The sequence below is a fragment of the Rhinolophus ferrumequinum genome, chromosome 12 (genome assembly GCF_004115265.2).
Source record: "Rhinolophus ferrumequinum isolate MPI-CBG mRhiFer1 chromosome 12, mRhiFer1_v1.p, whole genome shotgun sequence".
Classification (NCBI taxonomy): domain Eukaryota; kingdom Metazoa; phylum Chordata; class Mammalia; order Chiroptera; family Rhinolophidae; genus Rhinolophus; species Rhinolophus ferrumequinum.
Genome location: NC_046295.1, coordinates 58,456,189 through 58,600,367, shown reverse-complemented (window position 1 = coordinate 58,600,367; position 144,179 = coordinate 58,456,189). Strand labels below are relative to the sequence as shown.

The window sequence follows — 144,179 nt, the reverse complement described above, 5'->3', positions numbered from 1 at the left end:
CATTATCCACGGAATGACCCCACACAAAAATCTCGTGAGTTTATACAACCCTTACAGTCCATCACTCACTATATCTTTATCAGTCAGGATTTGATCAGAAAAATAGAACCACTAGGGATGAATGAAATAGGGGTTTATATAGGAATTTTACCCCGGTTGGAGCTGGCTGTTCCTTTTGCACCTGGTACTGGGTCTGGCTCAAGAAAAGCTGCAGGAAACCTAGTGGGAACTTGACGGGCTGTGGGCCCAGCAGTTAGCTGCTGAAGCCAATAAGGTGAGCCAGCCTATCAGTAGCAATGTGTCTGAGCTGCAACGATGCCCAGTGCCCCCTCTGGTATTTCCAGCATAAAAAGAATATTACTGCTATTTTACTTCTGCCTTCCAAAACTCACATACAATGTTCCACATTATTCATGCTCACCTGAAACTATTTAGGGAAGGGAATTCTGAGAAACACAGGTCCAGATTAGCTAAATTGGCACACTAGAAACCCATAGCAATATACAATGGTAGTCAAATCCTACCAGTTTCTCAAATCTCTACCTTTATCTACACCTTTGCGGGTATAACCCAGCTCAGTTTGTAATAACATTTTTCTTGTTGTAATAACCTGTTTTCCTACATCTAGTCCATCTCACATCTGTGAATCCATCCTTCATGGCACCACCACTCTGCTCTACCTATAAAAATCAAATCTGACAGTATTAACTCACACATAGGTGCCATATTTCCAACAAAGTTAAGAAGAAGTACTTTAGCTTGAAATAAAAACCTTTAAGAGCTGGTCTCTAACTCTTGAAGGCTAATGTCTATTACTTCTTGCCTGAACTTCAACGATTCTGGATGCTATGAGTCTCTGCTCCCCCAGTCACATACATTTTTGAATTTGCTCATGCTGTACCTTCCATATCAACTGCTCTCCATCCAATCCTTGCCTCATACACAGTTAACTGGGCTAAATCATTCTTATCCAGCTGAGATGCAACTTTATTTGAAAACTCTTTCACTGATCTCCATCTGTTCTTCCCCTTGGGCTGGCTTAATGATCCCTCATATAAGGATTTTGTTAGCAACCTCACCTTAGACATGTCACATTTTTAGTAAGCACCAGGCTATTTTGAAATTATCATTATGTCCTCTCCACTCTTGGACATAAGTTCTTTTATTTATTTCTTTTCTTAAAATTGAAGTTTGTTGGGGTGACAATTGTTAGTAAAGTTACATAGATTTCAGGTGTACAATTCTGTATTACATCATCTATACATCCCACTGTGTGTTCCCTACCCAGAGTCAGTTCTCCTTCCATCACCATATATTTGATCACCTTTACCCTCATCTACCACCCTCCTCCCCCCTTACCCTCTGGTAACCACTAAACTATTGTCTGTGTCTATGAGTTTTTGTTTCTCATTTGTTTGTCTTGCTCTTTTGTTGTTTTTGGTTTATATAGCACATATCAGTAAAATCATACAGTTCTCCGCTTTTTATGTCTGACTTATTTTGCTTAGCATTATAATCTCAAGATCCATCCATGGTGTCACAAATGGTCCTGTTTCATATTTTCTTACTGTCAAATAGTATTCCATTGTGTATATATACTACAACTTCTTTATCCATTCGTCTATCGAAGGACATTTTGGTTGTTTCCATGTCTTGGCCTCTGTAAATAAAGCTGCAGTGAACATTGGAGCACACATTTATACGTCTGTACGTTTAAATGTTTTCAGATTTTTTGGGTAGACACCCAGGAGATGGATTGCTGGGTTATATGGTAATTCTATTCGTAATTTTTTGAGGAATTTCCACACTGCCTTTCATAGTGGCTACACCAGTCTACATTCCCACCAACAGTGTATGAGGGTCCCTTTTTCTTCACAGCCTCTCCAACACTTGTTACTATTTGTCTTGTTGAAGATAGCCATTTTAACTGGGGTGAGGTGATATCTCATTGTGGTTTTTATTTGCATTTCACTGATGAATTGTGATGTTGAGCATTTTCTCATATGTCTATTTGCCATTTATATGTCCTCTTTGGAGAAATGTCTCTTCAGGTCCTCTGCCCGTTTTTCAATTGGATTATTTGTTTTTTAGTTGTTGAGTTGCATGAGTTCCTTGTATATTTTTGATACCAGCCCCTTATCGGAGGCACTGTTTGCAAAAATCTTCTCCCATTCAGTTGGTTGCCTCTTTATTTTGTCGATGGTTTCTTTTGCTGTGCAGAAGCTTTTAAGTTTCATATAGTCCCATTAGTTTATTTTAGCTTTTACTTCCATTGCCTTTGGAGTCAAATTCATAAAATGCTCTTTGAACCCAAGGTCCATAAGTTTAGTACCTATGTTTTCTTCTATGCAGTTTATTGTGTCAGGTCTTATGCTTAAGTCTTTGATCCATGTTGAATTAATTTTGGTACATGGTGACAGATAGCAGTCCAGTTTCATTCTTTTGCGTGTGGCTTTCCAATTCTGCCAGCACCATTTATTGAAGAGGCTGTCTTTTCTCCATTGTATGTTTTTTGCTTCTTTGTCAAAAATTATCTGTACATATTTATCTGGTTTTATTTCTGGGTCAATTCTATTCCATTGGTCTATGTGTCTGTTTTTCTGCCAATACCATGCTGTTTTGATTATTGTTGCCCTGTAGTACAAGCTAAAGTCAGGGAGTGTGATACCTCCAGTATTGTTCTTTTTTCTTAAGATTGCTTTGGCTATTCGGGGTCTTTTGTGGTTGCAAACAAATCTGATGATTTTTTGTTCTATTTCTTTAAAAAATGTCATTGGGATTTTGATGGGAATTGCATTAAATCTGTATATTGCTTTGGGTAATATGGCCATTTTAACTATGATGATTCTTCCAATCCATGAGCACGGAATGTCTTTCCATTTCTTTATGCCTTCTTCAATTTCTTTTAAAAATGTCTTACAGTTTTCAGCATAGAGGTCTTTCACATCCTTGGTTAAGTTTATTCCTAGGTATTTTATTCTTTTTGCTGCAATTGCAAAAGGAATTGTTTTTTGTATTTCTTTTTCTGAGATTTCATTGTTAGTAAATAGGCATGCAATGGACTTTTGTATGTTGTTTTGTACCCGGCAACTTTACTGTATTCATTGATTGTTTCTAATAGCTTCTTGGTGGAGTCTTTAGGGTTTTCTATATATAGCATCATGTCGTCTGCAAAGAGTGACAATTTAACTTCTTCATTCCCAATTTGGATGCCTTTTATTTCTTTCTCTTGCCTGATTGCTCTGGCGAGGACTTCCAATACTATGTTGAAAAGCAGAGGTGATAGGGGACAGCCCTATTGTGTTCCTGAACGTACAGCAAAAGGTTTCAGTTTTTCACCGTTAATTATAAGATTAGCTGAGGGTTTGTCATATGTGGCCTTTATTATGTTAAGACATTTTCCTTCTATACCTATTTTATTAAGTGTTTTAATCATAAATGGATGTTGTATCTTGTCAAATGCTTTTTCTGCATCAATTGAATAATCATACGATTTTTGTTCTTTATTTTATGTAATGTATCAAATTTAAGGATTTGTGTATGTTGAACCATCCTCGTGCCCCTGGGATGTACCCCACTTGGTCGTGATGAGTAATCTGTTTAATGCATTGTTGCATTCGATTTGCTAGAATTTTTTTAGGATTTTTGCATCTGTATTCATCAGAGATATTGGTCTGTAGTTTTCTTTTTTTTGTGTTGTCCTTACCAGGTTTTGGTATCAGGGTAATGTTGGCCTCATAAAATGAGTTAGGAAGTACTGCCTCTTCTTCAATTTTTTGGAAGAGTTTTGAGCAGGATTGGTATTAGATCCTCTTTGAAAGTTTGGAAGAATTCACTAGTGAAGCCATCCGGTCCCCGACTTTTGCTTTTGGGAAGGTTTTGGGTGACTAATTCAATTTCGTTATTAGTGATTGGTCTGTTTAATTTTCCAATTCTTCATGGTTCAGCCTAGGAAGGCTGTATGTTTCTAAGAACTTGTCCATTTCTTCTAGGTTATTGAATTTGGTGGCATGTAGTCTTTCATAGTATTCTTGGATGATCTTTTGTATTTCTGTGGCATCTGTTATAACTTGCCCTTTTTCATTTATGATTTTGTTTATTAGTGTCTTCTCTCTTTTTATCTTAATGAATCTAGCCAAGGGTTTGTCAATTTTATTAATCTTTTCAAAGAACCAGCTCTTTGTCACATTAATTTTTTCTATTGTCTTTTTCTTCTCTATTTCATTTAGTTATGTTATGACTTTTATTATTTCCTTTCTTCTCCTGACCTTGGGTTTCATTTGTTCTTCTTTTTCTAGTTCTTTAAGGTGTAATGTGAGGTTATTTATTTGGGATGTTTCTTGTTTCTTGAGATAGGTCTGTAATGACATAAATTTCCCTCTTAAAACTGCTTTTGCTGCATTCCAAAAATTTTGGTAGGATGTATTTTCATTCTCATTTGTTTCTATGTATCTTTTGATCTCTCCTTTAATTTCTTCTTTGACCTGGTCATTCTTTAAAAGTATGTTGTTTAATCTTCATGTATTTGTGGTTTTTCCTGCTTTCTTTTTGCAGTTGATATCCAATTTCAAAGTGTGATCAGAGAATATGCTTGGTATGATTTCAATCTTCTTAAATTTGTTTAGGCTAGTTTTATGTCCCAATATGTGATCTATCCTTGAGAATGTTCCATGCACACTAGAAAAAAATGTATAGTCTGATGTTTTAGGATGAAGTGTTCTATAAATGTCAATTATGTCCATTTCATCTAATGTGTCATTTAGGGCTGCTATTTCATTATTTTCTGTTTGGATGATCTATCCATAGCTGTCAATGATATATTTAGATCACCGAGTATAATTGTGTTTTGGTCAATTTCTCCCTTTAGTTCTGTTAGTAGTTGCTTGGTATATTTCAGTGCTCCCTGATTGGGGGCATAAATATTGATGACTGTTATAGCTTCTTGTTCTATAGTCCCCTTTACCATTATGAAATGTCCATCTTTGTCTTTTGTTACCTTTTGTATCCTGAAGTCTGTTTCTTCTGATATCAGTATGGATACACCTGATTTTCTCTGGATACCATTTGCTTGAAGTGTCAATTTCCACCCTTTCACTTTGAGTCTACACTTGTCCTTGTAGCTGAGCTGTGTCTCTTGGAGACAGTATATGGTTGGGTTTAGTTTTTTGATCCAATCTGCTACTCTGTGCCTTTTTTATTGGTGAGTTCAGTCCATTTACATTTAGGGTGATTATTGATATGTGAGGATTTCCTATCATTCTATCTTTAGTTTTCTGTTAAGACTGTGTCTCCATGGTTTCTTTGCCTTTTTGTTGTTGTCTGTTATTTCTGTGTGGTGGTATTCTATGATTTTTCCCTCTGTTTCTTCTTTTATTGCAGTATATATTTCAGTTCTGGATGTTTTTTGAGTGGTTCCCATTAAGTTTATATAAAGGAAAGTTTGATATTTAGAGTATTCCATTTTCTGCAGCATGCTTACTTTCCCCATTCCCATATTCCAGTTCAGGCCTTTACTCTCCCCCTTTTTATGTTTTGGTTGCTACAAATTGTCCCTGTAATGGTGGTCGAATAGCCTCCTTTAATATTTCTTGTAGTGCAGGTCGTGTATTGGAAAATTCCCTCAGTTTCTGTATATCTGGAAAGGTCTTTATTCCTCCTTCATATAAAAAAGGATATCTTTGCTGGGTATATTATTTTTGGCTCATAATTTCTCTTTCAATAGTTTGAATATTTAGTTCTACTCCCTCCTGCCTTGTAGAGTTTCTGTTGAAAAATCTGATGGTAATCTAATGAGTTTTCCTTTGTATGTTACTGTCTTCTTTTCCCTGTCTGCCTTGAGGATTCTTTCTTTGTCAATTTTTGACAGCTTCAATACAATGTGCCTTGGAGAAGGCCTGTTGGGGTTGAGGTAGTTTGGTGTTCTATTTGCTTCTTGGATTTGAGGATCCAGTTCTGTCCACAAGTTTGGGAAGTTCTCATCGACTGTTTGTTTGAATATACTCTCTGTTCCTTTCTCTCTTTCTTCTCCTTCTGGTATACCCATTATTCTTATATTGCTCTTTCCTATGGAGTCAGAAAGTTCTGGTAGAGTTCCTTCCTTTATTTTGAGTCTCAAGTCTCTTTCTTCTTCCATCCATGTCATTTCCAGGTTTCTATCTTCGATGTCACTGATTCTTTCCTTCATCTGGTCAACTCTACTATCTAAGCTGGCTATTTCATTCTTCATTTCTTTGATTGAGTTCTTAATCTCCAGAAATGCTATTTGGTTCTTTTTTTAAATTTCAACCTCTTTGGTAAAATGTTCAAGATGTTCTTTGATTGTGTTTCTGAGTTCATTAAACTGTCTTTCTGTGTTTTCTTGCATCTCATTGAGTTTTTTCAGAACTGCAATCTTGAATTCTCTATCATTTAAGTTACATATTTCCATATGTTTAAATTCATTTTCTGGAGACTTTTCACTTTCTTACTGAGCTGTCTTGTTGCCTTGGTTATTCATGGCAATTAATGATTTATTATTTCTCTTCCTAGACATTTAGAGGACAGGTTGATAGAAAAAGTTCTTTCTTTTGTTTTCCAGTATGTGTTGGTAAGATGTTTTATTTTCTCTCTGACTGCAGCCTTTTTTTCTGTCTCACACTGTAGTGTTATGTTTTCTCTGCACTATTCCTGCTTCACACACAATGGGGGGATTCCCTGGGAGGCAGGCTGCTCCTCTGTTAACATATTGCCTGGGTCATAGGGCGCTGTGTCCGTTTGGGGATGCAGAGAGCTTTTGAATTTCCAAAGCTCTTCCTGCACCAGATTCAGAGCCGGTTTGTTTCAGCAGTTCTGTTTACTCCTGCAGGGACAGGGGCAGGGGCTGGGTAGATTGAGTGGTAGCCCAGAGCAATGGCGGCAACCACCACCACAGCCAGTCCAGTTTCCATAGCTGCCTCCCCTTTGCCAGAACTAGTTGGGCTGCAAATCTGGGTCGGTGGACCATGGTTCTCAGAACTGAAAATATTCTTTTCTTTTGATCTGACACTGCTACTATTTCACTTCTAGCACTGAGCAGGTGGTGGTGGGTTAAGCTCTGGGAGGGTAGGCAGGGGGCGCTAGTCTCGGTGCCGAAGGCTTCCGTGAGGGCTTAAACCACCATTTTCAGCCTTCTTCCCTCAGTCTGTGCTTCGAGGTCTCTGCCGTGAGCATTGGGTTCAGCTGTGTTATATACTGTCCCCTCAGCCCCTGGGCCATAAATGGAGCCTTAGCAGTCCAAGTTCTTCCCTCTCCCACAGCTGCAGTAGTTCCAGGATGTAGTGAGCTCAGAGCACTGAGCTAGGTCTGCGTCCTGCGCCCGAGCAGCCCCATCTCCGCACTTCTCCCTTCCCTCCTCCCCTGCTTGCACAATTTGCCCACCTTTAGGTGAATTCAGTAGTTAGCCTCTTCGTCTTGCCTGTCTGCTGCACAGGGAGTCCTTTGTGGAGTAGTAGTTGTTCAATTTGTTGTAAATTCCAGGGGAGCTTTCAAGAGGCTCACCTCACACCACCATTTTGATGAAGTCACCCTAAAGCTCATATAAGTTCTTTTGAGATAAGGACTAGAACTGGTTTCTTTTTCTTCCCAGACCTAAGGTCAAGTTTGATGTATAAAGTATGTTTGACAATGTTTGCTAAACCGAACTGAAGTGAAGTGACAATGCCTTCCTGGCTTCCAAAAAATGTATCCTGGGACTGGTCCTGTGACACCAAAGAGGGAGAAAAGAGAGGAAAATATACTATTGTATTTTATGTCTAGGAAGAACTATGACCTTATCTCCTTCCAGTGTGTGCCTTCCAGTACTTCTTTCTGAGAAGATTTGAATGAAATGAGAAAATTAAACTCTCAGAAAATTATAAAGGTTTTACTTTTTATGAGGAGATGATAGCTTCATGAAAAATTTATATTTTCATAAAAATTTTACATTGTAATAGATTTGATTACTCAGGAAAATTAGCTGAAAATATATGATTTATAAGAATTACATCAAGCTATACAATAAATATGTGACATACAATAAATATGTGATATAAATATGTGATATCAAGATATACAATAAATATGTGAAAATCTATAACTTTCATTTAAATTAGCAATGAACATTTAAAAAAACATGCTGAAACAAATAGTGTTATTCCTAATCTCCAGAGAAAATACCCAGAAATAAATTTAAGAAATATAGAGAATTTTTATAAAGAAAACTATAAAGATTCATTGAGGGACATAAGGGAGACATGAATAAAAGACCACATTTCTGTATAAGAAGAGTGACTCTTTTAAAATAATGTCATTTCTTTTTATTATGGTTAATAGGTTTAATGCAATTCATTCAAAATCTGAGGAAAACATTTAAAGACTTTCACAAAACCATTTAAATGCTCATTTGGAAGTGTAAATGGACAAGAATAACTATGTAAATTTTGAAAAAGAAGAGTTACTACAAGGACCTAAGCTTCTCAAATATTTTAAAGTTTATTATGGAGTTAAAATAATTAAAATATTTTAGAAATGAAGGAGAGGTTAATGAAATAGAAAAATAGTTCTAAAGAATAAACTAATATGCATAAGAAATAAAAGACAAAGGCAGCATTTTATTTTATTATTATTTTTTTATTTTAATTTTATTTCTTTAAATTAAAGTTTATTGGGGTGACAATGGTTAGTAAAGTTACATAGGTTTCAAGTGTACAATTCTGTGATACATCATCTATATATCACATTGTGTGTTCACCACCCAGTCAGTTTTCCTTTCATCACGGTATATTTGATCTCATTTACCCTCATCTACCATCTCCCTCCCTCCGTATTCTCTTGTAACCACTAAACTATGGTCGATGTCTGTGAATTTTTGTTTCTTTGTCTTATTCCTTTGTTGCTTTTTATATCCCACATATCAATGAAATCATGATTCTTGACTTTTTCTGACTTATTTCGCTTAGCCTAATAATCTCAAGATCCATCCATGTTGTTGCAAATGGCACTATTTTATCTTTGCTTATGGCCGAGTCGTATTCCATTGTGTATATATACCACATCGTCTTTATCCATTCATCTATTGAAAGACACTTTGGTTGTTTCCATGTCTTGAAGGCAGCATTTTAAATCAGTGGAGAAGGAAGCATTGTCCAATAACGTATGCTGGAACAATGGCTTATATAGGCAGAAGAAAAATGAAATAAGCTTCTTCTTTTATTCTGAAATAATTTCAACTGGATAAAAGGACTACATATTTTTGTTTTTGTTTTACATATTTTTAATGGAGGAAACCACCCAAGTCAATTCAACCAGGAGTGATTTTGGTTCCCAGGGGATACTAGCAATGTCTGGCAACTTTGGGATGGGGTGATTGTCACCTAGTACCCTAGCATCTAGCTAGGAAAGCTACTAAACAAGCTACAATACCCAGGAAAGCCTCTCATCACAAAGAATTATTCAGTTCAAAATATCAGTAATGCCAATGAGAAATCCTGATCTAACCAGAAGGGAAAAATCTTAATGGTTAACTATCCATAATATTATCATAATTAACAATATTAGAAACAAACTGCCAAAATGGTTAAAAATGTAATTGTATTTTTTAAAAGTATGAGAAATATGACTTTTAGGGTGGCTTCAGCTAGAATTTAGAATGGGGAATATTAGGGTCCGATCAAGAGACAGAAACCACCGATTGATTTTAATAGGAAATAATTTTTCAAAAAGCCATGATTAACTATAATGGGGATTAGAATAATGAGGGATTGGCCTATAAGCAGTAAAGAAAACTCTAAAAATACAGGGATAACAGCTATGAGGTGCAGTCACTACCCCTGAAGCTGAAATAGCATCCAAAGAGGTGCTCCCAAATATTGATGCAGATTTGTTGGAAAAGGCACAGCTCACTGGATGTCAGAGAAGTGGTGGTGGTTCCATGCCAGTGCAACTTGCTGAAAACCTGTTCTCCAGATTTCAGTGTATAGGGCCTGTACGTCAGCTGATCTTAAATTACTGTTGTAGAATTTTCTCTCTTCAGCATTTCCTTGCCTGTTGCAAAGACTGAAAAGAGGCTATGATAGATTGCACTCCCTGATGGATTCCCCTGTTGACCTTTAGAATCTATTCTTCTCTCTAGTTCCTGGTCGCAAGACCTTTGTGATACTCAGGTGCATTTTCTGCTGTTGAGTTGTGTGATATAATTCTATGTTCTTATGATCCATTCCCCTTTTTGCAAAGGGGGGTGGGAGAGAAAGGGAGGGGGCAAGAGAAAGGGAAGGTGGAGAGGGGGAAGGGGGGAAGGGAAGAAAACAGTAAAAATAGCTCATGACATGAATAAAAATTAAAGAAGAAAAATTCAAATGGCTAATAAGCATAAAAAACTATTCATTTTCCCCAATCTCTAATTCATAATTATATACTACTTTATAGTATTAAAGGAAGTTTTGAAAAATTTTGAAGAGCTATAATGTTCTCGCTCACCCTTTTTAGTACCTCATTCTTTCATCTCTTATAGATCGTGATTTCAGTTGTGAGTTGGTGTTGGATAAATTACTCTCATATAAGTAACTGAAAGTTCATTACACCATTCAGTGGTCCAGATGAAAAGAAGTATAAGAGTAATGGCAAGCATTTAACAACAGGAAGTCACCAGGGAGCATAAAAATTGAAAAATGCAAAATAAATATCTTGTCTGCCTGCATTAATTGATCTAATCATGAGGCATGTTGCTGTTGATGCCGTGATTACTGTGATGTACCCATAGGGGAAGCTGAAGCCTTTGTTTGCACTTGTGCTAAAAGCTATCAGAGGATTTATTATCATAGAACTGACACATTTTCAAAACACTGCATTAAAGTTAACTAAAAACCGTAACCAGGGAATTGAGAAATGAAGACCAAATATTCAGCATACCAAATACTTTTAATTATCTAAATATGAGGAAGCCACTATAATAAATAATAGGAACTAAACATTTTGAGAACTTATTAGATGGCAGACACAATGAATAGTGCATGATCTCATTTCATCAACTTAGGAGATTGGTACTGTTATTATCTCCATTTTACACAGAAGAAAGTAAGATTAAAAAGATGAAATTAGTGGTAGTAGTTGGATTCAAAATCTATCTGACCACAAAGTGCATACTTATTAGGTAAAATATGGAATCCTTATACACATTAATTTTGAGTTATATAGTTTTATTTTGATTTTAGAAATAAAACTTGTTCCTTTTAGGCAAAAAAAAATTGTAAAAGTACAAACAAAACGGGAAAATGTTAACATATTGTCATATTTCCTTCTTGCAGTTTTTTTGTGCAAATGTATGCTTTCTACCCCAAATTGAGGTCATACTACATATGTTAGAATCTGTTTTGTTTTCCCTGACTAGGTCATAAGCAATTTCTCATGTTATTCTAAAACATAATAACTTAAAATTACAAAGCATTTAATTATGTAGCTACAAAATGATATTTTAATCACATCTGTAGTACTAAACATTCAGTTTATTTGTAATGTTTTAATTTTATAAATCTATATGTATATTTTAATATTTGTATGAAGTCATGTATAAACTTAATTTCTATAAATTAATAGAAATAGTATTACATGGAAAGAAATTATAAAATATTAAACTCAGAAAGATTGCAGCAGTTTCTAGAAGTTTATGAGAAGGTACATTTTCTTGTCCTCTTCACTGTAATAATTCTTGGCTAGTATTTAATTTTAACATTTATAGAGAAAGAGCGTCTTCTGGCCTTACTTTTGATTTCTTTCTTTATTTTCTATATTAAATTCATCTCATTCCAAGCACCTTAAAAAGGCCCTAATTAACTCAAAGAAAAAGGCATTTAAAAAAAAAAAAGCATAGTGGATATCCTGCAGCATTGAAAATACAATTGATTAAAATTAAAAATAAATAAATAAATAAATAAATAAATAAATAAATAAATAAATAAGAAAATACAATTGAACAATCTGATTTCAGTTGAAACTGGATAGTTCTGGAGATACAGGTAACATGAACTAAAGGAGAGTTTCTTGAAGGTGCTGCTGTTTAAACAACTCAGCCTTGACTTTTCTCTGGAAGGAGTGTTGATTGTCCTAGTTTGTGTAAAGAGGGGCACAGTTTGGGCAAGACCTTTTGGAATAGAAGAGGCATGTTTCTCCAAAAGGTAACAAGATACAAAAACAAAGACAACTTCGCTAGTGAAGAAAAGAAATATCTCCCCATATATGTTACCTATTAGTACTTCTCCTTTTAGTGAATTGGTTCTTCACTACATGCCCTTGACTTTCTCAACTGCTATGTTTGTCCTTTTCTTATTGATTTATGATATATCTTTATATATTAAGAACATATACACCATATTTTTCATATTCATTGTAAATCATTTTTCTTCTTAGTTTGATTCTGTAATAAACTTTTGAATATAATATGGGAGCTTATTGCAAAGGTTTTCATTTTTATGTAGTCAGGTAAGTAGGTTGTTTATGTTATCATCTGTACCCTCACCATGACCACAAGGTCACTGTCAGGACACATGAAAGACTTTTCTCAACATCTCCTGAGATTCTTGACAGTGCTACAACTGTAGAAAAAAGAAATGTACAGGAGCTCAGCAGTCATTTACTTTATGACTACCACCGTACAATTTTAGGTATCAGGGAACAGTAACCCAAGTCTCTTGATTCCTAGTTCAGTGTTCTTTCAACCATACCACATGTCTTCACACAAATCCTTGACTTGTGATATCGAGATTTTATTTAATATGGTATAACTCTGAAAGGCAAAATGAGAAGTGGCTAAAGTGAAAGAGAAATGATTTGCTCCATCTATAATATGTAGTAGGTCCAAGAAGGAATGGACTACCTAGGAAAATAATAAATTTACCATTAATGGCGTATTAAGTGAAAGCTCCAGGGCCAGTTCTTGGGATCTTGCTGAAGTAAAGATTTCTATCAGGTAAATTCAGTGGTTCTTTTCAACTGTAAAAACTACAACAAAAACAATATCTGTTTTTAATTTTTCTTTTGTGCTCAAAAGTTAAGTATTTTAGGGTTGTCTCTATAGAAAAAATGTTCATCTTAATAAAAAAGATTCAACATGATAATAATAAATTCTATTAAGTATCATATTTGTGGAAAATTGCTTTTATAGTGTGACCCTGATCAAATTACTGTGCTTCTTAGTGACTCCCTTTCCCTTTCTTCATATTCAAAAATGTGAGCATTAAATAAAACATTGCATGTAAAACATTTAAAATATCGTCTAGCACTAGGACGTACTCAGTGTATGTTAGTTATTAATATGTAGTTATAGGAAATGAAATGTAATGTAATGATATTAAAGCATATTTGAGAAAATTGGGGAAAGATCACTCATTGTTATGACTTCAGTCTTTGACCATGCATACTCACATTTTTACATCATTCTAATTCGAGTGTATTGATAAACCATTTTGTAAAGGCAAATGGCAAAAGTGAGTCTGTGTACAATTTTTACGTTTAAAGCTCTAAGAATGTATATACATATTTCTAAAACATAAAGAAAACAGATAAACCACTTGATTTATTGGGCTGCAGTAATTGTTGGATGATTTTCTTCTCTTTTGATTGGGGTTAATGTTGTTGGTGCAATAAGAGGAAACAAAGTTAATTCTTAAAATTGATACTGCTCAAAAAGCACTGAGTCATGAAGGATCCCAAAGGACAAAACACGATTTCCTCCATGCTTGCTACCTTCTCATTGCCTATGTACTTGTCAATGAAGGTGGTTTAAAAAAATCATTTCTTATTTGATAACATATTTCATGTCAGACTTTCAGAATAGAACTAGTGTATTTGAACAACAATAAATTTGAAAAGTAATTTCAAGGAGACTATTCGCTGCAGCACAGACATGTTTTCCCATAATATTCTAATCCGTCATCATGATTGTTCCTTTTATAAAATACAAATTAATAAATGTCTTAATCCACCTAGTAACCATATGTTACATCAAGAGGATTACACATTAGCTAAAGTGACAGGGCTCTCTTCATGAATAACAGTAGATGTGTGTAATAGCAGATATTGATAATACTTTTAAAAATCATTTTCTCTAACCCATTATAGCTATCCTTTGTGGATAGCAGATGCATTTATTGTTAAGACTATGTTCTCTAAAATGGAAAGAAATGTTCTATAATGACATGCACTTTTAAGTGCATTATATTTATTATATCATTTAGCTTTAACAATGTACTTTGAGATAATTATTTGCTTTTTATAGATAACGACATGAAGGTTAAGCTTACATAAATAGTAACCAATATACTGGTTATATTAATACAGATCTGACAGGTTCCAAAGATCCATTACTTTTTCAACATAAAGATCAATAGGCAATGTTGCTTATGAAATTGTGTGATTACATATATAGGTCTAAATTTCATAGGAAAAATAAGAATACTTTCAAGCTTTTAGGTTCGCATAAGATAATGGCAGCCATCTTAATCTGCTTTTCTCCATGTATTCTCCAAAAAACATACAAATCAACAAGAAGAGCAAATAAAACTATCTGTGGCCTACACATACAACTTAATAGACAGAGGATTCTATAAAAATACAATTTATATGTAAGTATGTAAAAGACATTTGAAAGTTGCCGTTTCTTCCTCATAACTCATGCTGAAGCTGAGAGTAAAAAGAGTAAGAATAGAAGAGGATAGGTAAATCCCACCCAGAGTAAGATAATACTGAGAATAAGTTCAAGACCTCTTAGATCAGACCCCTTCCTATCTATTGAGATATCAAAAAGAAGACCTGAAAGAGCCTAGGATTGGAGATAGCAGTCTTAGAAAGACACCATTTCTGGGAGGAGGGGGTCAATTCTTGGAGGCTTAGTGGTAGAGGGAAAAAAACAAGCAAGCGTTAAAAATTAAGATTCTTAACAAAAGAAAAGAGCATCAAAATCTGGAAGCATCACCCTTCCCTAAATAAAAAGGGATTCAACTACTGAAAAATTACACTTCACTATACCAAAAGAAAGAGAAGCTATTGAACTAAAAAACCTAGGAAGCTACCCAATTCCCATACCTATTACCTATATACATATGACACTTCTATTCTGGGAAATATGGTTATTTTAAAATGAGCAGAAAACAGCAGACCATATACATGTAAAGTTAAGATAAGTAGAAAAAAATTACAATTAAAATATTTTAGCTATTGAAAATTCTACCCCAAAAATCTGACCCCAAATCAAAACAAAACTATAATACATTTCAACTAAATTAAATATTCTTAAATAAATATGTGCAAATATGAATAAATTCTAAATCAGAAAAAATTAAAAAAGAGATAGGAGCAGAAAGCAAGATTTGCTGAATGCCTAAAATAATTAAAGAAAAAGAAAATGAGCTAAGAATAAATTACAGCGTTTACTGGAGAGAGTAGATTTTATTAAACATATAATAAGAGGATTTCAGAGATGAATTAAAGTAAAATAGATAAAAAGATTGAGAGGATAATAATAGAAGATAGAAAAATAAGTTCCTCCCTATGTGAAATTGAGTCCTTAAAGAAAAATGAAACAATAGAATATAACTAATGTTTATATCTATAATCGAAGAAAATATGCCAAAAGTAAAAGAAAATCTGAATCTCTATATATACAGGCCCAGTGGATAATGTGAGAAAATTTACCAGGAACAGCTAACTCTAAGACATACTACTAAAAAAGTGGATCTTAATGATAAAAGGAAATCACCAGGGAAAGTAAGTCAGGTGGACGATGGACTTGTAAACAGCAAAGTGCAAAGCAAAGCGAAATTGTAGCTTCATTTTAAGAAGCTCCAAGTGAAAAAAAGTGAGCCAATTATCTTATACCCAGCCAAGCTGTATAAGATTTAGAAAAATATTTTTAAATATAAAAGAATTCAAAAGATAACATATTCATGAACCTTTTCTATGGAAAGATCTACATTCAACAACAAGAACAAAAAGTGACTGGGAAAACTTTATCAAATGGTCTTGTCAGCATTGAATATATTTATTTTTTAGACTCAAGACAAATACGAGGTGTGGGGCCAAAAGAAGAATATTACATGTATGTTATAGGTGTAGATGAAGTAAAAATAACACAACTTAAAAAGCTGGAGAAGGAAGGAAGAAAGAGGTATAATAAAATCAATAATTAGTGCATAAGAAATATATTGAGATCAAAATATACCACTTATTCACCAACAAACAGAACATTGAAATATATGCAGCTAAAACTGAAGTACATAATAGACAAATCCACAATTATCACTAGAATTCAAAAACCCTCTTTCAATAATTCATAGAACAAGTAGAGGTAAGATCATTAAGGATATAAATGATTTGAATATTATTAATCAATTTGACCTAATTCAAAATTATAGAACATACCACTCAACAAGAGCAGAATATATGTTCTTCTCAAGTGCATACAGAACGTTTACCAAGGTGGACTATATTCTGGGACACAAAACTAGTCTCAATACTTTTAAATGGATTCAGATCATATAAAGTATATTCTCTGACCACAATGGAATTAAATTAGAAATAAATGACAGACAGCTCATTGGAAAGTCTCCAAATATTTGGAAATTAAATAATCTACTTCTAAATAACCTGTAAGTCAAATAAATCAAAAGGAGAATTAGAATGCATTTTGCATTGAATGAAAGTGAAAACATAATATATCAAAATGTGTGAGGTGCTGCTCAAGCAGCATTTATGGGTAAGTTACAGCACTAAGAAGAAAGATCTCAAATTAATGATCTAAGGGTCTGCCTTAAGAAACTAGAAAAAACATGAAACCCACTGTAAGAATAACCAATATATCAATTTGTATAAAAATTGTTGGGAATTTTGTTGTGATTGCATTCAAGTTACAGATCAATTAAGAGAGAGTTACATCTTAATGCTGAATCTTCCAATCTATGAATGTTATACTTCTCTTCATTTACTTAGACCTTTTTTAATTTCTTTTAGCAATCTTGTATTGTTTGATAAGAAAGTTCTAAATATTTTTGTTGGATTTATTCCTAGGAATTTGATATTTTTGATGCTATTGTAAGTTAAACTATGTATTTTATATTTTCCAAATATTTGTTACTAGTATGTAGAAACACAATTGATTTTTTTAATATTGACCTTGTACCAGTGACCTTGATAAATTCACATATTAATTTCTGCAGTGAGTACTATCCATTTTTCTGTCTATAAATTATAAATATTTTTGCATAAGTAATATATTTCAAAATAGATGTTTTAAGACTATATCACAATATTTCTAGAATGAAAATATGTAAAAGTCTAAAATTTTTATTAACTTAATATAAATCCATAATATTATGTTTCTCTTGAGAATAGAATATCACAAAATTGAACTAAATACTGTGCTCCCAGGTGAGACTTTAATATGAGTTCCCAGTTTAAACTCTTGTTAAGTTTGGAGTATTAGCAGAATAGGAAATAGTTATCTTTTGTATTTTGTGGGAAATATTTTGGTAGTATTATTTAAAATATTTGACTATATCTGTGGGTCAATGATATCTACCAACTTTCACTTTTGTCACCTCCAAGAGTTATGCAGCGTCTAGAAAATGTTTAACAATAAGCTATTCAACGAAGAGCAAAAAGAAATCATTACTCAGGGATAGATTAACTCATAGCCTTAGACATAAAAACAGAATGAAAAAAATGATTACGAATGGTGATCTTTACTTCAGTTAAACTATCGTTTCCCTGTTGTTTGACTATTTCAAAATTATTTTCTAATTAGAAGAGTTGAATTCACTTAGAATCTGACAAGTATCATAAGAAAAAAATATGAGCCAAGTGGTCTGAGTAAAGGGCATGAGATTAAGATACATAATACTATTTTTTAAATGCCTCTTCTTTTTTTTAATTAAAGTTTATTGGGGTGACAATTGTTAGTAAAGTTACATAGATTTCAGGTGTACAATTCTGTATTACATCATCTATAAATCCCATTGTGTGTTCACTAGCGGAGTCAGTTCTCCTTCCATCACCATATAGAATTATCTTTTTTTCCCTATTTTGATCAGGAAATATGATTCTTCTTTCTTTTCAGAAAAAGTAGAAGTGATATGGTTCAAAATATACGAAGATGACTTTGTGTATGTCTGTCAATTTTGTCATGTTTGTCCTTAGAATTACAATTTTCTCCCAGCAAGGTTTTTGGGCACAATGTTATGATTAGGAATTTTCTGTTGCCTCTCTAAAAGTACTTTTGCTGTCCCAGTTACATCATCCATAAGACAAACTATTATCTCAGAGCAAAACAAAAATCATACGGTTGTGTAACAGGAAATGCATGCCTATAAGAATGGGTAAAGGCTGTGGGAAAATAGGTAGATCTTGTATTTCTTTAGAGTGATTTGCTGCTATTTCTGAAAAGAATTGGGATTCACATTTGACCTACTCAAGGTAATTCACTTTGATTAAGAATAATTATTCCAATATACATGAAGTATCCTTGTGTATTTTTTGATTTCACAAAGATACTAAGAAGAAAGGCAGGATTTTAAACATTTGCATCAGCATATTCTTCCTGGATAAAGGAGCTCTAAGCAATTTCAAATCAGCAACTTCAAGAGCACAAAGCCATTCCTTAAATATGGTTTCTGTCTTGCAGTTTTGGATGCCCAAAGACAAATAACATAAACAACCTTAAATGTGTTTATTTCTGTCCATTAGTGGTACATTTCACCTTCATTGAATGCTGAAGGGTCATATGGAAATGGTTGAATTATATATCCCTTAGACCACCTTTGTATATTCTCTGGAAACTCTTAGCATTGACCTTTTATATTTTGTGCTGCATTAGGCTGCCGGGGAAGCTGCAAATTGCATCAGTAAAAAGCTTGGATGCTTGTGAGGGTAAGTACATTTTGTTGTTTATTCATACATTTCAAAGTACATTATAATGACTTGTTTGCACATGTATCTTTTCTCTTAACTGTTGAACTTTTTGTTTAGCTGACTGGCAAAGTAGAACTCCACAAATACCTGTTTATTGTGAAATAAAGTAAATTACCCTCAGAACTTAGACATAAAATCACACACTGCACGAGTTACCAAGAATCAATACCAAATTGGAAAGAGTAGGCAGGCACAGAAGTGACCTAAAAGTGGGTTTATAGATGTGTTCCTAAGGGAAGCTTAGGAAATACTCAAAGCCAATCATGGAAACTAGGATATGTGCTTAGATTTGGACAGTCACTAAATAGAGCCTGGGGAAAAGATTGTCATTATTTTTCACCAAAACTGAGGGCTGAATGTCTCTAGCAGCAATTCCTCCTCCCAGGGGTCCTGCTAAAACTGCACTGTGTATTTAGATAAATACTACCTTGTTATCACAAGCCCACGGTGAATCTGGCAAAGTAATTACCTAGGGAAACCGGAAGCCAATTGAACCTAAAAGGTGCAAATTATCACGTTTAAGGATGAAATAGTCAGAGCCACCATCTCAGCTCTCAAAGCCAAGAGTAAGTATGGGACTGAATACAATAAGGGAGCAGGCAGCCTTGAGCTATGAATGCACAGAGCCAGTAAAATGGAAGAATTGAAGGAGAGATTGAAGAAGGCACATGGAGATCCATAGCTTTACCTAAGTTTACAGTAAGAATTTCTGAGAGCACTCTCTTCCTTGGTATTGAGTCTGCTGTGCTCAGGTCAGTTAAATTTTTAGATGTAAGATGAATACTAAGGGGGAGACTACCCTAGCCATCCTATATAATTTTAACTGACCTTGTCAAACCAAGCTTTAATGCAAGGAGTATTGCCTTAGATAAAGAGGACATTTAATAAGGATAGGTCAGTTCATCAGGAAGACATCAAAATAATAAATGTGCAATGCAAGTGTTCTGTGTCTTGATTGAGGTGGTGGTTAGATTTATTTTATTAATATCCATTAGATTCTACAGTTAAGATCTGTGGATTTCATTTTATTTCAAGTTTACCTCAATAAAGTTTTGCAAAATGGGCCATATTTTCAGGTATAATCATCCCAATCATTTAGCATGTGCTATGAAGAAGGTATACATGTGTTAAAGGCAGAGGGAAAGAGAACAATTGAAAAGAGAACTGTTTTATTTCTACGTGATGAGGTTTCCTGACATCCTAGATTATAGAAAACATGAAGTCAGGGATTATCTCAAATGCCTACAACAGGGTCTCATGCATAGCATTCAATCAATAAGTATATTTATTTACTGATCATTGTGTTAGCCTTATGCCTAGTTTCTCAGAGTAATGGCTTCTCTTTCTTCCAATTCTTGAAGATAAGTTCTGTGACATCCTGTGTCAACAGCAGTGGAACACGAGTCCTGCTGTTTGGTATTTCTGAAATTAGATGCTCACTTCATCCTTGTCTAAAATGTAGCAGGCTTTTGCACACCCATGTTCACTGTAGCATTATTCACAATAGCCAAGAGGTAGAAGCAACACAAAAGTCCATCAGTGCGTAAACAGATAAACAAAAAGTGCTATATACATACAAGGAATATTATTAGGCCTTAAAAAAAGAAGAAAATTGTTTCACATGCTACAACTGGAGAACATTATGCTAAGTGAAATAAACTAGTCACAAAAAGACAACTACTGTAACGTTCCACTTATGAGGTATCTAAAGTAGTCAAACGCATAGAAGCAGAAAGTAGAATGGTGGTTACCAGGGGCCGAGGGAAGGGGAAATGGGGAGTTATTGTTCAATGGGTATAGGGTTTGTTTTGCAAGACGAAAAAGATCTAGAGCTCTGTTGCAAAACAATGTTAATATACTTACACTACTTAACTGTAAACTTAAAAATGGATAAGATGTTAAATTTTACGATATGTGATTTTTAATCACAAACATTTTTATATGTAGCAAACTCTTTCATGCCTCCTGTTGCAGAGACAATGTAAAAGCAAGCTACCAGCAAAGGTACCTGTCCAAGTTTAACTTTAGGATAATTTCCTTTACCCACTGAACTTGGCCCTCTGTGTCCTTGGTGCCATAGTTCTGTGATTTCCTGGCTCTGTCCCCCAGTTTCAAAATTTGACCCTGGCTCTTTCCCGTGTTTTGGTGCCTTCTGTGACTTACTGCTTGTTGACTGGATCCCCAGTATTGCTGATCACTTGCTGGCTCACCATGCTCCTGTGACACCAAGAGCACCAGAGACCTGAGAAAGAGATATTTTCTCTACATGGCAAGGCCCCAAGAAATCCTCATCACCTTAGTTACCCATCCTGTCCCTCTAAGGGAAAATGGATGGGGGATTTTGTATTTGGCAGCAAAATGGACCCAATGCAGACATGTGAACTAAAATCCATGTAACAACTATGTAAGCATCCTTTAGCAGAGAACATTTAGATTGGCTAGAGACCTATGCTCAAAGGCACACAGCCAGGGTATAGTTAGTTCTAGGTGCCAAAGTGTGGTGTGGGAGAATGGCTTCCTAAAGCCATAGGAGCAAGAAACCCGAGAGACCTATAAGCTGAGATCTGGGGAGAAACCAAGTTCAAGGCTTTAGCAGCATGTTCTGTTTGATCCATGGGGTGCTTAGCCAGGAATTAGACATGGTGCCGGGCTCACACTACTCTTAAGCGAAGTTGCTAAACTTCCATCACAATCACTATACCTATTTTCTTTTTTAAAAAATATTACTCATAATTGTCACCCCAATAAATTAAAAAAAAAAAGTATTGCCTTGTCAAAAGAAAAAGAATCAAACTGTGCCAGCATTAAACTTTGGATGAGCTTTTATCATAATGATAACAACAATGCAAACCACGAATTAAAAAATAAACATGTCTTACTCTTAAAAAAAAAAAAGAAAAATATTACTCATCCTATCCAATAAGCCTTTGCTATTATCTTCACTGTGATATATTAGCTGTTCTCCCCAGACTCATTAAAAGTATGCTTTAAAAAGTGGTAAATGGTTACAATAAGCAACTAAAATAAATATGGCACAGGTGTGTACCTAATATGCAACTTTTTTAAGTTGAACTTTTCTTGTTTCATCTCTGATATAGCATTTTGGATGTTATTTTTCTAAGATGCTGATTTAGATATTTATCTCTGAGTTGTCCAAATATCTTCACTGTATCTACTTTGCATTTGTCTTAAGTCAGAAGCTCACCGCTGGACATAGACATGAAAAAGCCTGAGAGCTGCAGGCTGGTTAGCTTTTACAGAATCACCAGTGTTTGGATATCAGGGCAAGAAAGAACCTTAGCGATCATCTATTTAAACCATTTCCATGGTTAAAAAACTAAGGCTTAGAAAGGGCCCGATCATTAACCCTCTCCCCTCAACAACCAGTACTGGTTTCATCCTAATCAGTGCCCTCTCCCCCCTGTGAGAACTTCATCTAGTGCATCTGAAATACGGTGTCTTCCACCCAGTGGTTTAGAAATTCAGATCTAGAGATATTGGAGGCATCTTCTTTTATGCTGCAGAGAAAATGCATCTCCACATCCAGTGTCAGAGGCACATACCGTGTTTCCCCAAAAATAAGACCTAGCCGGACCATCAGCTCTAATGTGTCTTTTGGAGCAAAAATTAATATAAGACCTGGTCTTATTTTACTATAATATAAGACCTGGTATTATATTATATCATATCATGTCATGTCATGTCATGTCATATCATATCATATCATATCATATCATATCATATCATATCATATCATATCATTATGTAAGACCCAGTCTTATATTATAGTAAAATAAGACCGGGTCTTGTAATAATTTTTGCTCCAAAAGACGCATTAGAGCTGATGGTCCAGCTAGGTCTTATTTTCGGGGAAACACGGTAGGACATTGCCCTATTCTCACACATATCAGTCTCTGACACTTTTCTTCCCAGAGTGCCACTGACATGATAGGTAATTTCAAACCAGTACTGACAAAATGTTGAACCCTCCAACAACTTCAACAGACACACAGGTATCTTCCTGCCTCCACTGTTAAAGATGCTCAAGCCATCCTTCCTTCATGTTCTTTAAACACACCCCACACCAGGATATCTACAGTACTGGATGTGAAAGAGTCAAAAACAGTATTGCCCAATAGAAATTTCTGTGATGATGGAAATGTTCTATAATTCTGAGCTGTCGACGTCAGTAGTCATTACCCACATTTGGCTATTGAGCCCTTGAAGTATAATAAGCAAAGTATTTTGAATGACAAAGTTATTCGCATTTGGGGGAAAAAAAAAGTTAAACTGTAAGCCATCTCTTGTTAAACTTTAAAACAATTCTCATTATTCATCCAGCTCTTTAGAGCTCCACACCATCACACAAAATTTTCTACTTGTAATCTCTAAGACTCATCAGTTATTCTTGACCCTAGGATCCCTGAATCTTCCAAGGAATGTGGAAATATGCCATCACACCAGGATTTCTACAATACTTTTTGAATGTCAGAAAATTTCCTGTGTCAGCTCTCACTCCCACTATGCCTTGAAGCTTCAGAGGGTTTTAGTTCAGTTGCACTGCAGAGTGCAGGTTTGTTTTGGGGAGCCAGCGGTGAGTAGCTTCAGGCTTTCATGCATATGGTGTTTGATTTTTTTTTTTTTTTTTTTTGCTTTAACTAACCTTCTAGTTCATTTATTCAGTCATTCATTCCTTTTGCACACATCCATTGAGTACCTAGGTGTTGGCAGTACAACAATAAACATGAGAGAAAATTCCCTTCAGGGGACTGTAGTGCATGAGTCCAGTACTAAACCAACAAATGAGTAACTATGGTATTTATAAAAAATAAAACTACGTAACATATGACAGTAGTGATATATATTATGATAAAAGATTAAACAAGGTAAAGGGGAATGAGAGACAGGGCAGGTATTTTAGGGAGGTCTCGGGGGTCTTTCTGAGAAGTTGGTATTTGAGCACAGGTTACAATGAACTGAGGGAACAATCGCGTAGATACCTGGAGCAGAGCAGAGTCTGGGATGGGGATGAAGTCCCTAAAGTAGAAATATGTTATTCAGGCATATCTCCTTGAGAAGGCACCTTACTCAGGCAAGTGAGTCTACAACAGAGTGAGGGGAAGGGAAAGTGAGAGCAGATGAGGTCTGAGAGGTAGCCAAGAGCTACCTGAGATGTTCTGGGAAACAAAGTTCCTGTTCAGACCAGAATCCACAGCAAGAGCTGAACTGGGTCAAGGATCTATTTCAACGTCCTGATTAAAGTCATTCAATGGCTCTAGATTAGTGCTCCTGGAGGTTCAATGTGCATATGAATTGCCCACGCAGCTTGTTACAATGCCAATTACATAGATGTAGGAGGGGCTGACATGTTGCTGGTCCAGTCTGAGATGCAAAGCCCTATAAGAAAGATCACCATCAGGTACAAGTCCAAATTCCTTTACATGATTCATAAAACTTTGTCCCTAATTATGTCTTCAGCTTCATTTCTTACTACCTACCCTCCCCATCTCCACCCTTCCTTACTTTATACGCTCCAGTTATATCCTTCGTCTCTTGAGCACACTAGGAATTCTCACAACCCTTGGCCTTCACCTGTCAATGCATCTCTTCTAGAGCAAACTAGAAAAATGTCCCTCTTCACCAGCCTAACTCTTGCTCATCTGTCAGTTCCTAGTTAAGTCTTACTTCCTCTTGGCCTTTTTTAATCCCCAAGGTACAGGTTAACTGCCTTCCCATGTGTCACCAAGGCAACCTGTCCTTCTGCATAACACTTACTCAACTCGCTGACTGCTGGGCTGTACCTCATTTGGCCAGGCCCATGGACGAGAGGGAGGAAGAACTAGGTCCCTTGTAGTCCTAGAGGACAGCACAATGCTTTCAACAAAAGTGCCCAGTAAATATTTGATGAGTAAATGCGTGATTGAAGGAATCAATCATAGCACAAAACATACTGGCATATCCTTCGACAGAAAAGGAGTGTTTAGTTATAACGTACCAGGGTTTGGTGGTTATATAAGCTAAACATATAATAAATAATTCTCAATAAACAACTCCGTATCATGATAACATTTTTATGTTAACCCAGGTTCATTAACCTTTTTAATCAATGGATTATAAATTATTTTTGAATTTTCATAAAATATGATAAATAACAAGGAGCAGAATTGCTTCAATTAAATTTCTTAAACTAGTTAAGGGGGATTGTTCATAAACAAATCACTGCCATGTAGATATGATCCATAAAGTTTATAGATTTATTATCCTTTTACTTCTCCAACATGCTTCTAACATTGGTTAATCAACAGATTGTCTATTAATTAAGCAGCACATTGTCTTTTGTCTGTTCCACCTCCTTCTCTCTGAATGTTTTAGTGTGCCTATTTGACAGGCATCAAATCCAATAATGAATGCAGTATATGCAAAGGTATAGGCTAATAACGTGGGACAATATAGCATTAGTTCTGAGGACGTTGCTTCATTATTTGTCTTCAGAGGATTAATCCAAACAAAGAGGGCTGGGGGTCCAAACAGACTGTCTTGATTGGGTCAGGACAAGGAATCTGGATATGAGAGCAAAAATCAATGTCATACTCGTAAGTCAGACCCTGGGAAATTATGTTATAATATCAAAATTTTTCATATTGTATCAGCCAGAATTCTCCAGAGAAATGGGCTGATAGATGATGATGATAGATAGATAGATAGATAGATAGATAGATAGATAGATAGATAGATAGATAGATAGATATAGATAGATGTAGATTTTAAGGCATTGGCTCATGAGGTTTTTAGGGCTGCAAGTATGAAACATGCAAGCAAGCAGAAACTCAGGAAGGAGTTGATGTTTCAGTACTGAGTTTGCAATCTGTAGGGCAGACAAGCAGGCTGGAAACTTGGCAGAAGTTGACACTGCAGTTTTGAGCCAGAACTTCTCTATAAAACCTCGGCTTTTGCTCCTAATACCTTTGACTGATTGAATGAGGCCCATCCACATTATCAAGGACAGTCTACTCAAATTTAACTGATTGTAGATGTTAGCCACCTCTGCAAAACATTTTTATTACAGTAGCACCTAGGCTACTATTTGATTAAAGAGCAGAGTACGATAGCCTTGTCTAGTTGACTTATACAATTGACCATCACGCATACTAAACCACAGACCTCAGGTATCTAAGAATAAATAGAGCAAATGAATGGTAATGATCTAAGGTGCAAGCCATCAGCCAGCTCTAAGTAGTCATAGGGAGATCTGGGTTTAGAAGAACAACAACTGAGAACTGGATACAAGGTAAGAAAACTAGCCTCTAATAGGAATTGGGGAATATGGCACGCGTTAAGTCACTGAGACACAGGAAGACTGGGAAGAGGTGGCATTACTGGATACTTGCTATAGAAGAGGATACAACACGTCAAATGCTCAGTTTTAGAGTCCGAGAGCTCTGAGTCCAAATTCCAGCTCTGTATTTACTGAGAAAAGTCTTTGACCTCTGAAAATCTTAAATTGCTAGTGTGGGGACAGAGCCCCAAAAAGCAGTTTCCAGGCTCTCGGCCTCACATAGAAAGGTGCTGGCTCAGGTAGTAAATGGCCATCAACTGTGATCAAATGGCCAGCAGCTGTGGCTAGTTGGCCGTCAGCTGTAACCAGTGAGCCATTGGCCACGAATATAACTGCTGTGGCTAGGCTAGCAAAAAAGGAAAAAAAGGGGAGCTAGCAAGAAGATGGTGGCTGAGTCTGCAAGCGGCACAGTGAGGGTTGAGAATTGTGTTGCTCCTGGTTCCTGTGTCTCCAACCCAGCCGCCAGTGAGAATATAGTGGTGTGACTGCCCTACCTATGGCTCCGTGGGTGTTCCTTTTTGGCCTAGCCATATCCTGCGTTCTTGTGTGGAGAGCGGGACCAGAGACCCCTCATGAGACCCCGCCGGACACCCCGCACGACACATGGCGAAGTCGGCAGGATCCCCTGCACTACACTAGCATGGATGTTACGAAGCCAAACAGACAGGAATGTTATGAAAATGAAATAGCATCATATAAAATATGTGCTTAGTAGTCATTGTAACATGATAGATGTTCAACATTTTTTGTTGCTCTTCCTTTTCTCTTCACTAACAGGGAAGATAAGATCTGGGAAACTGGGGTACCCACGCCAGAGTAGAATCAACAACAAGCAGTCTCAACTCAGAGCTGCAAAAGTAGGCCCGTCTCCTCTGGTCTCCTCTTTTCTTTCTTTTCTTTTTTTAAAATTAAAATTTATTGGGTTGACAATGGTTAGTAAAATTACATAGGTTTCAAATGTACAATTTGTAATATACGATCTATATATCACATTGTGTGTCCCTTTTCATTTACCAAAGGTCTGTAGCTGTTTCTGAATTCAGTCAAGGAGAGTACCTGATGCTGACATATTCTTACCATTTATGAAATTCATTGTGTCAAGTTTTGAGCTTGTAAGCCTTAAGACAAATTCCATATGTCTCACAGCCGGAAGGTTCCAAGTCATTATTCAGCACTTACTATGCAATCATATAATTCTTATAACACCAGCATCACATGATCACAGATGGTGAGCTAGGTTTCTAACGACCTGACTAAAGGGCTCACTTCACGGATGAATGCCATAGGGGTCATTTAAGGGTTACCTGCAAGAATTAATTTCTTCAACCTGTGCCCCAGCCTGACCATATGGTCCCAGACTCTCTGGGAGGATCCTCTCAGGGCAAATGCTATAGGGACACTTCAAAAAATCAGTATCTTTAGCACCTAGAAATACAACGTGTGACTGATTCATTAGATTGTTGGTATCAGGTGCAAAAAGAAAACTAGCAAATCAGAGAGGATGAAGTGACTTTGACACTTGGATGCAGGCATTTTATAGAGATTTAGGGCAGGTACCAAAAACAAAGAAGCAAATAAACAAAAAAACTAAGTGATGGAAAAATCAAGGAGTCTTTGTCTCTCCACCCCCTCCAAATCTTAACCATCTCTGAAAATGAAATGTAACTGTTTTCACAAAACAAAACAACACTCAATCAGAAAAGTAATAGGACAAGTAAGTGTTGTCATAATTACAAATTAATAGAGGAAGCACAGTACTATGAATTGGTAAAGAAAGAGATTAGAAAAAAAATATAGACTAGTCTAGTAAGAACCTAATTCACAAAACTTCGTGTATGAGGTCCTTGCTGCTTTTTTGCCAAAGACATGCAAGAAGGTAATTTCTTTTTTGATTTTAGAAGAAATTAAATATTAGGGGGAAATGTACCGCAATTACCCTCTCTAAATATTTCATTTATCATATTTTACCATCTAGTATTTGTCATCATACATTGTATTTTAGTTATAATCAGTATAAGTGCCATTTTATACTGACAAGTCAATTTCTGTGCAGTTTTTCCATGTGACTAAATAGTTTAAAAGTTATCTTTTTTTTTCTCTTCTTAATACCTTTGCTTGTTCTTATTCTGTAGCTCTTCAGAGAGTAAGAGATAAATCCTACAAATATTCAATGGTTTACAACATCTGAAAAAAATTTTAGGGCAGTTATTAGGGCACAAGAGTAAGAACAAATTATGGCACAGTGCATCTCCTACCAAAAAGGAGGAAGCCCAATGCCTGGCAAGCCTCCCTGGGATCATATTTTACACCTAAGAATGGTACTCAGGCCTATGTACTGTAAATGTAAAACAAACATACAAAAACAAAAACTACCATTTTTGAGTAGGACCCAGAATAGGAAAGTCTGCATCAGTCCCAAGTTATGGTTCACTAAGTTCCCTGCCATGAGGGAAATAAAATCTGGCAAACTCTACGGCAGGCCACAAAGCTGCTGTGTATAGTATATGGCAAATTCCAATGGAAGAATCACAATAAAGTCACCTTGGGAGCAAGGCCACAAAAACTAACATTAAGAAAGTCAATTAATTAGAAAAAATTATCACCGCTAAATTATATAAACCATAGCTTTTAATATAAAATTTTGTCATAAGCTTCATAGTCCCAATGATTGCTATATTGGAATCCCTATTTATATGTCTACTTATTTCTCTGACTCCTACTTATTTCTTGGATCTTTGAAATGTCATTTAATCATAGAAGACTTTTCTGACCCTCCCTGTTTAAATTATCCCACCTCCAACTCATCTAGGGTTCTCTTATAGACCCTGCTATGTTCCTTCATAATAACAATCACACTTAGCAATTATATTTGTGTATTTGTTTTATATCTATATCCTTATGTATATGTCTATATCTAAGCATCGTGAGAGCTATAATCACCAAGTTTGTTTTGTTCTTCACCCTATACTCAGTGCCTAGCGCAGTGCCTGGCAATAAGTAGATGTTGAATGAATGAATGAATGAATGAATGCACAAAGTTTTTTTTTTTCTTTTCTCCTTTGTACAAAGCTTTCTTGTGAATACATACGCTAAGGCTCACCAATTTAATGGCAATTGAAGATGAACTTGTTAGAATTCTGGCTGTCATGGAGCTTTCATTCTAGTCACAGAGCCTTTTTGACAATGGAACATCTAAGTTGACTCTAGAGGCCTATCCTGAAAAAGGGAATGGGGGAAGGGAGCATGTTATATACAGAGATGGTAACAAATGCAAAGATTCATGGTGGAATCAGAGTTGACAAATACAATGAACAGAGAAGTGTCCGATGGGCCTATAGAGCATGGTAAGGAGATAATTATTGAAGATGAGGCTGGGAAGGTAGGCACAGACAGGATCATGTAGGCCCTTTTGAGCTTTGGTAAGAATCTTTCACTTTATTGTAAGTGAAGTGGAAGATCATGGGAAGTTTTAAGCAGAGCAACCATGTCTAATTCACATTTTAAAAATACCATTCTTGGGGCCGGCCCGGTGGCTCAGGCGGTTAGAGCTCCATGCTCCTGACTCCGAAGGCTGCCGGTTCGATACCCACATGGGCCAATGGGCTCTCAACCACAAGGTTGCCGGTTCAATTCCTCGAGTCCCGCAAGGGATGGTGGGCTCCATCCCCTGCAACTAAGATTGAACACGGCACCTTGAGCTGAGCTGCCGATGAGCTCCCAGATGGCACAGTTGGTTGGAATGTATCCTCTCGGCCACAGGGTTGCTGGTTCAACTCCCACGGGGGATGGTGGGCTGTGCCTCCTGCAACTAGAAGATGGCGACTGGACCTGGAGCTGAGCTGAGCCCTCCACAGCTAAGACTGAAAGGACAACAACTTGACTTGGAAAAAAGGCCTGGAAGTACACACCATTCCCCAATAAAGTCCTGTTCCCCTGCCCCAATAAAATCTTAAAAAAAAAAAAAAAAGCCATTCTTCCTTTGTGGAAAATAAATTGGAAATGAAGGTAGAGGGAAAGAGTGGAAACAAAGGCATCAATTAGTAAACTGTTATGTTAGTGTAGGAGAAATATGTGGCTTGAACTAAAGTGATAGTTTTGAGGCAGGGAGACAAGAGAAGACTTCGTACATATTTTCGATTCTAACATGAATTGAGGGTGTGTTGGTTGTGAGACAATGAGGGAAAGAAAGGAATCAAAGGTAACTCCTACATTTTTGACTCAAGAAAGTGGGTGGGAGGTGGTATCATTTATTCAGAGTAAAGGCAGTTTTGGTTGGAGACAGGCAAAAATCAAAGATTCTCTTCGGAGCATGTTAAGTTTGAAGTGCTTAATAGAAATCTAGCTGGAGATGTCAAGTAGACAGATAGCTGAGTTTAGTATACAGGAAAGAGATCAGGACTGTAAGGAAACATTAGGAAGTAATCAGTGTATAGCTGAGTTCAAGGGGATATGAGAAGAGAAAAAAGAAAAAAGTAAGGAAAAGGGCCAAGGTTGGATGCCAAGCCCACTTACATTTATAAATTAATTGGAAGAAGAGAAGCCAACAAAGGAGACTGAGAGCAAAAACAGGACAATGTGTCCTAGAAGCAAATAAAATAATTTCAGGAAAAAAAGAGCAATCTAGTCTAGCAAAAACTGTTATAAAAAGTAGAGTAAAATAAAATAAGGACCACTGGATCTGGCAAACTGGAGATCATTGGTGATCATGGTGAAAGTAGTTTCGATGGAATAGAAAGAATGGAAGCTCAATTAGAGTAGATTGAAGAATGAACACCTTAATATTATTGGCAATATCACTATTCCACTATCATGCCTATTCAGCAGATTAGATATTTAGTCAACAAATTCACAATTCATGTGTTCAGTCATTTAACAGTTCTCCCTGTGTAGAAGCTAAGATAGCAAGGTAATTAAGGGATGGCTCCTGTCCTTGAACATATTATTTTTTACATATCTCAGAACTCTCAGGAATATATCATTCAGTTCTGGGAATTCTTCTAAAGTAGTTGTTCAATATTGTATCTGCAAAAAGATGATTTAAAATGAAGCACCCCGCTTATGCTTTTTCAAGTAAGAAATGAGGCTAAGGCTTGATTTAGTCATACACATTTTCAAATTCTTCACCATGGCAGAGTGTCTTCATTCATTTTATAATGTCTTTTCATATTCAATATATTTAAAAAATACTTTTATGGACTTAAGTGAAGTAGAGGATGGCTACTCATATTTGTAACTTCTTTCACAAATTATCTTTATTTGCCCTATATTCTTGTCCTAAATGACTTGGCAGTTTGGGGTCAATAACTGACTATGAATAGATACACTTATTAAATTCACTAGTTCTTCAATAACAGTAGAGAATTCATTACAATGAATGAGTTTCTTAGTGCAGTAATTAGAGAGTTTGGTATTGATTTTCCATGCTGTGACAATTGCTGGCATTTCGGTGACAAAAATAACCATTGTATTTAGAGAATCCTTTAAATACTGACTAGAAATAGAAGTTTGAGGCAAAGATACATCCATTATTATACTGGAAGTATTAAAAAAAATTTCCCCTTTACCACAATCCAAAGATACAGAACTGTTCTTTTATCTTACTGACTTGGGATGCAGGTTAGAATGGCTTTTCACGCTATTTTACTTTCAAAATGGAAGACATTTGTTTGTTGTCATCACTATACAGGATTAGGGTTTTGTTGTTGTTGTTATTAGGTTTTTTTTTAATGTTGATTGTACAGAAAATTTAAAAGTAGAAGAAATCCATGATCCCACTATCTAGAAATAATTACTGTTAATATGTTTACATATAATCCCTTACAAACATTTTCTAAGTCTTTAAATTTAATGCCTGACAGAAGATCTGGCTGGTACAATAGAACTTCATGCTTTTCAGGAGTTATTTTTGAAAAAAATTTTTTGTGTTTTCAAAGAAAATGTTAGTCTTTGCAGAAAATTCAAATGCTCCCTTCACCATGATTACCACCAATTTCATCACCCAAAATATGTAAACAGCCAATATCAACATTTGGGTGGTTATCTTAACAGAATGCATTCTACATTTGTAGATGTTAATATTACCTATATTATATTTATATTAGTATAGAGTTTGCTGTGGATAATTTTATACAAATTAAATCATGACATGCATACTATTTTGTAGCTTGCTTTTAAAAAAGAAATTAAAGTCATGATATCTTTTAATGGCAATGAATGCAGCATATATCCTTACATAGTTGTAAGGAAGTTATTATTTATTCAATTTCCTATTAATTAACACTTAAGTTATTTTCAGTTATTTTTTTGATATTTCAAGTTGCAATGAACATTCTTGTACTTTCACATTTGTACTCTTGTCAGTTTACATACTTTTCTACCCTTAATCTCAAAGTAGTATTCTCTCAAAATAGGATTCTGGTATTCTTGAAATGTAAATATTGTGGCTGTAAATACATATGATATTAATGATCTCTCTCGGGGTGTTCTGGGCCCCTATTTCTCCCCTTGTTGTTTTTTTTTTGTTTTTTTTTTTTTAAATAAGGAAGTCAGTTGTGTCTGACGGGGTCATAAAACACCCTGTAATGAGTAAGAAGGGCACTAGGGCATTGCATCCTCATCCTGTAAGACATATAAGTACACATTGATTAATTCCATTTATATGACAGTCTAGAAAATGCAAACAGATCTATAGAGACAGAAAACAGATCATCAGCTGTTGGTGATGATAGTGCAGAGGGTCTATGAAAGAAATGAGAAAGCTTTTGGAGGTGATAGATATGGTCATTATCTTGATCGTAATGATGGTTTCATAAGAGGATACATATGCCAAAACTTAATAAATTGTACACTTTAAATGCGTGCCATTTTTGTGTACCTTAAACTTACACAATGTGATATGTCAATTATATCTTAATAAAGCTGAAAGTAATACATTATGCCAATTCACTGCTTAAGGACTTCTTATGTCATGTAGAATAGAATCTAAATGTCTTACTGTGGCATATAAGGTGCTACACCATTCGGTCCCCACTATGTGGTCCTTAGGAATAGCTTGTACCACTCTTTGCCTCTCTCAGCACCCCTGAAACCACTGGCATTCTTTCCCCTTTTTGAACATGTCAAGATCCTGCCACAAGGCATTTGCACATGCTACCCCCCATACTTGAAAGGCTTTTTCCTCCAGTTTTCAAAAAGACTCTACTTTGTCCTTTGGATCCTAAATATCACTTCTTCACAGAAGTCTTTCCTGAATACCTTATCTACCATGGACCTACTCATTATTCTCTCTCTGTTTCTTCTTTGCTAACTTAATGGCATTTAACATAATTTGTAATTATGTAATTTAAGTGTTTATTGACTTTTTTTCCCTTCCCCTCACTTGAATCTAAGCTCTTGAGGGGCTGGAACTGTATTTGTTATGTTTAATATTAACCTGAAACCTAACTGAAATTTGGCACATAATAGGAAATCAATAAAAATGTGTTGAATGATTGAATGAATAGAAACAAAAATTAAATACAACCTAAATATCTTCAATAGAGGAAAAGTTTTTCTATAAAATGCATTCAATTGTTTAAAAAAATGAGAGATTTCTGTGTACTATTGTTAAATGAAAACAGCAGGTTGCATAACAGTGCATCAATTACAGTAACAATTTATATAAATTATATATTTATGTGTGAGTATAATATATACAGGTGTATATGTCTATAGGTGTATACTATATGTATATAGTGTGTGGGGTGTCGTGTGTGTGTGTGTGTGTGTTTGTGTAGTTCTGAGCACCCACAGAGGAAACTATTGACAATGGTCACAGCCAAAGAAGGAAATAATACTGTAGAAGTTGGGAATTGAGTGATGGGAGACCTTAGTTTTTTATTTTATTTACTTTTGTTAGACAGTGAATTTTTACTTCTGCGAGCATATTCAAGTTTTTTGTGTAATTTAAAAATTAGTATATTTTTGTTTGTTAATGCCTTTATTTACTATGCTGCAAATTAATTTGGGAAAGTAAATAATTAAATAGGTGTGAGAAGTTACCAAAATCAAAATATGGTGCAGACAGAGGCATTATATGTAGATATTGAGTAATTTCAAGCCAGTAATCTGAAATAGTTAGACAAGAATAAATTTTTGATGTTGGAAACACCAAAGGGGGAAAAAATCACACACACACACACACACACACACACACACACACACATTTTTGCTCCTTTAAGAAAATAAGTTGTTTGCTATTGTTGTGAGTTTTCAGGCTTGAAATGGTGATTTTTTTATACTAATGAAGAATAAAGATATTTGAGAGTTGTACATTTTATTCAGCAGTGTTGCAATTGATAATACAAAGAGAGACATTGGAAGATTTTCCAACCAAACACAGTTATATATGTTACATTTATACACTTGATCATTTCTGTCACATTTACTCAACTTCCAAAAACCAAGCAAACAAAAATAGAGCTTTGTCTATTTTTATAGGCTGTTAGATCAGTGTGATAAGAATGCATATGTCCTTTATGTAACTCCAAATTCAAACAGAAAAGATGATTGCAGCAGTGTAATTAATGGTTTCCTGAAAGAATTATCATAAAACATAAGTCTGAGGGAACCACAAGAATTCCAGCTTGCGTAGAGTATTTGATAATGTGTACTTTTGACTTTTTCTAACTTATTTCGCTTAGCATAATAATCTCAAGTTCCATCCATGTTGTAGCAAATGGCACTATTTCATCTTTTCTTATGGCAAAATAGTATTCCACTGTGTCTATATACATCGTTTTTATCCAATCATCTATCGAAGGATACTTTGGTTGTTTCCATGTCTTGGCCTCCATAAATAAAGCTGCAATGAACATCAGAGCACATAAGTATTTATGTATAAATGTTTTCAGATTTTTTGGGTAGCTACCCAGGAGAGGGATTGCTGGGTCATATAGTAATTCTATTCTTAATTTTTTGAAGGACCTTCATATGATTTCACTGATATGTGGTATATAAAACAACAAAGGAACAAACAAACAAATGAAGAAACAAAACTCATAGACACAGACAATAGTTTAGTGGTTACCAGAGGGTAAGGGGGGTCGGGGGTGGTAGATGAGGGTAAAAGGAATCAAATATATGGTGATGGAAAGAGAACTGATTCTGGGTGGTAAACACACAATGTGTATTATAGATGATGTATTACAGAATTGTACAACTGAAACCTATGTAACTTTACTAACTATTGTCACCCCAATGAACTTTAATTAAAAAAAAAAAGTGCACTTTGTCACCTAGAGTAGGCACAATTGCAAGGCAGCCTCAGCTTCTCAAGAATGGGCATCAGACAGCCTTGTGGACTTTGGCAATGTTGAGCTTGATGTCACTTCCCACCCGCCCCCAAGTTCTGCCTTTATCTTCTTTGCCTCAGGTATTAGAATTTCTCTCTTCCTGCACCCCTGTCATTTTTCACATTGTTGTCGTCAACACTTGTGCTTCTTCCCCCCCCCACCCCCAGCTGCAGAATGGAACAGTCTCCCAAGAACACGTTTTCCCTGATGTTCTGAAAAGAGAGGAGATTTTGTGGCCTTGGGCATAAACTAGTTCAGCAACAATGCCTCAGGGTCACAGGCAGAGCAGGAATGGTGGTATAGCATTCTAATGGTTTATAAGGATTGTGGTATAAAACCACGGGATAAGATGTTATGTCTCTGTCAGTGCCAAATGGGCCATTTCCAGCCCAGTAGGGATGGGTGCCATCTCAGTGGTGTATAGTTTCATGAACATAGATTTCTAAAAGTAGCATTTCCTGCTGAGACAATAGGCATATTGAAAGTATGTATTTTTCCTCAACCCCTGATTATAGGGAGAACAATTTTCTCCCTCACTTCATAGTCCCTGCATCTGACCACAAAGTAGAAACTACTACTGTCTTGAAAAGTATGAGGAGAAAATAGCCTGTCCTGTCCCTATTATTCATGCCACCCACAGAAGGGAGGCCTTCACTAAATGAAAGAAGGTCACCAGGGCGAAGGTCACTGGTTTCTCTAAGGGTCCACCTACCCCACAGGGTTACACATATTAACTCCCTTCTCCTCCCTGTAGTAAGCATTTCGCTTAGCATAATAATCTCAAGTTCCATCCATGTTGTCGCAAATGGCACTATTTCATCTTTGAAGGACAGGGCAGGCTTTGTCCTTTTGTAGAGGACCCTGATTGTCCAGCTGTCCTGTACCTAACTGGGTGGGTAAATTCAATTTTGGGGAAATGGAGCAAGAAACTCATTCAGATCTTGAATCCAGGCAATAGACAATTTGTTTTTTCACTAAAAAAAAGAAAAAAGAAAAAGAAAGAAAGGAAGGAAGGACGGAAGGAAGGAAGGAAGGGAGGGAGGGAGGGAGGGAGGAAAGAAAGAAAGAAAAAGAAAGAAAGAATATCAATTTCCTCAACTGATGCAGAGGGAATTGATATACTTCTCCCTATTCTTCTCACTAAGTACAGTGACAAACCCTGGGCATTATATGTATATAAAATAAGAAGAAGACTCTAAAAAGTGGACAGAGAAAGCACTCATTTCCCCCACTCACCTTGCCAGGAAAGCCCAGGTGGTATCCGAGAAGACCAAGCAGGGATCTGGGAATTTCATCCCCACTCGGTGGTGCTGAGGCCCACCCCCACGCCACACCCCCACACCCCGACCCCCCACCCTCACCTCTGCATCCACAGTGTCAGCAGAGGCCATGTCGGGATCCTAGACTTCCACTCCCTACCCAGGGATAACAAAGCAGCCTTCTCCCTCTTTGCTTATGTCAGAGGAGGCCGAGTTGGATGCCAAAATTTTGAGATGATTTGTTATATAATGGATAACTGGAACAATAACATGAATAACTTCATGAGTAATCATGAAAAGCAAATGAAAACTACAATGACATACCAGTAGACACCCACTAGAATAACTACAATGGAAAAGTGACAATACCAAGTGTTAGTGAGGATGTGGAGTAATTGGAAGTTTCATGCATTGATACAACCACTTTGAAAACCTGTTTGGTAAAATCAAAGCTTAACATATTTATACCCAGCAATCACATTCCCAACAGAAATATACTACACGTATATACAAAATGTTCATAGCAGCATTATCAATAAAAACCCTCAAATGCAAACAACCCAATATCCACAAATGATAGAATCTATAAGTATATTCATAAAGTAGAATATTATGCAGTAATGACAATGAAAGGACTGCTTTTATATATAGCAATTTAAATGAGTCTCACAAATAAAAATAAACATTTATTTTAAAAAGTAATGCTTATTATTTACCAAAAATAAAGCTGATATTTTGATCCTTGATTCCAGACTCTATTTTTCAATTGGTTCAGAAATGTTCAGGAGAAAAACCTTATATGAAATTCATCAGGAAAATTTCATCGCCTTCTTAGTGTATGTCTCAGATCGATGGATGTCTGACTCTAATCCACAAACTGCAGAATAACATGGGTATATGAGATTGAATGAGGTAACAGTTAATAAATTTAAGAAACTGTTATTGAACTTAGCACTGGAGAGACACCAAACAAGCCTGACAAAGAATGAATGAAGATAGAAATAGCTAACATTAGTGAGCATAAACTATGTGCCAGATTGACACTCAATTCAGTCGAGGTCCTGTGAGAAACAAAATTCCACTCAGAAGGTTTCAACTCAAGGGCCTTTAATGATGGGATCGGGCAAAGTTAAGAGAACCCACAATGGATGCCAAAGCACCCAGAAACTAGAAACTGGTGAAAGCCAGGAAATCTGGCACCGAGGCCCAAAGGGCAAGAGGAAGGAAAGTGTTGCTAGGGTTCAGTGAGAGCTGAAGCCAGGGAGGACAGAGCATGGAACAGAAGGGGAGGGTCGAATCTACTGTTATAATGTGCCAGAACCAGGACACTTAAGCAGGGAGAAAGCAAAGAAGAAAGACCAGACACCTCCTTCTCCTTTTCTCCTGTCTCTGGTTAGTGCCTTGCATTGATGACCAAAAGCAACCGGAAACCATCCAGCCATGGAATCTGAGGGGTGTGGCGTGGAGGGATCAGCCCTGAGCCACAGAAAAAGTAGAGAAACACAAAGAACGACGGGATGGAGCAGGGAGGGGAGGCAGTGAATGGAAAGCTACCAACACAAATGCATTATAAGAATTCTATGTTAATTTTCAAAACTATCTTGTGAGACAGATAGATATTCTCATTTTTAAGTGAGATTTAGAGATGCTTTAAAGACTAGAAATTGTGTAATTCCTGAGTTCAAGAGCTTAACGACTAAACTATTCTAGGTGCAGAGTATAAGCCCCCAAATTATTGCCTACAATTATTAATGGATTGAATGGGGGTTATATTTGATGTAATTAGGCATGCATTGTGTTCATAAATGTAAGCTAATTAATTAACTACAGGAATTGTTGGTCAGTAAAAAAGAGATGACTTTTTTCCCTGAGATAACCAAATACTGCTTAATTAGAATTCGGAAACAACTGAAGGAACATTCAGGATTAGAGCTAAAAGGCAGAGGAAGTGGAAATTCACTAGAAATGATGAACTCGAGAGGGCAGGTTTTTCTCAGGCAGCCAAGAGCATGCGTCCTAGCTGAGTTCCCGTAGACCTTTCTCCTTGAACCTCCCGTGTAGTTCAGGCAAACTGTGTCGATCTAGTGTTCTGAGCATGTAATTCATGCCCCTGTCCCTATGCGCTTCCACTTCCTGTTCCCTGGACCTGAAATAACTTTCCTCCCTTTCTTTTACAGATCTAATTATTCAACTTTTTTTCAAAGCCACATTCAAAACCATTTCCTCTACGAAGTCCTCCTGAAGACAGGTGGTGTGCCTCATACATCTGTGTACGCCTCAAGCCTTACGAATAGGCTGAAACTTATAAGGCACTCTGTGAATGTGCTTAAATGAATTAAACTGAGGAGAAATGAGAAGTGAGTTCTGAAGACTGCAGATGTTTTGGGGAAGTAATGCAGAGGGCCACGGGGCTCCAGTAGGGAGCTATTAGAGGTAGATCAGAGAGATGTAGACTAATGAGCCATCAATAAAATGTATTTCCTGCACTGCACAGAGTTGGACTGTATTCCCTGGCAATTGCACCCTGTGGACCTCTGCTCAGAGTTTACCAAGGTCCCCTCTATATCTCTGTTTTTCTTTGAAGAATTATGCACATGTGTTTCATTACCTTTCTCACTTTTATGTTTTAGCCTCTCTTTTATACCTTACAGCTAAAATTGACTTGAATCAGTTTTATCACAAATAAACATATGTTATTCCTTCCCTAACGGAATGACTAGATTTTAATAGAATCTTCTCACATGAGTCATTATTCATCTCAAATTTGACTTGTCTTAAAATCCACTATTAAAAGCTTCTCTTGCTCCCACTTCACCGCCCCTCTCCACTCCCAGACTGATGTGGAGTTGATTGCTACAGTGTCAGCTGAGGTAGCATAAAAGACATGGAAGAGGCTATGAAGATGAATTAGGTATGGTTTCTGACACTAGGAGTTTTTGGCTATAGCTGGAAGGGCAAGAAAGATACAGGATAATTAATCTGAAGAGTAGAATTGTTGAGGTGAAAAATAATTTCTAGGGAGCAAAGAGCAGAGAGAACTCACTTCTAATACTAAGGAGAAGAGGAAAGGCTTGATGAAAAAAATAACATTTTTATTTTTATCCCATTTTCTAGGTGCCATAGACCTTCTGTTTATGAACCAAGGAGCAGACAGAAGAACAATGAAGGTTTTGTTCCTATCTCTTGCAAAGGGATGAGAAAAGGAATGGCATTCCATATTTAGGGTGACATTGGAAGAAAGAGGGACAGCATGGGTGCCATAGAGGAATGATCTATAAAATGATTTAATTCAAGGAAAGCTTATGCTCAGAGCCTATGACTTAGGAAAGTCATAAATCTCTTCCCTTCCCACCCAGGGCCACCGTGTTGCACAGCATCACGAGACACTGTACACATGATAGTCTATGAAAATATGACATAGTAAAGAGACTTAAGGGATCGTTTAAATTGTTTTGCCATATTGCTTTTTCATGAAATTTCAATACCACAGATATACCATATATCTGTTTATGTACTGTATGTGTATCTCTGCTTCATATGTGAAAGAGTGATATTTTTTGTTCCTCCTCTTACTTGCCCCCCACTAAGAACAACTTTTCACCATCTTGGGAGTGATATCATCTGTGTTGAGAATGCACGATGGAAAAGGCATACCCATCTGTGTTACAGTGGACATCTTTAAAATAGACCGTAACGTGAACGGTTCTCCTGGAGTGGAGAAACCCAGCTCCCCCATGCCATTTTGAATCACCCAAAAGATTAGACAATGATTTAGTGATCCAATCGCAGTCAAATTGGATTTTGCGCCATTTTAATTTCAATCTCAAATATTAGGTTATCTTATCTTATTATAGTTGATATCTAAGTCACCTCATAAATAATAACAAAAACTATTGTCAGGTACTGAGAATTCTCACATTTTTACAAGACTAATAGAACTTTATTGAAAAGCTGTAAATCATCAGTCATACAGACATCTGAATGTGTAGCAGACATTAATGAAGAATTAAGGTCGCTCATTCTCAGACTTTCCGACTCAATACAGTCCTTCTCACTCTGTATTGTGGGGCAATTGGCCCTTCATATTGAAAGATTCATTTGTGTCATTATTCTGAACTGGCAAAAACTGAAATATTCTTTCATTCTCACTCTTCCTATTGAACTTTTCCATGGAAGAGTTCAGTGTATTTATTTTCACACTAATATGAATTGTCTCCCAAATACAAAAAGGTATCAAAAGGTTGGAGAGGTTATTGTTCATCAGAGTTTTAAATAAAATTTTTTTCCATTATGGTAATTCATGTATCATTAAAGGTATTTTAGTTGAAAATGCAAAAGTCTCTATTTGGGGTTGCTACCCAGACTCTGTTTTTTTTGTTTTTTTTTCTTTGCATTTTTCAAGTATTGTTCTTTGTATTGGCAGACAACAGCAAAACACTTTCACTTTTCTTTAATAGAATGATCTGTCTTGAAAATAAATTAGTTTCTCAGGGGCCTATTCAAGCATAAGACCTGGCCACTTTCAAGTTTATTAAATATAAAGAAAATTCTCACATAGAAAACAAGTCTAGACCTTGAAACCTCCAAGGTCCCATCTAACTCATAAGATCCAAAAAGTGTATTTCTTTTTGAATAGAACAACAACCTAGGAAAAAGTAAGTGTACCAGTTTCGAGTGATAAGCTACGTCCATGGTAAATATTTTCACCAACCATCTTCCTCTTCAATATATTAGCCAGAGACCTGGTCTACACCAGACCCGTCAATCTCTTTTCTTTCCTAGATTTTTATGATACTTATTTAATTACCGTAAGGTTGGGAGAGTGTATTGCATGAAGTTTAATGAACATGTCTACATTGAAAAGGAACACGAAAGTACCTAAGGAACTCTCTTCTCTAAAACATCCAATAATTAACCACTGACACCTCCCTTAACAAGCTCTGACACAACTGGTCACATTTCCTTCTCTAACAACACCATGCTTTGCACATGTCTCTGTCATATCTCTTCTCTCACTGAATTGCAGTTATTTGTATACAGACTTGCTCCGGCTGATAGGCAGACTGTTTGAGAACAAGGACAGTATTCATTCAGTAAAGTGCTTATGGCGTTATACATTTCTTTATTAGGCTGAACTATATAAAACTACTGATATGTAACCATTTTTTTGACCTACAAAAGTGACAATACTTGTATTATTTATACTCTCTCTCATTCTAAACTTACTTCTCAAAATCCTGGCAAAAACGCAGAGACACAGAGAGTATGTTCACCAAGTCTTCCATTTGAACCCTTACATTTCCTGACTGTCTTGCAATTAGGTGGGGCCATGCAGCCAGGTCTGGCCAATCAAGCAACAAAAAGGTGAACAGAAGTATGTCACTTGCTGGCTGAAGAAGTGAAAAAAGCATGTGCATCTTTCCAGATTCTCTTCTCTTCCTACAATGCCTAAAGAGACTGCATGTTCCAGATGGTGCAGCTGCAGATGGTAAAACTTTAGCACGGGTTGCTGAGCGACACAGGGCCAGAGCCCTACATCAATCATCGCTGTGTTAAGTGCCTGGGATTTCAGCTTTAATTTCTAGCTAGACTTACATATAACAAAATGAAATAAATAGACAAAGAGATGAAGTAAAGGGAGATAAAGATAGAGAAATAAAGACAGGGTGAGACTGAATGCAAAGCAGAAGCCATGTCTTCTGTGTACTAGAGTTATGATACATATTTGATTTGAGCTTCCCTGAGGTCAAGAAACAGAAAAGAAATACCGTCTCTTGCAAAGTTCAACCTCTCCAAAAAATGAAAACTAACTTATAACAATGCTTTAAATTCTTGATATATATTGAAGAAGTAAACTTCTTGTATTATTGTTTATCTGCACACTATTTGTCAGGAAAATAGAGAATAGTAAACATTATCTCTGGGAAGAGTTTTATGACTATGGGTCAGAGAAACCTCTCAACTGTGTTGAGCCTAGTCTAGTACAGATCAATTATTTGGCTATTAACCTCAAATTGAAAAATATTAGTTTAGATAATTCTCAACTGCATATTCACAAATCCATAACAAAGGACATTATATTGCATTACATATAAATTCTTAGCTCAGAAGTGACCACAGTACCTCCAATAATTTTGTGAGTATCACAGTGCATAGAGATTCACAATAAGATATTAATAACTTTATTCTCCACACATTTGGTGAAACTAAGACAGCAATTGTCTGAGTTGTTATCTTTCTAGTTATACATTTGCAAATTACAATATAAAGGTAAAATATGTATGCATGTATAATATATGTGTATAGGCATTTGAATCAAATGGCTTGTGAGATTATGGATCTTTTTTTATCATCATCTTTCCACTTTGCCTTTTTCAAAACATATAATAACAAACTACAGTTTTTTTTATAATCAGAGAAATGCATTTTAAAATACATATAAAGTCAAACACTTTGCCATTTTAATCCAGCCTATTCTCAGTACTAGCCATTCCCCCTCACTTCCTCATTCACAGCCTTGAACTCTGGAAGCACAACTCTCATCCGAAGTTTCTTTAAAGAAAGGGATCCTCAAATGTATGGTGATAGAAGGGGAGCTGACTCTGGGTGGTGAACACACAGTGTGATTTATGGATGATGTGATACAGAATTGCACACCTGAAATCTATGTAATTTTACTAACAATTGTCACCCCAATAAATTAAAAATAAATTAATAAAAAAAAAAAAGAAAGAAAGGGATCCTATCATACTTACCACTTATTATCCCTTTACCACTTCTATCATTTAAAGCTTTCTTTGAGGACTTAAACTCTGGTTCTAAATAATCTGGATAGGTCTATGAAATACAGAACCTCTGTTTCCATTGGCAAAATTCCTAGCAAATCCCACTCCTAGTTTCCTTTTAGTACTTCTGCTTCAGCTGGTGCCGTGCACCAGCGTCTCATCCTCAGTGCTGCTAGTGTAATACAACCTTGATTCTGTCCTGATGCCTCTTTCCTCAAAGCCAAAATCATTCCAATGTTTTCTTTCTATGCCATTTTTACTTATTACTAAAGCTACACTACTTATTTCCACAAACGCACCTCCAATTCTGTTACCCTATTCGAAACACATGGCATGTCTGCGTGGCAGTTGACTTCAGTCAGCTGGTGGTCATTGGCACCAATTAACTGTGAACAGGAATTCTCAGTTTGGGAAGCAGTGAAGAAGGAAACTTTACTCAGTGCAAACAGCTCAGCTGTGGTACAGCATAGCTGCGGATCAGCTCAATAGTGTTACAGCTCATTTATGGAGCAGCACAGATCTGCTCTGCTCTGGTCCACTCCGCTCTGTCCTGTGCCAGTCTGCTCAGCTCTGCTCTGCTCTGGGGAGACATCTTCAGTGTTGCAGCGGAATACTGGTACCACAGAAATGCTGTCTTTATCCTTCAGTGGAAAGGGAAAGTGCCCCGCCCAAGCCAAAGGGGAGCTGACTTATACAGACAGAATTCCCCTCCCCCTGGTCCTGGACAGGTCTATCCTTATGCAACTGAGGACTTCAAATCCTCAAAGTTTGACTGGTCCAAAAACCACTGTCCTAATTAATTGGTCAGAATGGAGCCACTCTGATTGGTTGGTGAAGATGCTGATGGGGGCTACAGCTGTGCAGCTCCAATCGGACAGGGAAAGCTTCAGACCTATTGGTTGAAATACGATTCCAAGAACTCCTTCATGAGGGCTGGCTCAGATGGCAGGAACACAGTGCTGGCAGGCAGGTCAGTGCAAGAGGTAGGCAGTTTAGTGCAGGGTTCTCCCACAAGTGCAGCCTGTATGAGAGGCCCCTGAATAGAAACGGCTGCTAGGCTCTTGTTTGTTTGTTTGTTTTAAATTTGAGCCCAGTTAGCCACCAGGAGCCCTTCTTGGGAGGCATCCTCTTTCTCAGGATCTACACTTCTCATACATTGTTTTAACAAAGTGGAAAGAAGGAAAAATATGAATTCTTTTATCATATTAGTAATTTAAAATATGGAACACGAATCTTTTCACTTGGTGTTCAACAAACAATTATAAAATCAAACTATCAATAGATTAAACCATATTGCAATCATCTCTTGCTCTACCTAAAACTTAGGAAACTTAGGGAAATGAAAGAAATACTGTCCCTGTTCAAACCATTAGACCCTCCATGTTTTGAGCAGACATTTTTGCATACACCACACACACAAACACACTCACTCACTCACTCAGTCACAAAACCCTCCTCTTAGGGCTCACCAAACAATCCTCATTTTTTCCCTCTCAAATCTCCAATCTCAAGATCTCCTTAAGTATAGTTTTCAGAAATAATTATCTCTGATCCAAAGTAATGTCTTAATACTCTCAAAAGTCAAGCCTGTTTGTTTCCATTACTCCTGGGAGCCAACTCATCTCCACCACAAAAGAGCTACCTGGATTTTTCCTGAAGAAATGCAAAAGAATATGTCACTAATACTTTGGTAGACAGAACTGGTAGTAATATTTAGTTGGCACAACCTTCTGGAGGGCAGTTTCGCAAAATATATCCAAAGGTTAAACTTTTCCATAAACTTTGGCTCAAATATTTTAGTTGTGATCATTTATTTTAAGGAAATATAATGGATGTGTGAAAAGTTTGCCTTTTTAAAAGCATGTTTATTATAAAATTATGTATGATGTTCCTAGAAGAAAATACAAACAGCTTTTCTTTCAAGGTTAACAGCTTTTACTTCAAGGTGAATGCGATCATGCCTTTTATTTGCTTCTTCTTAGGTTTTTTATGTATTTAAATTTTCTCATCGCAAAAATGTAATCAGATGTAAGAATTTCAGTTCTGATCTGAGGATAGGCCTTGTCCACAGGCAATTGTCCACAGGCAATTGGCGGGACTGGTATGACGGATAAGAATAACTTCACCTTTCATGTAAAACTTTTCCTCCAGAATCAGAAGGGTGTTTATTGTCAAAGCCAACAAGCGTTTAAGAAGTGTTCATCTGAAGTAAAAGGGGGGCCATTTGCCCACACTGCTATAATGAGCAGGTGTTTTTTAAAAAGTCACTTTCTATTTGAACAATCTGAAGTAATTTCTGCTAAAGCTCTCCTTTTGCCACTCAGTTTTGTACCTCATATTTGCTTTCTTGTACAGTTATAAATCATCAGCCCCCTGGTTTAGTGTGAATTACTGAAAAGCGCCTCAATAGCAGTGTAAATATAGAAATATTGCTTCCATGTGTTAATTTTCCGGGAATAATCCCTGGCCAGAGTTAGTCGTAGACATCCAGTGGCTGGTTGATGCCAGGGTATACCAATTTATAAACTGAACCAATGTCTGAAAACCTTGCTTCAATTTATAAAAATCTCTGAATTAATACTTCAACTCTAGAGTTTCCTATTTAACTGAATAAGACAGCGGTATGCTAGAGTCAGGTTATACCTACTCACAAAATCCAATCTTTAAATATTCAGGGAAAGCACACTTGACCTGGTTATCAAACCATGGGGGGTGGAATTGGCTTGGTAATTACCTTATCCTCTTGAGCAAAGTTATTTAACCTCTTGGAACCTCAGTGGCATCTTTCAAAAATGGAATAATTCCTACCTCAAAAGAATATTGTGAAGATTAACTAAGAAAGTGCCTAGCTCACAGTAAATATTTGTTAAAATAACAATATGTTAGCAAAAATAGTAACTGAGCACAGGAAATTTTCCCATCATGTTCAGTGAGCTCTTGGCCATTTTCCTTTATAATGCCCTTTTTTTTCTCTTTCCACTGGCATTTTCTTGACTGGTAAGGTTATGTACTGGAAAAAGAATATTGCAATAGAATGAAAAGACTTAGGTTTCAATCCAAGCTCTAAGCCTATAATATGGAATAGTCCTTTCTGGGTTATAATGATCTTAACGACACAAGGCAGAACAGCTATGTAATTTAAGGTAACTTCATGTTATTGTTTCAACTTTTTCTGTACAAACTTCCATTTGTGGATCAAGCTTGAGCCTCCCTAGTTCTACATTTTCCCACATAACAGCATCCCTTCCCAGGTGGCTTTAAATATTCCAGTCACACCTCAGCCAAGAGAGATCTCTGGGAATGTTGTGATGTAAACTTCAGCTTAAATTGCTTCCGGTGAACCCATTGGCAAATGGATCTCTCTCTTCCTCAATATCGCAATCATGCCTTGGGAACTAATTGGGTTTGATTTACTAAATGTCTCAGCTGACCTTCCAGCTCACTGGGCTAAGCTGTTAGGTTTGCCTTTAAGTAAGTAAAACCTGGGCCCCTTTTGTTCTTAATCTGGACATGGGGCATCATAGAAGTATCATTCACCTTGATTGCCTCAGTCACCGACCTTTCCCTTTAATTCACTAGAGCTTCTGGGATGTTTTCTTTTTATCTTCCACAATAAAATATCTTTCACAACTGAGATCTCAGAGCCTCAGATAAGAAACCAGTTAAGGTATCTTAGGCCATTTTCCTGTACCTTGAAAAGATATTATTGCCATAATATATTGTTTTCTTTCAACAGAATTACCCCTCTGAGATCCCTGTGTATCTCTTGGTCCCTTTGATTATTCCTGATTTTGAACAGTAGCATTACAGATTTAATACAATAGATATATACTGATAGTCCATGCCAAAAATCCAAATTGCTTGCACACCACGTTCACAAATTTAACTGATACCTAAAATTTATGAAATGTTACCTTTTAATTGTGAGGTCAATATTTTACTTTCCATATGTATTTCAGAACATTTTTATAATTCACTTAAGCAGCAACTTAGTAAAGGAGGAAATAACTTATGTTTTTGAATGATAGGTTGGATCCGGGTTCTATGGGTTCTAGAGAGTCCCCAAAAGAGAAACCCCTGTGTGAACCATGTAACAGCTTCTCATTTCTGGGAAAGCTTAGGTGGTATATATTTTAAGAAAAAAAGAACAATGCAACACAGCTATAAAATGACCACTCTAGGAACAGACAACTGAGAATGTCATAAGGCATAGCTTCTGTGACATATGTAAGTGCTCTTCAGCCGTTCTGTGGAGGCAGAGCCCTTGCTAACTAAGGAAGCTTTTTATGAATACCAGCATGCTCAGCAAGGCTGGTGGGTCCCTAGAAGTAACTGATTAGGACAGCCTGACAGCCTTGGTGCCTTGGATTCTAGAACAGGGGGTTTCAGTGAAGGCTACTTGGGGGGAAGACATACCTATGTGATTGGTGAGTGATGTCCAACAGACACTGAACAAAGTTCAAGGAGATTGTAAAATTATGAAGGCGGTCCTGACAATTCACCTAGGGCTCACCCAGTACCTCACGGTAGCTTCTGCTGTGCTATCCAAAGGTAACACCTTTAGGGGACAATACAAAATGTATGAGAGGGTCTTGTGTTGTGTTGATGCAAAAGTAAAGCAAACTGAAACAGAATATTTATTGCTTTTTCTGTCCTTGTTGAATAGAAGTGGGTTTCAATTCTAATGCCGATATTCACCAGCAGTATGATTTGCGGCAAGTTCCTTCAACTCTCTAGGCCTTACTTTCCTCATCAATAAATTAGACAAAATAATATATGCCTTCTAAGGTTATTGTAGGGATTAAATTCAATAGCATATGTAGAGCACTTGCTATGTAATAGGTTCTTAATAAATGGCTGCTGTCATTACTATTAGGATGATGATGAGAATGGCAATACTGATTTTAAACAAGTACTTATCACAGAGTTTGGCACATAGTAAGAAATCAATACTTATTTTCCTTCCCTTCTCCTTTTGAGGTTACTTCATGTCAAATATTGACAGTGTAGTCTATCTATAGCTTTTCTCCCTGAAGCTCAAAAGCAACATACTGCATCTTTCTCTCAAGAAAGAGAGTCAGAAATCTTTTCCCGGCAAGATTGTGTTTTGTGCTAAGACCTGGGGGAAAAAATGGCCTTTGGAGTCAAAATACCTGATTTTTGCCCCTTTCGCTATTCTCCAAGTATTAATGAACATCTGCGTTGGAGTCATTTTTCTCTTCTATTAAGAGAACATTAATTGCACCAAAACTCCTGAATCTTGCTCCATCTAGAATATAATGAGAGTAGCTACCGTTGCAGAACACTTACAGTGTACAGCTATACTACCTCATTTAATGCTTACAATTTTATTAAGTGATTGTTACAGCCATTCTCATGTTACACATGAGAAAAATTCGACTTTTTTATTTGGTAAAATAAAACTGGGCTAAGGTCATGTAGCTAAAGGGAGCGGAGTTGGGATTTTAACTTCTGTGACTAAAGCCTGGGCTCATATGCACCATATACCTCCTCATCAAAGAAGGAAATGCTAAGGAAGCTTATGCTCTTAGTGAACTATAAAATAATAAAACTTAGTGAACCAAACGTCAACTGGTGCATTAAGATAGGAAATACACACAATATAAAAATGATAAATCAGACGACTTTTTTACAACCTCGGTGTTCCATGAGAAAACTAAACTCATCAATCTTCTTCCCAACTAATCTTTTCAACATTAATACTTTCATAAAAGAAATTAGGAACTTGGAATTAATGTAATGAGTTTTTCTTCCTAATGACATAATTGTAGTTTCCAAAGCAAATTGCCATTTAAGTTTTCAAAAGGGATGGATTGCAGCCCTCTATGGAGCTCAGAGTTAAAAATGGAATTTAATAATTAGGATTTGTCATTGAAGTGGACACTTATTCTCAAAAAAAAAAAATAAAAATATGTGTGTTAACATAGCCAACAGCTTCATTTCCTTAGCAACTTAAGAATGTTTGAAAATTAATCTGGGGAACGTAATTTGGTGGTTACCAGAGCGTAAGGGGGTTGGGGGGTGGGGGATGAGGGTGAGGGGGATCAAATGTATGGTGATGGAAGGGGAGCTGACTCTGGGTGGTGAACACACGGTGTGATTTATGGATGATGTGATGCAGAATTGCACACCTGAAATCTATGTAATTTTGCTAACAAATGTCACCCCAATAAATTAAAAATAAATTAATAAAAAAAAAAAGATGCTAATAGAAAAAAAAAAAAGAATGTTTGTCTCTTGTCATGTTACCTGCTCTGCAAAACACATGCTGCCAGTCTAAAATATGGCTTGTATACATTTTTAAATACATAATTATAATTTTCAATGAGCCATGTACAAGAGATATATTGGTTCGTGTCATTTGCATAAGATGTCAGTCAAATTGGCAGCTAGTTCACCCTTTTGCTGTCCTTGAGGCAAAGCACAGAATGCTGAACCGCATATTGTCATTAGTGATGCCAATCAGAATAAAAACCAGTCACTCACTTGTAACTGAAAGAATGAAAAATTGAATTAACTCTGATTTGTCAAATCATTTCACAGAGCAATGGTTCCACTAATAAATTGTATTAGTCCTACAAAGGGACCAGAGTTCCCACCATCACATTTTGGGCACGTCATTATAGTTGAGGAGGAGGAGGATTAAATCAAAAGGTTTGGATATTTCTTTTAAGTATATTAGTACTAGAGAAGGATTAAATAACTTGAAGTATTCTCCTTCCAGTCAATCTACATTGTTTTGTTGGTTTCAATACACCCACCCTGGACAAGATGCTTTTGATAAGGGGAATGACAGAACAGATTTAAAAATTGAATTGTCTCGCTCCTAAAAGATGAGTAATTTAAAAAGTTTACAGGGGAGGTGAAAGAAACTATAATGGTGAGGGATCTTGAAACATATAATGAGGAAACTGGATTTATTTAGTCTCAAGGGCATGCTGGATGCTTTTCTTGATTTGAAACTGTCATATGGAAGTGCATTGATAAACAAAGGCAAAGATACAAGGAGGCAGATTTCTACTCATCATAGGAGGAGACTTTGTAAACATCAGAGCTGTGCATTATCGTCTAATTTGGCTACCACCGAAAACATACAAACATAGGGTGAGGTTGCAAATACTCTGGGGGGGAAGTATTGTACACAACAAGAAAACTAGATGGATGATCAGTAATGTTTCTTTCAGTTCTAAATCTTTCTGTTCTAGAAAACAAGAAGACACAGGCAAGACATTACCCAAGAATAATTTAAACAGAAAATGACAGAAATTAGCAAATGCAAAACAGAAAAATTCAAAGTGAGTGTGAAAAATTGTCATAGGCTGGGTTCCTCCAGAAGCCGACTCTAAGACTGGGTTTAGTTGCTGAATGCTTATTAAGGAGGTCCCTTTGGGACAATCTGTAGAAGGGAGGAAAAGGAAATAGGATTGAGCAGAGAAAGAGAAGTCAAGTCTTGAGGCAGGATGACAGCCTCAGCCTCCTCCAGACGTTTTTCTGGTGCTAGAATGTCCCTTAGGAGTTGTCCTGAGTTGGGTCAAGATGGCCAGACTTTATTCACTTTCATCAGTCATTCGTTAGATGTGGACTACTCACAAAGAGATGCAACCTTGGGCCAGGTGACTCCCTCCAGCTGAGGTAGACCCTGAAATAGCTGACACCTGAAGGCTGCCGGCCAGCAGCACTCCCAGCGGCTCGGGCAATAACACCTTCATGGAAGGGAGATCTGGGCGGTATATCATAGTGTCTTTGAAATCCACCCCTTGTGCAAATTGAATCTACTTCTTCAGATACAATCTGGGAGCAACTCCTACAGGATTCTCGTAAACGTCTCTTCTTGAATGAACTTTATAGAGGAGGGAAGTTAGTGGGACGAAGTGCAGCCACTGCAACTGGGCTCAGAGCCACGGCTGAAACTCATTGTCTCCCTCTACCAGTGGGCCAGCACTCTCATTCTAGATACACCTCAGTGGTGATATTAGCTCAATCAGCAATGGTAAGTGAAAATCCATACTATTCAGCGCACGCTTAGACCCGTTTGCATTATGTGCCTATTGTGTCAGGCATGAGCCAGCCTTTGTAAGGAGAAGTCTGGGATGATTGGGTCTCTGTCACCCAGGTGTTTCTCATCCCAGGACTCCTGTGCCACCCCCCCCCCTCCACTTGCCCTATATCTCCCAAGATCCTGGCTTCCTCTGGGAAGAGTGATTATGGCAGCGGCACCTTGGGCCTCATTCAGCCATTCTCCGAGCCTCCCCAGAGCCCATCCTCTCCCTGCTCCTCCATCAGGACCTTCACTTACTCCCTCATACACCCTAAGCCACACTGCATACCCTGTGGGCTCCTGTTTGCCTCCCTGGGAAGCCCCGCACTTCCCCTCCCCACCAGGCTCTGGCCGTCGGGTGTCACTCATGGTGTTCAAAAGAGTAGGACATTTCCTGATGGAGGGGCTTGGGTGAAGGCATCAGCTCTCATATCGCAGGATGCTGGCAGTTGGGCTGGGTTAAAAGAGAGAGCAATGAGTTGAGGCTGTTCTTCAGGGGAGGCTCCAGAAACAGGCAGCAGTGGTCCCCTGGGACAAGACACCTCACCGATGCTGGGAGGAAAACTGGCCCTGAGGGTAATATAACCCTGCCTTGTGTTGCTGCGGCCTTGGACCCTGCCAGAGGTAAGCCTTGCACCCCTGAGCCTGTGCCAGTGTCCTGGGGCTCCAAAGCCTCACGGCTTTGGGCCTCCTGGCAGGTAATAGATTTCTGGGACTCGTGTGTGCAATTCTCCCCCAGCCAGGCCTCGGATATTCAAAGCCTGGTCCCTCACTCCTTGCCGGGCCCCTGGAACTCTGACCGCTGGGTCAGGGAAAGTTTGTTGTGGGATGTACTCTGACGTGGTCTCCTGAGATTGACCAGATGTGGCTGATGGGGCAGGAGAGGCACTGTGTAACAGTGGCGGGTTACGTGGGGCTAGCTGATAAGGGACCTGTGCTTGATTCTTGATGTAGCATTTTTCTCTTAAAATGGATTGTTGCTGGGCCCACCTGGGCACTTCATGGTTAGGTACTCCATCTCTAAAAGGGTTCAGTAACACACCAGGTGGTGTTTCTCCGAAGATGCTGAAGTCTCGGCTCCGATGGCATGGCGCTGCCCTATGGGTCTGCGTTGTGAATATCCCACTGGGGCTTGTCAATTCCACACGGTGTCTTTTCCCACAGCTGATGATACCATAGGTTCTACCTAGTCATATGTTCCCAGTGGCAAAGCTGCTTCCACCACAGCCTGGCCTTGCTACAGAGCTTTTCCTGTTTAGGGCCCCTCTCAAAATTTCCATGTCACTTGGCATATGGGTGGGCACAGTATTCCCAGTTGTTCTGCCTTCAGAATCTGAAGAGACCTACTAGTCAGTGTGCTTCTTTGTATTGGAGGATACAAGAGGCAGTCATTTATTTTGTACTTTGTATGGGGCATCCGGGGATGCCCACGACCACTAAAACATTAAAATTTCACTTATGGGGTATATCTGTGAGTTGTCATAGGGTTTATCTCCAGTCCTCTGGAGCACGGGTATCTTCACAAGTTCTCTAACATGATAGAGACCTTCCTCATCCAGCCCGATTAGCATGATATCATCGATACAGTGGATCAACAGGATATTTGGTGGGATGTTTAGATTGTCAAGGCCTCCTCATATTATATTATAACAGAAGGAAAAATTATCATAATCCTGGAGCTACCTTCTAAATACATACTGTTGCCTATTATCTGAATTCAAACTATTTGTGATATGCTGTCCTGATAGTGATGGAAAAGAACACCTTTGAAATATCAGGAAAATAATATATCTGATAGATCACTGGCTATGTTCCATGCCCCCAAGGCTGTTTTAATCTGCTCAAGCAAAAATATCCCACCTGGCATGGTGGCTGTAATTAGGACCTCTCCTTGGTTGAGTGTTGCATAGTCTAATGCCATGTTGTAGGATCCATATGGTTTTTGCAAGAGCCAGACTGGTGAAATGAGTGGCAAAATGGCTGGGGCCACCAATCATGCATTCTGTAGATTGTTAAGAGTGGGATCTAGGATACGGTATTATTTTTGATTTGCTCTTTTGGAAGGGAGTTTTACAGTATCAAATGCTTCTACTTAGAATTTCACACTAGAACAGTTTTTACCAGCAGTGCAGGGACACAAGGGCGGTATTGTGCTATTATCAAGGATGTCGACTCTATTTGGGACTAGAAAATGACCAGTAGGTGGGTTCAGACATGCAGTGTACCCCTGTGAACCAATTTTCATTTGTTACCCAGCCTCCATATGCCTGCACCTCCCCCCACCGCCACATTTAACAGATCGTGACACTTTAGGCATCCAGGTATCAATTTAACGAAGACTCTTTACCCATCATTCCATAAAATGTTTGCTATTTACATTTTTTTAGGGCACAATTATCCCAGCACATGCTTGGGTCTTCTTTGTTAATCCAATCTGAAAATTTCTTTTAATTGGTTGTTTATACCATTTTCATTCAATGTGATTATTGATATACTTGGATTTAGGCCTAATATTTTCTTGTTTGTTTTCTCTTCATCCTTCTGTTTTCATTTTTCTGTTCTTGCCTGATTTGTTGTGGATTATTTGAATATGTTCGAAATTCCATTTTAATTTATCTTTATGGTTTTTGGATTTTATGTCTTTGTGATTGCTGTAGAAATTATAATATATATATACCTAATTTTTAAATCTGCTTAAACTTAATATTTTACCCCTTCAACCTCAATGTAAAATTGTTATGGCTACATAGGTCTTTTTACCGTACTGCCTTTATTTTGTAGTTGTCATACGCATTACACATGACAGGAAGAGGGAAGAGGTAAGGGGCAGAAAGCATAGGACATGAACAAGAAAGTAATGATCTCAAGAAGAAAGACTAGGCAAAACGGAGCAGTGAAAAAGTACCTAGCCTCTTAATGTTTATAAGTTCTATTCAATAGTAGACAAATTCAATTCTTAGGTTTTTAAAAAATATACCGATGTTTTAAATGAAATTGAAAGTTCTTATTTTCATTCTTCTTATCAAATATAGCAGTATCCTTATTAAACATGCTCCTTATTTTATTTATCAACATGTCTCTTTTGTAATTTTGGTCATGGCTAAGAAAGGCTTGGAGGCTGACAAGGTGGGCTGGGTAGTGCTTTGGATAATATTTAAGATCAGAAAGATTCACTGAAAACCCCATCAGACAATTTTATAATTTTTGTTTTCCATAGTCATATATATTTTAAAGAACAAAAGACGAAAAATTTTATTTTATGAAACTATCTATTTACTGTTTCTATATTTCTTCCTTCATTCTGAAGTTCCAAATTTCCCTCTGATATTATCCTTTTAACTACACAACTTCCTTATTTAGAGAAGGTCTGCTGGAGACAAATTCTCTTTGTTTTAGTTCATCTTAGAATGTCCTACATTTCTGAAGACTATTTTCTCTGGATAGAGAATTCTGGGTAGACGATTATTCTCTCTTAGCACATCAAACATATTTTTCCACTCTTTTCTGCCCCTTGTGGTTTCTGATGAAAAATCTGAGGTCATTCAAATTGGCGTTCTCTGTATGTAATGTGTTGCTTTCCTCTAGCTGATTTCAAGATTTTTTTTTCTTCATTTTTAGTTTTCAGTAGTATGATTGTGATGTATTGGAATATAGTTTTCTTTGTATATATTCTGGTTAAATCTCACCAAATTTTTGTATCTTCGATTTTCTTGCACCAAATTTTGAAAATTTTTATCCATTGTTTCTTAAATTTTCTGCATTGATTTTTCTCTTTTTTTATGGACTTCACTGACATAAATATTAATTTTTAAATATTGTCCCATAAGGCCACTGAGGCTTTGTTCATTTTTCCAACTCCCCCCCACTTTTTTTTAGATTCGAAACTTTTAATTGGTCTATCTTCACGTTAATTCTTTCCTGTCATATTCATTTTGCAAGTGTGTTATATAAGTGATTAAAAAAAATCCATTATATTTTTCAGTTCTAAAATTTTTTTCTTTTTTATAGCTATTACTTCTTTGCTGAGAACTTCTATCTTCCCATTCATTTCAAGAGTATTTGTCCTTACTTCACGGAGTGTGGTTATAATTTCTGCTTTAACTTTGATAGTTCCAGCATCTGGGTCATCTCAGGGTTAGCATCTGTGAGTTTTCTAGCATCTGTGATCTTTATTGAGATTTTACTGGTACTTTATGTATCGACTACTTTTCAGTTGTATACAGAACTTTTTGAATATTATATCACGAGAATGTGACATTCCTTAGAGAAATGTTGACATTTTGTTTCCGCAGCAACCTACCTCATATAGATTCAGACGAAAGTTTTAACATTTTGTGCGCTGTAGCTCAGATGTCAATTTAGTTTTCAAAGTTTATGTAGTGCTATTTTTGCTAGTTTGGGAACTCATCAGTAATTTAAACTATAGTGAGGCAGCACACCTCAGCGGTTCCATGTTTGTACAATTCAGAGGGTGAGCCTGGGACTTTATGCAGATTTAGGGATCTCTTACTACAGATTCCCTCCTCTCTCACAGAGTGTGTGATTTTCCCCACATTCTGTGTTTAGGAGATCCTCTTTGCTGGTCCTCTGGAGGTTAAGCTGAAGTTTTAGTGTCCTGTGCCGTCACACACTCCCTATGATCAGGTCTACCTAAGCAGCAAAGTGATGAGAGAAAAAAAGAGAAAACTAATCTGAATTGTACCCACGGTCTTTGGACCACAGGGACTTCTTTTCTTGGTCCTTTATGTTAGTTTTTTTATTTGTTTGTTTATCTCAGTTTTAGGTTCCCGAGTGGCCTCTACTGCTTCCTTGCTATGCCAAGTGAAGCTTCATGACTGAGACTTGCATAGGTCTGGGCTAGGCGTCTTCTATTAAAACTGGAATTTCCTCTACCACTATTGTGCATGGTCCCCTTTCCTCATTCTCTGGCCAGAAAAGGAGAGAGCACGTCTTGATGAATTTTCTTTCTATACCTGGAGATCTGGGATGCCCTAAAACCTAAAGATTAACATATGTAAAATAGTGAGTTAAATTTTTGAGCTGACTTTCATGGCTAATTTTTGTTTCTAGGTAACAGCACCTTTAGGAAAACCTGAAACACTTCTGGTCTAAATTGAGAGACGGAAGTCCCCACATTTTCCCATCACAACTTCCTGATAGGGAAGGAATAACAACAGAAATCTTTCCTTTCCCCTTTCTAGTTTCTTCTTTGCATTGAGGAGACAAATAAAAACATAGTAATGTTAGATGTTATACAAACCTATTCTGAAGTAGTGTTCTACTTTTTAAAATGTATTCATATATTTTTAGGGTCACACCCGTTCTACAAAATTAAATCCAATAGTAAAAAGTTAAACTGCTTTGAATTAGGACAGGAACTCAAAGCCACTTGGCTCCTCTGAACTCTATGGCAGTGTCTAGGGAACCCTGCGGAATGCAATTTGAAAACTACCCTTCTAAAGAAATACCACTGCTTGTCATCAGATGTGAAGAATGACTCGTTGAATGGTATCTGCCTGGTGTACCTTTTCTTCGGTGCCTCCCATTTCCTCTTAGGTAAAAATCTTGTCACAACAATACACTATCATTACATTGAGCAAAAGTCACAAATTCTATTCTTTGTTACATTTTTATTAAAACAGTGAGAGTCAGAGGCCTGCCATGTAACAAGAAAGGCATGAATGATTCTGTCTGCCTTGAAAGCAGATGTATTTCTGATGTAGGAATATTTTTCCTGTGAGTTCCCAAATGATGTAGATGATGTTGGATCTGCCGGCCGTTTCTGGGTGTGGGCCGGGATCTCGTGAAGCCGAAGAATGGAAACACGGACCCAGGAGAGGCAAAGAGTTTTAAAAAGAGGATAGTTCATTGAAAGCAAAGAGTCAGAGCTTCCGAGTGGGAGGGGGTCCGGAATGGGGGTGCCCCATGACTGAGGCAAAAGCTCTTACTTTCATACCTTCCCTGCCTGTCTCGGGAAGGGGAGCTGTTTGAAGAAGGGAACTGTTTGAAGAAGGGAACTGGCGCCTTCTGATGAAATTCGTCTACCAGGTTGGTTCTGCTTGCCCATCCAGAAGGAATTAGCAAAACAACCCACTCTTACCTATCAGATCTGCTCCGTTTGTCAGGCCAAAAGGAATTTTATGATTAACCTCAAGGCCTTGTTACATTATGTCCTGGAGTGAAGGAGTGATTTCAAAACCTGGAGTTTTAGGATATGGCTGTCTTTGTTTATTCCACCAGGGACCTCCCTGTCTACCTAGGGACATGCTAGCTAACCTGTCTCAGTCCTAGCAGCTCTGCCATCTAGTGGAGTGCAGGGAGGGCCAACATTCTGTGGGAGATTTGCTTAAGCCTGTCTGCTTGATTATGGTTTCCATAGGTATGTTTCAGTGAGATACTGTAAATCCTATTCTATTCTCTCTCCAGTTCCTCATTTTAATCCATACAGCTCAGAGTTCTCATCTCTACGTGCTCTGTAGGAGGAAATACAAATACAGAGTGGGAGAGAGTTGAGCCTACTGTCTAAAGGGATAGTGGGAAATAATTGAGTTTGAAATAAGAATGTGAATTACAATATGTAACATATTTAAAAATGTGTTAAAATGCGGAGCGTAGCCTCCACCCTGGCTGACCACTCTGACCAGGAAGCCTGCTCAGAGACCCCAGGCAGACATGGCGTCCATCCTACAGCCCTGCTAGCAGGAGGCCAAGCCAGAAGCCCAGCCTACTTGGGGAGCACAAACTCCAGCTTCACCTGACCAGGGCATCTGACCCGTGACTCCAGGCAGCCTTGGAGCCCAGTCTATGGTACCACTTCAATGCATATTTTTTCCACCACCACCAAGCAATTAATTCTCGGTGGGCACTGACCCCGATATTCCACTAATTTAACCCAATTCTGACGTTATCTCCAAGTAGATAGTGTCAGATTCCACAGGTTCAGGGCTCATCCCACAAAACTAACCCTACTTTAAATGCCAATTTCAAGTCCAGATTGTTACCTGTGCTTCCTACCAACCTGCTATAAATCAGAGGTTCCTATGACCCTCTCCTTGGGTTCCACTAATTTGTTAGAGGAGCTCACAGCAAACCAGTGTACTTACTAAATTACTGTTTATTATAAAGACTATGAAAGGATACAGGCATGTGAAGGCATGTGAAGGCATGCACAGGGCGAGGTATGGAGACCAGGACATGGAGTTTACATGCACATTCTGAGTACGCCCACCTGCCAGCACCTCCGTACATTCACCAACCTGGAAGCTCCTCTGAGCCCATCCTTTTGGTTTTTATGGAGGCTCATCAGGTAGGAATAATTGATTAAATCATTGGCCATTGGTGATTGAACTCAACCTCCAGTTCTTCTCCCCTCCCCAGAGGTCAGGGGTGGGACTTCAAGTTCCAAATCTAATCTCAAGGCTGGTTCCTTAGGTTACCTAGGGCCATTCCGTAAGTCACTTCATTAACATACCAAGACACTATCATTGTAATTACTTAGCAAATTCCAAGGATTTTAGGAGCTTTGTGCCAGGAATGAAGAAAAAGAGCAAATGTATCTTTTCAAATTAGTGTTTTGGATTTCTTAGGATAAATACCTAGAAGTGGATTTGTTGGATCATATGGGAGTTCTATTTTTAATTATTTTAGGAGCCTCCATAGTGTTTTCCATAGTGGCTGCACCAATTTGTAATCCCACCAGCAGTGCACAAGGGTTCCCTTTTCTCCACATGCTCACCAACACTTGTTTGGCTTCTTTACTGATTTATTGATAATGGCCATTCTGACAGGTGTGAAATGATATCTCATTGTGTTTTAATTTGCATTTCTCTGATTAGTGACACTGAGCATCTTTTCATGTCTACTGGTTATCTGTGTGCCCTCTTTGGACAAATGTCTATTCAGGTCCTCTGCCCATTTTTTAATTGGACTGTTTTTTTGTTAAATTGTATGATTTCATTATATATTTTGGATATGAATTGGTATCGTCTCCCATTCAGTAGGTTCTTTTTGTTTTGCTGATGGTTTCCTTTGCTGTGCACAAACTCTTTAGTTTGATGTAGTTAGTGCAGTCTTTTTCAAACTGCAGTTTGAGCATCTCTGGGGAGGAAATTTTAGGACACATTCTCAAGGATCTGTAATCTCTCTTCAATAAATTTTATGTTTATTTTGGTAAGTTTAAAAATGAATGTCTACATAATTGGGGCTCAACATGCATCTTATGAAGCCCTGTGCAGTGACGTCACTGCTAGCATTTATAATTGTATAACAATCTTTTTAACATGAAGTAGAGGTATTAATGCAATGGGCCATGAAATAAAAGGTGTTCTCAGTATGTACATGGTGTGTTCCTAGTAGAATGAAGATCAAATGACGTCATACCACGTTGTACAAGATTTTAGAGTGGTGTGTAGAGGACTATGGGGGAAATGCATCATTACACGCTGCATGGTAACATGCTAAAATGAAAAGATCCTGTCTGTGGCAGATAGTCTCACTCCAGCAACAACTTTGTTACACCCTTTGTCGGTGTGGACAAGTATTAAGCTGAACTTTGTTTTGTGGTTGTTTGTACTTTGTATTTTTTTATAGTTTTATGAAAATGGAAGGCAAAAGGAATTCATTTCAAAGTTTATTCTCGTACATATTAGAGTAAATCTTCTGTAGGAAACATTTTTTGTTTAGTTTTTAAAGTTTTAGAAACTGTGTAGTTGAAAGATCATGAACCTTGGAATTACACGTATTCAAATTGATTCGTTGCACTTTAACTGAGTAAGTAAATTAACTTCTCTGAGCCTACGTTGTTCTCCTCTATGAGAATGATAAATAGCAGCTTTGTTGTTAAAATCAGGGAATAGGTGAAACTATGTACAAGCCATGTATGCCTGATTTCTTCCTTTTTTCAAATCTTGAATCCGCATTTTGCCAATTTCTCAGCTGCAGCCCACCAGGGAATAGCATGGGCCTTGGATTAGTGGCACAATGCATTTTTGATCCATTTTAGCCCTGATGGAAATTATGTGAGGGAATGAAGATGTGGCTTAAAATATTGGAATTATTTATAAAAGTAAATCACTCATGCTCTTTCTGGTCCCCCAAAGCAGAGGTAATCAGGATGTGTTTAACACCTGCTTCCTTATGCTGTGCTGGAAGCAATCTCAGTATAAAAATCTGTTTCAGATTTTTTTTCCTTGATATTAACATCTGCCTTGAATTTTTAATCCTAAGTAATTAGCACTAAAGCAAACTTCTATACCTAAATTACTAAGGGATTTTTAAAATTTTTGTCTGATTAAAGTCCATAGATGTGCAATAAAAATCTTTCAACTTTGGAACACAAAAGTTCAGATGGTTTATATAATTTTGACACCTATAAAAAAAGAGTAAGAAGTATCAGATATAACATATAAAAGGGCTGATGACATCAATTCTTTTAATTCTTAGGAGGAAGTCTCCAGCATGAGAGGTTTTCTTTTTAAATTTTACTAAGAGACTTCAGTACACGCATGGTTATATGACAAACTCCTATTAGTAACTTATCAGAGTGAATATGGGTCAATCTAATGCTAGTCAGTTTGCTAACCTACTGTGGTTCATGAGCTACATACATACTATGGTCTAGTCCATCTTTAACTTTTACGATTCTACTCATTCATTAAGCAAATAATCTTTGAGATCAAGGCATTAATAGACTACAGCCTCTAAAGAGTTGCACGCTGCAGGTTATAGTGCACGCGAACTAAGACACATGTTCAGTTACTACTATTATGGAATATTTGACGGCTTGTAAAAGGGGTATGGGAACAGAGAAGGACCCATAGAGGTGGTGACGACTTTTGAGAAGAACCCTGAAGGACAGGTATACTGTTGATAGGCATGGTATAGAGTGACTGTCACACATTGAGGAGCATGAGCAAAAGGGTAGGGACAAAGAAGAAAGCCGTGCTGAATGGCTCCTGTTGCAGACTGGGTAGAATGTAGGGTTCACAGGGGCAGTTGGTGTGAAGACAGGCTGGAACTCCACAAAGTGGGCAGGCAATTAGAGGGCTTAGAACGTCATACTGTTCCAACAGGCTGTGATGTGCACTAGGACCAATATACAGAATGGAGCAAGAATGAGCTTGAAGAGAACTTTAGAAGATGCTTAATGACCATCAAGTAACAAAGCTCATCTTACAAAGCACATAAAAAGTTATCTTGTATAGGATAATATGTAAAGCCTCAATCTATTGAAGAAAACTCTTGTCCTTAACAGGAGGCAAGAAAAGAACTTATGCCTACCATTCTGTCATATTTAGGGAGTAGTAACTCTACTATCTCACTAGATTGGTATAAAATGATCCACTAGCATGCGCCTTAGATCTAAACCGCAACTTTTTCTCTACAATGGATTTCAATGGTATCTCTCCTTGCTCCCACCCATGCATGACTAGGATCTATACAAGGCAGAATGAGAATGTTATCTCAGCAATAGACACAAATCCATGAGTATACCTAACTCATAGTTTGTTATAATGGCTAAGAGTATGGGCTCGTCAGCCAGAAAGTCTTGAGAGTTTAAATCCTTTCTCCTAACTCCCACCACTTCTTAGCTATATAACTTTGGATAAATTATCCTAGTTTCTCACCTAGAGTTAAGAAGAAATGTGTAGTTGAAAAGGGGAATATTAGATAATGTATTCTTTATTGATACTAAAAAAGAGACAAGTGATAGTTTAAGTTAGTTGCAATGTGGCATCTGAAACTATATAAATAAAGTTCTCATACTCTGGAACATTTAAACCCATGGGCCTTTCCTGTACTTAGAATGGCTATTTTACCCAAGCAGGATTTTTTAACATTAAACATTGGTCACTGGAAAATACCATTCACTGAGTTATGCAGACCTTAACATATTTCATAATACAGTATCAAAAAAAATCCCATTTGTTAATATTACCTCCAGGGTCATCAGAAAAGTCTTTTAAGTATCAAGACATCAAGCTCACAATGATGAATACAAGTTTGTCAAAATTCTACTTTTCATTTGAAAGCTACAATTTTGTTATTTGCAACAAGTATGTCAAGTTTGTATGACAGGTTCACTTTGTTCATTTTGAGAAATGTCTACCAAATACCGCAGACTTAATAACCGTATTTGTCTTAAGTCTTATGTTCAAGTAAAAATCGTTTCCCATGAAAAAAGCAGTTACTTCTGACGCCACCTGAAATAACTGCATTTCTGCAAAATACCCATGTTTTGGTATGCAGCAGAGTGCTTTATACATAATTCCCATTTTATCACTCTATTAAAGACATGTATTCAGCAGGTTGACATAAAAGTTAATTTTTACAGCTTCATCAGACACTCCCAGTGAAACTACCATTAAAAAATTCAAATTCAGTGAAAAATACCATCAGTAGTACTACTAGCAGTGTTGTACTGCCTTAATTTATGCTACGACGTTTTATCCGCTTTTGCACCACTCATGGAAATGTCAATATGTATATTCCAAGTTCTTTATACATTTTTCATGCAATTCTGTCAGCGCTATACATTGTAAATTTCTTCTAGGATGTCTTTTTCATTTTCTTAGCAATGTCTTTTGAAGATTTTTAAAATTTAATTTTAATGTTCCATTTATCCATTTTTTTTACAGTTTGTGTTGTGTCCTAGGAAATCTTTGCCTAATCAAAGGTCGCATTTTCTGTTTTCTCTAGAAGTGCTGTAACTTTTAGGTCTATGACTCATTTTTAGGTGTTTTTTGTGCATTGCATAGGGTCAATATTTCTTTTCTAAATAAATATCTACTTGTCAGTCCCATCTGTTGAAAAAACAACTTGAAAATAGCTTGTCTTTTATAGAAGTTGTTAGATTCAATTTGCTAATATTTTCAGGACTTTTGTTCCTATGTTTATGAGGACTACTTTCTGTAATTTTCTTGTTTTGTAATGTTTTTGTCAAGTTTTAGTATTAGAACACTGGCCTCAAAACAAGAATTGTTCCGTCCCCCTCCATTTTCTGAAAGACTCTATGAAAGACTGGTGTCATTGAATAGCAAAATTTACAAGTAAAAGCATATGGAACTGGAGTTTTCTTTGTAGGGAGGTATTTAATAATACCTGCAACTGCCTTAATAGATGTGAGGCTATTCCGGCTTAGTTACCAGTTTTGGTGAGTTTTAGTTTTCTAGTAATTTTTCCATTTTGGATAAGTTGAATTTATTGGCATAAAAATGGTCACAATTTTGTATCCTTTTAATTTACGTAAGATCCATGGTGGCAACTCTTTTTTCATTCCTGATATGACTGATTTATAACTTCTCTGGTTCACTTGATTAGACTAATTAGAGATACTCCAACGTTGTTGCTCTTTTGAGAACTAGATGTTGGTTTAATTCATATTCTCCATTGTTTTTCTGTCTTACATATTATTGATTTCTATCTTTTATTATTTCCATCTATTTAATTTGGGTTTACTTTGATCTTATTTATCTAAAATACAGATTAATGTAAAACCTTAGGCAATTAAATTTGTACCTCTTTTCTAATAGAAGCATTTAAATCTATTGTTTTCTACAGTTTTTTAAAAAATTGAAATGATACAGAGTATAATCCCTGACCATAACAAAATTAAACTAGAAATCAGTAAGAGAAAAAAGCTATCTGGAAAATCCCCACGTATTTGGAAATTTAGAAATACACTCCAAAAAAATTGAAAACATTTCCCAACTTATTTTATAAAGCTAGTACTACCTAAAACCAAATATAGGCAGTAGGGGGGGAAAAAGACTTAACCGGCCAATGACCCTCATGAACATATACAAAAATCATGACCAAACTATTAGCAAATAGAATCCAATAAAACATAAAAAGATTTATACATCATGCCAAGTGTTATTCCAGGGATACAAAACTGGCTTAACATTGAAAAATTAAGCAATGTAATTCATAATACTAACAGGCTAAAGAAGTTACATAATCATAGCAATCAATCAATAAATGCAGAAAAAGCATCTGACAAAATTCAACACCCACCCATGACAAAACCATGATCAAATTAGGAGAAGGAAACTTCTTTAACTTGATAAAGAACATCTATCAAAAGCCTACAGCCAACATTATACTCAGTGGTGAAAGACTGAATGCTTTCCTCTTCATTTTGGGAAAAAGGCAAACACGCCAGTTCTCATCACTCTTATACAACAAAGTGCTAGAATTCAAGGCAGTGAAATAATGTAAGGAAAGGAAATAAAAGGCATACAGATCAAAAAGAAACAAAACTGCCCCTACTGAAGACGACGTGACTGTGGGAATAGGGGCCTGTTAGATTACTGCACCACATTTAGAAGAGGATTCCCACGTCTGTGCTTTTGCATTTGCTGTTAGGGCACCTGAAATGCCCAAACAAAACTAAACCACAAGAAATCCTCTTCAAATGTTTGAGGTTCTTTCTAAAGATATTTTCACATGTTGTGCATACTGCCCATGCAGGTCTCTCTTAAATGTATTATGTACAATAAATGCAAATATTCAAGCTGTTAAAGAGATAGTATATCATAGGTTCTGGAGACCAACTGCCAAAATTTGTATCTTGCCTCTGCCACTCACTAACTGTATTCACTGTGAGCAACTTTCTGAACTTCTCTGCTCAATTCAATTTCCTCAGTTATATAATGCTGATTACGGTACTTACCTCACTGGGTTACTACTATTGGATTAAGTGTGAAAATAAGTGCAACCGAGACTAGTGTCTGAAATGTAGAAAGAGTTCAATACATGTTAGTTACTCATATTACTGTGGATGTGTGAAATAAATGTCCCCATTCCTCTTAATGTTTTCCCTCTAATCAAAGAATAATGACAACGTTATTCACAAAAATTTAATGTTTGAAGTTTTTCAAAGAGCAAAATTATATACGAGTATAGGACAAAACTTTGTAAAGCAAACAAGTAGAACATTTGTAGCAGAGGAAATAAGTTTAGTACATAATGGCAAATATTCAACCTCACAAGTTATTTATAAAATGCTAGTTAAACAGTAAGAAGTACCATTTTATAACTAGTAAATCACAAGTATTAAAATTAACAGGCAGTGCTGACTAGGTTGTGATCAACAGTATACCCATATTGGTGACACTGTAAATTGATATAACTGTTTTGGCCAACAGTTTGCAATCCATTTGAAAGAAAAAAGAACCTTATGTCTGTTATATGTGATATGAGGCTTTCTGTAACTCAGCACTTACAGCTTTGTCTCCCTCACCTCCCACAATAGACAGAACTAACTTCAGATTCAATCCTTTCCCATGTATCCCATATCAGTTACCTGCATATTATCTGACACCCTCACATGTGTATAAGAATGAAGAATGAGAAATGTTAAACCCAGTGCCAATAAGTATGAGGGGAAATATATCAGGGAAAGATAACACAAAGGAACTAAAACTGAAGCATGAAAGAAGGGATATGAGATCAAAACAACACACCCATGATCAGATTAGATCATGTTAGAGCTCTCAAGATTCAGAGTTTGGAGATCCTATTCTGGTGATATGCTTAGAAAAACTAAGAACTATCCTTATGGTGTTTGTTAGCATAATCTCTTGAGTATTTAAAAGAACTTCATGCTTTTGAACGAAAAAGCAGAAGACACTAAAAAACTAATCATCAAATTCTGAGTCCTTTTGGTAGAACAGATGGATCTAATTTACTTACACATATATCAGACTGAAGGAAAAAGATAAATTTGGTTTGGCATGCTGGCACCTACATTTTCATTCACCAATAGACTTACTGATTGGACTGTGAAAAGGCTGACTAAAATCTTTGAAAATATTAGGAGACTTCAGATAAACTTGCAGTAGGGAGCCACAGCATGCAACACACCTTTTCCCAAGGTTCTACTGAAATATTTATAAAGATTTAAAAAAACAATACTGCACAGACCAATTACTAAGCATATATAAACATGATATTCAAACATCATAAAATAGGAAACGATCTTGAAATATTTCTGTCATCTGAGTCTCAATCAGGAATCTAGCATTGTGTCCTCAAGGAACTAACCACAAATAACTCAGTACCTGCCTAATAGCTTTCTTTGTGTTCCCTTTGTTGGTCCAGCTACTTGCTTTATAATTCTTTCTTATTTGAATGACTTTATTAGCAATAGAAAAACACACTAATATTACCTTAGGAATTAAACTAAAAGCTGATTATCAGCTATATTTATCCTGTAATTTAATTTCATCTGTTTCTTTCTATTTTTGCTTTTATAAACAGAATGTACCACCAACCAGGTATCTTGAGCTCCCTAATGTATAGAAGACTTGTATAAGAAAAATAACTGATGACATACATAAAATCACAATCACAGTAATTGGGCCATAGTTACACTAATTAAGGAAAGAGGACCCTATGCTCCTTTATAAATGATTATATAAATGAACAGAAAATATGGATTAATTAACAAAATAACATTAAATTTTTATATAGACAAATTAGATAAATCCCAAGTTCTTAAAAAGTTTGTTTCAAAAACAGGTCAAGCTGAAGGAATAAATTTGTACTTTTAACTTCCACACGTGATCATTTGGGTCCTTTGGCCTTGGATTTGGTTTCCTTTGGAAGCTTTCCATTTTGACATTGAGTAAATCTGGCTACTGTAGAAACACCATCCACAAACTTGGTTTTGAAAAGGACATTTGCATTGTTGAACATACCTTCCTTTAGGGACACCACAATGAACTTAAGGGAAAAAGAAAAAAGCATAAAAAAACATTTTGTAATATCCTTGAAGTTCACTCCTTTTTTTATACTGGGCTTAAAGAATTGTTTGGTGATATTTTGAATTTGTAATTTATTTAAATGCTCGACTCCAAGCAAATACACATCCTCAAGTGCAGATAATATATAATATTAGACACCTAAGTGAATTCTAGCGTTCCCTATTCGGTTTCAGAAGTCTCTTAATTTTACCTTGAGTGATTCATTACCCAAGTTTACTACTTCCTGCTGGCTGAGTGCTTGCTGCATTCTTCTGCAGCTGGCATCACTGCTTTGTTGCTAGCTCTAAATGCCCTGGTGAGATATTTTTCTCTGATATTTTAATAATATCAAAAAGGCTTCTAGTTCCTACAGCACCACCACCACTAGCTGAAATGGAACATTTGTATTTGTATAAAGAACAGGTACCCCCCCCCTTAACTGCTGTCAGCTAAAACAACTGCCATAATAAACACACAGTCTATAAAAACTGTGATAAGTGAAGCCCCTCAGAGTTGTATAATGCATTATCTATGCAACTGTTTTTGGCAGCCCAGTTCAATGAAAACAAATGGTTCTTAGCTTTCTCTACTTTCTAGCCAGGAAAATAAGGAATACCGTGCCAGGTACCACATGATGTTGACACAGAGGCCTATCCCTGAAACATTCCTGTTTAGACTGCATCTTTTGGCGGCTAGGTAGAAAAATAATTATATTTAACCCTAAGTAAATTCCAAATTATGAAAAAATTAGATTCTCCCTCATGCTACAACCAACAATTGTGATTTCTGGTCTTTACTAGGAGACTAAACATTCTTTCTATTCTAAATCTATTTGAATATAAGTACATATGTAAAAAAATAAATATACAATGCTTTAGTATTCCTCAATCTTAAATATCTTATTAATAATTGCTACTAAAAAAATTTTAGAAAAACAAACACTACTACTGAGACATTTTTAAAACTGTTTTATAAAGACATTGGTTCTTACCTGAGAATGTGTGAAATGAGTACGCAGCATCTGTCCAATATTTTGGGTATGAGAAAGATCCAAGGCGGCATCAACCTCATCCAGGATATAAATTGGAGCAGGTTTGAAAAGGAGCATGGACAATATTAATGACAAAGCCACTAAAGACCTAAGTAAAGAAGGTGGGAAGAAAGCCATTAAAACTTGATTTTACCAAACACTGAAGTAAATCTGCTATCCTGTTATATATTATAAATGGTACAGATTTAGCTAACAGATAGTCATAGGAAAAAGAATCTTAAGTTTCAAACTTCAGCACCTGTATTAGAATGTTTCTTCTATTTTAACTTTCCATTTTTCTTCTTTTCAACGAGTCTTATTTTGAATAGAACATATTTATGTTCTTCTTTCCAGTCATAAATAATCAGGGTATTATATTTGGCACCTATCTTTAAGAAAAGATCACACTTGTGTTAACAGTTTTCTTTCCTTCCCCATTTGCTTTTTAGATGCCTACGTAGGTAGTAGGTGAGGGAGAGCTGTATACTTGATGAAACAGCTATTGTCTTGGTAACAGTGTAACTGGTTTAGGTGCCCTCTTTCAAACTTTGACTACATATGCATCCACATGTGTGCACACACACTATTTTTTTTATTGGCACTGTTTGAATAAGTTCTATAGATTATAGCCCATTACTCTAAATACTTCAGTGTCAAAAGTTTAAGCAATCCTTAGGTAATGGTTAATGTGTCAACTTGACTGAATCATGGGTACCCAGATATTTGGTTGGCTGAATACTATTTCTGGGTGTGTCTGTGAGGGTTTCTGGATGAAATTAGCATCTGAATTGGAGGAGTCAGTAATGTAATTTACCCTCCCCACTGTGGGCAGATAGCATTCAGTGCGCTGAGGGCCTGAATAGTAGAAAGGGCAGAGGAAAAAATTCGTCCCTTCTTGCGTTATTACTTGAGTTAGGACATGTATATTCTGCCCTGGGTGCTCCTCGTTCTCAGGTCTTCATATTTAGACTGAATTACACCACTGGCTTTCCTGGTTTCTAGTTTGCAGACAGCAAATTGTGGTATTTCTCAGCCTCCAGAATAAAATGAGTCAGTTCCTTGTAATACATCTCTTCATACATATCCCATCTTATGTAAGTATATCCTGTTGGTTCTTTTTCTCTGGAGAATCATGACTGATATACCTTGTTTAAAATTTGTTGTTACGCTTACTCTTAGATTCTGTAGTTTTTTCAGCTTTCTTCTAGCTAACCATCCCCTTTAGCTTTTTCATTCTAATCTGGTATGAAGAATAATAATTCTTTTAACAGTTTTTTCTTAAACATAGTTTATAAAAAAGCCTTACTTATTTCAATACAAGATTTATAATTATTCAACATTAGATTAAAAAAAAAAACCACTGTAACTTATTCTGTAGCTTCAAATATTTCCTGGTATGCAGCATTAAACTGTCAACCTAATGCTTAGTGCATTCCAACAGGGTATTTATTAAGAAACATGTAAGTGGAAAAAAAAATGTGTATACAAGTGGAAGAGGGCTAGAAAGGTGAAACCAAAATTTCTAGCAAAGGAAATGAATGAAACAGTACAATAAAAAAGTAAATAGTGAGATTTGCCTCTATAGAGGGTAGCTGAGGTCATTCAAGCAACCTAAAATTATTTTTCATTTGCTTTCTGTGCCAAATGGTTAAGGGATTGAGCTTTAAACTTCCTCATTCAGAAAAAAATCTCACCAAGAGTTAAACTACTTTGCTGGAATAGTGGTGTATCTACAAATAATTTTATGTCATCTTAATTTTAGGTCCCAATAAGAAAATAAGCATATATTTTCTATTTTCCACAAATTTTTTCCTAGGACTTTGGCAAAAACAGTTAAAGACACTGCAATCTAAACTGCGGAATCCAATTTTGGTTAAAAGGAAGCAGAAGCTGTCGTTTAGACTCAAAATATTTAAGAATTTTACCAATAAGGAAAAATATAGAACAGACTGCTATTTTACTCATAAAAATGACAAAGGATTTCATAAGGGAAATTAACAGGTCTTAGTATTTTCCATGTACATAAGAGAAGAATTACATGACGGCATCACAGGGCATATGAGAACAATTCAAGGACTATGGATTGTATATCCTGCAGGGGGAAAAATTAATAACCATCTTCAATTACGTAAATATTCACAATTTTCTCTTAGAGGGTTTTAATTATTTGGGTCTCTGCAGGTACGGAGTTAGGCCACATGACCTTCTAAGTTTCTCTCAGTGTGCTGACTGAGTCACTGTGAAGACTGGGGAAACTTCCCTGAAGCCCAGAGCAGGCTACTTCCAACACTCCTCATTTATTCCTTTATGTGGGTCCAGCCTTCGATCTGGTACCACTTTCCTTTCATCTGACAGCTTCCTGAGCCTGTACTGTCCTGTTGGGATCAAATTCTTCTAGCTTTTGTTTTTCTGAAAAAGTATCTATGTTGTCTTCAATCTGAAGACTATTTCTGTTAGACAGAGAATTCTGAGTTGACACGTTTTTCTTTTAGAAAACAATGTTCCAGACTTCTGGCTTGCATAGTTTTTGGAGAACTCTAAAGTTATTTTTACCTTTGTTCCTTGGCACCATAATATGCTTTCTTACCTCTGGTTGCTTTTAAGAGTTTTCTTTTAATCAGGGGCATATAAAATCACAGCAGTTTTATATGACATGTCTTTCTGATTATTATGTGTGTGTGGTGTATGGTTTATCCTACCTGGGGTTCACGGAAATGAAGTTGTAGGTTTATAGAACTCAAGTCTGGAAAATCTGGGGTCATATTTCTTCAAGTATTTTTCTGTTTTGCCTCTTTTTCAAGTATTTTTATGTTTTGCCTTTTTCTCTCCTTTATGAACTCCAATTACATGCATGTTAGACTACGTGATAGTTCCACAGGTCACTGAAGCTCTGTTTTTTACACTTTTGTGTTTCTCAGTTCAGCTTGAATAGGTTCTATTGCTATGTCTTCAAATTCACTCATGTTTCTTTTACATCATCTAATCTGCTGTTAATCTCATGCAGTGACTTTCAGATATATTTTTTTATCTCTAGAAGTTCCACTTGATACTTTTTTCAAATAGTTTCCATTTCTCTCATCAAATTCTTTATTTCTTGTAATTCTTGAAAATAGTTAATGTGACTCATTACCATCCTTATCTGCTAATTTTATCACCTATCATTTCTAGCTCTGTTTCCATTGACTGATTTTTCTCTAAGTTATGGGTGGTATGTCTTGATTTCTATCTAGTAGTTTTTATTAGATGTTGGACACTTACGTTGTTTAGATTCTCAATTTTGTCTTTCTTTAAAGAGTGTTGGGCTTTGTTCTCAAAGAATTATGTTACATGTAGATCAGCTTGATCTCATCAAGGCCTGCATTTAACATTGCTAACGTGTGTCTAGAGTAGCTTCACTTCAGGGATAGTAAAGATCTAATACTAAGGTGTAGCTCACCGGGGTATTCCAAAATTCTAATCTGTTTCCTTAATTTAGTGGACTACTGGGTTTTATGTGGGTTTCCCCTCCCTGTATCTGCAGGCCAGAAATTGCTCCTACACAGAAATCTGGGGTAAACAATGGACTTACAGCACTTTTGTTTCCTTTCTCTCAGGTTCATAATCCTGGGCTACTCATTTTCCAGTGTCTGAGAACAACGGTTTTTCATGTATTTTATCTAGTTTTCTAGTCACTTATCCTTGTATCTCCTTTGCGGCCTACTTTTTTAACTAAATCGTATAGTGTTACATATAAGGCTCCTTAAATTCTACATGCAGAGAACTAAACAAAGCAAAATTTGAAAGCAATGAGATCATGGATTATAATAAAAGGAATGAGGAACTATAATATAGCTAAGGGATTACTCACCTCTGACCACCACTAAGTTCAGTTAGGTTTTCTTTCCAAGTGTTTCCTAAGGCAACCTTGAACTCCAGACCATCCAATACAGTATGCCCCTCTGGAGGTGCAAGCATAGCATTAGCACCAGGCAAAAGAGTAGAAAAAATAGACCCAAAGTCCTTGTTCACCTAGGCAAAAAAATGGTATTAAAAAATCATAGGTTTTCCAAAAAGAATCAAATGTTGTTACGTGTATGTATATGCAAGCCAGCAGTGCATTTTGTTGTTTCTTACTTTAACTCAGGGGTTGGTAAATTATGGCCTATGTGACAAATTGGCCATACGATTCATTTACACATTGTTTATGACTGCTAGCACTGCCACAATAGAGTCTAGTATTTGCAACAGAGACCATATGACTCACAAAACCAAAAAAAGTTTATTATTTGTTCCTTTACAGAAATAGTTTACTGAGCCCTACTCTAACCTCTAGAGGGAACTAGAGGCTATACCTCTGACTTTATCCTGAAGTTGTGATAGTATTTTAGGTTGTTGTTATAATTGCAGGAATCCTCAGAGACTCACAATTGTACTATATAGAAGACTGAACTTTCACTTGAAAAAGCAAAAAAAAAAAAAACAACCCAAAAACTGTTTGCTATGAAACGTTCTCTTATAAAACTTGTTTTCTATTGATTGATATTGATAAGCCTGTGGTTTATGGGTAACCTTAAAAAAACCTAAGATGATCAGGGTGACTCTAGGAGAAAACGAGGCAGGGAATCAAACAACCAGATCTGTTCAAGGTGTTGAATGGTTCTTTTTATGTGTTTCTTCAAATAGCCAAAGAAGTTAAGGTGTCAAGGGACAGGAATAAGATTGGACCCCAAGACAAAAAAGTTAAACAAGCTATTTGGCGTATCCCCACTAAGCCACAGTAGGAGATTACAGAGATTTAGGGCCAATATTCTAGCATGTAATCGGGTAGCTTTTGTTCACACACACTTAATCAGTGCTTTGAGAAGTCAGCCATCTGTTCTCAAAGACATGACTAATAATCTTAGAGAGTGTAGCAGACAAATTTGAGTGTTTACACACACACAACACACAGCCATGGTCTCTAGGGAAATCTCCAAATTCAAGTACAAAATTCAAGTGCAAGTGTACTTTTTATGAGTATCTGTAGTAATAAGGAAATCTAGATATAAGCAATGCTCCTGAATATAGACTTACTAAAGAACACACATTTTAAGAGCAACTGCACATGTGCTAAGTAGTATCCTACCAACAAAGAGGATTCAGGTTCTAATTTTATATGAGAGAGATTTCTGGAGCTAGGCAAAGTTCATCTCAATAGTAAGAGGACCACTGTCTCATTTGGGAAAGATGGAACATAGCACCCTAGGTTCTTTTTCTCTTTAAATTTTTTGGCTAGGTAAGAGAGAGGCACCTCAGAACTAAAAGAGTGGAATGCTGCTAAACCATGAACGTGACCATGGACCCCATGTAGAAATTCCTCCAAAGGGAAAAATTGAAAGTAACTTATGAATTAATGGGCAGAGAAGAATATAGGTGTGTCCTAGATAGAAAATAAATTATACTCATGGGCAGATATAAAGATGAAATGCAATCAAATTAATCAAATTTTGAAAATCCAATGAGGCTAAGATGGAAACAAAACCGCAACCAGTGCCTAAAATACTCTAGCTTTGAGAATCAAGTATGCTTGAAAGCAGAAGGAAGTATATATGAGCAATGCTGAGAATAATAACACCTACACCTCATTAGGTTACTGTGAGGAATAAATGAGAAAATTAATATGAGATATAAGCACTCAATAAATTTACTTGCTTTGGGAAAACCTTGGATATTGAAGCAAAAAACAGTTTAAAGGATACATTTGTACTAGCACTAAATCCAAGAATCATGGGGAAAACAAAAGGAAAAAACCTCTCAAATTCAGTGTTAAATCCACATGTACCAGAATAATGGGGTCAACTTTTTGCATGCATTTTAAAAAGATGGACAAATACTACAAGGAGATGGAACACTGAAAGTAAGTTGCAGAGAAGGAAAAACAAGGTGACTGAAAGGCATTAATTGTTACCATTACTGAAAATAAAGTTCCTATAGAATTATAAAGAGAAAAAGAGGCAAGCTGTCTTGAGGCATAGGACCGTTAAAAAGTACCAAAAAGCACGGTAAATATGTTCAAAAGTTTTAGGAAATGCCTTTTGTTATGGGAAATACAGAAAAACTTCCATGTAAGAGGCTAAGGAATTAACCTCAAGGAGACAAATATATACAGCCAGGGAAGTAGAAATTATTGTAAAGAACCTTGAAATCTGCCAAAGTTGTCATAAAATAAAACAAAAATGGTAACTGGGATTTTTAAAAAATAAGACTCCAGTAAAAAGGAATACTAAACTTCCTTGTTTTATTGCCAATTCTTAAAGAACAACAAGGGTGGCAGCAGTTAGCAACAAAAGGCAATTTAACTTTGGTTCTAATTTAGGAAAAGAGAATCTCAGTCTTTCCACCTTTTGGCTACATTATCTTAGGACATTTCATCTTTCTAACCTCTGGTTTTTTTAATCTATAAAATAGGGATAATAACTATCAAAGTTATAGAATTGTTTTAAGATAATTTATGTAAATTGATTAACAGTGTCACTGCTTAATGTGTTCACTAATATAATTATTAATCTGATATAAATGCTTTGTTAAAAATCTACAGAATGCATATTTATAATTCTGAAATACAATTAATAATTTGTAAGTGGTAAGCAATACACATTTTTAGAACTAAAGTTTGACCTCATGAGTCTGGGCAAGAGAAATGGAGGAGGTTACAACTGAAGGTGCCCTTGAGAGAGTTTTTCCAAGCATCAGAGTTTCCTCAATGTGAAATTGATACTGTTTCCAGTTTCAAGCAGATATTGGACAGTGTCTAAGGTTTCTTCCAAACATAGAGCCTCTGACCTCATGGGACAGAAAGAGGACAAATAGAGCGACCTTTAAAGGTAACACAGATGTAGCAAATAAGGCAAGAATAAAAAACAGAGAAATCTAAAAAGTTAGGAATTTCATATAACTTAGAAACCAAAGAAGACTATGAAAGTATGATGGAATCACACAAACTTACCTTTGCAAATTGGTAGTCAAGTCCAAAAGGACTAATCATTTAAAAGTCTCTGAGATTTTAATTAAAATGTCAGCATCTGCCTCCTTCAAACACAAATTAGCCATTTTGAATTCATCATAGGGAATATAAAACTATTGACAATATTCTTCACCTTTGCCTCATACAGAATAAATGATAGTATTTTTGGTACAAATACCTTTTGCCAAGCAATATTTAGGGCTTGATTTTTCTTCTGGTCAAGGTCTTCTATAGTTGCAAGTATTTTGGATTTGTCATTTTCCACAATTCTTTTCTTCTTCATCAAGTCATTATACTAGTAAGATAAAAAGCATACTTAATTGGGAAAATGTAAGACTTCATATTCTAGAATTCAGTCAGGCATAAAATGCTTTCATTATTTTTATATATAATATGTACACTCATATTTACCAAAAAGATACACTGTATTAACAGCTATAATGTAAACCAATTATAAGGAAAGTAAATATATCATGTATGTCTAAAATTCAATTACTATAATTGAGAATTTATAGAACTCCTAAAATATTCTGACTCCACAAATATTCTCTTATGTTTTTAGTAGCCAAGGCACAAAGGAAAATGTGTCCTATGTAAACTCAAAAGTAGCCCTGCATGCTTTCTTAAGGTCAATCTGAGCAGTAACACAAAATTTCAATTTTTCACCACGAGGTCCAAATCCTACATAATCTGGCCCTTATTTATCTCTGACTTTTTGGCTAAACACTCCACCCCAGGCTCCAACCATATGGTGTTTTTTTCAGTTCCTTGAACATAATAAGCTCACTGTAGCCTTATGGCTCCTGCATTGCTCCCTCTTCCCAAAAGTTCTTTCTATATTTCTGACATAACTGGTATCTCAAGTTTCAGTTCAAACGTCTAATTTGCAGGGTGAGCATCCCTGGTTAATGTAGAAATTCACTAAAAAAATAAAATAAAATGGAGGAAGGTTGCAAAGGGATAATTATACCACGAGTAAGCAGAAGTTCCTAAAAATCCTAACTCATTTTTCCTCAAAGCCTCACATTTCAAGGAGGCCTCAAACTCTCCCTTAAAAACTCCGGCCAGTCTTGCTAGCTTCACTGCTGTCCCTATCCATTATGGCCAAGCTCCAAAAACCTACTCTTCCACATTTTTATCTTATTCCTTGCATAATTCCATGTAGTAGTTCCTTATCTGGACAGACACAAAATACAACAAAACACAAAACAAAAGCCAATCTGTTTATCACTAATAGAGCTTTCCTCTCTGATACGGAGATGGGAGTTGGTGAATTCTTTTTTAAAACATTAATATTAGACTCAGTTATCATTATCTAATGAAAGCAAACAAGTAGAACAAGTTTCATGATGTTAATGCAGCTCAAATTTAGACCAGCGATTTCCTTCCACAAACATGCTATACATTGCCGAGCTTTAATGGAGAAATGAAAACCAGCAGGAACATTTTACAGAGAGATCACAACAAGTACATTAGTAGCCTGTTTGGTGTCCAACATAATATAGATTCTTTGTAGATACTAATGTCAGTAACGTTTAAGGAAAACCCATTACAGCAAAATTTCTTAAAAGTAATTCAGCTCATCCTAAGTATTATCACTTTTAAAATCTCTCACTAACTATATGCAAATTCAAATAGAATTTTGCAGAATTAAAGAAGGTATAGGGCATATTACTCTGACTGCTAATTCTTATGGGGCTGTCAAGAATAGGGATTGCTTTGCCCTCTGGATTTTTCCAGTGACATGGCAGACTATAAAAGTTGTGTCAGGGTAGGGGAGATGGATAACATTAAACAGTAACTGAGAGAGCATTAGAACAGACAGGACGCTACGCTGCTGATTTCAGAGACTAGTAAAACAGTCTCTAATTGGAACCATTAGATAAAATATAACAATTTTATCTAATGGTTCCAATATAATATAAACTTGTGTTAAAAGGAATATGGTCTTACCCTAACCACTGTCACTCCAATAAATTTTAATTAAAAAAAAAAAAGACAATAGTTATGGGTAGATTGGTGATGAGGCAGTATACCTTACTTTTCATAGCCTTTCAAGGTAAGTGAAAGAAATGATAGCAATGTGAGGAGTTAACATGATCAGGGGCTGTTTTCATTTATACCAAGAACAAGGTATGAGTAGAACATGTTTATGACAAAGGGCAAAACAAGCAGAAAAGTCATTCAAGGTATAACAGAACATATAAACAACTGATGATGCAAAAAGAATGAAATAAAACAAAGAACCGAAAAGGGAGAGAAGGAAAACAGAAAGAAAGCAAGTATCAAGGACATCAAGCAAAAGGTTGACCTTAATAACTGCCTCAGGGTCAAACAGAGCCATCAATGTATGTTGTAACGCGGTCAGATACTCATAGGAAAATGACTTACCCGCTCTTCAGCTTCTGTCAGTACATTCATGGCTCTCATGTTGACATTCCTTCCTAGTTTCTCCTTCATTTCTTGCAACTTCTGAAGTCTCTGACCAGCTTCTTTTGGGTTGTTATTTTTGAAATCATAGGCGCTATTGGGTAGCCCAAAGAGGTGTTTCTCTGCATTAATCCAGTCATAATCTTTCAACATTTTGGATACCTAGCCACATACGACAATAGAAGGATCTATCATTGCTTTATAGTTCTACATTTAAAAACAAGTTTCTTAAATATTTACTAATTTTAAAGCAAACACTTTGCAGAAAAACCCCACAATGACTCATTTGAAAAAATGAGGTTCACTGTTGAATAAAGCTATAGTTAGTATGAATATTTTTACCTGGAGGATAGGCTCAAGGAACAAGAGATATATATAAAGAGATACTCCTACTACTTAAGCATTAGAAGAAAGCCAATTCAGACAAATTTTTACAACGTATATGTAAAACATCTCTATTAGAAATGTAAGTCAGACGACTGCCTCCTTCAGATTTTACCAATTTCAATCTATTGCTTCAAAAAACAACTTGTGAAAATTAAAATTCTTATAGGAATACTTAACTCATAGATGTGGTAGAATTGTGGATACCTACTCCTGACTGATACCTGATAATTCTTCTCAGAATTAATAATGTAAGTAAAAAACTCTCCTAAATGTTGATTCCATGCTCCATCAGCCTCTTTTGACAATGCACAGTAAAATACTTGTTCATTTAAAAAATTAAATCATAAATTAAAAAAATTAAATTGCAGCACTTAAGGAAGACTTTCTTCTACTAGAATTGTTTATGGTGGTTCTGACGGGTAGAACCTGATCCTTGTCAGTTTATTCTTATTAATTCCCTGCATATGGTCCACTTCTAGACTCCAAAGTAACACGATCACTTCTGATCTATCCTGCCTGCTGATCTGTAAGCTCTCTGAAGGTATTCTGTGTACATGTTCCTCATCTTTGTTATCTTCAGCGTCTGCTATAGTATCTGACACTAGTTGGTATGCAACAAGTATTTAATAAACCATGTATTTCAATCCCTGACTTCTTAGCAGTTCCACTTCCACCTGCAAATCCCTTTCTTTACAGCCTTAACTGTAAATAAAATCCCCTAGCAAGCACCAATACTAGCAATGTTAGCCTTGGTCATATTTCAGTGAATCCACAAATACCAGACGAATAGGCTAATGAGAAATCAATCAATACTAATAAAATATTAGGATATTATGTGGCCATAAAATAATGTTCTTTAAAACAAGTAATGAACCTGAACATGGCTCTTTCAGAGGGTAGAGAGACTGTTCTGTATGCTCTGATCTTGTTGAAGTTAAATCTCTTGTACTTTTATGATGCTAAAAAAGATTTAAAAGACACCAAATTGTTACACACCCGTTAGAAAACATAATGGGTAAATTATTAAGACTACATGGATGCAGCCTCTTAACCAAGCAATGAATTTCTGCAAAAGAATGTGTTTTCTCTAAAGTACTTAAGGAACCGTGATAGAAAAAAGGAAGAAACTTTAAGAGTGATCAAAAACCTGTGATAACCTCCAAAAGATAACTTCTTGGTAAAACATCAGATTTCAGATGAGTCTGCAAAAATTGACTATACCAATGCTTATAAGAACATCCAGAGCCAATTAAGTTTAGAAGAGGCCTGTGTATTTGTGAGTCTTTAAATTCAATTTGAAACAAGATAAAGAAAATATTACTACTATCACATTAATAATATTAATAGTTCTATGAACATTGGGGAGAAAACAGTCACTTCAGGGGAGACTACTAAATATTTGGTAAAAACATCTTGTAGATGGGAATGATGGGAATGAATACCTGAAATTAAATTTAAAGCCAAAACATTAGTGCCATTTGGTGAAAATTAGCATTGCTGAAAAGCAGTTAAGATAGCTGTAGTTCTGCCATTTATACTGAGTTCTTTACCGAAATATTTCCAAAATTACCGAAATATTTCAACCCCCAAGCAAAAATTTGATTCAGAGTGAAAATGAAAACAAACATGCCTTTGCAGCAGCATCTTCAGTTTCTCGTTTATGTTTGCTGATTTTGTGGTCCAGTTCCTTAATTTTAAGCTGAGAGTCATTGTTTTGTTCCTTATGCTTCGCCACTTCTGCATATTTAGCTTTAATTACATTGTCTTGGGCTGTTATCAATTCTTTTTGCTTGGTCATCTCTTCTAGAGCTTTATTTAATGACTCCTAAAACAAATACACATAATTAGAAGGCAATATATAGCAAGGTAATAATGAGATATTTTTAGTTTACTAAAAGATCATCCAACAGACTTCTGGGCAAGATGGCAATGTGATTATGGGCAGATGGTCACCTAACTCTCTACATTTTATGTCCCCTTTATAATGACTAGTGGATTTATACATGAGAATACCTGCATTACCACTTGAATAAAAGGATGGGATACAACGTTCATGCTGGAAGCAGCAAAGTTTTTGCTGAATACAAAGTAGCTGGGATTAAGTGGAGGGAGAAGAGACTACTGGAATCTGACCTATGAAGTCTCTCAGAAAAGTGGCATTTCTGGGTAGTTAAAAAGAAGATAATCTGACAGACCTCCAAATGACATCAAGAGGGGCAAAGTGAGGTAGAACTCAGGTAGGCAGGGATTTGCTCCTTTTCCCTTATGTAGATATAAGCCATATAGACTTTACCAGTAGCAATGGTAGGTCATAGTGTTTGGTTCTAGCACAAGGGTCAAACCAGAAATGGAAAAGGAGAAAAACTTTTCTGAGGAAATAGATCTGGGCACAGAGAGAAACTTGCTCTGACATTTACTCAACCTCCACAGTGGTCATTACAACTGGAATTTAGTCTATCACCAGTCCCTGCCCCCAACCCGGAAAAAAAAAAAAAAAAAAAAACCCAAAACCTTCTGCTTCATCCCAGATATTAAAGAACTCACACAACTGTCTAAAAACAAACGGAAAACTAGCTCAACTTGCATTTAGCTGTTAGAAAACAAAGAAGTAGGCCAAGGTACTTGTTAAAAGACTGAGGAAGAATAGTTCTCCATAAGTGATTAAAAACACCTATAAAAATTTAGGAATTTTTTTTAGGCACGCTCATTAAAAAACAAGATACTTTTGAACAATAAAGAATACTCGACATTATGGTTAGGCTACTAAATATATGCAAAGTGCTTTAATCTCCTAATGTTTCATTTGTGTCATTAAAGAGCTTTAGCAGAAGGAAGATGAATCACGGCATTCATCTCAAAGACTCAAAGATATTTTAGCTTTTTAAAATGTTTGGAAACAAGAAAAGAAAGTGAAAAATACTCTGGCGATGTTAACAAAAAATAACAGATAAAGGTTTATTAACTAACATCGTATCTGACAAAAACAAGTTTAGGAAGATTCTCTCATGCCTAGATGTTCAAGACTGCATTGCAGGTGTGACTGTTTCAATCTCTTTTTTAAAAAAAATCTTTTTTAGAATGAGAGGAAAAAAAAGGCATAGGAAATCTGTCACTTAAGATTGAGCAGAAACAATATTTTAGTTTTATTTGATTGAAGCTAATTAGTTAGTAGGCAGTTTCTTTTCTTAGCTCCCTAGGAGTGTCCTTAGCAATTCTTATCAATAAAGACAAATAATTTAGAATGTAGAACCTGGAAGAATAACCTTTAAAAACAAGTGATCCATTTCATAGTTTTCAATAAAGAGAAATTTTATAGAAATAGGTACATGTTTTGATTTTATCTTTTAGATCAAGGAAAGATTGGCTTATTTTCACACTTCTCTTTACAAACACAGTATCTAATTTTTAAAAATTCTACGCCATGATGCTCATGAAAGACAGTAGGAAATATGGAGAGAAGAGATGAAAAATAACGGAGATTAAAAGACAACAAATCTGTTTGTTTGTCTTGTTCCTTTGTTGCTTTCAGTTTTATATCCCACACATGAAATCCTACGGTTCTTGACTTTTTCTGTCTGACTTATTTAACTTAGCATGATAATCTCAAGATCCATCCATGTTGTCACAAATAGCAGTATTTCATCTTTTCTTATGGCTGAACTCATAGACACAGACAATAGTTTAGTGATTACCAGAGGGTAAGTTGGGGGGAGGTGGTAGAGGAGAGAAATGGGGGTCAAATATACCGGGATAAAAGGAGAATGGACTCTGGGTGGTGAACACACAATGCCATATATAGATGATGTATTATAGAACTGTACACTTGAAGCCTATATAATTTTACTAACCCATGTCACCCCAATAAATTTAATGAAAACTTTAAAAAGACAATAAATAACAAAATACTTTGAAAAACTAAAATTTACTTTGGAGGCAAAATAGAAACTAATTATAAACTGTAGAAAACTTAATCAACAACATAAAGCTTTAAAGCCTTTCTATCCCTTATCTTTAAAAAAGTTAAAAAATCACCTTGCTATTGATTTAATAAATGTGTTAGAACAGAAAATTTGAATTTAACCACGAATAGAATTTAGAGGAAAGACCTACTTTCCAAAACACTGGATGCTACAATGATTAAAACAATCGTATCAAGGGGAAAACAAGATAAAATGTGTAAGTAGATAACAAAGGCAAGGCAAAAGCACTTTACTACAATGTAGGTAAATGAATGTATGCCCCGTTAAAGGCGTACACATTTTGTTCACATGAAAATCAATGATGTACATCACAAAAGCACGTACACTATATAGCATGGTTATTATAGTTAATACTGTATTGCATATTTAAAAGTTGCTAAGAGTAATCTTCAAGTTCTCATCACGAAAAATATTTTTAAACTATGTATGGTGACAGATGTTAACTAGACTGATTGTGATTTCACAATATATACAAATATCAAATCATTGTTTGTACACCTGAAACTAAGATGTCAACTATACCTTAATTTTTAAAAAGAGTAGAATTAACATGAAACAAAATAGAATTCAAAGTCAAAATCACAGAAAGGGACAAGAGGGTATCAAATATTAATGAGGGACAACCTAACAGCGTATCTTCATAATATGTGAAACCCCCTTGGCCCCAAACCCACCCATCACTGCCCTGCTTCTGATACTGTAACATTTCTTCCTCACCAGCTACAATGATATTAAGCCCCAGTAAAGGATGCTGTAGGGACACTGTAGGAGGAAGGGACTTTGATTCCTGGCTCTGGTGTGCTTTTCTCAAGGGCAAGCTTGTCACATGCAAGGACTAGCAGCTTGCAGGGTTTCCCCTGACATCCCAGCGGGGGCTTCTCAGCATGTTCACAGGCTAGGCACCTCCCCATGGCCAATTACCCTGGCATCCAAGAAAGCTATTTCCCAGTAAGTGCCATCATGTGGCACTTCCTTAAATGGCTTCTCCTGGCACTACAAACATCATTAGTGGGACACAGTTATGTTTTCTCCAACTAAATCTGGTTCTTAGAGCCCTGAAGGTAGAATAGGGCTCCTTTCCAGATTTGTTCATTCCATGGGTGCACTGTCTCAGCCCCATGGGTAATGGTTGTTCCCTGTACCTGCTGGTCCTGTAATTTTAGAGTTCCCTTTACCCATTAGTGATCAATCCCACATCATTGCAGACTCTATTATAATTAAGAATTTTTTATTTGAAATTTGCCTGTTCAAATTACTGTGTAATTTTGTCATCTGAATAGACTCGGACTAAAATAATTAGTAGTATTATTTCAGGACTCCTATATCAGTACCCATCATTTTTGCCTCTCACGAAGAAAGGAATGAGGAGAATCAGGCCTCTAAAGTCAAACATGTTCAAACCAACGTTTCATGAGTAGATTAACATTTGCAATTTCTCTAATATGGTAAGTAAATCTTACCTTACTTTGAGCCACCTCAGTTGCCATCACTTCAATCTGACCTTCATAGGATTTGATAGCTTCATTCACAGCTTCGAGCTGTTGCTCGCAGGATGCATGCTCTCTCTTGAGCTCTTCCAGCTCCAGAGTGATAGCTTCAACTTCCTAAAAGAAACACAGTATCTGGGCAGTCAACAGGTTATTAACTACTGAAAAATAGACACTCACATGTCAACAAAATTAGTAAAATCTCATGCAGGTAAGAGCCCCAGATTAGTTATTCAACTACCAAAAAACAAAACAAAACAAAACAAAACACATGTAAGCTACTTCTCCAGAAGATAGGAGGGAAAAGGAAATTATTTATTTCCCTGTACTTAAGAAAATGATGACAAATATATGTACAATATATACGAGTTCAAAGAACTTTGCATAAACTATTTCTTTTATTATTTCATTGTTATAAAGAAAACCAGTATAGAATTCTACATAACAGATAAACTAAGCAGAGGTAAAGCCTTTTCTAAATATATGTAGCTATTCAGTGTCAAAAAAATTAGTTTCTCCATTTTTTCTCTCCTATTATAGGCTTTAGTTCATTAGAAAACATTTTGTGCAGCTATAGTGACAGGATCACAAGATGGGTTAAAAAAACAACTACGAAGAAAAGTAGATTTACGGGAAATTGTATGGAACAGTGATTTAGAGCATAGCTAGGTTCAGAAAAACCTAGGTTCAATTTCCAGCTTTGGTACTATGCAAAAGATATAATCAGATTATCACTAGTCTACATTTGAATGGCACTTCGTAAATATAAAGGCTTTGTCCTACATCATTCTTTCATAATATACCTTCAACATAAATGATCACTAAATAGAAATATCAACACTGAATCTCTGATATGACATGGCTTAGAAATATCAACACTGAATCTCTGATATGACGTAGCTCCACCACTATGTAAGTTCTGGTCCATTCTAGAATGAAGCATTTACCAAAAGGCAACTGTGCTCTTTCTCTAAAATTAGCAAGCCAATGTTAACTAACACAATTACATGACACTAAATTACAGGATTTTCAGAGAAGACTATATTTTATTTTGACTTATGTGTAATTTATTTCCTGAAAAAGCACACCTCACTTTTAGATTTTGTGATCAATACTGATGAGTAAGGCCAACCAATGACGGTCTACCACCTGAGCTCTATGTTGTTAAAAGATTGGCTTCATTTCAAGAAAGGTGATTACCTGTTGTTTTTCTTTCATTTTCTTGCTGGAAGCATCTGCTTTGGTTTTGGCACAATCAAGTTTCTTCTGAGCATCCTTCAGTTCTTTTTCTCTTTCAGCTTCTGCGTTTTTCATTTTATTCTCCAATACTTCATATTTTTCTTCTGCTTTTTTTTGAATTTCTTTGGTGTTTTTTAAGGTCTCCTCACTTTCCTCTGCATCATAAAATTAGGCAAATGTAGCTAAATGAAGTCCTCCAACTATTAACAGTTAAGGATAATGGCTTACGAATTCAATTTTAATAGAAAATATTGTCTGGAAAGTTAAAGGCTAGAGTTTTAAAAAAATTAACTGTTTCACTCTTATTCTAGAAATGGTATGTTGAAATACAGATACTGTGTAATAATTATCTGAAGATCTGTGATGAAATTACTTCCAATCATGAAACCGAATAATATAAACTTTACCTACTTTAAACATGGTTTTGAAACTTATTAAAAAGATTAAGGACCATCTTTTTAATATACCTGTATGCTTCCTAAAAGCAGAACTGAGAGAATAACTATAGTAGTTTTCCCTTTGTTTCAGTTGCCAGAAAACTTATAATTAATTTCATAAACAAGCTTTCTTTGTGTTCTTTGCTCATTTATTTTTATTCACGGAAACTCTTATTATAAAGAAATGTTGTGAGAACATGGCTAGGATGAAGCATAGTAAAAATATTATCTCTAAATATACAAAGAAATAAATAAAAAGGTAAGACAGAATGAGCATGTTACTGTCACTGACATGTACATACATTGTGTTAGATCGTAGGTAACATATAATCTTGGATGCCATGTCCGCACGATTTCCTACTCTACTCTTCAGTGCAGAGTATCATTGCAAGAAATCAAAAGAAAAATTAAAAAAAAAACCTTGAAGCAAATGAAAATGGAAATACAACATACCAAAATGTATGGGATGTGCAAAAGAAATTCAGTGATAATGCCTACATCAAGAAACAGCTCAAATAAATGACCTAACTTCACACCTCAAAGAACTAGAAAAAGAAGCACAAACAAAGCCTAAAGTTCATAGAAGAAAGGAAATAACAAAGATCAGAGTGGAAATAAAATAGAGACTAAAAAGACAACAGAAAATATCAATGAAACTAAGAGCTGGTTCTTTGAAAAGAAACAAAATTGACAAACCTGTAGCTAGACTCACCAAAACAAACAGACAAAAAACCGTGTCTCAAATAAAATCAGAAAGGAAAGAGAAGTTACAAAGGATAGCAAAGAAATATGAAAGATCATAGGGACTACTATAAGCAAGTATACACCAACAAATTGGACAACCCATAAAAAATAGACAAATTCCTAAAAGCATACCACCTATCAAGACCGAATCATGAAGAAATAGAACACCTGGACAGACCAATTACTAGTAAGGAGATTGAATTGGTAATCAAAAACCTCTCAAAAAAACAAAAGCCCAGGACCAGAGGATTTCATTGGTGAATTCTACTAAACATTCAAAGGAGGATTAATACCAATCCTTCTCAAACTCTTCCAAACTAATTTTATGAGGCCAGCATTACCCTGATACCAAAACCAGACAAGGATGCCACAAGGAAGGAAAATTACTTGCCAATATCCCTGATGAATACAGATGCAAAAATCCACAATAAATTATTAACAAACCGAATCCAACAATACATTAAAAGGACTATACACCATGATCAAGTGGCATTTATTCTATTAGGTTGATGTAAAAGTTAATTGCGGTTTAAAACATTAAAAATAATTGTAATAACTGCAAGTACTTTTGCACCAACCTAATACATATGCAAGGATGGTTCAACATGTACAAATCAATGTGATACACCACATTATCGAAATGAAGGATAAAAATCAGGATTTCCATAGGTGTAGAAAAAGCATCAGACAAAATTCAACATTCATTTATGGTAAAACTCAATAAAGTGGGTATACAAGGAACATACCACAACATAATAAAGACCAAATATGACAAGTTCATAGCTAACATGATATTCAACATCGAAAAGCTGAAAGCTTTTCCTCTAAAATCATGAACAAGACAAGGGTGCCCACTCTAGCCACTTTTATTCACCACAGTATTGGAATCCTAGCCAGAGCAATTAGGCAAGAAAAAAAAATAACATGCATCCAAATTGGAAAAGAAGCAAAACTGTCACTCTTTGTAAGTGACATGATATATACAAAAAACCCTAAAGTCTCCAGCAAAAAAAAAAAACCAGTTAGAACTAATAAATGAATTCAGTAAAGTTGCAAGATACAAAATCAATATACTAAAATCTGTTATGTTTCTATACACTAATAAACAGAGAGAAATTAAGAAAATAATCTGATTTGCATAAAAAAGAATAAAATACCCAGGAATGAATTTAACCAGGGAGAGGAAAGACTTGTACAATGAAAACTATGATATTTATAAAAGAAACTGAAGAGTTGACAAAAATAAATGGAAAGATATTCCATGCTCAGGGAATGAAGAATTAACAGTTAAAATGTCCATGCTTTCCAAAGCAACATAGAGTCAATGCAATCCCTATCAAAATTCCAATGACATTTTTCACAGAACTAGAATAAATAATTCTAAAATTAATATAAACCACAAAAGACCCAGAATAGCCAAAACAATCTTGAGAAAGAACAAAGAAGTATCACACTCCCTGATTTCAAAAAATACTACAAAGATATAATGATCAAAACACTATGGTATTGGCATAAAAACAAACACATAGATCAATGGAACAGGATAGAGAACCCAGAAATTAACCCACACAAAAATGTCAAATACTTTATGTGAAAGGTGCCAAGACTACACTACGGAGAAAAGACTGTCTCTTCAAAAATATGGCGCTGGGAAAATGACACAAGCAATATAATGAAACTGGACCACTATCTTATATCATACACAAAAATTAACTCAAAATGGACTAAAGACTTAACTGTAAGACCTGAAATCATAAAACTCCCAGAAGAAAACACAGGCAAAAAGCTACCTAACATTTGTCCTCATGATGATTTTTTGGATTTGATACCAAAAGCAAATGCAACAAAAGCAAAAATCAACAAGTGGAACTACGAACTAAAAAATTTCTGCACAGCATGGGAAACCACACCATTAACAAAAAGAAAAAACCTACTGAGTGAGAGAAAATATTTGTAAACATTTATGTGATAAATGGTTAATACCTAAAATACATAAAAAACTCATACATGTATCTGATAAGGGGTTAATATCTACAACATATAAAGAACAAACAGAACTCAAAAGAAAAAATTCAATTAAAAAAGTGGACAGAGGATCTGAATAGACATTTTTCCACAGAAGGCATAGACGGCTAACAGTTACATGAAAAGATCGTAAACATTACCAATCATCACGGAAATCCAAATTAAAAGCACAATGAGAAATAATCTCACACCTGTTAGAGTGGCTATCATGAAGAAGCCAAGAAATAAGAGTTGGCAAGGACGTGGAGAAAGGAGAACCCTTGTGCACTATTGGTGGCAATGTACATTGGTACAGCCTTTATGGAAAACTGTATGGAGGTTCCTCAAAAAATTAAAAATTGCACTACCATATGATCCAGTAATTCCATTTCTGGGTAATTATCTGGAGAAAACAAAACACTAACTCAAAATGATATATGCAACTCCCCAACATGTTCACTGCTGCATTATTTAGAATAGCCAAGATACAGAAACAATGGATGTGATCACCCATGAATGAATGGATGAAGAAAATGTGATACATACACATAGGAATATTATTCAGCCATAAAAAAAAAAGGAAGTCTTGATATTTGTGACAACATAGATGGAACTTGAGGGCATCATGCAAGTGAAATATGTCATAAAGACAAATACCATGTGATCTCACTTATAGGTGGGATCTTAACAACAACAATGAAATCTGAGCACACAGACACAGAACGGATTGGTAATTGCAAGATGCAGGGGATGGGGCGGTGAACAAAATGGGTGAACTTTTAATTGTGTAAAAGAAGAAAATAAACATTAGGGGGGAAATAGGTGTGTGGATACTGTCCCAAAGAACAAGAAAAATTGAAACTGCCATATACAATTAAATTCTGATTAAAAAGTATAAAATAGGTTCTTAAAATTAGGGGAAAAGATACCTATAAATTGAATTACATTAAATATAAAAAAACTTCAGTGTAACAGAAATACTAAAAATATAAATAAGGTTAAAAAACAAGCACATAAGCCAAGAATATTAATAATGCAGATAATCTCCAAGAAATCATACATAAGAACAATAGAAATAGACTATGAGCAACCCAACAGAAAATTGAGCAAAAACAAAAAAAAAAGGTACAAAAGTAGAAACTTTCCAAGGAACATGCGAAATAGATCTCAAACTTCACCAACAATCCGGGAAATGCAAATTAAAATACTAATGAACTACCTATTCACAACAATCACATTGGAGAATTTTAAGTCTGGAAAGGAATGGATTTGGAGAACTGAGTACTTTCATATGCCACTAGTGGAAATGTATACTGCTATAAACGAGCAGAACTTTGGCAATGTGTAATACACAAAGATAAGATCTAAATACTTAATGTAGGGTTATCAAAAACAGATTAAGCACAGTATGTTTTTATCTTACCAATGGTTTTTTTAAGAGCATCTAATTCTTCTTGTTGTTTGTGATATGAGCTTTGCTGGAGCTTGGTTTGTAGTAAATCTGCCTCTTCAGTTTTCATCTCCCACTGCTGTTTCAGTTGGTGATACCTTAAAGTGTGTAACAAAAGCACACAAATTTTCTGATGTTTGGGACATGCATTCAAACTAGTCTTTTAACTTAAAAAAGCAAAACAAAACAAAACAAAACTCACATAGACTATAAGATGCTACTAGTTACAAGAATAAGTTGATAGACTCTCACATTGCTGAGGCATCAATTTAATTCAAGTCTGATTTGGTCACTGAAGGTAAACAATTCTATATGTCCATGACGGACAACTATTTATAGAAACAACTTTAATTTTAGAACACTAAAATTCATCTTTGAATAGGTTTCCTTAAAAATAACCCCCCCCTACTGATTCTTACCTAAAGGAAAAACCTCACAAAAGCTCCCACCACAAAAATAGATTAATAGTGTTTCCCCGAAAATAAGACCTAGTCGAACAATCAGCTCTAATGCGTCTTTTGGAGCAAAAATTAATACCGAGTCTTATATTAATTTTTGCTCCAAAAGACGCATTAGAGCTGATTGTCCCGCTAGGTCTTATTTTCGGGGAAACACATTATAACAATTACATAACATTTCAAAAATTTTGGTCATCACACAATGTAATATATAGATGACGTATTACAGAACTGTACACCTGAAATCTCTGTAACTTTACTAACAATTGTCACCCCAATAAACTTTAAGATAAAAAATTTTTTTTGGGGTTATCTATAATCTCCATGTTAAACTCATGTTCCCTACATTTCCTAATGATACCGATTAGTTTAAAAAGGCACGGTACTGAACATAAATTTGCAATATACTTTTCTTGCAAACCCTGTAATTCTACCCCAGTTCTAGCTACTTAAAGTTATTTCTTTGGAAGGTATTTAGCTAATTCAGCTCCTGTGAAATTTCAAGTTATTAATAAATTCAAAGGTAGCTAGCTTGTCACTAGAAATTCATGGTTTGAGAAAAAAGTATAAAACATAAAAAACATAAATATTCCCTTGAGTATCTTGCCTGAGACTGCTTGACAGCAATTAAAACCGTAATTTTAACTTAGAGTCATTTTTCAATTCATTAAAAAAATGTAGAGTGTAGAAATTAAAAAAAAAAGCTATGTTCTTAAAATGGTCTATAAAAGAATGGCTTAGGTGATACTTCCACTGTCATATTTTTCAAAATCCATTTCCTTTCCTTGACCTCAGTGCCATAATTAGTCCACAAGACAATTCTGCAAAATAAATGATTGACTACTGCTGAACAAAGTTAACAGTTCTAAGCCAAATGTGACCACAAATCTGCACCTATCTCAGAAATTTTGTTGCATTTTTCTCACAGAAAGTTCATTCCCTTTATGGTTCATTTATGCTACTGAAGGTAAAATGCAGGCTTTACATGTATATGATGTTTGAAAGTGGGCATTTTGATACAAATTTATGTTGGAATGACTACATTGACGGATTATGACAATTTCTTCCATATACAGTGTCCCCAAAAAGTCTTGGTATCATTCTCAAGTTTATTTAGGATTTTTTTAAAACTTTTTTCATTATTGTGAATTCTGAGTAAAATATTTGATTTTAATTTTATTTCGGTTGCCATTTGCCAGCTTCAGAGGGACGTGAAAAAATTACAATTAAACTTTCAAATAATGTATTTTGCAAGTTTGTGGTATTTAAACTTCTGAACCTTTTAAAGTCTTCTCCAGGGTAATCACATGTGGAGATCACTCACACCAGTGAGGTGTTTATTCAAGTCATTGTCTCAGGAAGACTTTCCCTAGCCACCCAATCTGAAACCCCAACATCTCTTTGCCCTGGATAGTTCACATCTATACTGTTTTACTTTTATCTTCTTAAAACTTAGCATTATCTAACATGTTCTACCAAATTAACTTTATTGTCTGTTTCCCCAACTATGTGTATGAAAACAAGATGAAGGAAGAGATTTATCTGTTTAATACATTACTGTATTCCCAGCTCCTGTAAGAGTATTTGGTGCATATAAGGAGTCACTCAACAGTGAATAATGTTAAGTGATGGTTAAGCAGCATGATCCCAATTTTGAAAATATAAAACATGCATATACCTGTATCATACACAAACAAAAGTAGTGGTGAAACGTACACATAGATACCCCTATCTACACCCACACAGAAGAAACAGTAAGGAAATACTTTTCATTTTAGCAGATACTTTCTGACATGAACTTGTTTACCGTCTCCATAGGCAACCCAGTGATCTTTAGTATCTATAGGAGTAGGGCAGCCATATGCTGCTAATGTTAGTTAATGCAGACTACTGATGAAAGCGATACTGTATCATTTCATTTCAAACTAAGGATTCAAGTATCCTCTGGTATCAACCTCCAGAGTATCCATGGGTTTCCCCACCAATTCCAGTAGAATCTATCTCAACTGGGGAAGGAGACTATTTGGCTGATTTTTTTCCTTCCTTTTGTTTAATTAGCTTTCCCTAATTTCTTACATATAACAAAGACACTATTTGTATGAATAAAATGAATAAATAAATGGATAAGTAATTGAAACAAATTATCAATTCACAATTTATTCAACTAAAACTAAGGATATTATGAAAAAAATCAGAAGCTGTATTTTTTTAAATAGAAGTAAATTTTCTTTCATGCAAATCTTTGACCGAAGGAAAAAAAATACATCTTAATCCAATATAGGTCTTACTTTTCAGCAGTGTTTTTAAGACCTGCTAATTCTTCTTCTAGAGCCCGTAGCTCATTCTCCTTGATTCTTAGCTCATCTTGAACATCTTTGAGTTCTCGAAACTTGGTTAAAATAGAAGCTGCCTGGGATCGAGCACCTGATAGAAGCAAATTGAAACAGGCCTTGAACAATAAGTTACCACATATTAAACAATAAAGTTTTCTAAGAGAATCATACTTGAAATGATTCAATAGCATATGTTTATAGTATACTTATGAAGCTATAGAATTCATTTTGAAATTTGGATCTTAGGATGTACATACTTGATAAGAAATATTTCTAAGTAGATGTGGTGGATTATTTATTCAAAATAATCACGGCCTGACTACTGGGCCCATCCCCCCCAGGCCCATTTTCCTCCCCACTAACATTGGGCTTAGCCATGTAACTTGTTTTGACCAACGAAATGGGAAACATGCCTCTTCTGAAAATAAGCTTTAAGAGGCTGCACATAACTGACCATATCCTCCTTTGCCCATTTTTCCTTCAGCCTGGGTGCTAGAAAGAGAAGAGCACAGAATAGAGACAACAGACCTATAGTTAATGTAGCATAATTATGGAACAAACTTGCTGTAAGCCACTAAGATTTGGGGGCTGTTTGTTACCACATCATAACAGCCCTGATATAGCAGAGCTCTGATATAGCAGGGTAGATTGGTTTCACTTTACAAGAAACTATAATTATCCGGCAGTAACAGGCTGAGGTGTTGTATTTCTCGATCCCAGAAAACTACAGGTTTGATGGGAGAATACGAAGGTCGATTAGCAGTGCTATTTTGAGCACTCTGTTAATATAATACGGGGTTACTTATCTGCCAATCCTTAAGTAGAAGTTCAAGAACATACAAATCAATGATTTCTAATGACATCTAAAGTTCCTTTTGTTTTAGCTAACTAAAAATATTTGGTCTATCTTCCAATTGCAGATATACTAGTCATCTTATTGTGTACTGGGGAACTTGCTACTTAATTATGGAATTTGTTTTGACTATTGTCTTCTTGGCCTAGAAAGAAATTAAGCCACATGATATCTTAAGAGGAGCTATACAGCCTCTTGGTTTGGTTAAAAGCACAAACTCTGCAATTAGACTACCTGAATTCAAATTCTGAGTTTTGCCACTTACCAGCAAGTTATTTAAGGACTCTGTACTTTACTGTCTACAACTGTATTTTGGAGATGATAGTAATATGGCTACCTCATAGTTGCTGTAAGGATTAAATGAGTTAATTATTTAAAGGCCTTAGAATAGGGCTTTATAGAATGATAGAAATGTTCTATATCTGCACTGTCCAGTTACCCATTAACCACTGGGATTTCTGAGCCCTTGAAATGTGACTAGTGCAACTGAGGGAATTATTTTAAATTTTATTTAATCTTATCTTAATAAAATGTAAAAAGCCACATGTGGCTAATGGCTATTGTTTTGGACAGCACAATCTTACAACAATGCCGGGTACACACAGTACGTATTACAATTGCAAAAACCGCAATTACTTTTGCACCAACCTAATACTATTTAGTTTGTTATTACATGATCACTTGACATACATCTTCTAGAAACTCAGAGTGGTAAATATTAGAACAAGAAGAATATGATCATTATCTAAGAATTCCTGTCTTAAAGCATTAAAGCGCCACTGCGGGCAGATTGAACTTTTTGTTTTACTTTTGATAGGAACAACGGCATATACACAAATTAGAAATTAACATGTTTCCTCAAGGTAAGTGGGTAGTTAAGCTGAAAATGTACTGAATAAGAAAACCTCATTTCCCAGTGACTACAATATCCTGATAGGGCAAAAAGCAAGAGAAAATAAGCCAGCAGGAATAGACTTACTTGAGATGCATTAAAAAAAAGGCTACGGGCCTGCTTCCTAGACTAGGAGTTACTTGAGGAGTATGACATTGTGTAGTCAGTCTCTCAATGTTACTAAGCACCTGTCACATAAAAGGTATTCACAAGAAAACCCAACGCCTAGATTAGGAGCAAAGCTCTTCACTAAGTCATTCCAACCCCACTATTTCCTGTTAAACCAAAAGAAAAGGCCCCCACCCTATTTACCACATAACAGAGAGAAATGTGAGGACAAAAGGATAGAAAACCTACCTCCACTCAATGTCCCGTGAGGATCAAATACCTCACCTCCTAGAGTCACAGTTCTAGTCATTATCCTTTTATCAAAGGCCACTTTTTTGGCATTATCCATATTGTTACAAATAAACGTTGTTCCAAAGACAAATTCCATTGCTTTCTGAAGTTCTGGTTTGTATTCTACCAGGGAAAGAGCCACATGAACATTGTTAGGGCCAACCTGTGGGGAAAAAACAGATATGTCATAATATACACTACTCCTTTCCTTTCAAAAATTATTTTACAAAATATTGAGAATTGCTACAATAGAAATTTAGGTAATATTTACTTAGCACTATAATTCATTTTGAACTTTCTAAAATGCTATGGACAACTCCACAGAGTTTTAGAAAAAAAACAATTTCAAGTTTAAATACTGAAAGATCTCTTGCGAAGTGAAATAGTTAGCTAAAGTACCAGGCGTCATGAGTTTCTATCAAGCAGGAGTGACTACTAACTTTCTCCAAACTAGACTATTTGGACATACTTTGTTAATTACAGTACAGCAACTGCTGGATCAATACTATCATATAAAATGTTTGTTTCAATTATTAGGAAGTTGGTTGTTCCACAGTGAATACTCTTTCATTCAAATTAAACATGACAGGACAGCCACCTGCCAGTTACAGAAATAAAACACAACTAATAATAGAGTAAAAAAGTAATTTAAAAAAAATCCCTCAGTCCTTTCTTTTAATCTGTCTCTTCTCAATCTCTGTTGATAGTCTATCTCTGCCCATCTTTTTAGAGCAACTAGCATCCTTTATGAAGCTTAGCAGCAAAGCCAAAATGAAGGCAGCTCTATTTAACATGTTCAGCATTGTTCCCTGAAACAGCAGCTATCATTAAATGGGTCTGACTAAGGGATCTGGGTGAAGTATTTTTACTGATACTTGAAATCCCAATTTACTTCTAACACTGGGACTGAAATAACTTCCAAAGCCTTCAAAGTAAGTACTAACAAAAACTACCATATTTCAGTTACCATTTGCTCATTTTCCATCTCCTGATAGTATACAGATCAATACAACTATATTCTGAAATAATTTTCATTGAAGGCTTCTCATTTCAACAAGTACACTGAATATCCATTTAATATCTTAATTACAAATGCATTGCTAGGTTTCATGGAACTGTCTTTTCAATTCATGCACTTGAAATGCCCGCTCAGTAACAAACTGATATTGCTGCTGGAATGTTATGTTTAACTTCAGGTTTTAACTCAATATTATACAACCATAATAGCCTTTTGAATGAATTTCCTTGTACTCATCTGTTCTTTTAATAGTAGCCATACCACTTTAGATACACCTGACCTGCTGACTGGACATCTCAGTCACCTGTTTTGTATGTCCACAGGTTGGAAGGCAATCTAGAAGAACTCTAAACAGAGAAGCATTTCTACAAGTCTGATGGATACCTTCCATTATGGTTCCTGCTGTGGGAAGTTTAAGTGTGCCTGGCATGAAAAAAACTGAAGAATTCTGGTATTTATAAACTCTGTAATTCTAATTATTCAGAAATTAGAAATTTAATACAGTCAAGTGCCAACTTAATGACAGGGATATGATCTGAGAAGTGATCGTTAGGTAATTTTTATCAGATGAACATCTTAGGGTGCATTTGCACAAATGTAGATGGTACAGTCTACTACACACCTAAGCTAGATGGTATAGCCTATTGATCTGTAGGGGAGGAAAAATAATTTTCCCTGTTTCCCTTCTGCATTCTTGGCTTAGACAACCCTGGAATAAAAAACAGATTAATAAGAGAAAAACCAAAGTGTAATAACGTATATACATGTGAGAACTGAGTAACTCCTCAAAATGGCTGACCCCATCACGTTAAATCCCATCTTCAGTGAAAGACAAAGACGACGTTGGGGATGAGGGAAGTCAGTTATAGCAGGTTACCACAAAAAGTACAGTAAACAATGAAAAAGGTTGCTTTGCAGATTTAAGTCCTTGTCTTCTACAGATATGAGTTTCTAAAGATAAGGTCGCCCCCTCTTCCTGATGTAGAGAGAGATTACCTTACAAAGAGATTTCCATTACAAATGTAAATGTCTTTTATAAAGGATTACTTCTAGGTTTGCAGAGTTTCTCCCAAGTCTGCAGTTTCTTAAAATTAACCAACCTAAAATAATTCTTATGCCAAATAGATACAGTATTTTAGGATGACAAGTTCTGTTTCCTTACAGCTTCTAGGCTATAAACCTGTACAGCATTTGATTGTATGGAATACTGTAGGCAACTTTAACACAATGATATTTGTGCAATATGTCATACTATGATGTTACTAAGGCTAGGACTTCACTCGGCTGTAAGAATTTTTTAGCTCCATTATAATCTTATAGGACCAGCACCTTATATAGGGTCCTTTGTTAACCAAAATGTCTTTATGGGGTGAGTGATTGTATTACCATCTGTTAGTCATATGACTTGACCTAATGTTTAAAGAGATTCTTGTATTAAAACGCTGAAATATCACAGACAGTTTTAGCCTTCCAACATTTCTATTCTATTTCCATCCAATTTCACAAACACCAACTCTACTTTTTTGCATCTCAATTTTTTTAAAGCGTGGTAACAATAAAATTTTACAGTTCTGCATATGATTATGTCCTCTAAAAAAAAAGTTAAGATGCAGCTAAAACATATAAGTAAGACTTACAAGATTCTGAGCAACCCTCAGAGTTTCTGGAGCAATACATGTGGCTGAAATTTTATTGAGTGGGATTATAGTGTATCGCCGCTTTAGTTCCCCCTTTTCTAGTAGCTTTTTTCCAGTAACCTAAAATATTGTGCATTTAAAATAAAAAAATACATATTAGTAATGACAGAAAACATTCAAATGGAAAGAGTACACATTATGATTAGGAATCCATAATCAAATAAATGTTTAGTGCCTAGTATCCTGAATAATCGAAGTCTAAGACTGACAATATGCACTCTGGATTCCTAAGTGCATGTGAGACTTCCTCTGGAATACAGCTAATCAAATATAATCAATAATAAACAAATCATTAACAGAATAGTTTTATCCTGTAAAGATAAGCAAACTTATGAGAAGCTTAAAACATCAAGAAAGTACCCAATTCTAGCAGCACGTAACTTTTCAGGCTGAACAGTAATCATAAATTGCCTTTATTAAAATCAACTTACCTCTGTGTCTACTACGACATTGTAGAGTCGTTCTCCAGCCACCAATTCTAAAGCTGTGGTTGCAGAAGTATCTTTCACACTAATTAAAGAAGCTACAAGTCCTTTCACACAATTTCTATTCCAGTTCTTCTCTGGATCCCTGAAATGGAAAAGTTGACAGAACTTAATCTTACATAAGAAATACAAAAAGTTGTTTGTATGTTACTATTCAAGAGCTCTGACAACACATTAAATTGAAAGCTGAATGGTGTAGTTTTAACAAATCAAAAATCTTAAAATGCCCAGATGACTAGCTAGCTATTGTTTGTAAATCAATCAAAAGATCTTTCAGTATATATATTATTTTCAGTGCAACAAAAATAACTTTGACTTTGTTCTTATCTTTGTAATACATATATTGCATAAGTATTCCATGAAAAAAAACATGTAATAAAACAAATTGTAAAATGTTAATGTAGATATTTAACATTAATGATAGAATAACTTTAAAGAAACTTTGGACTGAAATTAAGACCAAAATGAGGGGAACTGAAGATTAGTGGAGTAGCCAGTAAATTTCACAAGAATTCCCCGTGCCCACATTTGAAACACTTCAATAAACATTTAAGGAAAAAAATAGTATTTAAGGTAAAGCAGCTTACAGTAATTATCATATGAAAATCTTAATGTCCATGAAACACTCAGATTGCCTTCCAGCTTAAATTATATATATCTTGGTTATTACCATGTTAAAATTCAAGATTTAAATCTCCTACCTGTAAGCAAATTGAAGGTTGGGAAACCTGGCCAGGAGAGCTTCATATGTTTCTTTCAATCTACTGATGTCACGAGATAGCTGCCTTCGCCTTTCCAAAAGGCTTTCCTCCTTGTTTTCTGAGAAGTAAGTCATAAGTAAATTGAACCAAGTTTTAAAAATTGAAATATTCTGTTTTAAGGAAAATATCGTAACCTCTATTTCCAAAGCATTTCTAGAATCAAAACACAAATTTCTGATAAGTATTAAATAAAAAGCATACTTAACATTCAAATTTCCATCAAGTGTCAAATAGACATTATTTCCAACAAATAATATGAATTCATTCTAAGAAACAACAGATGACTTAAATGCCTAACGTAGAAATATACAAATAAAATCTTTCAGTTTTCATGTGGCACTTCAGAGTGACTGAAGCAGTAAATTCTCAGTAGTGAGTGTAAAAATTCAAAGCACTGTTTTATACTTAGATATTTTTGTGAAATATATACCAACATTTCTTACACTAATACCCATTAGTAGGGTAAACGATTTTTTTACTTGCTATTTCCTTTATTTAAGTTAGTTTCTATCAACAATCACTACTTCCTGATGATTTAATATGTCTTTAAAGACAGACCTTCATAATTTAGCTTTTTCATTTCGGCTTCAAGTTTTTGTTTAAGTTTCTTCACGGCCTCTAAAGATTCTTGATCCTTCCTGTAGCCACTATCCATGTTCTTAACTTCAGCTTGTTTAGTCTTTAATTCTTGTTGGGCATGTTTCAATTTCATCTGAGCCTATAATAGAAAAATGTAACAGACTATATGCAGCAGACAGTGCTAGTGATTAAATGCCAGATTCAGATTGGTTTGAGAGAAATCAGCCTTGAAAATGTAACTGGTCACTTGGATGAATATCTCAACAGATCAATCATTTCCCAATGTTTTCTCCTCAAAAAACTACTCCAGAGTATAAACTAATATATGCTTAACATAAATCATTAAATAATTTGTAATTTAAGTCCATTTATAAAAATTTAACATTAGTGAGTTCAAAAATTATATCAAAGAATAATTGTCATTAGTTGGTGAAGTTAAAAACAATAGAGAGCTACAAATCCCAACTCCAGTTCTCTTCCTTTCCACTTAGGTTGTATTTGTGTATATTTGGGAGTGTTGTCTAACAGTAGAGAAGCTGTATTAAGCAATGAAAAATAACATATCTGAAAGGGAAGCTAAATTGACAGAAATTTAAATGATAGGAGTCTGATATTTAAATCCTAGCTTATATAATTGAGCATTATTCTTTAAAACCATGAACTAGTAATCTAAGATCTATTCGTATGTGGGTGTATCCTCCCTCAAAAACTTAATAATGGTGGACTTTCCCCAATACAAATAAGGTTACAGAAAACTTGACAGGACTTCAAAGTTTTTTTGCTATTCGTTTCTTATAACCTTTTTTCAGACCATCATCTTTGAATGAAAAAGCTGCAAAGATGTATTAATAATAGAAAAACTTGAATGGGATTAATACACAAACACACACTTTCTAAAGATGACTCTTCTATTTAGAAAAGACTAGAAGAATATGTGTGTATATACATTTTTTCTTTTTGACATCAAATCTCTAGCATTCACAGAACTTTAAGTTGCACAACTATCTAAACAAATTTGAAAACCATGACAGTAAATTACCAAACCTTTGAAGATAATGAAAACCAGAGTAAGGAAACCAAAGACTGGAATGGGGGTAAATGGGAGGTAGAGATACTTCCAAAAAGTATGTTGTAAAAGATTCAGAAACAAAGTTTTAAGAACTAGGTGTGGTAAGCATGGAAATGAAGAGGACGTTTTTGTCTTCCTGTTAAAGCTTAGGACTTCAACTGTATGCCAAAAAATCAGCAAAAGAATAAAAAAATTGACTAACGTCAAAACATCCCATACATTGCTATGAACAGAATAAAGCATTTATTGCACTTACAAGTTCAATTAACCTATAAAGGTATTTTGTTTTCAAGCATCGTAAACTATAATCATCAATATTTAGCAATCAATGTATTTGAATTTCATTGTAGTAGATGCTACAGAGTGGCAGAATACAATGAACAAGTTCCTTGTTAATTTAATTATTTAAAAAATTTTATAACAATTGCCAAAGCATAAACATGAAGCAGCTTCTCAAAAAAAGAAAGCAATCACATAGTGCTTAATGTCTACATTTACCTGTTTGGCTTCTGTCTGAGCTTTACTTATGTCATTTTTACAGGCCATCATTTGACCAGCAAGAGTTGCTTCTGCTCCATCTTCATTACTCGACAGACCGGCAGAAACGGCATTGAAATGCTGCTGTGCAGCTGCCAAAGCTTCGGCATCTTTATGACTTGCTTCCTGAAGGGTGTTCAGCCCATCTGCTATCTTTTTAACCTCTTTTTCCTTTGCTGCTAGAGTTTTAGAATCCTTTAGGAAGTAAGAGTTTCAGATTGGAGAATATTAAATTGTAGGAAAAACATCCATTTTCTTATACACACATAGACTCATGTCATCAAATTTTATAACAATTTGAAGTAGGTATGGTAATAAAGAAAATAATTTAATCACGATAATTTTATTCCCATTTTGATATTCGCTGTCTCTCAGTATTTAAGATAAATGTGGCTCTTAACCTACTACAAATACTTTCATATGTTATAGTCGAATCTGTGAGATATAAACATCATTGCAAATTTAAACAAACCATTTGAAGAAACTAAGAGTCTATTTTTAAACCTAAAAAATTGAAATAGCCATCCTATAACACGCTTAAAAGTAGAGATTTTAGAATTAAGAGCATGTATATGAAAATATTTTTATAAACTGTTAAGGGCCATAAAATTTAAGTAATTAAATAATTGTGGGGATAGCATGACTTAACATCTTTGAAGTTACATTAATCAGCTACCTACCACTGTGTAAGCTACCAGCACAACAAACAAACAAACAACCTAGCTATATTGTTACATAAACATGTCTTAAAAGGGTCTGCACACACTTGCTCACAGCCTCACTCACTCTGAGCTTCAGCGCAGAGGCAGCAGCTCGAAACGCACCAGGGACTTACAGGGAGAAACTAAACTAAACTAGCTTCAGGGCGAGGGCTGGAAGGGCAGGGGTCCTGACAGCTCTCTCTGAAATGCAAGTGCTGGCAGTCACCACTGTTCCTTTGTTGAGTACTCTCCCCATCAAGTTGGCCCAATGCAGGTGGGTGCCAATTCTGAGCTCTTCATTTTCCCTTCCCTGGTGATTCCCTGAGAACCCACCCCACCCAACTCGCCTACCTAGCAGAACCTATTCCAGTGTCTCCTTAATATAAGCAGCTCACCTAGACTTGTGCTGTGGACTTTCCTAAAATCTCTAAAAGGTCCACAAATCCTAAACAAGCCTCACTGTGCCCTGTACCTCTTGTTTATCTACCCCAACCCTTGCAGAAGCAGTGACCGGTTTCAACTTGCATCGTAACTCCCATCAGGTAGCCCCCCAAGCCTGGCATAAGCAGTAGTTAGTCTTGGCTGGGAACACAGCCTCAACTAAACAACCACATACCTGGCACAAATGGCAGTCGGCCTCAGCTCACATTGTGGTGCCCACCAAAGGTTCCTAAACCAGATACTAGTGGAAGCCAGCTGAAGTTCACAGAATAGCCTTTCTTAAGTGCCCACAAACCCAGCATAAATAGCAACCAACCGCAGATCAAATGGCCCCAAGACAGGCACAAGTAGCGCCTGACCTTGACCAGCATTGAAGCCACTCCCAAAAGGCTCCAGATCCAGAACACCTGATGGCTGGCTTCAGACCACACCAGAGCACCACCCAACCAGCTCCACAAACAACACACCTGAAGGGCAGACTCAGCTGGCATTAGAGCCCTGCTAGAGTGACTCCCACTCTGTACAACAGCTCGTCTGCTGTAATCATGGCCAGCCCTCACAGACTATCAGCCTGAGGGTCAATCCCACTCACTGACATGCCAATAGCAATCAAGGCTGAACTACAATAGGAAGGCACAGCAACCACACAAAGGATACCCCTGCAGCACCCAGCTCAGGTGACCAGCCACTGTATCCCCATAGGACACCCAATACATCCAATACATATGGCCACTCTGCCAAGATTGGAAGACATAGCAGATCTACCCACACTAATATGCAAAAACACAGGGAGGCAGCCAAAATAAGGAGACAAAAAACATGTCCTAACTGACACCACAGAAATACAAAGGATTATAAGAAAATACTACAAACAATTACATGTCAGCAAATCAGACACCCTGGAAGTAATGGATAAATTTCTAGAAACATAATCTTTTGGGTTTAAATCTGGAAGAAGCAGAAGTTCTGAACAGACTGATAACTACTAACGGAATAGAATCAGTAATTAAAAACTTGCAAAAGTCCTGGACCAGATGGTTTAACAGGTAAATTTTACCAAACATTCAAAGAATTACTACCTATCCTTTGCAAACTATTCCAAAAAACTGAGGAGGGAAGGCTTCCAAACTCACTTTATGAGACCAGTATTACCGATAACCAAAACCAGACAAAGATACTACCAAAGAAAAAAAGAAAATCATAGGCCAATATCCCGGATGAATACAGATGCAAAAATCCACAATAAAATATCAGTAAACTCAAGTCAGCAATACATTAAAAAGATCATATACCATGATTAAGTGGGATTTATTCCTGGATGCTGGATGCAAGGTTGTTTCAATGTCCACAAATCAATTAACATGATACACCACATAAACAAAATGAAGGATAAAAATCATGCAATCATATCAATAGATGCAGCAAAAGCATGTCACATAACCCAAATATCCATTTATGATAAAAACTCAGAAAAGTGGGGATATAGAGAATATACCTCAACATAATTAAGGCCACATATATGACAAACCCACAGCTAACATTATGGTGAAAAGCTGAAAGCTCTTCTTCTAAGATCAGGAACTAGACAAGAGTGCTTCGTCTCACCACTTTGTTGAATAAAAGTATTGGAAGTCCTAGCCAGAGCATTCAGTCAAGAAAATGAAATAAAAGGCATCAAAACTGGAAAGAAATAAAACTGTTATTATTTGCAAATGACACACTATAGAAAACCCTAAAGATCCACCGAAAAACAATTAGAACAGATAATGAATTCAGTAAAATAGCAGGACACAAAGTTAGTCTTCAGAAAATCAGTTGCATTTTATACACCAATAATGAACTATCAGAAAGAGAAATTAAGAACACAATCTCATTTACAATTGCATCAAAAACAAAACAAAACAAAATAAAAAGCTAGGAATTAATTGAACCAAGGAGATAAAACAGCTGTACTTAGAAAACTATGACACACTGAAGAAAAAATTGAGATACAAATGGAAAGATATACTGTGCTCATGGATAGGAAGAATTAACATCATTAAAAATGTCCGTACTACCCAAAGCAATCTACAGATTCAATGCAATTGCTATAAAAATACCAATAGCATTTTTCACAGAACTAGAACAAATCATCTTAAAATTTATGTGGAACCACAAAAGACAGCCAAAGCAATCTTGAGAAAGAATAACAAAGATGGAGATATCTACACTACAGAGGGTGCCAAAAAAATGTATGCACATTTTAAGAAAGGAAAACTGTATTAAAATTGTAATACTCAATATATACCGGTAACAAAAGATGAATAAAAGTCACGTTTGACTTCTGCAATTACAAGAGGTGCTCAAAGTAGTGACCATCATCATCCAGACATTTTTCTTATGGCAAACTACTGCTTGAGCAACGATGACCCAAGTGTCCACTTTCATTCATTTTTTTTTTGGCACCCCTGGCATACCATGTTTCTCCGAAAATAAGACCTAGCCCGACAATCAGCTCTAATGCGTCTTCTGGAGCAAAAATTAATGTAAGACTCCGTCTTATACGCATTAGAGCTGATTGTCGGGCTAGGTCTTATTTTTGGGGAAACAGGGTACTATAAGGATAGTAATCAAAACATCATGATACTGGTATACAAAGAGATGCATAGAGCAATGAAACAGAACTGAGAGCCCAGAAATAAATCCATTCGTATATGGTCAACTAGTCTATGACAGAGGAGGCCAGAATATGCAATGGGGTAAAGACAGTCTCTTCAATAAATGGTGTTGGAAAATTAAACAGATAAATGTGAAAACAAAGAAATTAGACTACTTTCTTACACCATATACATGAATAAACTCAAAATGGATTAAAGACTTAAATGTAGGATCCAAAACTATAAAACTCCTAGAAGAAAACATGGGCAGTAAACTCTAACATTGCTTTTAGTAGTATTTTTTTAGGATGTCTCCTTGGGCATGGGAAACAAACAAAAAAAATAAACAAATGGAACTATATCAAACAAAAGGTTTTGCACAGTGAAGGAAAACAACAGAACAAAAGGACAACTTACTGAATGGGAGAAGATATTCGCCAATGACACATCCAATAAGGATCAATATCCAAAAAATATAAAGAACTCACACAACTTTAACAACAGAAGAAAAAACAAACAATCCAATTAAAACATGAGCAGAGGACCTGAATAGACGTATCTCCAAAGAGAACGTACAGATGTCTAACAGATATGAGAAGATGCACAACATCATTAATCATCAGGGAAATGCAAATTAAAACCACACTAAGTTATCACCTCATATCTGTCAGAATGACTATCATCAATAAATCAAAAACAAGTGCTGGCGAGGATGTGGAGAAAAGGGAACCCTTGTACAGTTTTGGCAGGACTGTAAATTGGTGCAGCCACTATGGAAAAAACAGTATGGAGGTTTCAAAATGTTAAAAATACAACTACCATTATGACCTAGCAATTCAACTTCTGGGTATTTACCCAAAAAAACCCCAAAACACTACTTTGAAAAGATATTCACTCCTATCTATGTTCACTGCAGCATTATTTACAATAGCCAAGATATGGAAGCAACCTAAGTGTCCACTGATAGATGAACAAGTAAGAGGTGGTACCTACATAGAATGGAGTATTATTCAGGTATAAAAAAAGAACAAAATTTTGCAATGTGCGATAATATGGATGGACCTAGAGGATATTATGCTAAGTAAAATAAGTCAGAGAAGACAAATACCGTATGATTTCACTTACATATAGAATCTAAAAAACAAAACAAATGAAACAAAACAAACTTATACAGAGAACAAATTCATGGTTGTCAGAGGGGTTTGGGATTGGTGAAAAAGGTGAAGGGATTAAGTAGCACAAACTGGCAGTTATAAAAAAATAATGACAATGATGTAAACTACAGCAAAGGGAATAGTCAATAATATTTTAGTAACTATCTATGGTGTCAGATGGGTTCTAGACTTATCGGGGTGAACACTTCGTAAGTTATATAAATGTCTAATGACTATGCTATACACCTGAAACTAATACACCGTTTCCCTGAAAATAAGACCTAGCTGGACAATCAGCTCTAATGCGTCTTTTGGAGCAAAAATTAATTTTACTATAAGACCCAGTCTTATTTTACTGTAATATAAGACCGGGTCTTATATAAGACTAGGTATCATATCATATCATATAATATCAGATATAATATGATACCGGATATAATGTAATATAATACTGGATATCATATCATATTATATCATATAATACCGGAAATAGTATAATACCAGATACAATGTAATGTAATATAATATAATATAATACAATATAATATAATACAATACAATACTGGGTCTTATATAAGATCTTGTATTATATAAGACCGGGTCTTATATTAATTTTTGCTTCAAAATATGCATTAGAGCTGATTATCCAGCTAGGTCTTATTTTCGGGGAAACACGGTAACATTGTATGTCAACTGTAATTAAAAATTAAACAAACAAATAAACAAACAAGATTAGTCCTATTAAAACAAAAAAAGTTAAACTTCTGTTCAATCAACTCCAGTGGCTTCCCATGTCACTTGGAATAAAGGTCAACATCCTTCACTGTCTTATAAAAGCACATGTGATCCTACATTCCATTACTTTTCTGCTTTCCTACTACTTAGTTTACTGCTAACCAATCACACTGATGTCTTTCCTTTTCCAAAACTCTTGGCACTGAGGCAATTCCTGTTCTCTTGCCTGGACCATCTTCCCCCACAGCCTCCCAATTTATCTACATGGTTCTCTGACCTCCTTCAGATCTTTAATGAAATATCACGCTCTCAATGAGAGCTTCAATGGCTACCCAATTTAAAGGCCCAAATTGCTCCCCTCTCTCCTATACTCACCTTCTCCCCTGCTTTATTTTTTTCTCCACGTCAGTTACCATCATATAACCTGCTATACATTTCATTTATTTTTTTTTCCTTTATCATTTCTCTCATTGGAATGAAGACCCACAAGGCAGTTTGTCCATTTGTCATTTTGTCCTTCACTATATACACAGCCCAAACAACTACACTTGGTCCATAGCAGACACTCAATAAATATGAATGGAATAGGATAAATGTATACTAGTGAAATGAAATTAGGTTTATTTGCTTACCTCAATCATATTTTTTTCCAGCTCTTTGCGTTTGTTCTCTTCACTTGTCAAATTTTTCTTCTTGAGATCAAAGGCACTTTGAGATTTAGTATTAACTCGCTGAGCTTCTGTAAGAGCATCTTCTAAAGATCGGAGTATCCCTCCAGTTTCCTATAATCAAATGTACTCAATTCAATCAACATACTTAAAATCTGTTCATTGTCATTTTCTTGTATGATTTCTATATGAATTATTTTATGTTTGTAAGATACTTTATTGTCATACTTTAAGATTAACAAATCAATATGCAAAACAATGCCCACTGAACCCTTGTTATTGTATACAATGTAATATTTTTCTTCACAGAGGATATTATCTATTTTAATACATATGTCTGACCTTATCTTTTCTTTTTTCCAATTCTTCTATTTCATGGCTAAGTTCTTTTATTTTTTTATCATTCTCAGACAACTCCTCTTGAAGCTTCACAATTTTATCCTGCATTTCTTTGAATTCCTCAGCTGAGCGTTCTTTGGTATCTTCAGCCAGCAAAAACTGATAAGCAATATATAAACGACTCAAGTGTTCTATTTCCCTCATAACTTTTTGGTATTCCAAGTAGGAAGACCTTTCCTGAAAGAGAAATCACCAACAAAGCGTATCTCAAAATTCTTATTTTTAAACAAGTTTGGAAAGAATCAAATGACAGCAACATGCATAAAATTTCCCATTATATAATAGATTTTGTCTTGGACTAAGTGATCATGGATTATAAATTTTAGACAACTTCAAATAACATCAGAACTCTGGTTTTTTAGATAGCATTATACCATCTCTACTGAATCATATGTGGCTGTTCCTTCTGATATATATTATAATCAGGCAGTTGGGATTAACACAGAATGTGGACATAAGTTCTTAGACTGGGGGTAGTAAGAAGTCGATAAATGCAACCTATACAAATACCCATGATACACTACTAAATGTATTTTGTAATAGTAGTCATCCCTCTGTATCCGTGGGGTATTGGTTCCAGATCTGCCTGTGGATACCAAAGTCTGCAGATGCTCAAGCACCTTATATAAAAAGGCATAGTACAAAGTATATGTATTACAAACTGCCTACCCAACATTCACTCATGTATCTATTTATGAGCATTTACTCACACATTACTAAACCTGATTCCCATAAAGACTCGCTGGGCCAGACAGTAACAATTTAGTAAAACTTTACTAAACCTGATTCCCATAAAGACTCGCTGGGCCAGACAGTAACAATTAGAATTCCCAATTAGCAGATAAAGAAACAAATTCAGAGTAGTTTAATGACCTATTCATGTTGTCAGACTTAGAAAGAATTTGGCAAATTCATGTATGAAACCTAGATTTAAACTCATGATCTACTATTTTTTACTAAATCATGCATACAAAGGGGGTACCCTCAAGATGACATTTTTTCAGGTTTTCCAACACTTATGCTATTGTATGGATTCAGAAGATGGTTTTGACAAGAATCAAATTTTAATAAGAACTTAATAAATTCCTAAATGTATAACTTTATAAACAATGTGCTATAAATCCATTCTTTCACTGAAACATTGATTATGATAACAGAAGCTGCAAAGGTTATCACAAAAACCTAATTATCTGTTTTAATACCTTTCACTTACCAATTGCCTGAACAGCAGTAATTGTAGTGATAGCTCCTAGTATCCTAGAAGTAGTCACTCTACCAGCAAGGGTTACTAAGAGTGCTGCATCTTTAAGAAATGTTGTTCTGTTTAATTCTAATTATCCAAATCTAGACTTACTTCTCTTCCATAAAGTATTAAAATCTGGCATATTATTATTTGAGATTATTAAGAGGAATTTCCCAAATCATTATGACTTAATAGATATGAAGTACATGTCCTTTACGAGCAGATGCCTGAGTATGGGGTACCGACTAACTCTTTATCTCATCCCAGATAATAATTCCTAGGAAGCGGTACACATTTCATCCCTATACGCATGATCATGGATACATCACCAATTGTGAGAGGCATCTTAGCAGCTGTCCTCACATATACAGTATATACCTCTTTCAATTTTTGAATGGTTGGAGTAATCTCTTCTTCAAGTATCTGGAAAACAAAGGAAAATCAAATTTTTCAGTATGTAAACTACTACTGAAAAATTTAAAAAGTAGCATGGAAGACTATGGAAAACTGAACTGTGGGAGGGGGGATTTCTCTCTTTATAGCAGAGAAACTTTAAATGCAAAATTACTCTCTCCTCTAAAAATGTCTTATATAAATTTGATAATTTAATTACCGTCTTAATTTCTTTCAGCTTAGCCTCCTTTTTTCCTATAGTTTTCTGGGCAGCTATTTTTTTGTATTCATACATCCTGGTTCCAGCTGCTTCTTCTATCATGGACAAAATCTAGAGAGACAATTACATTAATGTTTTAAGAATCCAAGACAATGAGTCTCATTGGAATTTACATTAAGTATATCATTTAAAGTCTTGATCTCACTAAGCATCCGACCAAAATAATGGCCCAAATGGAACATAAAAGTTAAGCACACAAAAATACACGTATTAGCCATAACCATAACATTCAAGAAACATTTCTGGCCTTCACTCCAATTCTAACATCAAACTTTATGTTACACTAAGGTTCCAGAATACATTTCTTTTAAAATTGAAGCCAGCAATTCCTTATTCCTCTTTTCCTTCAAACATAAGTCTAAAAGAAGTAAAGGCTAACACCATTCATCTTTCATTTTAGAAGTTTCTACTTAAAACTGTCCCAAGTAAGACGTCAGTCAGTCATTATGTGCCTACAAGGATGAAGCATGGCATAATATCTGCAACTCAACTGCAGCACATGCTTCAATAACTTGAGCAAAAACTTAATTTTCTCCATGCCTCAGTTTCTTCATTGACAGAGTACTGATAATATCTCACAGTATTGTTGAGAATTAAAATAATTCATGTCAAAGGCACTTTAAAAAAGGCAAATATTAATCAATTTTAATTTTATAAGAAGGGCAATTTTGCCAGCAATTCCTTTTCAGAAGCCTCTATTCATCATCAATCCCTATCTCAAGAGGATTATTTCTCTGAAAACCACTTTGATTTCTATTTCTTTGACAGGTCTAAAATTAGACATTTTCCCTTAAGATGTTATCTAAAGAAAATAAGTATGCCCAACATTCTAACTAGACCGATATTATCAATTATCCATCTTATTAGCTCTTCTCAATAGAAAGGAATAACTAAAAAGACTAAGTTCTCTGCAAAAGATTCATTCTTTCATATCAACTCTTCTCGAGGGGGCTCCAAGAGAAAATTAAGACTTAATGCCCTAAGAAATCCATTGTATGTAATGAATTAATTTCATTCAAATCTTTTTCTGTAAGGGTTTAACTAACAAGAATCACTGGTTGAGAAAGGCTGCTTTATACAATCATAATTTCCTTTAATATTGGGCACATAAAACTTCTAATAGAAAACACAGGCAATAAGCTTCTTGACATCCATCATGATGTTTTTTTGATTTGACACTAAAAGCAAACACAACAAAAGCAAAAATCAACAAGTGAAACTACATAAAATTAAAAAATCTTCTGCACAGCAAAAGAAACCATCAAAACAATGAAAAGACAATCCTACAGAATGGGAGAAAATATTTGTAAACCATAAAGAACTCAATAGAAAAAAACAAACAAAGAATCCAATTTAAAAAATGTGCAGAGGATGGGAACAGACATTTTCCTACAGAAGACATACAGATGGCCAACAGGTACTTTTCATGTGAAAAGGTGCTCAACATCACTAGTCATCAGGAAAGTGCAAACCATAACCACAATCAGATATCTCACACCTGTTTGGCTATTATCAAAAAGACAATAAATAGCACGTATTGGCCAGGATGTGGAGAAAAGGAAACCCTCGTGCACTGTTGGTTGGGAATGTAAATTGGTGCTGCCCCTAGTTTGGAGGTTCCTCAAAATATTAAAAACAGAACTACCATATAATCCAGCAATTCTATTTCTGGACATTTATCCAAAGGAAACAGACACTAACTTGAAAAACTATCCGCAGCCCCATGTTCACTTGCATCATTATTTACAATAGCCAAGACATGTGAACAATCTAAGTGTCCACTGATGGATAAATACATAATGAAAATGTGGTATACAGGCACACCTCATTTCACTGCGCTTTGCTGTATTGCACTTCAGAGATGTTGTGTGTTTTACAAAATGAAGGCAAGACCTTCCACAGGCAAAAAAATTATGATTCACTTTATTGCGGTGGTCTGGAACCAAACCCGCAACATCTCTGAGGTATGCCTGTATATATATGAAAGAATATAATTCAGCCATAAAAAAAGAAGGAAGTCCTGCCATTTGCGACAACATGGATGGACCTTGAGGGCATTATACTAAACAAAATAAATCAGACAGTGAAAGACAAATATCGTGTAATCTCACTGACATTTTTTCTCAAAAAGAAAACAAAACCAGACTCATAAAGAGAACAGACTAGTGGTTGCCAGAGGAGGGGGTTTGGAGGTAGGTGAAATCTGTAGTCAAAAGGTATAAACTTCCAGTTATAAAATGAAATAATTAAGTCATGCAAATATAATGTATAGCATAGCGACTATAGCTAATACTGTATTTTACATTTGAAAATTGTTAAGAGTAAATCTTAAAAGTTTTTATCACGAGAAAAAAACCTTTGGAACTGTGTGGTGATGTTAACTAGATTTATTGTGATCATTTTACAATATTCATATATAAATATACTGAATTATTTTGTACACCTGAAACTATGTCAATTATATTTAAATTTAAAAAAATTTTAAAAATCTGCTTAACAATGTCTTATGCTTTTTCTTACATATTCTCATTTAATCCTCAGAACAGACCTGAAGCTAGCTAGCATTATTGACTCCAATTTATGGATGATAAAATTAAGGCTCAGAAGGGTTCTGTTACAAAACAAAAATAAAAAATATTGGGTACAATGTCAAATATTAAAAAAACAAAACAAAACAAACAAAAAACCCTCTTTCTTTACTACTCATTCTTATATAAATGTTTCCAAGAATTTCAATAAGGAAGCAATTATGTTAAAAAAATTGATTACTTAGAAGATTAAAACAGTATCTATTATTACTATTTCTACTGAAACTAAGTAGTACTCTTACCTCTGGAGGTTTCATATTCAGTACTTTTGTGATTCGGCCCTGAAAATAAATGACAAACTTACTATAATGATAACAAATTATAGGAAGGGTAACCAAAAGATATACATGTTTATCTACGCTGAACCTATTGTATCCTAATATACCAATATTTTGGTAGTTCTTTCTTCTATCTACATGAAAAGATGTCTCTCTTATTTGAGACTGAAGGCATCTCATAATTCTAGAATTTTGCTCTTCGCTTTCTTACCAGTGATACAAATAACAAGAGTTACTAAATACTACAACACTAACTCAGACCATATTTCTGTACTAGTTAATACTAATGATGTAGAAGTCTCCAATTCTAAAACAGATAGGTGTATCAGTACTTTTTAGCATAATTATTGAACATTTCTTGACCTTTTTTTTTTGATAGTCCTCCAAGATCATTTCTAGAAATAAACTGCATACTTCTAGACTCAAACAGAATAGTAAAATGTCTTCTTTCAAGGCAAGAAAATCATCAAATTCATTACCAAAAAAGGCAAATAAACCCTCTCAAAAAAACTGCTACTCAACTTGCAGAAAATCATATTACTGAAAATTTAGTTTCATTTGAAGTGTAAATTTCCAGCTTTGAGGCTGTGATGTAGGGAAAATTATTTTATTTTGGTCCCATCAGGATCCTGCCAATGTCCTTGCTGTGACTTTCTCAAAGTACAGCTGGATGGGTCAAGTGAGATAAAGTAAGGGAAAGATAACATTAGCCATTGTTATTTTTCATTTGAATAAGTCTTTAAAGAAGAAAATTATTTAAAGTTTATATCTGAAATAACGCAATACTTTAATCGAATACTTTAAAAGAATATACTACGAAAATATTTAAAAAAATTTTTTACACTGAGTACATATTCTTCTAGTAACAAAGTAAAAGTCAAGGAAAATTACTTCTCAATGTTCTTTAAAATTCAAATGTATACAACATGTTAGAATACATCAGTACAAATAACTTAATCCACATTTAACAGGTGCCCAAACACCATCAGAGCACATAAAAACATGGGAAATCCAAAAAGAAGCCCTTCACCTACTATAACTTAAAAAATAAAAGATGTCAAAAAGATGTCACAAGGATCACAAACAAAATTACCTGCATGATGAGAAAGTGAGGGTTGTTAACATTAAGGCCAACAGAACAAAACAGGTCCTGTACTCTGGTATTGTTTGCATTTACTCCATTAATTAAATATTTATTTCTGCCACCAATAACCACCTAAAAAAGAAAGTATTTAAAAAGATATAAATAAATACACATATCTTGAGCTGAGGTGATAAAATTCCCAAATACATTATCTTAACATTTGTTCTGTTCAACTAACAGCAAACCCCATCCTGAGTAAACAAACAGTAGAAGAAGTGTGACATGGTCAAAAAGGATACGAGATTCAGTCAGGACAATTGGCTTCCAATTTAAAAACTTTTACTAACTAGTTATGCAACTTTGCAGTCTCCTAAGGTCCCTGCATCGGACCGAGTCTCTAAAGGTCACCTCTAGCTTAGTTTCCAAGTATGTGCAAAACTATTTTCTATCCCTGATCACCTTCTTTCTGCAATTTTTCCACTCAGGTTAACCCCCTTTTCTCCACCTTTCCATTCCCAAAGAAGAGAAATCAGATACTAAAACTAAAAACCAGCAGTTCGATATCAGTCCTTGACAAGATACTAAAAGGGATTAAGACACGAGTTGTGAATACTTGCACAAGTAATCACAGAGCTTTATTAAGGGCAACTTATATCAGACACCAGCTTGTTTACACGCTACTATAGCACTTCCATTGTCACTTATTGAGTCTGACTCTTACTCATATTTTGAGTTCATTAGAGCCAAGATCTGTTTCTCATCCTTTCTGTCTGTATTTTCCAGTGCATTCAAGAATGCCCAGTATACATCAAGCACTTAATATTGAATAAATGTTAATTCATTTCTTTTCCAGACATGATTATCAGACTAATAAATCATATATTAATATATCTGAACAGACTTAATATACCCATAAATAATTTGACAAAGTCTTTGTAACAAAATTTTGGTGGATACAGGCATATGGACCACATGAGGACAGAGATTTTTAGGTAGATTAGTAGCAGACTTATGGAAAATTCCTAAAGGGTGATTATTTGATGGATGCTCAGCGACACAGAACCTAGTCAATGTTTGCTTGCTTTGTTTTTTAGCAGAGGCTTTCATTAAAATAGAGAGGGAAATCTGTAAGTTACATATGCTAAGATGGGGAGTAAATGGGAGTTAGTATTTTTAAAAATGAAACTTAGATAAACTGAAAACATTGTCTGACTATAAGAAAAAAGATTTTAAGGGACAAATGCATTAGTTTCAAAAACCCTGCTTACGTACAGAAATGGCAGTAACTTGGCTAATAGCACACATGAAAAGAATTAGTGAGATTTTAAGTAAGTCAGATACAAATTCATAAGGTATTGTGAACTCTCCAGTATCATATTAAGAAAACAGGAGTACCTAAAGTGAAAGAATTGACAATTGTGCTTAATCCTTACTTAACTAGACCAATTCTGGTATGGAATTTGAAGTGCCTTACATTAAATAATAATAATAATAATAATAATAATAATGAAAAAAAAAACAAAGAACTGGAGAAAATCATATTCAATGTGATCAGACAAGGGAAGGAACTAGAAACAAACATCAATTGAAAGACCTAGACAGATGTAGCCTAGAATATTTAGACTTACAGAACACTTAAATATTGAAATATGGAATAAATCAGATTTGCTTTTGGTGCTCTCAAGAGAACAAGGATTAATGTGTAAAACTTGAAGACAGCACTTTGGCTCAGTTTATTGGAAAAATTTTCTAATTAGACATGTCCAAAAGCAGAAGGAGTTACCTAAGAAGATAGCATGAACCCAAGTACCGTTAAGTGTTCCAGCATACAGGATTCACGTATGGTTCAAGATTTAAGCATAGTGGAGTTCTTATGCTAACAGATGATTTCTTAGATCCCTTTCAAATCCTCTTGGTAAAGGGTAAAATTTGCATGATCAAAATTTTAACATAAGGAAGATATTCTTAAGGAATCTAGTCAGTATTTGATGCATCAATTTTGCTCATAAACTTTCTCCAGCAGTCATAGCACGCACACAAAAAAATCAGCCATGCAAGTTCTTAGGTATCCAAATATTTAGTAGCCACTCACCTGCCTTGTCACTGTAATTTCATCATGGGCCTCAAATCCTAAAGGACTTTGTTTTTTGTCAGAATTGTCAAAGGTGATTGAGACTGAGGCTTTGGTAATACCGGCCTGCCCATTTTTGTAAACTAAATCTTGTAAATTAGAAGCCCGAACCTAAAAGAAAAGTTTATCAGTTACAAAACCCCGTATTGCACAAAACGGCACTAAGAAGGTTTCCTGCTGTTGGAAAACCACCCATATAGTATTATCCATCAAGTCCCCAAGGAGAGGCAGTTACATTCACAGGCAAGGAAAAGGGTCAACCTGAAATGAATGCCTTTTTCCAGAGGACTTTCCCAACCATGAATTGAACTGTTTTCTATTCATTTCTTAATAAAAATTCATTCAAAAGCTTTAAGGGTAGACAGTATCTAAGAATTTCATTATTCATCCATTCCCTTGAGTAGATCCTGAAAAGGCATTATAGTGGGGGGAGGGTACAGACTCTGGAATGAGACTGCCTTAAGGTAAGAATGCCTGAGTTTGAGTGTTGCTCCAAATGTGGTAAGAAGATGAACCTTAGGCAACCCATTTAAGTTTCTATTTTCTCACCTGAATAATAGCTACCTTTAAAAGACTGCAGTGAGGTGTAATTCACATAAAGTAAAAAATGTAAATATTGGCAAGTTTCCAACTTCACTAAGAATTCCCTTTAGGTTCCCCAAACTTAAATTCACGTCCCTCAGGTAGTTTACACCTTACCTGAGACAGGTTGGAGATGCCCAGCAAAAAGCAGATGGAGTCCAATATGTTGGATTTCCCACTGCCATTTAAACCAGTGATAGCATTGAAGAGGGGGTCAAAACCATTGACTTCAGTCCTTTGAGCATAGGACTTGAATCCCTCAAGAATAATTGACTTAATATGCATTTTCACTATTGACTCGGACAGGTAAACCTTTGCTAGGAATCAAACAGGCCGCAAAACAGTTCTGCACAAAACAGAAATAATAACACGTAAGTGGAATGTAAACCTGGAATCACAGTGGATTTAAAAGACTAAAACATAAGAACGACAGCTCAATAAAAATAAAACAGCTACTTGCCATGCCAAGCTCCTTTCTCTGATGTAAAGCTATCTTTCTCCAACTTAAAAACATACAAGAGTGAGTGGGAGTTATTTAAACCATTAATTCAACTACTTTCCCAGCTTAACTTCCGCCGTTATAATACTCCGGCTAACGGTCTACTTTTTATTTCACATCCTATTCCCTTTGCCCATAATGTCCTTCTCCCGGATACTGGCATGGCTCACTCTCCTTTACTACACTCATGTTGTTGCCCAAATGTCACCTTAACTGCAATCCTTCCTGACTTCCCTATATAAAAGAGCACCTCTACCCATTCCCTTACTCTATTTTCCTTCTTTGAACTCAGAGCTGACACTAAACAGTCCTTATTTATCGTCTATCCAACCTATCATAAAGTAAGTTCCTGAAAGATCTTCGCCTACGTCCACCGCTGTATGCCCAAATAGCACCTGAGTTGAGGGCGTGCGGGGGGGTTGGGGAAGATTAGGGGTGGTGTCAGTAACTATTTAATAAACACACGAATACCATTCTCCAGCCTCTTGCTTTCACTCAGGCTGTTCCTTCGCCTCTCCAGGCCTTACTGTCAACACTTCCTCGCCCTCCGAGGCTGAATAGGAACTAGCCATTCTGCCAGGAACCCTTTAGGACTAATTTTAGTGTGGGTTCCTTCCCTTCTTGCTACTATCCCCTGCCCCCCGCCCCGTCCCCTGTCCCCATCTCCCGCCAGGATTGCCGGGCTAGGCCCAACCGGCCGCGCGCACGCACCCGCCTCACCGCTGTGTCCGGCCACCTAGGCTTGAGGTCCCCCAAAAGCTCTTCTTAGTTACAAGGGCGGAGAGCGGGCCACCTTGCCCGGCTTCGGGCACTACGAAGCAAACCCCACCATCGCAGCTACAACACTCGCTCTCGGCTCTGCATAAGGCCGGAAATATTTATACCTTTGAATTTCGGCGCGAGCGAAGGACCCCACCTCTACTGCCTAGTTCATTGGCTGCTGCCTAGGAGATGCCTGACATACAGGGTTCCATTTTTCCCTCCCATCGAACAAAGAAAGTGTCAGGGAGATAGGACAAAGGGTCACGACAATGGCAGCTTCGGGGATGCGATGGCTCGGTCCTGAGGACTAAAGGGGCCGGTGGCATATGTTGAGATCCGCATCCGGCACACTTCGGACAGCCCGGCACCTCAGCCTCGGGTCCTAGCGCTTCGCCGGCCTCCCCCCGCCTCAGGTCCCGTCACGCTGCGGGCCGCGTCCTGGAGTCCCCGCCTTCTCGTGGGCCTGTCGGGCCTCAGTGGTGCGTTTTGCTGTTGGGTCCGAGTGACGGAGGCAGGGAGGCTGGAAGCTTCAGCATCTCCTTGGGTTGGCTTAGATTCCTAAGAAATGGAATCTGAACCTTTGTGGGGTTAAGGGAGCGCCGGCCTTCTGAGGACTCTGGCTCCCCTCTCGCCGGCTTCGACTCCTGGCGGGCCATTTCATCTCAAGTGTCCCCGTCGGGATCGGACGGGTACACTAGCTGCCAAGAGCTGTGCGGACCAGAGGAGAAATTGTGTGGGGCGGGTGGTACGTGCTGGACAAATTAGGTGTTCCTCTCTTTATACTGAAAAGATGTATAATCATCAGCAATGGCAGAACTAACATTTGAGAGGATTTTGGAGGGAACACCTACAACAGCTAATGTTTCCTGAGTGCTGGGTGCCACTGTGGGTTTCTAGGGCTTTTAAAAATCCTCGTAGCAACACTTTGAAATCCGCAATACTGTTCTTATTTTACACATGAGCAAACTGAGTCACAAAGGGGAGGCAACTTATTGCAAGTAGTAAGTGGAGAAGCTGGGATTTGTTCCAGAGTGCGTACTCTTAAATATTTTATAGTACTCTTCAAGTGCGGAATCCAGTGCTAGTAACAGATCCTGTTTATCAGTGTGTATTGTTCTTTCCACGTTCGTATTTTGAGTTAAGAGCTTAGCCTCAAAGAGCACTGTGGTGCTAACCTAGGTTATGCATAGAAAGAAGGTGCCGGCAGTCTGGTATTTTAGGCCCGGTCTAAGGTTTCGTTCTTGGCCCGGGAATAGGTTTGCGGTATCGGACACCAGTCTTACACTACCAAGAACGGGCCGATGTTCTGAAATTCTTTCTCTACCTAAGAGAGTAAATTAGGTGGGGTTTTTTGTTTAAGAATCCGTTTATTTACTCTCATGTCTCATCCCCATCCCCTCCCGGAATGTCAATCATCACAGGCCTAACATCCAGTCAGTTAAGCACTTACCTTTGTCTACCTTGATTCCTGCATCCCCTACACGCCACAGCTGTTCACTTGTATTGATTCTATTTAATTTTAATATAATTTATTTTTAGCCATGTCCCCTTCATCACTGGATAAAGAATTTTAATTTGCCAACAAACTCTAATGTGGATTTTATTAAGTTGTGAAACAAACCTTTCTTTGGGGTGAAAATACATGTTAAGACATATTTTGGACTTATTTAATAGATTAATAACTAAGTGATATATTTAAGATACATGGATGAAAACATGCAAATTCACTTTTTGCTGGATAAAGACTTCTGGGTCGTTATAAAAATATATACATCTAACTACTCCCACTAAAAGCATTTATTAAAATGAAAATTGCCTATAAAGGGAGAGATCTATATCAGTTTTAGTGCATGCCGAAAACACCAAGGAACTGTTAGTACAGATGGACCTGGAGAAATCACAAGTGGCTGACTTACAACTCTGCCTCCTGAGATCACAGGGAAGTGGAGAAGACCAAGGCACAAAGCCACTGATATCCCTCCCCTTACTTTGGAGAGGTAAGGACTGGAAGTAAAAATAGACTGTAGGGTAGATGTAGTATAAATAGAGCATTGTTCTTGTTTTATCACCATGGATCAAAAACTTTTGAAAGTTTCGACTCTGGCAGGCTAATGGAGTCTTAGTCCTTATGTGCATGGCAGCAGCACCAGCAAGGATATCATTAAAGTCATAAAGTGGGAAACAGTAAAAAGATTTGGTTTTTTCCTCTTTTGGGGCATTGGGAAGGGCCCTCTATTCATGGATCACTTTTCTAATTTTGGAGTCCTAAAGTAGCTCTTCTAGGAACCTGGGTGAATCCTCTCTCCCTAGGACTTAGGACAGAAGAAAAAATAGGACTCCACTAGAGAAATAAGAAAAGGTTGATTCATTTTGTTGATAGATAAATTTTGGGTTCAATGGGATGAATTCATAATTACAGGAAGTACATATTGTAAAATTGTATTGAGTAGCAGCACATTCTGAATACACTGAGTATAACCTGTCTGACAAACTTGTAAAGAAATTAAAAAAAAAAAGAAGTGAAGCTGAGCATCATTTAAAAGGAGAAACAGAAAAAGAGGTGATTATATTCATTCACCTATGGGATCTGGTTAGGCCCATTCATTTTCATTTCAATGATAATATGTTTTCAACATTACATGTTTTGTTTGGTTCTTTGTGAAATCCACCTATCTTTTCATTATTTCTATTATTTTGCCTCTTTAATCAAGATAAATGTCTTTATTTTTCTCTTTCGGGAACTTCTATTATTTCCAGCTTTTGCGTTCCTAACTTTACTGTTTACAACATTTGCTGACTCTTACTCATGGTGATTTATTTCCTCCTGTGGTGCTTTCCAGGGATGGGGTTGTTTATGAGAGTCTTTTATGCCAAGTTGTGAAAGAGTCCCTTCAGAACAGTTATGTACTTGCTTCTGCCAGAGTTCTATGGCTCATAAAGATCCTGGAGGCTTGGTAAATGATTATTTGTTTGTGGTTCCTCAGTTATGCAGATATTGTAAATTTATGTTGGTTGCAAGCCTCAGGTTTTGATTTCTCACAGGTTTGTTTTTTTCCCCCATCCAAAGCTCCAGGCAAAGAACAAACTTTTTTGCTTCTTTCCCAGACTAGTACACTGGTGGAGTTTTTCCAGTCCCAATGACTGGCAGTTCTTTTAAGGCTCCAGGTTTTACCTAACGGCCCAGTTCTAGCTCCTCTGCCTCACTGAAGCTCAAGGCCTTCTGCTTGAGTGTTAAAACCCGGCCACTGGCTCTTAAGCCCTATAGCCAAGTATAAAATGTTGGAGGGATGCCATGGCATCAGTTTCTGCTCTTCAAATTTTCAATTTGTTTCTGGCACTAAGATTTTCCTGCTTGTTGTTTTTGTTATTGAGCTTGGTATATATTTTATATAAGAATAATTATATTTTACCCAGGATGTCTATGAGTTTATAAAGGAAGGAAGTTTAGTCAACCATGTTGGAGGAGGTCTTCTCATATACTTTTTATGAAGAACATCAGTGGTCTTTGTTTTGCTCCTGCCAAGCCTTTCTTTCAGATTCTCATATTCCACATTCAAAGTAGCTTTCCTAAAAGAGAGAGAGAGAGAGAGAGAGAGAGAGAGAGAGAGAGAGAGAGAGAGAGAGAACTCTGGTAGCTCTTAAGAAAATATTTTCACTCACTACTTATAAAATCCAGTCTTTTCTTATTTCATATTTGTTCTTTCAGTTTTCCAGCTCTCCTTGGCTTCTATCACTTCTGTGCTGGTAAACAGCCAAAGCTACTCATCTCATCTCTCTCTCTTTTGCTTTACTACACCCCTTCCTTTCTGCTGATGATTATTGGTTCCTCTTTCTCAAGTGTTCTTCTCATTTCATTATTCTCTCTGTCATTGTGGTCCCTTATTACTTTTTATTTCCAATCCAGACACTTCTGCTTGATCTTCGTCAAATTGGTTCCTTTTTATTACCAGCTCAGTTTTTACTAAACCCAAAAAAATTCTTCACTCAGATATTTTTTTCACAAGATCTGCCTCTTCTGTAATTAATGTTTCCTTTACCTGTACATCATTTTGCAGCTCTCTACACTCTTCAAATTCTGACTTAAATTCCTACTTCAACATTAGTTATTAGCCACCAGTCTGCCCTCTCTAAAGGTCTAGTCTATAAAATATCTATGTTTCTATATCAAATATGATTAGCTCTTCACTGTGAATAAACCCTTAGTGTAAATTACCTAAGAATTAACTTTAACTTCTTTAAGGTAACATGCCAGGCCTTTCACAGTTTATTCTACTTCCCAGTCTCATCTCCTGCTGTTTCTTACTTAGATTACATGTTTTGTTTTGTTTTTTGTTTGTTTGTTTTTCCCCTGTGGTTGTTCAACACTGTGAACTAAGCATCAACCACTGACAACAACAACAAAAAGTTACTATGTTAAATTTGTTAATGAATAGATGAATGAATGAATGAATTCCATAGGCACTTACAGAATGCCTGCCTTATGTTAAGGATTCTGTTAAGTGCTGGGATACAAAGATGAGTAAGATATGGGCTTGTCCCCAAGGAGTACATAGTTGAGTAGAGATGAAACATATAAAGACATAACCACAGGAATTAAAGAGTGAAAGATATAAATAGAGTAGATCACACAGGCAAGGGCATAGAAGATAAACACAATATATGAGGCAAGAAGTAGCAAGATTTAATGTGGGCGATGCACAGAAGCCAGATTATGGAGCATTTTATGTACCATCTTAGAACTTTTGGTCATCCCTGAAATATTGATGTTCTCTTCTCCATCTCTGTGTCTTTGCACATGCTGAACTTGAAATGATCATCGTTCTCCTTATCTTCCCCTATGTGTATTTCTATTTCTATTTCAAACCCTAAATCTGATCCATTTCTGGAAGAATTAATTGCAACCTCTTCTGTAATCCCTTAACCCTTTATCCAGATTTTTCTTTTGCCCTCTATTCCTATTGTGACATACCTTTGTGACATGCCTCAGTACCTAGCACATAGTATACAATAAATATTTGCTGAATATGAATAGGTTAAGGGGGTTCTTTGCTGCTTTCTGATTAAAGACTACATTAAAAAAGAAAAAAAGACTTGAAAAATGCTGAATATTGAAATATATGATATATTCCACAAACTCTTCAATATTACAAGGTTCAGCAAGTTAATGGTAGTGATTATTCTCATTGATGTAACATTGAAAACTTAATTTATACCAGCTAGCAGCAATATTCTATTTGAGTAATACCATTGGTGACCACTGTGACATTCATAAGGCTGAAAAATTTGCCATGGGACACACCATCCAGCTTGTGGCTTAGGGCTCTCAGTACCATATACTTCGTCCAGTTCTATTTTTTGACCTGTAAAATGAAAGCAGCTGAGCGTTCTGGTTGAAAGAATACAGTAATTCAAGTATCACCACTTCCTTAGTTGCTGCCTGGGTATAATTACTACCTCTCTTTTGTGTTCCTTTATTACACATACAGACTCCTGTTACATGTGATTGTATTTATTCATTTATACGTTTGTCTCTCCCCCCGGGAGCACCTTGATGTCAAAGGGCATGCCCTGTAGCTGTCTTGTAAATCTAGTGTTCAGCCCAGTTCCTGACACAGAGCTATGCTCCATGAATGTTTAGTGAATGGATGAACAACTACATGAACAGATAAAGATCATAAAGGAGGCCATTCTTTCTAAACCAGAGAACACTCATTCTCTGCATTTTCCATGTTTCAAATGAACATTGGTTGTTCTTTTGTTGTTATTTTTACCTTATTTACATTAGTAGGTAATCACTTGTATATTCCATCAAACATCACCATACATAGAAACTCAGGAATTATATTGATCACTCTCTCTCTTCCCTTGCTCATTCTGGCCTTATCTTCAAACACTGACTTCCATACCCCCTATTTATACCCTTTCAGTCTCCACTCTCCCTATACTCCATTCTCCTCAAATCCCACTCCCATTCATAAGGGTGGGGTCTTGTCCTTTGATTCCTAGGGGACTACAGATCAGGATAGTCTAAAATCAGTACATTTCTAAGAGTTTGAGGGTTTTTTTCCTTGAAAATACCAGCATCGGTGAAATATTCACATCACGGTTCAAGTGGGGCCTCAGCAATCTAAATGTGGTTTTCTTTACATCGTCAGTGGGTAATGAAGATCACGTCTCCAAGTCTTTCCTGCCATTTCCAGGTCTCCCCTCCCAATCCTCTATGGGTAACTGCTTGGGAAAAATTAACCGCGCTCATATACTTCTCTAAGGACAAGCAATAATGTGCAGGCATAGAATGATCTAGATGCATACATAGTAAAGAAACATGTTTTTTAAAAGAAATAAACTCTGCCTACATTAATATCAGTATGTTACAATATTAAGCAAAGCTGCTTATTCCCTTGGTGCTACAATTCTATAATCTATTTCAGCAGAGAACCACTGCTCTGTATTTGCATAAACTTGAGTATCAATTCAGGTGATTTTACAACAACAAAGGTTTTTTTGTGCCTAAAAGTTTAATTCAATCTTGCACATTTTAGAAGAAAGAACACTGCAACTTTTAAATACCAGTTTTCCCTGTCCTTACTCTTCAAGGATTTAAAATTACCTATTTCAGACTTAGCTTGAGCCATTTTATTTATTATTACTATTGTTCTGTAATTTTATTACTTAAAATATTGATGTGCACGGGTACTGTGCCAAGTCTCAAACACTTGCCCTAAGTTACTTCATGTAAATCAACAGTTCTATAATTATTTCCATTCTAAAGATGAAGAAGCAGTTCCATAGAACTAGACTTTGATCTATGTTCTAGGGGAACGCTGGGACTAAAGTCCATCCATTTCTTCAACAAATGCTTGCGTGCTTGTAATGTCAGTGAACAGTACGACAGAAGTTTCTGCCTTATGGAGCTTATAGTATCGTGGCTATCACTTCTTATTTTATTGATTATAAGGCATAACTTTTTATTACAGTCTTACAGTGCCCTAGGAGTAGCTATCACTCCCAATGCCCCCAAGTAATTGTCCTTTCCATGTGACTACTGAAGCCCTCAAGTCATTGAAGCCCCAGCTGACCTATTTCACCAGATTCTGGGACATTCTCAGTCAAGCTTGGATTGATAGTGGGTACCCAGGTTTACTTCAAGATATTAAAATCTGAACCACTTTCAGCACTTCTCATAGGGAGTGAATTCTTAGTGAAGAAGTAATGTCCCCCGAGGAATAAATGCTATAACAGGCTAAAAGGTGAGTTTGTAAATGTTTATAAAAAGCAGACTGGATTCAGCACAGGCAGAAGTGCTGAGCAGGGGCAGCAGGAGGAAATGTTCGTAATCGTGCTGGTTGGGGGCATCTTTTTTTTTGTGCAAAGAAATGTTACCAGCAATTTTGCTTGGAAGACTGATTTGGACTAATTTTTATTTTGTATATTTTTTTATTAGTTAATGGGATATAGGAGTATAATAACCTGGTGAGAACTTCCCTACAAGTGGCAATCAAATTAGTCTTATTCATGTAACTCATAAATAAGCTATAATGCAGCATTTTATGTCTAGGGAAAATAAAATTGGGATCATGCTGTTTAAGAGGATGATGGAATTTAACAGAACACTAGGGGATTTATAGCAGATTTATGACGAAGATACATTCTAACTGGAGGCTTAATCGTGATTTAAATTACAGGTCAAGTGGTGCAATGTATTTCTTTTTAGGGGAAAATCGTTGGGGAGAAAGAGTGTGCTTGTTTAAAGAAGAAACAGAAAACAAATGAAAAAACAGATTGCATTTTCAGATTTTCTTTTAAAATTTCAAGCTCCTGTAAGTCAAATAGCCAGAGTTCCTGATGATGGCTGTTGTGGAGCTTCATTTTACTGTCTTTTCTTTGTCTTATTCTCACCCTCTGTCCCAGAGCAGTTATTTTATTTGATAGTAACAACAAGATGTAAGCAGCATATCTGCCAGCAAACTAATATGGAAACCAGAGATAAACCAGGTATTCTCAACCATTCTAGAACTATGACATTCTTTCATTTTAGGCTGATTCACATAAAATCAGCAAGTTCTACTGATGGAACAGCCCTTGAAGAATTATAGCCACTCATTTTCCAACTGGGAAATTAAGGCTTCTAGTGATTTTCCTAAATTTACTCTTTATTCAAGTACATTAAGGAAGGTCTAATAAGGAAGCAAAATATATGAATGCATAATTTTAGTTCCAAATATAAAGAAATTGATTCCTTGCAAAATAAAAATTAAAATAATTAAGTAATTGGAGGTTGACTGTGCAGCGAGGATCTCTACTTGGAAGAGAATAGTGAGCCCTGACAGCCCAGGCTCTTACTTTCTGACATTTCCTTCTCCCTTGTTAAAATCCCTCAATAAGTAACAACATCACAACCACCATGCAGGAGTTGGCCATGGATGGGGATAGAGTTGGGGGTGCAGAATGGGGACACAAGGCCTGAGAAGGAATTGAAATGATCTGCTCTTCCTTTAAGGGTCTGAAACAAGGCCAAGTGAAGAGTGAAACATTTAAACAATCCTTTACTAAAGCTTTAGGGATGATAATGGGAAAACAATCCATAGAATATGGTAAGAAGAGAGAAGAATCTAGTTTACAAGCCACTCTAGCAACAAGATACTCTGGGACTCACAGGCTTAGTGTCATCTGAGTGGAACCCCAGAGAAACAAATGGCACTAGAGGGTCCTAGTCAAATCCCGTGTGCTATTCCTCCCACCCTACCATCTTCCATCTGTTTCTCTATGCCTCATGTTTGAGGAGCAGTCCCACAGTCATCCACTGAGAGGACCTTTTCCTCATACAAGGCAAAATTGTAACACAGAATTGGTGCAAAGTACCAAAAAACCCCAAAGAAGGAAAAAAATCATGGCTGGGAACACCATCAAGAGGTAACTTCCTGCGAGGATGAAGCTGAATCCTTAAGGATAAATGCTTTTGACAGTTGGACATAGGAAAACAGTCCAGTGGACAGAGCATTGTGGACAAAAACTGAGAAGTAATGGTTTCGATACGTGATAACCTGGTACAGACTTCCAATGATTTTGTTAGAAATTTATACTACTCGCAGTGGAAAATGTGTTGTACTGCACAGAGGGCTGCTTCGGGATCAAGGCACAAAGCCTTCCAGTTGTCAGGATTATTGACTGCTGATGGCTCACTTCCCAGGCACTGCCCTCCACTGAAGGGAGCTGGCTAGCTCAAAGTTATACCTCCTCTTTTGTGTTCATCCGTATCCAATGACTGGTTGATGCAGGGATACAAAAGCCCCTTTGCTTTAACTAGGACAACTCTAAAGGGCCATTTAAATGGCTCTCCATACCGTCTGCTGAGGCTTTGTGACTGCATTCCAGTTTGGCTTCTTCCTCCGGCCAGTTCTGTTTTCTGTACTAGGGTCACAGGTGTTGTTCTAGACAGCACTCCCAAGTAAACCTTCTGCATACAAACCTCTGTCTCAATCTATTCTCTCAGGGAACCACCTAAGACAACGCCAGACGTAATTTGAGATGCTATAGGCTACATGAACACAAATTAACACAGACTTTGGAAAGCCTATAGAGTATCTGTGATTCAGTCCTTAGAAGTGCTGACTTGTGGTCTCTATGGTACCAAGTTGGCATCTCGAGTACTGAGTTACTAAACCAATGTATATTCCACTGACTAAGAACTGGAAAGGAGTAAAATCTTACCTGAGTTGTGATTCTTCTCAGGCTTTGCCAAATCCATCAATCAGTTCTGGCCACAAAGTGTTAAGGACTCTATCAGGAAGGCTACACCAGGAGTTGTGCTGTGCTGAAAAAAGATACACAAACACACACACACACACACACACACACACACACACACACACACATGCATACACATGGTGCCAAAAAAATGTATACACATTTCAAGAAAGGAAAACTATTAAAATTGTAATAATATATACGGATAACAAAAGTTAAATACAAGTCACGTTTGACTTCTGCAATGACAAGAGGTGTTCAAAGTGGTTACCATCAGCGTCCAGACACTACTGATTATGGCGAACTACTTACTGCTTGAGCAACATTGACTAAAGTAGCTACTTGTATACATTTTTTTGGCACCACCGGTATACATATATGTGTGTATATATATATATATTACACACACACACACACACACACACACACACACACACACATATATGAAGGGCTTAAAAATCAACAACAGTTTGTTTATTGTTCATGCTACATATCCATTACAGGTCAGCTGGGGAAAGAGGTATTATATTTCTGCTTATGGTTATAGTCATTAAGGAAGCCAGTCTAATGGAGCAGCCACTACCTAGAGCCTTGTAGATCCCTGTCAGAGGGAACAAGGGATCTGGAAGGGTCTAGAACCAGAACTTAAAGTCCTCCATCGAAAGTAACATACTTCACCTACAATTCACCGCAACTATTTACCACAAGGGGCTCAGGAAGTGCCAACCCTAAATGTGCCTGGAAATGCACAGCGGGGAAGGGAGGGACTGGACCATTTGGGAGGCTGTACTAAGAAAGATGTGGAGGGAAACTTAGAATCTAAAAAACAAAAAAGAAAAAAGAAGAAAAGAAAAATCAGGTTAAACTGGTAGTTGAATTCTCAATTTTCAGTTATATAAAAAAACCTTACTAGTAAGTAATCACTGATCCTTTATCTTTCAAATGATATTTGTACTGCTTGTATTTAGTATTTATTTTATAAATATGCATTATCTGTTTATAAACATTTCTATTTACAAAGTGCTGTGATGGTTACTCTTGGGACACAACTATGAAAAAATGTCTGATTTGTTTCTTTAAAGACACATATCTAGTTGGAGATATATACATTCAAAGTATATAAGTGAGAGAACAAAAAAAGGACGGGGGCGATGTTTAGTGAGTGTAAAGAGAGAATTGTTAAGTGCTAAGTTTCCATGTTTGAAGTTGGAGTGTTTTCAACAAGTATACTTGAAAATACCCTTCTGATCTGAGGGGTACAGAAGGGCTAGATAAGCAGAAGTGAATGTCACGATATTGCTTTAAAGTCCACTTCTTGATTTCCATTTACCAGTCTCATTCCAGACCCTTCTATTTATATTTAAATTTTTTCCCATTGATAACCCCACAGATTTTTATATGGTTCGGAAAAATAATTGTGAACCAAAAGCTGATGTCGTTGTGTCTTGAAATCAGGAGCCATGCTTTTTTGGTATTCTGTACACTCTTCTCCAAGCTAATGATGATTTATGGTGATAATTATAATAAATTGCACCTCTGTAATGATAAGCGGGGAACAGAAAGGGGAGGGACACATGCTAGAGTGGGGCTAATAAATTTGTTTAGCAATATGTAATAGCAAAAGACAAAGCCAATTAATAGAATGTGCTAATGACAGAAAGTAAAGGTGGTTAAGACTAAACTATATCATTGACAACAATGTCATCTCAAAGGAGTACACATACAAGTTTCAGAGACCTCAACATATGTTTACTATTGATAAAAAAATCACTTGGCTAAATACACAAATAACATCAGTAAGGAGTATCCAAAAGCAGTTATAAGCTTTATAGGATAGTAACTACTATAGTAGATGCCAAAAGCTCACCAAACTGGGGCAGAGCAGCACTGGAACAGTCATAAATCAAAACCTTGCCAGGTCTGTAGCTGAGAGAAACTCAGGCGTCTCCTACACTGCTGCTTGCTAGTTCCCAAGAATGCTGCTGCTGTTGGCGTTGTTGTTGTTGTTGGAGGTCAAGGCGTCTTCTGATGCTATAAGCTGGCAGCTGCATGTAAGTTTTCAAGGTGTTACCAAGTTCTCAAGAATGTTGCTGCTGTTGCCGTTGCTGTTGCTGTTATTGTTGCTAGAAGTTAGGACGTCTTCTGATGCTGTACGCTGCAAGCTGCATACAAGTTTTCAAGATGCTAACAAGTTCTCAAGAAGGCTAACCGTGGGGAACAACACTGGAGAGTCTGAGAATCAGCCAGACCTCACCAGGTCCACGGCTGGGAGTCAGGACATCCCCTGGTGTTGTAAGCTGCATGTTGCTGGAAGTTTCCAAAATGTTAGAATGATGAAGAATCACCAATGACAAATGACCAAATGATGAAATAATAATTATCACTACACTGCCAACTGAGGTCTGTCTTACTAAATATTTTCTCAGATGTACCTTAGAGCCAAGTTTCTTGTTCCTGCCTCCCCCTCCAGGATTGGCCAGTTCCAGGAGGGTCCGGCAGTTACTGATATGCATGCTGCCCATCTGGCCGAAGGGGCAATTCATCCAGATAAGCAACGAGGCCTGGCGATGTGCCTGTCACGTCATCCTGATATAACTTTGCTACTTCTTCACTGCATCTGCTGATGCAGGTGAAACAGACAGAAAGCAACGGTTGTCTCATATCTCCCGTAGTTGGGAGGATGAGACCAAAGGGGGAATTCTCTGAATCCCTGATCACAGAATTTTTTTAACCCTAAGCTATCACCTCACATGCAACAAAAAGCCTCACAGCCCTGACAGAAAAGCAACCTAGTTTCATGTAGAAAGCAACCTCATTCCATATCTCCCCTGCTTGGGAGAATGAGACTAAAGGGAGACAGAAGAGCAACCTCATCTCATATCTTCCCTGTTCGAGAGAATGAGACCAAAGAGGCACAGAAAAACAACCTCACCCCATATCTCCCCTGCTCGGGAGAATGAGACCAAAGGGGGAATTTACTCAACCCCTGATCACAGCACAGAAATCACCTCACATGTAGGAACAGATAAAAAGCTAATAGACAAAAGCTCACATCAACTAATGAAGGCAAATTTTCCTCAACATCTACCCTAAAACCTCTAATGCCTCTTATAGCTTATAAAGCAAGTTTACATATACTATTAAAGTTATTTCCACAACATGCTCATGAGACAGGTTCAGGAAGTTTTAAAAAAATTATTTCCTTATCATAGAGAAATTAAAGTTGGAAAAAGTAAAATAATTTAACCATATTTGCAGTTCTTTATAGCTGTGAATAAACCACCCTAAAATAGTAGCTTACAATAATAGCACTGATTTACTTTGCTCCCCTGAGGGTTGACGAAGCTCAGCTAGTGAATCCTCACTCATGGCCTCTTCCTGTGGTTGCAATCAGGTGATGGCTGGGGCTGAAGTCACCTCAAAGGCTTCACTTAAAGTGTGATGCCTGGGCTGGAAAGACTCAAACATCTGGTGTGAGAACAGTTGGGGCTCCTCAAGCATAGCTCTCTCTGCTTTCTCCCCACGTGGTTTCTCCACGCTGGATGTATCCCCCAAGGGGCGCGAACTTGGGAAATGTGGTTCTCTGCCACTGAAGCAATCCCTGAGGTGGTGACAGCTGAAGGCTGTTGCTAGTAGGACCCCCAGAAGCTGATGCAACAAATTCTTCATTAAAGAAGAATTACCTCACTTTGGCTTCAAATCCAGTAGCCCCTGTAATACCACACTGTCTCCACGGATATAACATCACTAATCTGCAGACATTAATAAATGTTCATTGTGAATTAAATTATACAGTGAAAATTAATAATCGCATTGGGACACTTTGTTAAACAATTACATCGCACTTTGCATGTTCATCTATTACCAACATGCCATACCTTACTAATTTGTAGATATCAATGAGATCACATCAACACTAACACTCAAATCTTGCTCATTCAAAGCTTCCCTCAACAATTCTAGCTCCTTTTCTTTCAGAGTAACCATCCTTAAACATGTGTGGGAATATCCCAGATGGGATATACGGACTATGGATCAGTCCAGGCGGCCAATGGCCTTTATTTATGCTCCAGGCTGCACGACCAACGCGCCTATCACCAATTGCATGTTTGCTGCAGTGCAGTCATTGCTGCGCTAGTCCTACCCATCAAGCTCCGGATTTCTACATCCAACGGCTTACTCAACATTTCCATTAATATCGAGTCAGCGTCTCAAAATGTACTTGTGTAAACCCATACACTTGATCTTGCCCACTGAAGCCCCTGTGCTTGTACATTTCAGTAGATGGCATCACCATTCTCCGACTCCTAGAAGTCATCCTTGAGTCCTTTCTTTCACATCCTGTGTGTGAATGCCTGAAATTACATTACCCATTTAATAATCTACTTGTTAATTTTCAGTCTCTTCCTCCTAAATTTTAGCTCCATGAGAACAGAAAATCCATTTGTTTTGTTTCCTGGTGTGTGTTTAGCACCTGCAAAAACTTAGGACTGTTACTTTGAGTAGGCACCAGGCAAATATATGATGAATGAATTTGTGAAGAAATTATTTAATTTCTTTTAACAGATTCAGGATCACACAGCCACTGGCCTCAACAAATCTACAGAGATGCTTCTCCAAGAAGACGCACCTCCGTTCTAAGCAAAGACAGTTCTCACTGTCCTTAGAATGGGTCCATTTCTACCATCGTATTAATATTTACTGAACCAGCCACTCTTTGATTTGCTGCTGTTATAGCCAGGGTTGCTAGTCTGATGGCATCCAAAACTGTTTGGCTCTTATTTTAACAGTACTGTGTCCAGTGGCCTATGATGGCATGAGCCAGCATTACAGCTGCCAATATGCAAATATCTCTGTACTTGTGAAGTGTATTACGTTCATGCAAAGTATTCCACAACAGTCATTTGGGTCACAAGTCATTACTGAGTCTAGTGAGAATTTTCAATTGACACACAGCCCCTTTTATTCTCCCTGGACCTATACACAATCATAGCAGGGTTAGGATGAATACAAATAAAAACTTAACATTGACACGGGCCAATTTCTTTCCAGGTTAATTCCTTCCACTCTTAAAAAAGAAATTCTCTTGCAGACATCCTATTGTTAGTTACTATAGTGCTCCAGTTTATCAAGGTCTGTCCTTCTCTCTCTTTCTCCTTCCCTACCTATCTTTGACAAATATTTACAGGGTATCTATCCTACTAAGTACCAAGGAACAAAGATGAATTAGAGTCTGCAATCCCAAGGTACAGACATACACTGAAAAAGGTGCAAAAAAGTGTTTCAGGTTTATGACAAAACACGTTCAAATTACAATGTGTCACAAAAGTAGGGGAAGTCAATTATTAGTGAGTAATTAATATAATCTTAATTCAGGAGGAGAAACAAGTTGTATCTGGAGATACGATTTTTTTTAGGGCGATGACGGAGTATTAGAAGCAAAAGGAGAAAAGGGGGTACAGGCAGTTGGAAAAGCGTGAGTAAAAATGCAGAGAGGTGCCTTAACATGTGACATACTGTAATGTATTAAATCAGTCTAAGGTAGACACCCAAAGATTTGTCTTTGTCTTCAGTTAAAAAATGTATTATGGTTCAGATATAAACAATCATACAGGGGAGACGGTATCCCTTTATTTCTCTTTTACAAACTTTCTGATTATAAAAGTATTATAATTCATAGTGGGAATTCAGAAAATATAGAAAAGTATATAGTAACATACTGGCATATTTTCTCCCAATTAAATATATGCTTTTGTATTATATGCATATTCTTAATACTAATACAAAAATATTTTATATATAGCAAAGGTCACATTTTATACACTTTGCTACTTTTTTCTGATCTGAAATATACATATGAATCCAATTGCTCAAGAACTAGGTGTGGTTGGGTATGTGATCTAAATGCTGCTACTGAACTGTCTGTCTGTTCCAGGTTACTTTTTGTGAGTGGCCCAGCAGGATGCCAATTCCTAAGATAAAATTATAGTCAACATAGCTCAGGTTTCTGATTGATCTGATAGATCCCTTTTTAAAAAAAAATAAGAGAGAAACACACATTTTAAAAACATTTTAAAATGCTGATGTATACATGTATAACTATATATGTGTACAGAATAGGCAGAACACATATCAAATGTGAAAATACCTTTCTTATTATAATGAAGCACAATCTATGTCTTCATTTATTTAGAATAATAGCTATGCTTTATTGAGCAATGATTATTGTCAGATGCTGTTCTCAGTTTTCTCATATATTATATCTAATTCTCAAAACTATTTCCCTGTGTTTATAGATGGGGGAACTGAGGGTCAAAGAGATTAAATATTATTGCCCAAGGTTACATATCTAGTAAATGTCCAAACTGAAATCAAATCCAAAAAGACTGTAGTAGTTATTGTGGTATTAAATAAATATTGCAATCTATTTATCTGTTCTCCTGTTAATGGATACTTAGAATAGAGAAACAGACAATGATATTTTAATAGTAGTTATCTCTATTTGGTAGGATTTTGTAGTTGAGTTTTATTTTATTCTTCACTGTTACAATTAGAAAAACTTAATATGATAGTGGCTCTGCCACAGTGTGATATTGGGCAAACAACCTCTTTGCATTTAACTTTTCACCTTTGTCTTGTCTTGACAACGTTGAGCCAACATTTTGAGGATCCCTTCCTGCTCTGAAATTCTGTGACTTGAAGACTTGTCAGGGGATAGAATATTGCATGCAGAGGACCTCTATGACACTGAGACAAAAATTCATGTTTACCTAATATTGTCTCTAGAAATACATTACAAAACCCAATTTTGTCTAGCAAACACCAATAAAATCTCAGAGGAAAACCCAGAGATGCTAAAAGGAAGAATCCTTTTGGAAGAAAGATATAGTACAAAGAGCACTTTACTAAGCAGCAGAAGGACTGAGTTACAGTCCATGGTTTGCTACTTGCTGGCTGTGTTGTGAAAATGCTTTCCTCTGATTCCCGGTTGACACTTTTGTAATAAAGAAGGCAACTGGGAATTGAAGAGGTTCAAGGATTCGCCTTTAGCCAATTCAATTGAGAGCAGAGACAGGCACCCCTTCTCAACCTTCCCGATTCTTCCTCCCACAAAACAAAGCTCTTCCTTGCTGCAAACCACGTGGAGAAACTGAGATGGTTCCTCCCTGCAGTGTAAACATGATCTGTGGTCTTGTGGAGGAGAATCTGGCAGTTACCATAGTGGAGTACTACACTGAGGTCTGAGTCAGGAGAAAAAGGGAATCACAGTCTGTTTTAGGTGTCCTTATAGGAGAACAAGAAAACACATAATTTATTTTAGAAAGGAACATGTGGAGAAAGAGAATTCTCATACACTGTGAATGAATTATACATTGGTAATATCTTATAAAGTTGAAAGCGTCTATTCCCTAAAACTCAGGAGCTCCTTTTCCAGCAGAGAAACTGTTCCATGTCTACAAGAGGAGATACTTGTATGTCCAAGACTTTATGGAAGCATTATTTGGGAAAGGGAAGAATTGGAAGCAGTTGAAGTGTCCACCAACTGGAGAATAAATAAATTGTATGATATAGTCATAAATGGAATGTTACAAAAATAATGCAGTCAAAATAAACCATCAGAACAGCACATAGAATGATACAGATGAAGTTCACAAATATAATGTTAAATAAAGCAATGTGAAAAGTATTACCTATAATATACCATTGAGATAAAGTTTAAAATGCTGAAAAACTATAATATATATTGTTTAGAGATAAATAAAAATGTAGAAATCTTAGGAAATCTTACTATAAATGACAAACATTGAATTAATGACAGTAGATTACCTCTGAGGAGAGAAATAATGGAAATATGAAGGATTTTTGAGAGAAACCCAATCATAACTAAGGAAAACATGAAATAATGTGAGAATATGATAAAAGCATATGCCGAGCACATGATTTTTATTATATTATTCTATATTTTTGTCTGAGTTTTTTGAACTACTTAATTTTGCAAGTCTAATTTAGAAGCTTAACTGTTATATATAGCACATTCACGTTTGGGTATTTCTTTCACATTTATAAAAAAATTGCCTTTGACATGTATAAAAGATAAAATGCCAGGCAAATATTAAGAATGCTGAAGTACAGGCTCATATGCACACAAACATGAACCTGTCACAGGAGATAAATTAGGGAGGTTACGGGTTTTATTATCACAGGGGATTATATTCTCTTATTGAATGAGAGAAATTTTTATATGACTCTGAGTTTTACTACGTACCTAAACCTATGTATGTTCAATTTTCTCTTGGACATACGGGGTTTTTTCAGATTATTGATTCAAAGCTCTTTGACAAGATAAGGTGTTTTCTAAAACTGTAAATAAAATCAGCACATTTATTTGGCTACTGAACAGAAAGTGTGCTTTATTTCAGCAAGTAAAACTCATGGGAATGCATTCTCGCCATGTCTGTCTTAAGACACACTGAGGCAGTGAAGTTGTTCTAAGGTGTTAACGTTCCTGCATATTTCTATTATAGTAAAAATCCTTGAAGCATGAGAAGTATGTAGCCATACTGATTTTCTCCCTAGCATGCAATGGGGAATTTATATACTCTATTTTGCTCCCATAAAAAAACCTATTGTCAAAAATAATGGTCCTGAACAAATTATATATTGAAAATGATCAAACACCTCCTTTGAAATTCCCACTTTTTATATGACATAAAAATATATATTAGGAAACAGGAGTTTGAAGAAAAATGGTTAAGGTTGTTATATGAGTTTTTAGCATCAGTTTTCATTTTGCTATATATTTTATATAACTTGAATTAAATATAATTTTGTGGCAGTAATGCATCTACTTAATTGCATATTTTTGTTAAAATATTTCAAAAAGTCTTTCAGAAAGTCTTCTAAATACATACTTCTACTATCCACTCATTGGGTATTTCTTGTGGACTCACTATGTGCAGGATATGGCAGGCCAAGATATATAAGGAACATGTAATTTAGCACGTATTGAGTATATATATTCAAAGCATTCAACAAGTACTTTTTAATCAAACAACTTATTTCATAAGAGCTCCAAAATGTATGAGTAGATATTCCCATTATGCTGATTTTGGCAGCTCCTCCCATCAGAAGTGGAATGTATTTCCTATCACTTGAATCCGAACTTCTCTACATTTAGTTTTTGGCCGACAGAATGTAGTAGAATTGACAGTCATTTCTGAGCTTAGGCTCTAAGAAAACTTCCACTTGCTTTCTCTTGGAACTCCCATTGCCATTTGGAAAATGCTCAGGACAGCTTACTGGAGGACGAGAACTTCTGTGGAAAGGGTCTAGTTTTCCTAACTGAAACTTTCTTAGATTATCAATTGCCAGCCAACCAGCAAACATGTGAAAGAGCGCAGCCAAGATCAGTAAAGATGCTTCCTTAATACAAGTCTCATTGCAGGTGCATAAGCCCAGCCAAGACCAGAAGAACCACCTAGCGTCCTCAGGATTTAAGAGCAATCAGAAATCCTTATTGTTTTTAGCCACTTAATTTTGCAGTGATTTGCTACATGAGCAATAGTTCACAGTGATCTTTAGAAAAGTGACATAGTTTAGAGCTGAATATAGAATCACACATGTACAACTTCAAAGGCCATGTTTTCTTTATACACCGCATGAAATACAAATAATGAAGTAGAAGTGCATAGACCAAAGTAGGGTAGCTATTCCAAAGAGGTAGAAGTTACTTTAACTAAAGTGATTAAGAAAGCGATCAGAAGGAAGATATCCTCTGGATTGGGTCCTTAATAGCTGAAGAAGGTCTGCAGTTGAAAATGACCTAATGCACAAAAGAAAGTGAAAACCATGTTCAAAGAATGGCAAATGAGCCTGATACCCAGCAAGTACAGCTGGTGTAACAGAGCATTGGGAAATAAGGTCCTTGAAGTAGTTTTCATCCATACTGGGTTTTCTTTAATTCAGATGAAAATTTATATGGAAAGAAATATTTATTGGTTTGTAAGCAGAAATAGTAATTGGTTGAGAGTGCTGATTACTTGAATTATAATTTATTCATATCTTGAATGAAAATATACTGATGTGAAAGTATAATTTATAATAGAAAACGGTGCATAGAGAAGAAAATATATTTACTGTTCTAAATAACTCAGTGTAAGTGAAAGATCATAGAAGTTAGAGAGAGACAACAGTGGGTGTGAAATTCAGCTAAGCCATTTACTACATGAACCTGGACGAGATACTTAACCTCTCTGAATCTTGGTTTCCTAACTTACAGAATGGAGACTATGACTATCTATTTCATAGGATTGTTGGGAAAATTAGACATAAGGTGTGTGGAAATGTCTGGCACATAATAGGCACTTGACATATATAGCAGCTATTTTTACAAAGTCAACATTTAATACATTAAAAAAGTCCCCTTAGAATCAGTGTTAATAGTGACCTTAAAGTGACACAATCATGGCTAAGTTGAGTGGTGCTCTTCAGTGCAGGAATCTTCATTACTTACATGATTTCTTAGATTACATGTTAAAGCAAAATACCTATGCTATTATGCAATTACGGAGCTTGCAGCTACCCATCTCCCATCTCAACTGGAAGTATTCTGACTTCCTTTACAAGATGAAATGCAGAATGATATCCATCATGTTCCAACATCAGAAAATACTAAATCAGTGATGTGATTTTGTGGTAAGAATAAAGGATAATATGAATCCGTCTCTGACATAGTTGCAGAATGAACCAGCAGATCGGAAAAGGGGTAAAAGAGGGGTAGGTTAATTTTCCCCTCAGAGGATTATCAGGTTCCTTTGTAACTGTGTCATTGTCTTAAGGGTCCTTATATCAGGGAGCTGCTGTCTAGAAGGGGATGAGTCCACATACCAACAATCAGATATGGAACAAAATTTAATGTGACTATTAAAGAATTAAAACCAAAGGTGCATCTTTTTACAACTATTAAGTGAGCGTATATGTGCAAGTGAGTTTGTGTGGAAACCTAGTATATTAATGTACACTGCTGAGAGTATAATTGTAACAAAATAGCAAAGACTGAAAATTTTCAAGTTTTTTTAACCTGTTGCTGCTATTGTTGAGGCTGTATATTATTTTAAGGAAAAAGAAAACAGCACATGCAAAAGTACTCATTGCTAATTTATTTATAATAGTGAAAAACTGAAAGCAGCTTAGTGTCTGAACTGAGAAGTGGTTCAGTAAATAACAGAATATCAATTTGTGGACTATAAACCATCTCCTAAAAGCTTATTGCAAAGAATAGCAGCATGTAAAAATGTTTATAACACATTATCAAGTGAAAAACATCAAAATGTACACTATACTTTCAAACACAAAAAAAATTGTTTTCTTATGATCAAGAGAACATAAAAAGTGAAAACAAAGGATTTGTTAGTAAGGTGGAATTTTAAGAGATTTTTCCTTTTTTCCCCCTTTCATTATTGATATGATGCTTCTTGTGCTTCACATAGAAAACAGAATTAGAAATTAATAAAATGGAACTAATTACTCTGGTGTCAGAACTTGGAGGCAATCTACAGGTTGATTCTTTAGAATTTACCAATATCAGTGTAATTTCCTGTCTTGAAATGCTTCATCTCCTTTGTTCAATAGATTCAATTAAATATTCTTGAAGAAATAAACTGACATCAGTCTGAAATAAATACTATGAAAAAAATAGGCTTGCATTTATGTACGTGTAGTCTTCATTGGGTAGAGTTTAGAATGAATGATAAAACAATTACTTATCAGTTCTTCAACACTTCAATACATCTTAGACAAGAAAAAAGGGAAACAAAATTCTGGAAAATGGTTCTTTCAATGTGTTTTGGGTTATTTTTTTAAAATGAGAGCACTTATTTTTCAATAATAATCCCTGTATGGATTTTATTATAGCAAATTATATCATTCACATTCCACATTAAGTTATACAATTCTTATAAGAATATAGAACTCTTTTTTTCTATCCACATCACAGAAGGAACCATCATAATATCGAGTATTTGAATTACTTTTATGGGCTGAATGCTGATTTTTAGGAGATTTCGATCTGAACACTAGCACTAATTTCTAAAAGAAATATTATCTGCTGTGAGCTTCAATGATTTTATCTGTAAACTGATAGTAATTTCTCTTTTCTCTGCTTCCAGGAAAAGTTATGATAAATTGTAACTTAATGAAAATAACTGTAAATTCCCTGGAAATGTATGACACAATAGAATTGCATTTGCTATCCATGAGAGAGGCATTAATAAACATTGACTATATATATACCAGCGGTACAAAAAAAATGTACACAAGTGGACACTTTGGTCAATGTTGCTCAAGCAGTAGTTCGCCGTAATCAGAAGTGTCTGGATGCTGATGGTAACCACTTTGAGCACCTCTTGTAATTGCAGAAGTCAAACGTGACTGTATTCATCTTTTGTTGTCACTATATATTGGGTATTACAATTTTAATACAGTTTTTTTCATTCTTAAAATGTGTATATATTTTTTGGCACCCTATGTATGTATGTGTGTGTGTCTCTGTGTGTGTATTTCTATTCTACATATTAATTCCTTCTATCATTCAATAAATATTTGGGGTCTATAGACACTGTGCTAGATGCATGGAATACACGATAAAACTGGCAAAGATCTTGTTCCACAGTCCAATGGGAAAGGCAGAAAAATGAACAGGCGATAACAGTACAGTTTGATAAATTTTATAGTAGGGTACTATGGCAATGCTCTGGATTGAATGTTTGTATACTCCCCAAATTCATATGTTGAATTCCTAATTCCCAATGTGATGTTGCTGAGAGGTGGGGCCGTTAGCAAGTAATTAGGTTTGAACGATTTCGTGGAAACAGAGCCCCCATGATGGCAGCCAGAACTAAGACAGAAATTGGTACTGAGGAGTGGGGTTGCACTGTAACAAATATCTAAAAATGTATAAGTGGCTATGGAACTGGATAATGGATAGAAGCTGGAAGAGTTTTGAGGTGCATGCTAGAAAAATCTAACATTGCTTGTAAAGGGATTTTTAAAGGCAATTCTGGTCAGGGCTCAGAATGGAAAAAAGAACTTTAGAGAAAGCTTCCAACTTCTTAAAAAATAAATTAATAATCATATACAGAAAGAATGTTAGTAGAAATATGAATGGTAAAGGCCATTCTGATGAGGTCTCTGATGGAGGTAAGGAATGTGTTATTAGACAATGGAGAAAAAGCAATCCTTGTTATAAAGCAACAAAGAATTTAGCTGAGCTGTGTTTGTGCTCTAGTGTTTTCTCGAAGACAGAACTTGCAAGCAATGCATTGGATTTTTGACCTGAGAAGATTTCTAAGCAAAGTATTAAAGAAGCAGCTTTGCTCTTTTTTGACTACTTATAATAAAATTTGACAGGAGGGAGATAAATTGAAGACGGAATTATTTAGCAAAAAGGAATCAGAACCTGGGGATTTAGAAAATTTTCAGCTTGTCCATATTACAAAAAATGAGAAAACCAAGGGTATGTCAGACTGACCTTTTAATACGATTAAGTATGAGTGTAAACCATGGATCTGTTCAGCCATCTCAACAGAGGCCAGGAACAGAGACGGGCTGATACCACAAGGACACTGCCAGCTTCAACTAAAGAGATGGAGAACGTGGAACGAAATGAAGGAAGGTTGTCATACTTCTTACACCATACAGGACTGGGCCATAGAGCTCTTTGGCTGTGAACTTCGGCTATCCTTCAAGAAAAGAGAAGAAGGACTGCGTGGGTGATTCAGAGATCATTAGGGTCAACACCTCAACAGCCATATGGCTTCCAACCAAAGTCATGGAGGTGATGTTTGGGCCTGGAGGTCAGAGCCTCAAACACCTTGTATCTTATGATCTTGTAAAACTAACTCAGTTATTAGATCAATTTTTGTAGCTTCTTTGGAATTTCCTTAACAAGAAATAGAAATAAAGGGCTGATACTGTGTTTCCCCGAATATAAGACCTAACCTGAAAATAAGCCCTAGCATGGTTTTTCAGGAGGACATCCCCTGAACATAAGCCCTAATACGTCTTTTCTGCACTAGTCATTACTTATAGTTCCATGTGGATTAGGGGTGATAAGAGAGTACAGTCTTGCCTTCTTCCCAGTCTTAGAGGCAAAACATTCAGTCTCTCACCATTAAGTAGGATGGTAGCTGTCGGTTTATTTTTTTATGTCCTTTACCTTGTTAAGGAAATTCCTTTCTATTCCTAGTTTTTTGTTGTTGTTGAATGTGGAAGTTTGGCAAATGCTTTTTCTAAATCTATTAAGATAATCATATAGGTTTTCTTAGTCTGTTAATATGGTCACCTAATTGCACATGATATCTTATCCTTTTTATATATCTTATGTATATTTTACATATCGCTAGATTTGATTTGCACGTATTTTTGGCTAATATATAGTCTTCTGATAGCAGCTCTGATACTGGAATTTGTACTTGAGGCAATGAAACCTTTTGGTTTTAGTTCCATTAAAAATTTTTTTTAGGGGTGACTGGATGTTTTTATTTCTTATGAGTCCAGTACTGCTTTAAAAAGTATATCCATGCTTACAATATCTAATTATTTAGTATTTAGAGGGTCCTTCAGAATATCTTGACCACATAGGGTTATAAATAGAAGTCAGCGCATCAGTTGAGTCAGAAGTACACCCTCTGCCACATATTAATAATAAGGAAACTGAGAAAAGATATCTAGTTTGCCCACAATCATATAACTAGGAAATGTCATACATAGGACAAAAATCCAGAGTTATCTGCACCAAAGTCTATGCTGTTTCCATAATGCCATATTCCCACATTTTGTAGGGTACATATACAGCGGTACCTCGGTTTTCGAACGTAATCCACAAGTTCTGAAACGTTGGAAAACAGCTGACAGCTAGGCCTCAGGATCTTGCATTCAGTGGAGGCCGCGTGACATGTTCGACTTCTGAGTTGTGTTCGAAAACCAGAGCATTTACTTCTGTGTTTACGGCATTCGTAAACCAAAATGTTCGTCAATGGAGACGTTTGAAAACCGAGGTACCACTGTAATGGGAAACATAACACATGGCATTATACAGTGCCTGATTCTTGTATATGTATTTTCACATTCTCTTATTTGCAGGAAATCAATTGATTATGTTAGGAAAACAGACTATTTTATTGCCAGAGCACCCAGGCATAGCTTTTACTTTTACCTCTGCTTACTTTATCTTACTTTCATACTAACCACATTGAGATTTGCAAAGACAAGAGTTTCTGCTTCTTTTTCAGGATTCCATGGCGCCTATATTCCGGTTGCAGTAATTTATGTGATGTGTCACATTTCAGCAATTAGAGAATCTAGATTTGCTTTTATCAAACCAAAATTGAAATCACAGCTAGTGCTTTCCTATAATTGGAGTACATTAAATACATTAATTTGAAGGATTGGATGAAAGGTTTTTATCCAAAGTCTTTTCTCCTCATACCCATTTTGTGACTCAAATATTTTGGGCACGTTGCATTATTGTGTGCTATTTTTTTAAGTAATAAAAATCCACACCTAATTTGACATGATTTCTTTGGCAGTTAATAAGAACGCATTATATAGTTTAATGAATCTGCAAACTAAATAATGGTTGTAGTGGGTGTGAAAATAGGGATATTTAAATGCATAAGGAAATTTAGAACACATCCCAGTGGCCACGTAAATAGACTTCTGATTCTTTTATAAATTGCAAATACTTTCTTGTGCAGAAACACAGTGAAAAATATAGTCCTGCACCCATACATAGAGTTCATTATCATATCTCAGAATGCTCACTGCATGCCTATTATCCACTTAAAAGCTCCATTAAAACACCCACTCTGTTTCAGCACCAGCTAAACAAGTCAAAAACTAGGCCTCATTTGTCTCTATTTATCCCCAGAGATTAAAGACAGCTGTATAGATGAGGTGAATTTTAAGATTACATCTCTAGTTATTTTGATAAAAAGCTTTAAAATGTGACCCTATGTCATATAAAATCAATATTCTAAAGCTCATTATCAGCATAAATTCTAGAACGACAGACTCATGGGAAATGAATGTGCATGAAGAAAGTGACTGGGGGTAAAGGACATTTGGTGGGTTATACTGTTAACTTAAGCTGTATACTGTTAACTTAATACTTATTATACTATAATAAACTTAAGCCTTTTGGCATAATAGTTATTTATTGTTATTTACAATCTATGTGCAAAGGTGTCATATATGTTCAATGCTTTACATGAAAGTAAAATAATTAACAAGGTAGCATATTGCTGAGAAACAGAAATTGAGTTCCAGCTTAGGGACAAGTAAAGAAAGCATGCAAGATATGACTATTAAGTTCATGAACTTGTTGCAACGATGTTTCTAACCTCATTTTGGTATCAGAGTGATTATTCATTATGAATTTGCACCAACTGGACAAACAGTTAACCAAGTTGACTATTTGGAAGTGCTAAAAAGGCTGCGTGAAAAAGACGAAAACGATCTGAACTTTCCGCCAGTCATTCATGGCTCTTGCATCACGACAATGCACCAGCTCACATGGCACTGTCTGTGATGGAGTTTTTAGGCAGTAAACAAATAACTGTATTGGAACACCCTCCCTACTCACCCGATCTGGCCCCCAATGACTTCTTTCTTTACCCAAAGGTAAAGGAAATATTGAAATAAAGACATTTTAATGACATTCAGGACATCAAGGGTAATACGACAAGAGCTGTGATGGCCATTCCAGAACAAGTGTTCCAAAACTGCTTGGAAGGGTGGACTAGGTGCTGGTGTTGCTGCATAGCTTCCCAAGGGGGAAGTGATATTCAACAATGAGGTATGTAGCACTTTTCCTAGGATGAGTTTGCAAGCTTAATTGTCTGACCTCATAATACACAGGCTGTTGACATGGAAAATGTGCCATAGAGATCATGCATGCATTGTGAAACTTGCATTTGTAAAAGGCTGTGATATTCTCTTCCCTTTTCATTTGGCTCCATCTATCCTTTCTGTGGATATACCATGGACTGTTGTTTTATGATTGCTGTGTTGCCTTAAATAGGCAGATGGTAGCAGTATACGCAAACACAAATCAGAATATGGTGGGTTATGCTTTGAAAATGA

General features: G+C 36.1%; 1 protein-coding gene across 2 annotated transcripts; it reads right to left on the bottom strand.

The window, feature by feature from the left end:
- Nucleotides 1–65,567: 65,567 nt before the first annotated feature.
- On the bottom strand, nucleotides 65,568–117,401 carry SMC2 (structural maintenance of chromosomes 2). Of its 2 annotated transcripts, XM_033123699.1 has the most exons (25): nucleotides 117,240–117,401; nucleotides 116,147–116,375; nucleotides 115,409–115,558; nucleotides 113,326–113,448; nucleotides 112,197–112,235; nucleotides 109,307–109,417; nucleotides 109,072–109,116; nucleotides 107,394–107,627; nucleotides 107,016–107,165; nucleotides 100,678–100,911; nucleotides 99,090–99,249; nucleotides 98,472–98,589; nucleotides 97,717–97,855; nucleotides 97,226–97,345; nucleotides 94,529–94,733; nucleotides 92,382–92,517; nucleotides 89,609–89,733; nucleotides 84,962–85,155; nucleotides 83,735–83,878; nucleotides 79,925–80,119; nucleotides 77,869–78,069; nucleotides 75,656–75,772; nucleotides 72,343–72,503; nucleotides 68,457–68,604; nucleotides 65,568–67,445 (listed from the first exon to the last, which is right to left on the bottom strand). In XM_033123699.1, the coding sequence occupies exons 2-25, from the start codon at nucleotides 116,312–116,314 to the stop codon at nucleotides 67,287–67,289; spliced, it is 3,576 nt and encodes a 1,191-aa protein (XP_032979590.1). In that variant the 5' UTR covers nucleotides 116,315–116,375; nucleotides 117,240–117,401; the 3' UTR covers nucleotides 65,568–67,286. The 2 variants fall into 2 exon arrangements, with proteins under 2 accessions (XP_032979590.1, XP_032979591.1); XM_033123700.1 differs by lacking the exons at nucleotides 113,326–113,448; nucleotides 115,409–115,558; nucleotides 116,147–116,375 and having other exon boundaries at nucleotides 117,249–117,401.
- Between the last annotated feature and the right edge of the window lie 26,778 nt (nucleotides 117,402–144,179).

Excerpts from the sequence above, each read along its gene's own strand:
- SMC2 (XM_033123699.1), bottom strand. The coding sequence starts at position 116,314 with ATGCATATTAAGTCAATTATTCTTGAGGGATTCAAGTCCTATGCTCAA. Across the intron at positions 113,449-115,408 it reads AAATTACAGTGACAAGGCAG|GTGGTTATTGGTGGCAGAAA; the intron begins GTGAGTGGCTAC and ends TTTCTTTTTTAG. Across the intron at positions 67,446-68,456 it reads CTCATTTCACACATTCTCAG|TTCATTGTGGTGTCCCTAAA; the intron begins GTAAGAACCAAT and ends TTTTCCCTTAAG.